Source organism: Centropristis striata, chromosome 10 (assembly GCF_030273125.1).
Source record: "Centropristis striata isolate RG_2023a ecotype Rhode Island chromosome 10, C.striata_1.0, whole genome shotgun sequence".
In the NCBI taxonomy this organism is placed as follows: Eukaryota; Metazoa; Chordata; class Actinopteri; order Perciformes; family Serranidae; genus Centropristis; species Centropristis striata.
Window position 1 is genome coordinate 26,138,192 of NC_081526.1, and position 144,179 is coordinate 26,282,370.

The window sequence follows — 144,179 nt, forward strand, 5'->3', positions numbered from 1 at the left end:
GTGGTGATGTGTGTGTGATGGGCTTTCTGTAGTGTTAAAGTGCTTTAATTGGTCGATAAGACTAGACAACTGATTGGTCAAGTACACTACATTCTAAGGTTGGCTAAAGTGGATTTCTGAAGAGCAGACTGTTGCTATGTATGGCAGGCCTTTGATATGGACTAAATACTGAGACTCTGGAGGTCGACGTTTGTTCAATCATATCAATCCACAGAAAGCAGTCCAGTATATTATTAACATCAGCTTGTTGAAAGTACTGCTAACTTTTGCCAACTGCAGTTGCAGTCAGTTAGCGTTGCTGGTGTGTTGTCAGAACCAGAGCCGGGTGAGCAGGCAACAGAACTGGGTTCAGCAGCCTTTATGGACATCATAACAGAGGCCAAGAAACTGAAAAAGGACATTGACAGAGTAAGCTAATAAAGAGAAACGTAGAAATTGACAGAGCAACAGGCCGTTGGACAAGAGTAAATCTCAGACTGGATATTAGACAGCTTCCGGAAAAACCCTTCCTGTTTGTTTTGTCATGTGTTGCTGCACTTTCTAGATATTTATAAGTCGCAATCATAACTAATGCACATTAACGACGGTGGTGTAAGTTAGCAGGGAACTGTTCAAAGTAGGTTACAGGGCTATCGCTGAAAAGGACACAGTTCCAGCCATAAAATCTAACAGGATTTTTTAAGTAAATTTTTTTTTAATGATTTATAAAACCAATATTCCATGAAAAAAATCTTCTTCAGTAGCCTTGTGATAAATGAATGGAATAATCATCCTGAAGGGTGATTCAAGGCCCCGACACAAACCTTTTGGGCCTGCTCTGTGTACATGATCGAATACATATTGCATACCTTGATGTAGTTGAATAAGTTTTATACTTAGAATGTATATGTACATTTACATACATATGTATACATATGTATATGTGTGTGTGTGTGTGTGTGTGTGTGTGTGTGTGTGTGTGTGTGTGTGTGTGTGTGTGTGTGTGTGTGTGTGTGCACAATTAAGGCATGGCCCACAGGGCAGAATGTCAAGAATAAACACATTGTAAATAAATAAGCTTAATCTATGCATCAAAATGTCATAATTCTTCTATTTGGGGCTCATATTGACAACAGTCTAGAAAAATATGCACCTAGAAAAATATCATAATAGCACTGGATGTTTAAGCTGTTAGGACTTTATCCCTTTAGCTGCTCAACACACACTTAGACATCAACCAAAGGTGGGTGTATGGTGATTTTCCAGTTTAAACACAAGGGGAGAGGGAGGAAGCCTTAGAAATAGGCTGTATTCTTTAGCAGTTTAACATTCTAGGCATGCAGCAGCACAGAGATGAGAGAGAGGGGCTCAAAAGGTTTAGTTTGGGTTGCAGAATGAAACAGCTTCACTGTGTGTATATATAGTAATATAAATGTTGAGGTCGCTCTGTAATAATTAGAGAAAGGACGGTTCAGTAGGTTTAATAATATTTTCTAAATCAATTTAGCATGGCTATAAATGAAGCTGACTGCAAGACAGACAATAAGTCATGCAAACCTCATTAGGCTTTCCTTTTGTGAGTGTGCGTCTACAGTAGTTATTGCATTTAACTATAATACAGATTATGTGATAATAGCTTATTAAATTCAAAGTTCACTGTAGTCGTGGAAATTAATTTCAAGCAGTGAGCATACCTTTCTGTAACATTTAGGTATGCAAGACTGCCTTAATTGCGTGACAAACAGAATTACCTTAGCAACACTGAATTATAATAATTATTATAATTCTATATTACATATATTATTATAATTTTATTATGTATTATTATTATTTTAACAGTAACACTAAAGGTGGCTGTTAAGAGTTGCACACTCAATTAGGTCGACCTTAAGCTTAATCACATGAGAAACTCATCCATATCTAGTTCATAACAATTTACTACATTTTTCAGGACTGAAAGTCAAATAAACCTGAATGTTTCCCGTATGCACTTCAAACAGCATACAAATGTTATTGAACTGCTTTCTTAAAGGCTAAAACTTTTATCAGTATGTAGCCATTATATTGACTTTGAATCACCATCCCATGGTTTAACATTTTTAAGACAGAAATGACTGAAAGAATATTGTATTTTTTTTACTTCTTAAAGGTCAAATAAATAATCTTTATCTGCCTCTCTTTGCCCTTGGACTTAACATTATCCAACATTTCTTTTGAAAACACTACAATCAAAATTATTACACAGTGCTTCACATAGACTTTTGTGGTCAATGAAAAGATAGGATCAGGTAAGAGAGCCTGTTATCTTGACCCTTCAAATTATAGCAGTTTTACAGTTGTTTCACAAGTACCAAACTTTTAAAGACATCAGGGCACAAAACGCCTTTGCAGAGCTTTGCTTTGAATGTAAACAGAGCTTCCAGACCAAGTAAGACAGTTAGAGATCTGTATTCACAAGAATTTAAAACAAGTCAGAGTCTCAACAGCTGTACCTCAACAGTTACTGGTTTGCATTTTACATTCTGCTCCCTGAAATCAATAATAATCCATTCGGTTTTGTCTTCACTGAAAGAAGAACCGTTATCTCTGCACCACAGCGAAAGTTCTCTCACCTCTGTCCTATAGGCATCCATAGTGCTTTCATAGTTCAGACCTCACTATCTGCAAGATTGACAATTTGGCTATTATGTTTGTTTATTGTTATTTCTTGCAACTCAATCATGAGTGAACCATACAAGAGAGTAACGGTCAAAGGCAAAATCCCTTTGATACATTCATGTTGAGGATGATAGCAGATGAATAATTTACTCCAAACCAAAAAGGATACAACCAAACACAGATGGAACGACTACGCACACAAATCTCTGAGTTTCAACACAGAGTTTTGTTGGCACAATGGCATTAAAGTCAGAGCTAAAATCAATGGACCAAAATCTGACAAAGGCATTCCTCCCCAAAGGTGCTCAAGAGGGGTGTGCAGGACAATGAATCTGCATCTTTACCTGACCTATTAGGTAGAAGCACATGTATAAGTTTCCCAAAGGATTTTATTACCATAATGCACAATTGTCTAATAATCATAATCATCTAATGGTTGTTTAGACATGTAATTGCCCTTTTATCAGATACAGGTACAAGAACGGAAAGAAAATGTCAGTATCATATAAAGGATGCCTGTAAATAGAATTCTATTCAGGCTGTTCTCATCCCCTGTTCATAGTTATACGTGCAAAAAGTAACCCACTGTTATTCATAGACGACTCAAGTAATCGTGAGCCAGGAGGTGCAGTTTATAATGATCATATAGGCTCATTTGACGGCCGCCTCTAGCAGCCTTAAAGGAACACTCCACCGTTTTTTCATATTAAAACATGTTATTCGGTCAAGTAAGACGAGTTGATACAGACCTCTTGCGTCTCAATGCGTGCACTCAATTGCCCTGGCGCGCGGCGCCACTTGGCTAGCACTTAGCTTAGCCCAGTTCATTCATTAGGATCCAAACAGATGGACAGTTAGAAGCGACCAAACTCCTCCACGTTTTCCCTATTTAAATACAGCTACACGAGTAGTTAAACGACCAAGTATGGCGACACAAAATAAAACGTGGCGCTTTTCTAAGCGGATAAAAAGGATAACTATAATGTATGGCGGAATAGCACTTGGGAGCACTTCGACTCGGCGCAGTAATATCATCACTCCTGAAAAATCTTCTCCCCTCAGTGTTGCTCGTGTAGCTGTATTTAAATAGGGAAAACGTGGAGGAGTTTGGTCGCTTCTAACTGTCCATCTGTTTGGATCCTAATGAAGGAACTGGGCTAAGCTAAGTGCTAGCCAAGTGGCGCCGCGCGCCAGGGCGATTGAGTGCACGCATTGAGACGCAAGAGGTCTGTATCAACTCGTCTTACTTGACCGAATAACATGTTTTAATATGAAAAAACGGTGGAGTGTTCCTTTAAGTATGACAGGAGCACATGAGTATAAAGACACAAAGTCTGTTCAAAGCAAATTGGAGGCAATGTGTCCAAAATGACAGGACTCTGACCCAGGACACTGCTGATCCTGTGAATCCAAATGTCAACATTGTAATTTTAGGGAAACCTGTACATTAACTTCAAAAAGTCGATATGTAATGTTCTAAGGATTTTTTTCCTAAACTTAACCATGTAGTTTTATTGGCTAAACCAAGCAACACGCAGTTCTGTTTCATAACTTAAACTATGTTTTTAAAACAACGATCATTCAACCGTTACAGTAATAACAATACATTCAATTTATATACTGCTTTTCTCATATTTCATAAGATATCATACAAACTGATGTGCGTAGGATTTTTTAAGATATCGTGAGAATGTGTTAAAATTTTAGACATCTGACAGATCTAAAAACTTTACCCACTTCCCTCTCCAATAATTGCAGTGCACTGTCATAGAATATTTGTAATTTGTGACAATTTATTGATTTTTCATTTGAAGGTCAAACTCCTGAACGGAAACTGCACACAAACGTGCAGAGTTGTGACTTTGTGAAATATTACTGATTATCCCTACAAGCTAAGGAGTGGATATTTCAGTAATACACATATGCATATCCAAGTTTAACAACCTCCAGGCTCCTGCTGGGCTTTTGCTAGGATATGTGTGGGAGGTTTGCTTCTCATCTTGGTTAATAACTATCCCACTCAAATCCTGTCTTTCCTCTTGGAAACACATTTAGAGCTCTTATCCTGCCAGTGATTTTAGTGTTGCTGGGGTCTTCTCAGACCATCACTCTTCCTGAGTTTCTGAATCAAGGCTAAGGAGCTGAAAGCCTCTTGTGCACTGCCAGGTCTGCCTACTGTACATCTCTCTCCATTAGTTGTGTCAGCCTGTCCCTCTCTGATCACAGCCACACACACACACACACACACACACACACACAAAGCCACAGATGCATACGAGAGACACACATACACACAGTTGGAGGTTGCAGATGGGCAGTGTCAGATAGCCTTGCTCTGCAAACAAGCTCGGGAGAACGACATCATGCCGAAACAGCTCATTAAATGCTATTAGCCTGTCATTTCATCTAAGTGAATCCTTTCTCGATTCCTCTGCTTAGCAAACAGCTTTGGGGTCACAGCTAAAGATGAAGAAAAAAGACAGGCAAATGAAGCAAGGCCACTCACCCTAATGGTGCTTGTGGGAATGACACAGAGGATAATGTGTTGTCAACGATCAGAGAACAGGATTTGAATCTAATTATACACAGAGAAGAGCAGTGGACGTTCGATGGTCTGTTTTGTGCTTTTCAAAACATGCATCTCCCGGGTTACAAAAAAAACACAAATTACCAAATTAGAACATCCAATGAGCTGTGCAACACAAAACAGTGATTCGTCTTAAGCAATTACACAATATAGTTACAGAGCAGGGCATAGTTACATGCAAATGGGTGAAGATCTGCACTTTAAAATTAGCTGGTCTGAACTACAAAAACTGAACTATTCTACTGTTCTTCCACTCACTGCATATCCACAAGATCAAAGGTATTTCTGTATAATCATTTTTATTATGTCTAAAATAACATAGTTGGCTAAGCACATCATTTTTCTAACCTTCTTCACACTTCCTGATCACTCAAATTTCAACTGAGCTGACAATGTCTGATGAAAAGTGAAGCCAAAAGGCCAGCATGTGAAACCCATGGATCATGTATAACTTAGAGCAACGCAGCAAAGCCTTTAAAGCAAAGTCTGTTATGATGTTATCGATTTATTTATTTATCTATTCACCCTGACATACAGGATGAAATGGCGCCATTCAGCCCTTTTTGAAGCGGTGTTGTCTGGTGCCTCCATGCAGACGGCTTTTTAAATCAATATGACTCCACAAAGTCAGAAGACAGCCTAAATGGAGACTAAACAAATGATTAATATGGCTCAAGGTTTTGATAAAGGTCAATTTGGTAAAAGTATGCATCGGTTTGAAGCAATTACCACCAGTGATCTGCCCCCACCTGCACAATTGGAGTTGCCATGGATACTTGCTGAGCAGGAAATGGAGATGCTTACCCTACATGACAACATCTTAAATGTATTCATTACGTCTCTGTTTGCCTGCAGGCAAAGTTAGACAAGAAGATTTCTACTAAATATTCAACAACAGAAACTGGTTAGATTGCAGTCTAGTACACTTACAGTATACTTTGCGGTTTTGTACGTTACTCCACAGAAGCGATGCACTTTTTCGGGCAGTCTGTGGCCTTGAGGTGAAGACTAGTACCCTTGAGCAAGGCACCTAACCCCCCCACTTTTCCCTGGGTGCAGAAATGTGCTGCCCCCTGCTCCTAAACATGGTGTGTTCACTGGTGTGTTAAATGCAGAGGACAAATTCACTGCTCGCTGTTTCAGTGTGTGTGTGTGCAAAACTGAATTTTAAGCTTTCCAGGTAGGACAAGAACATAATGTAAGTCAAAGCGCATCTGCCTGCATCGTTATGTAGCTACAGAGGGCTGAATTACCTTAAGCAAAGTGTTAAAGTCATAGGATAGCATGTAATGTATGTATGTACTTTGTATAGTCACTGCCAGCTATAATAAGTGGTGTTACTTTATCAGCAACTTCTGTTTTACCATCAATGAAGCTGCAACCCATGGAAATTAATGAAAAAGTGTAATGATTCAAGCTGAAAATCAAAACAATATGTTATTGTTTTCAGTAACTCCAAAAAATGAAGTGCATGAAACAATCCACATCTCATGAAGTGCATGATTTTTTAAACCAGTGTCAATTGTTCCAGTACAATACATGTTCAGCTCTATGAAAATTTGTCCATTGAATATCTTTTCATTCACATTAGTTATATCAGTTATTGTAAATGTTTTTGAGTATTTGAAATGATACTGTTTTACAAAACATTGAAAAGCTGTTGTCTTGATTTTGAGAAGCCTGACAACGCTAGCGCCAATAAATCTGTACTATCCTACATAAACACTTCCATTTTATTCAGTTCCCAAACCGTGCATGTGTCCGCTCAAGCATTATTTATAATCAGCTAATAGTTGATTTGTTCATTGGTTTTTAAAACATTGACACTGTAAAAGACTACATTTCAGTGCGATAAAGAATTCAACTAGCATTACCATGTATATAGCAGCACTTCCAGTTCCTTGTCTTCATGTTTTATAATGACACTTATTTAGATTTTATTGCAGCAGAAAACTTGTGTGCCTTGTCTCAAGTTATTAGTAAGTAGTAAAATACAACTCCTGTGTTACATATTTCTTGACAGTGAAAAACCACAGCTGGTGGGTTTGGGCATTTATCTAATTCTTCCTCATCGTTGCTCTGCCACACCTTTAAAGTGTGTCACATCATCTCATCAGTGACCGAATGTTCACTGAATCAGTAACTATCACTGATCCATCTTGAAGTCTGTATAGTGATTTACCACAAAGTCAACTAGTGAGCAGTTTTAAACATGCTTCAAAATATCATGTAAGATGACATCAGCAGATTACAGACATGGTAATGAGGTCAAATCCTAACAGGACAATTATTTTCGACAGTCCATACAATAATTAAATTGTCTTTGCTCATAAAATGAGTTCATTCTATAATTATGCTAATGCTAAGGCTCATAACGTAACATTATATGTCATTCAATATATCCTCTTCTTTTGTTATAAATGTCTATATGCCATTAAGGATGGAACATGTTCTGTAAAAACTAGTGTTTCCTTACATTTTTTTTTACATGAATAGCTAAATAAATACTGTCATAAGTTACATTCACAACTCATGTACAGTTTCATGGACCACAAGGTCAGAGAAGCAAACTCCCATATGTGTTGGAACATGGCGGTGTCAGGCAGCACGCTCCCCCTAACCCCAGGGCCACGGGTAGGTGTGAATTCTAGAGGAAACCAATCACTTCAAGTTTTCCACTTTATACTGAGCAGCCTCCAGGGAGATACCTCCACCTACCATATCAATGTAAAAGCTAGTCTTGACCATCTGCTGTTGGTACAGAAAAAAATCACACACATTATTATCTTACACTTTGAGAAGTAAGCCAGAAACTCATTAGGGTTTTAGTAAAACTGCCGTGTTTCCTCACTGGCAGAATATTGAATGTGACATTTTTTTCTTAGTGCAATATTTCTAAGATATGGCTGTCATCAATATGATTTGCCAACATTGTAATTCAACAGATATTAACACGAGGTTGTGACAAACACGATGATAAAACCTGATCTTTCTCTTTTTTTGGTGGGAGATATCTCAGTGCAGTGACACTGCCTTCTGAGTGAGCAGGGTTTTAATTAAACCCCCAAACACAAGAGCTATCGATAAAGTCTTCACAACTTAATGCCTTGTGAGTTGCTGCCATGGATGTGAAGAGATTGGTGGGGTTATTTACACCATAGGGTGAGAGTTAATCTGCCTTGATGCTCTTAGATCTCTAATCAAATAGAAAGAGATTGTAAATACCACAGAATAATCCACCCAACTCAGTCAGATGACTTCTGCAGTTTATAAACTGAAAAATACTTAGACGAGTTGCACATACATTTATTAAAAACATATTTATTGGACTACACACCAGAATACAAAATGTTTACCAGAGTGAAAGAGACTGTTCTGCCCATGTGTTGTACCTTACACTTTCTTACAACCCATACTTACATTTGGAGCTGTGGTAATTATGAAGGACGACGAGGTGAAACTCATGTTTGTATCAAGTTTGTATGACGTTTTTCTGTCACCAACATAACTACTTCACTTCCGGTAATAATGTCAGCTACTTAGCTACTCAGTTCTGGGATTCACATGCATTTATTTTTCTTTTTAATGTATATTATTACACACCCTAACCATTTACTTAATTTGGCTGAACCTTTGTAGTAGTTTGTTGCCTTTTTTGAGCGGTGATGGATCAAGATGTAACCCACATCTGCTTTCACAAACCTTCACCATCTACACAAGTGATTTAGTAGTGAAGACTGCTATTGACTCAAAGCCAAAAGGTCTTAGGTTTGAATCCTCCTACCTAGCATATACCTCTCCCTTGTTTAGTTTCTCAAGTAAGAACATTTCCAGTTTTAAGAAATCCCTGCTGTTTTTTAGCTAATTCAAGGCAACATCATATGTCTTTGTGTGGTGGATTCACACTTTTGTTATATCTTCCCCACAACAGCTTTTCCTTAAGTACACATCTGCAAAGGATTTAAGACATGGATGATTTTCCATGCTGAACTGTCCCAAGTGAAGTGCATGAACCTTGGTGAATCCAACAGAATATACAATTAACCACAATTATCACATCCCTCTCTACATGCACAACCCCAACTAAAATGCAAATGTGTTTGGAATAGAGGGGCATTTCAGTGATTGGAAGTGCCACAGAAGACAAGCTAAAAACACTTCCAGGATGGTGGGCTTGTTTGAAAACTATTGTGCCAATACTCAGCGCAGAATGCAGGAAAAACAAAGCCTTGTTAATGTATATTTTAAATTGGTTTACGGAAAATATACGTTTGAACGCTTCGATAAATTAAAATAACACATAAGCATGTACTTGGTAGCCCACTAGCCAAAAGTACAATGACTTGATGCAAATATTCTACAGTGAGGAATGAACATCAAACAGAAAAAAGTTTTTACTTTGATGTCTAGTTACTGTCTTCATAGATGAAATAGTTCCCAGTGATCTCTTCCAAATTGAGGCAATGTTCACATCCTCTATACTGGAAGAAAAGAGCAATATATATAACTCCATTGTCCATCTCCTATGAAACCAATCACATTCTCAAACCAGGTAAAAAAAAATAAGGGGAAAAGTCTTTGATTCTTCAATACACTGTGGTTTATATGCATATTTCTTGGTTTATTCATATCTCCCATACAACTGTGAGAGCCTTAAGGCCAAAACCTCTGCTGAAAGGATTAAGTTCAAAGGCAAGCGAGAAAATTACTCACAGACTCAAAGTCTTCAGCCGTGCAGTGGGCCTTCTTAAAGCGACAAGACTTCACCATGTCCCACAGGCGGTGAGCTGAACGGTCGTAGAGCCTTTTCCAGTCAAACTAGCCACAGCATGGTAGCTCTGCTTTTGGGCCCATTGAGGTATTTGGAACTTTACCTATTCACCTCAAACATAGGACTTGTGATGTTCTCTGTATGCTCTGCAGGTATATTCCAGATCTCCCTCAGATGTTTTGTGTCACAACCAGTGAGTGTAGACTTTCTAAGAGGATTTATATTGCAGAATGTAAAGGCAAGGAAAGGTTTTCTCTGACGCTACCTTTTCTTCGAGCTTGGTGATGGAACTGAAGGTAGTAACAACTTCCTGCTAATGCTGTAGTTGATGAAGAAGCTGAGACGTCCAATGAAAGTAATGGTCCAGAGGCAACGCTGAACTCAAGATGATCCCTTGTTGACGACATGCACCAGACCATGCAAAAAGGTCTTTCTGGCAAACTGCTGCAAAATCCCTTCCTCTGATTAGCATGGGTATGGTTGGGGCGACGGGTGACACCGGGTCAGTTTCACCCCAGGCCTCAAAAAAGCGAATGTGTTGTTGTGCAGCTCATAATTATCAAACTGAACTAAAATGGAATCTACTGGCTTTTATAGGAAACAAAGAGTGAGTCGGAAAACAGCAGGAGGGCATTTTCATTCAAATATATTATCTTTATCTATAACAAAACCTTTTTCATCAACTATCCATCTCACACAAACAGGAAGCCGAGTTCAAATCTATGTAGCCCATTATAAAAAAAAAAAAGCAAGGTTCATGCAAAATAGAAGTTAATGAAAGCTCCCATTAAAAGCTTTTTTTTTTGTCTGACAGAGTGAGGAATTTCTAATGAAACTTGTTCCCACAGGTCTTGATAAAAAGGCATGATAAAGGTTCACTGATCTACAATTAAGTTTAATTTCTCTGCCACAGCAGTAATAACTCTGAGAGGATTCAAAATGTACTTTTTGCTTGAAAGCATTACAGCAAAACAAATTTGTTTTGTAATGGTTCACTCTGAAAACAATGACAGCTCTGGCTTGATAGACTCTAGGGTTGTGCCAATGTAAAACAATTGGACTGAACTGGTATATTGAATATTACTACTACTATATGTGTTGCACTTGACTCTGCAGCTGTTTGAATTAATGGTTTGCCATTTCCACTCCAAATGGTGGCGGTAATGCACCTCTAAGCTAGTTTTCCCACCAATAAACAGAAGAAGAAAAAATTAAGAAGAGTGATGCTCAAATTCAATCCAAAATGCTTCCATATTGGTGCAGTTTTAGTTTTCATTGAGACTAGATCTAGATCTAGCTCTGCCATCTCTCATCTCGTCAACTTTCTAGTAAACAAACAACATGCACTGTGCGTGTTTCTGATTTTAATGATTTTGATCTGTGGTCATGAGCTTTTGGTGCTGACCAAAAGAATGTGATTGTGGCCAAAAAGGGGTTTTCTCCTTTGAGATGATGGGGTGAGGAGAAAGGACATCCAGAGGGAGCTCGGAGTAGAGCCGCTGCTCCTTCATGTCAGAAGGGGCTAGTTGAGTTGGTCTGGGCATCTGATCAGGATGCCTACTGGGCGCTTCCAGTTAGAGGTGTTCTGGGCACGTCCAGCTGGTAAGAGGCCCCGAGGTAGACCCAGAATATGCTGGAGAGATTATATATCTTGACTGGCCAGGGAAAGCCTCAGGGTCCCCAAAGAAGAGTTGGAAAATGTTGCTGAGGAGAGAGATGTCTTAAAAAAAAAACCTGCCTCCCTGCTCCGGCCCCACATAAGCAGTTGGAAATGAAGGATGGATGAATAAATTTGGATGGCAACATTAGTATAAAATTGACATTCATGTTGTTTCTGTATTGTTACATTTTAAAGGTCGAAAGTTTTCACAAATGAATATCATGTCAGAGCCATGACAGCTTGACAGGGTGACACCTGGGCCCATCCAACTGTAACATGTCAAAATGTGAAAACTCAACTTTTAAAGTGATATTGCCCAAAGGCAGATGCGTTTTCACTGATGTTTTGGACCTGCACTGGTCAAGAGAAGAGTGGTGTCATATAATGCAGGGTACTCCTATGTCAGCAGTAGTAGAGGTAGTAGTTTTCCTCAGTATGGTTCCCGTGGTTGCTATGGCCACACTAAGTGCCAAGTCAGAAAAGCGACAAATGGGAGCAGTAACAGTGACAGCACTCCTACATTTTGCACAGCATCAGGGTAGAGCTGTACTTGCACTGGAGAAACAAATATATATCGATGGTAAACACTTTTTGAAAGCACAGTATGTTTCTTACAAAGATAATTGGTGAGAGTAAAACCTACAATGTTGTTTTGTTTCCAATTCTGGCAACTGAACCTTCATTAATGTGCTATCAGTGTCCACTGCAAAGTGTTTTACTAAAGTGAACAACCCCCCTACTGGTGATGAGCCATTATTGGAGTGTTGCGTTATGATGGCGTTGCATCAGCTTATGGTTTTGAAGTTGAGAGATAAGTGCTCTGGTGGGATACTAACCAACGTGTGTTGAATGTAAAGAAGGCAGAGAAGACAGTTTTTGACCCTGGGATCACAAGCCAGTAATAACTAAGCCATAACTCAGGTCAGCTCATGTAAGTATCTGGGTGTCTATGTTGTCAACTCTCTTAGCTGGATGGGCATAATGGCTATCTCTGTTCCAAGTGCCATAAATATGATTGGTGTTAGACATCATTCAACTCTCCATCCTTCACCTCTCATGTCTGGATGTGTGTCAGACTGGGTGTATGTTTGTAAGAGAACCAGGCAAATCATGTTTTCTCAATTATATCTGCCCAACACAACTTAGCAAAGACAGAAGCAACCACAACACCACACTCAAACATATTATGACCATTAATATAAACTGCTCAAAAAAATAAAGGGAACACTAAAAATAAAACATCTTAGATCTGAATGAATGAAATATTCTTATTAAATACTTTGTTCTTTACATAGTTGAATGTGCTGACAACAAAATCACACAAAAATTATCAATAGAAATCAAATTTATTAACCCATGGAGGTCTGGATTTGGAGTCACACTCAAAATTAAAGTGGAAAAACACACTACAGGCTGATCCAACTTTGATGTAATGTCCTTAAAACAAGTCAAAATGAGGCTCAGTAGTGTGTGTGGCCTCCACGTGCCTGTATGACCTCCCTACAATGCCTGGGCATGCTCCTGATGAGGTGGTGGATGGTCTCCTGATGGATCTCTTCCCAGACCTGGACTAAAGCATCCGCCAACTCCTGGACAGTCTGTAGTGCAACGTGGCGTTGGTGGATGGATCGAGACACGATGTCCCAGATGGATTCAGGTCTGGGTAGGGATGGGTACCTTTCACATTTGAACCGATACCTGGTACCTGGGAATCGGTACCGGTACTCAACGGTACCAATTTTCGGTACTTTTGCGTTTGTTTATGTGGTAATAAATGTTAATTTGTTTAATAATAAAATCTAAATTTTTCAATTCAACATATTTATTTCTCAAAATATAAACTTTAAAAAATATATTAAAACAATATAAAATCAAGGATGAGCAGTGCTTTATTGTTGAGTGAACGTGCATTTTGTAACACGAAGGTTGCCGTGTTATCAAAGGATGCCGGAACACAGGTTGAGAGGTGGATGATGCTGTCAACACAGAGGAGCGCTCTCAGGTTGCAAGTGTACGGAAAGAAAAAAAAAAAAAAAAAAAAAGGTTCTTAGTGCACGTGTGATTTGTTGTGATTATGACGTAGCTGTGTGGCGGAGCACCGGTCAGACAGTATTGTGGCCATAGCATGGTTGGAATAAACAAAGTTGAGTCGGGCTGCTCTGTGCACAAATCAAGGATGATGCATGAGTCCGAGAGATTTAATTTCAGCGAGGCAGTTTGGAGTAAAGTGGCCGGTAATATTCCTGAGTTGAAGAGCGGAGTATTAGCGGAGGAACAGAGATGCAGCAGCTAGCTGCTAGCTGGTAATGACTGGTCTACAGAAGAATGGAGAGAGCAAACCGGGTAAGGAAGGTCCAATCTAGAGGCAGACGAAGGCCAAGCCTGGAGAGATATTGGAGAGATAGCAGCTGGTGGCTAGCAGGCCTAGAGCCGGAATGTTAGTCTCTGCGACGGGGTGGAAGAGGGCAGCAGCTAGTGGCAAGTGTCCGCAGTGAGCAGACAGGACCAGACGAAGAGGTAAATTAAAAAAATAAAAATAGTGCGATCGTCAGCACGCTTGTTAATCAAAGACATCAAATGAAAACAGGTTGAAATCAATGATCAGTTTAAAGTTAACGCCGTTTAGGTACCGAAACATGGTACCGCTTGATTTTACATGAATTGATACTCGGTAGTACCGACGGAATTCGGTCGGTACCTATAAAAGTACAGAATTCGGTACCCATCCCTAGGTCTGGGGAACGGGTGGGCCAGTCCATAGCATCAATGCCTTCGTCTTCAGAAACTGCTGACACACTCCAGCCACATGAGGTCTAGCATTGTTTGGCATTAGGAGGAACCCAGGGCCAACCGCACCAGCATATGGTCTCACAATGGGTCTGAGGATCTCATCTGGGTACCTAATGGCAGTCAGGCTACCTCTGGCCAGCACATGGAGGGCTGTGCGGCCACCCAAAGAAATGCCACCCCACACCATTACTGACCCACTACCAAACCGGTCATGCTGGAGGATGTTGCAGGCAGCAGAACGTTCTCCACGGCGTCTCCAGACTCTGTCACGTCTGTCATTTATACTCAGTGTGAACCTGCTTTCATCTGTGAAGAGCACAGGGCGCCAGTGGTGAATTTGCCAATCTTGGTGTTCTCAGGCAAATGCCAAACGTAATGCACGGTGTTGGGCTGTAAGCACAACCCCCACCTGTGGACGTGGAGCCCTCATACCACCCTCATGGAGTCTGTTTCTGATCGTCTGAGCAGACACATGCACATTTTTGGCCTGCTGGAGGTCATTCTGCAGGGCTCTGGCAGTGCTCCTCCTTGCACAAAGTCAGAGGTAGCGGTCCTGCTGCTGGGTTGTTGCCCTCCTACGGCCTCCTCCACGTCTCCTGATGTACTGGCCTGTCTCCTGGTAGCGCCTCCATGCTCTGGACACTACACTGACAGACACAGCAAACCTTCTTGCCACAGCTCGCATTGATGTGCCATTCTGGATGAGCTGCACTACCTGAGTTGTGTGGGTTGTAGACTCCTCTCATGCTACCACTAGAGTGAAAGCACCGCCAGCATTCAAAATTGACCAAAACATCAGGCAGAAAGCATAGGAACTGAGGAGTGGTCTGTTCCTGCAGAACCACTCCTTTATTGGGGGTGTCTTGCTAATTGCCTATAATTTCCACCTGTTGTCTATTCCATCAGTTGTCTAGTCAATCAGTGTTGCTTCTTAAGTGGACAGTTTGATTTCACAGAAGTGTGATTCACTTGGAGTTACATTGTGTTGTTTAAGTGTTCCCTTATTTATTTGAGCAGTGTATAATCAATTTATCAGACATCATCAGTACCTTTAAACATACAAGAAAAATATATAAAAGGGTCTACCTTGCAATATAATTTTTTCTCTTTTACATTGGTTTTATATACTGTTTATATAGACCTGCTGATCACAAGCCTATGTGACTTTAATTAACATTTTAACTCAGTGCTACAATTTAATTTTCAGGTGTCTGTCTCTCAGCAAGTCTTCCCTGAGTGCAGAGGCCAAGCTGCTCACAAGCATTTTAATAGAAATTGCTTCGAGGCAGGGATTGTCAATACAGAAAATGTTGAATCATAATACAGTATTTTCAAGATAGTTTTCCCATATATTTCCATTATCTTCCTAATATTCCCCTTTGTTTTATTGTTTAAGTCCATGTCCAGAGCATGCCGTTTTGTTTAAATAATTTTGGAATTTCCAATAATATTTTATAGTTTCCTTCAAAGCTATAGTAAAAGTGGAAAATTCCTGGGGCATCCCGGTGGCTCACACTGGTAGAGCGCTTACCATGTAGGCTGAGGCCTTGCTGCGGCGGAGCCGGGTTCGAATCCGGCCTGAGCTCCCTTTGCCACATGTCTTCCCCTCTGTCACCCCCTTTCACTCTGTCACTGTCAATAAAGCATAAAAATAATCTTTAAAAAAAAAAAAGTGGAAAATTTCTTCTTAAACAATTTACATGTAGTTGAAACTATTTATCTTGGTGTGTTAACTCTGATTTTTGAAATTTACTTTCTGCTGCACTCATTTCAGAGTTGTAATTTGAGTTAAGAAAATCCTGTCTTCCTTTAATTGCTTTCTCAATGTCATCACAGATCAGGGATTTAACACTCTGCCATGAAATGCCAACTGAACAGCCCAATTACATCGAGATGACATGTCAATTCTGCTTCAGGCATAGGCTCCATCTTAGCCCCAACCAGCAGGTTCTAAAACATTTTGAAAGTCTATGATACATAATTTCCCTTAAAACTTTAAATTATCATTATTTCCTAGTATTATTGGCTGCTGCATGATTGCCATGCCAATACTCATATCAGCTCAGTCACCAACATGATTACCTTTTTTGTTATCACAGGCAAGTCACAAACAGTGTATCTGTGCATTGACTGTATGTGCAGCTTCATTTTACATTACATTATAATTTATTCAATAATGTCAAGCCAACAGTGGCCATGAGCATACACTATAACATGGCCTGCTAGACAAAGCAGCAAAATAGAAAAAAATAATCATCTGTAATCTCCTTATTGTTTGTTTATTACTGCTGCAATGTATAAATATTAAAATCACAGAATGACAATGGATGTTCATTAAACAGTGATAATGATTTTTTAATCTCACTCGATTTGAGTTTCTCCATAATGCTCCAAAATTACCCTGAAGTAGCTGAGCAGAAGCAGCCATGGTTTTACCTCTTATCATCCCAAATAGACTAAAAAACCATGTTCTGTCTGTATAATTAGTTTCACAAAATTATAACACCCGGCTAATTAATATTTTCATGTCTACGCACTGTAATAAAATGATGGATTTGATGAATTACATTGCCCCCCTGCAAGACTCGGCTTAAATTACTATAAATATATGCAAAGAGAGGCACATTTGGGGGGTGGAAATTATTTGAAAATGTATTCATGACTTTGCTTTCCATGTACTTTCCTGGGAAAGAGATGACTGAAACCTTTAAATTAAAGGAAGCGCAAAATTGGATTCAAGGTCCATTATAGGATGCTAAAATGTGTTTTGTTAAGGAGGGGAATGTGTCAAATGCAAAAGTATATTGTACACCACACATCTATGGCTTATCTTAAATGACAATTTTGTGATATAATTGAAAAGTCATTGGAAACTGTAGTTTGTTACATCAATCGCGGTTTCCTATGCTTTTTTTGCGGAGATTTTTCATTTAAATCTATCAGCTTTTGTTGTTTTTTGTGCTTTGTGAGTGGGTGGCTCACATATGCATGACACTCTACTACAACTCAAATGGCACATTAACACATTGGATGCATAACAACTTATCGAAAGCAGGTGAAACTATACTGCTGCTTTGTTCTGGTGCTTTTCACATTGTCTCAAACATTAAATGTTTATGTCTGATTTATTGTTTGACCTCTCAACTGTCCAATGCCACAACAAGCCACCATAGAGGTATTATTCACAAGAATTATCTCCTACTGAACACCTCAAAAACTAAGGAAATGACCATAGATTTCTCCAGGTTCAAGCCCCCCTTCAGCCAGTGAATACCTGTGGGGTGGTCATGGAGGTGGTGCCAAATTATAAGTATCTAGGTAAATACCTGGATAATAAGTTGGACTGGTCCCTAAACACAGACGCTCTCTACAAAAAGGGGCAGAGCCGCCTCTTTTTCTTAAGGAAGCTCAGATCTCTGGACATGTGTAGTAAGATGCTGCAGATGTTTTATCAGTCTGTGGTGGTAGTGTGTTGTTTTATGCTGCAGTCTGCTGGGGAGGCAGCATCACACACAGAGATGCAGGCGGTTGGACAGACTGGTCTAAAGAGCTGGTTCTGTGGTTGGAGCCAGGTTGGACACACTGGAGGAGGTGGTGGAGAGATGACCTGTTAATATGTTGGAGGCCATCCTGAAATACCCAGATCATCTGCTACACAAAACCTTTATGGACCAAAAAAACAGCAGTGGACGGCTCCTCACTCTCTGTTGCAGGACGGAGAGATTCAAAAGATCCTTCTCTCCTACAGCCATCAGGCTGTCTCATTCTAACAGAGATTCTACCAGACTAACTGAATTTCCCCTCTGGGATAAATAAAGTAATTTTGATTTTTGATTTGATTTTTGATTTGATTTTTGATTTGATTTTTGATTTGATTTTTGATTTGATTTTTGATTTGATTTTTGATTTGATTTTTGATTTGAGTATATCAGATGTCAAATTGTGCTTGGCATTAACTGTCCTCCAAGTTTAAGTAAATTAAGGTAGCATAAGGTGCTTTGTGAATAGTCACCTCTTTAATGGTGGACATTTAAATCCATTTTATTATAGTGTAAACAGAACATTCTTAACTTTAACTCCCTAAGGTACAACCCACAATACTGAATCTTGATTTCCATCCAAAATGGGAATTATATGTAAATCTCTAGAATGCTTTTTCATTTGAAGAAAGGGTCATGCACATTCAGATTGTTCCCAATTCACACACTTCACAATGCCAACTCTGCCAGATAAATGTAACTCTGAAAATAGTTGGTATGATTGCTGTGAGAAAGAGGAGTTATTATCACCAAGTCAGTACCAAGTAGGGAGAAGGTGTAAGGAGGTGGTCCTACAACTGCAGCACAGGAAATGTCCATCTAAATCCTGGACCTCTCTGCCATTCAGAGGTTAACCCAACAGTGCAAAATATCATCCCGCTGCAGTCAGAACCATCTGCAGTGATCTCACCCATCAGAACTGTTCCGATAGGCCTACCTACAACTTACACACAACTCACCCTGACACATGGTGTGTGTCACCATGGTGACGGAACAAGTACTGCCCTTGGGAGTCGGTTAGCCGGAGAGGACATTTGTCGGCGGGGCTCTCTTGTAGAAACGTGGACGGGGGAAAAGGCGAGTCCAGCAGCCGAACCATATGATCCAGGACGCGTAGCTGCTTCAGCTGAAGTAACGTTGGAACAACTCGGGACTGCTGGCACTGACAACGCAGCCAGGTCAGTGGCCCGCACAGACCCACACAACATCCTACCAGCCATGGATTACCATCCTCACGGTGAACCGACTTAGCAGCTGAATGTCAACAAAAGACGGTGTCACGTGAGTGCCAAAAGTCATTTAGCAAATCGCGCAACTTTGAGATAGAGACAGTCAAGACTTTTTCAAACTGTGAATCATGCCCTAATCATTTGGAAATCGGACACAAAACCCAATTTTGGGAGGGCATATAAATGTCAGAAGCATACTACCAAAAATAGATCAGATACAGAACTTACTTATGGAGTCTAACTTGGATTTTTTATGTATGTCTGAGACTTGGTTGACTATTATAGTTCCAACTGAGCTAATTAACATATCAGGATACACATGTAACAGGAAAGACAGGCCCAAGAGAAAGGAAGGGGGTGATTTAATTTATATTAGGGAACAGTTTAAGGTTTTAGAGCTTGAATTGAATGTGAATTTGGAGAGTTTAGGACTGAATGTAATTCTCTCACCAAACATTAAATTTAGTATAGATGTGCTTTATAATCCTCCATCTCATGATGTAATTTCTACAATGAACTGGAAAGTCTTCTGTCTATTGTTGATATCTCTTGTGAATGTATGTTGATTGGGGACTTTAACATTAATTGGATAGATAAAATGGACGAGACAAAACTTAAATCAACTATGGGTAAATTTAAATACAAACAGATGATTGATAGACCTACACAAGTTACTAGAAAGAGTGAAACCATTTTAGACCTGATTCTTACAATCTTATTACTGGCCTTTCAGATCATAACATGACACTGATTATAAGAAAGCTAACTAAAAAGCACCTAGTCTATCATACCAAAACAGAAAATCACACTTTAACAACTGGAATTCTGAACTGGAAGTCTAAAATGGCTGACTTTGAACATGATCTGAAGGAATTCAACTGGGAAAGGGCAGCTAAAGAGCCAGATATAGACCATAGTGCAAACACTTTTGCCTCTATCCTGCATAACATAAAAAAGTAAAGGAAAAGTAAACCTTTCATGGTTAATATATCTTTAATGACTAGAACCAATACTGACCATTTTATTTACACTAGTTTAAGGAACAAAGTAGTGTCTGACCTGAAGAAAGCAAAGACTAGGCATTTTTATAAATTCATTGAAGAGGCCAATGGCAATCGTTTTAAATTGTGGCAACACATAAACAGACTAACCAACTCAAGTAAACAAAAGCACCCAAAGAGATCATGAACTCTTAACTTAGTAATGAGTCACTACTAGTAATGAGTCAATTGCAAATGGTTTTAATAATTTCTTGATTGAGTCTGTGAACGAATAAGCAAGTAATTTTAAATCTACTGAGTAGGGCTGCACGATTCTGGAAAAAATGTGAATCACGATTTTTCTGCTTAGAATTGAGATCACGATTCTCTGGCACGATTTTTTTTCACAAAATGTTTGTTGCACTGATGAACTTTGACAAAACAAAAAAACAGTGCTTTGGCAAGGGCATAGTAGTAGTTAAATCATTGGAAGATAAATTACTTTAACAAAAATAAAAAATAAAAATTGAGACATGCAGGTGATAACAACTTCCCCCTATCATCATATGCACATCAAACAGTCTGATTTCCTTAGAACGTAGAGTGTATGTTGTACAGTGTTTATTGGGGCCATATCTTTGGCTAGGTGATATGTGATAGCTGCTGTGATCTCCTTATGTCTACTGGAGTTTAGTGGGTATGCCGTCGCATTGTACAAGGTTCCGGTTATTGACGTCTGTGTTTGTTTCTTGCCTTGTACGGCTTCATCATGCTGTACTTTGTGGTGACGTTTAAGGTGATTGTAGAGATTTGTAGTGTTGCCTTGCGGCGCCGCAATGAGGGCAAAACACACTTTACAATGCACCTCACACTGTTTGTCATCGTCTGGCTGAAATCAGAAATACTTCCACACCGCCGAATGTGAACCTTTTTTGGGCACGAGGTCGGTTCGGGACGGTGGGTGACTCTCGCCACTACAGCTTTGGTTTTCTTCGGCATCCATTCAACCCTCCTTACCGGCGACTTTCCTCCGCTTTAGCTAACTCTTCCCAAAACGCTCAACTGCAGGCGGGCGTCCTCCACTGAATCACGTGTTAACGTAAAGATGCTTTACCATTGGTTGAGGGAGGAGGCAGCAGCAGTGCTGCGTTTGGGGGCGCTTGAAAAAATCCGGGAGATAATAGGAGCATTTTTTTGTGATGCAGCTCCAGGTATAAAATGCTTCAGAATCGACGTGTGTAGAAATTAGATCACGTGTATGTGCGAATCGAGATCGCGATTTTTTAACGATTTATCGTGCAGCCCTACTACTGAGCCACCTTGTGATGAATTTGACCATGATCACACAAACTCCTTCTATATAAAAGAAGTAACCCAGGATAAAGTGAAAAAAGTTATTGCAAACATGAGTAACTCCATGGCAAAGCATAACCATAACTTTAATACTGCATTTATCGGTAAACATCAGAGTTGTCTGTTGGAGCCAATCACTTACTTAGTAAACGTGTCAATCCAAACAAATAGGTTCCCAGAAAGCTGGAAAACTGCAATTATTACTCCACTTTATGAATCAGGACTTAGGGGACTTAGCAGGTAACTACAGGCCTATCACCATCCTCCCAGTAGCCTCAAAAGTTCTAGAGAAAATTGTAGCTGAGCAATTAATGGAGCACTTAGAGTCTAACCAGCTTTATCGTCAGCAGTTTGTTTTTTTATACAAAAATACTCCACATAATCAGCAAATCTGCTAGAGAAGATAAAAACTTCCCTGGATAAAGGAAATGTTGTAGGGGCATTGCTCTTGGATTTAAAAAAGGCCTTTGACACTGTTAACCACAGTGTCCTACTCAATAAATTAAAGCAATTCAAATTGTCACCAGAAGCTCTTAAATGGCTTAAATCATATCTGGAGGGTAGACAGCAGTGTGTTAGGGTCAATGGGGTAAAGTCCAGTATGTTAGGAAACAGCATGGGTGTACCACAAGGATCCATGCTTGGTCCATTGCTGTTCACTATGTACATTAATGACCTGCCAAACTGCTGCCCAAGTGTCAACTGCCAGATATATGCTGATGACACCATCATCCATGTGTCCACTAAAACACTCAGCCTGGCAGGCGAGCACCTGACGCAGGCTTTATCAACCATCTCGGCATGGCTTGAGTTATCCCACCTAACTGTTAATATATAAAAAAAACTGTGTCCATTTGCTTCTCCATGCGTAACAGGCCTGATCATGAAGTATTTCAGGTCAGGATTAAGGAGGAAATCACTGAAGTACTGAATGAGATGAATTACTTAGGTATTATCCTAGACAATCATTTGAAATTTGACAGGCAGGTTAAGTACATCTGTAATAAGGTCAAACCAAATCTTAACTGTTTTCGTTTTATCAGAAGAAACATGTCACACCAAGCTGCAAAACTATACATGCATGCTATGATTCTTTCTCATTAATCATACTGCATCACATCATGCTCACAGGCTTCCACAACCACTATGAAACCTCTCCATATACAAGCAAGCAATAAACATCATGGACCAAAAACCAATGAAATGGCATCACTGCCGCATCTTAAGGAAACACAACCTTCTCACTTTTGAAAATTGTATTAACCTCAGTATTCTAAGATTCATTTTTAAATATTTAAATAATCATGTGTCAACACTGTTTTCTGAAGTGGCCATCAGGCGTCAGAGCAACCACACAGCGACCACACGAGTATCCACTGGTGGTGATTGTCTCATCCCACAATGCAAGACTTCTTTCTGCCAGTCTGCTCTCTCTGTAAAGGGCCAAACATTGGAACTCTCTACCCACTGAGATAAAATTAGAGACCAATAGTAAAGCTTTTAACAAAGGACTCAAACAGTGGCTAAAATCTAATCAACAGTGCACACATGAATATTTCTTAACTGGTTTACTGCTTGCTCATATGCTTTTTATGTTCCTTATTGAAAATTGCTTGTACTTCTTTGACTTCTCTTTCCCATTGTTCTGTTATTGTTTTTGTTTTTCCTATCTTTGTCTGGTCCTTCCTTTTTCCATTCTTGTTATTGTATTGCCCTATATTTTAAGTGCCCTATCTTTTCAAAAAACTGCCTATAGACAAGTGTTGCGAATTAGCACTTGTGCTAAAACACTTAAACAATGCATCTGGTCTGTCCAGCGTGTTGCTATGTCCATATCAAATAAACACTAATTAAATATGTCATGATGGAATTTCTATTTGCTTGGATGTTACCCTGCATTACATCCATTTTAAAGTGAGGCAAATTCTGCACTCTCATTTTAAGAAACAGAGGTGCAAAAAAGCAGTGAAATCTTCACTGGACCTCTGGCACAGTAGTACCACTAATGATCCAAGATGCCCATGAGGCTGGTAGAACACAATTATCCATTTGTTGTTGTTTTTTGTTCTAAGAAAATGTTAATTTATGGACTACACAACCATGTTATGACTTTATATTTTCATGATCAAATGCACAAATATATACAGTCCTTTAGACGCTGAAATTTGAGTTAAGTTTAACCATTACAACCACCTTGGTATCTGCCATTATATGTGAATAATATGCTGGAGGAAAATGTTTTACTCCTTGGCCAGTCGGGATCATAACTTATACAGTCTAGTGAAAACATGTTTTGGGCTTCTCTAAAAAGGGAAGCACATAGTGTGGAGAGGTTCATTGCAGAATATTTGGAGAGGTGTGCATCGACTACAAGGCCTACACTGTAGTGTTGTATCTGCACTGGACACCTAACCATGATTATCACAAGCCATCACACAGAAATAACAGATGCGAATAAAACAGATTGCATATGCCTCGGTAAATTTTGGAATCAGAAATATTCAATTTTCTTTGTATTGTTTCTTGTAAACTGTCAGTTGATAGCATCTTGTTAAGTTCATTTATACAGTAAATCACTAAACCAACTTCTTTGTGAGTAGATGTGACTGGATCAAGGGACACTGTAAAACTGACTATTCTCTTAGGTGATTAATATACATGCCATAGCTTGATCACTATTCACTATTCAACAAAGACATCTCACAACCAGTTCTCCAGATGCTGATTAGAGAAGAATCAGTCATTCAGTCCAGTTGTTTTCTTCATTCAATCCCTAACCCCCCTGGACCTTCCTGCCCCATATCCCTTGGACCTGTTCTTAGAAAGATGACTTAAAGGGGAAAAAAACAACTGCAATTCTCCAGAGAAGCATCCCAGATGAACAGAGGGAAGTAATACAGCACCAAACTCTCCAGAGGAGACTGATTCTGTTTGACCTTGAAAGTCAGTGACAGTCTTATTGCCTTTCAATGTTCTATCAGATATAGAGTGATTATATGTTCAGATTCATTTTAGTTATATGGGCCCTACAATTTATCTTAAGCATGCTCAATGGGAAATATGTTGAACATATTTAACCACTCATCCCCAAGGCTTCATAAAATACTGAATAATGAGTTTTCCCCACTGCTCAATAAAAAAAAATAGTTCAACTGTTCAATTAAGTGGATTTTGTTTTTACATTTTTGGACATGCCTGCTGGCTAGTTACAAGGTGTGTGATGTTGAAATATGAGATATTTTTAAAGGAAAAACATGCTTTCATGTTTCATGTTGTAAATGTCTGGATTTTGCTCATTACATTAATTTTCTTTTTTTAAGACGTATGTTTTAGCACTCACGCAAGTTTTACAACTCCGACAGGGGTAATCAGCAGAACATAATCGCCACTTGTAATCACAAGCCTCATTTCCACAAGTTCAGAGAAGTCTACTTTGTCACATGTGTGGTCAAATAGTTACACGTTTTCTTCATTTGTTTGTGTTTTGATCAGTTAAATTGTGCTTTCGGACACAGTAGAAAACCTCAATTTGACACTGTATAGACCTTTGATATGGTAGACATTTGAACATTTGGCAGTAGGAAAAGCAAAGATTTGGACGATAAAATTAATGATGGTTGAATTCCATTTTGCTGCTGGCCGCACCGCCTCATTTAACATGAACACAGCCTTACGGTTGGACCAGACTGCCTGCTTAGTTTTATTTCGGCATGTACGGTAACAGAGAGACTGGTCTGCCCTTAAAAACTGCCCTAAGGTTGTTTGTACAGGCAGAATAATACAACTTTAACGTTTTAGGAGGGAGGAGAGGTGGATGGGTCGAACAGACAGCATACAGGAGACCTCGGTTCGTGTCCCATGTGGAAACAAAAATAACTTTTATGTAATGTAGGTTTTTTACATAAATTCCACGTCTCTTAGTTAGTGAATCACGTTTTTTTAAACATAACTTGCGTTTCCGTGGCTCAAGTCACCCTAATAACTACTTCACTGCTTTAATTTATAACTGTCTTTATCACCTAACCAGGAAGCTTTCTGTCCTAAACCTAGATCAGTGGTTTTGTAGCATAAATTCTCCGAAACTGCAGCCTTTTTTACAAATGTGAACCGTACGTGTATGTATAATGACGTGTGTGCTATTCTTAGAATGCTCCGCTGTACTGAGAGCAGGAAACGCTCATATGGGTCATTTTGACAAACGCTTGTGTATCTCTTTATGGGTGTTATTGGCAAACGGTCTATTCTGTCGTTTGGGCTGGAGATCTTGTTGTAACAGGTTAGAGCAGCCCTACGCCTGTCTGAGCAGCATGGCTCAGGCAGGAATCAGCTGCATGTCAGCTGCATATTGACATCACACCACAGACAGCACACCTTTCACTACTGTTTTAATGACTATATTTGCCTGTAGATGTTGCAGGCATGACAAAACAATGCTGTCTGTGTGGACACTGCTCTGGTGAGAGCCACAAAAGTTCAGCAGGGCAGCCGTCACTCACTGCTCACACAGGCTGTGTGACCCAAGAACTAATACAGTCTATGGGTGATGCCTGTGCTTTCCACTAGGACTAGTCAAAAGTCTGCTCTGGAAAATGCCAAATTTAAGTCAACTCAGTGTATCTCTATCTTTGAGGAAATAAACACTACAAAGTACAATGTGTACAATATAGTCATAGTGTTACAAAAAATCCTAATGAGAACCTCACTAATATTGTTTCATTCTTGTTTTGTGCTAATTCATACCAAACTCAAGCATATTCTTTTTTTGCTGTTTAAATCAGTTGTTTTATCCAATTCCACTTGGCCGCCTTAGCCTGTCTGATGCTGCACATGAGATTGGCAATTCATTTTCAACACCCGGCTGTTTACGAGGGTCTTTTAAATCGAAACACTTAAATAGATTTTTAGAGGCCACTGCGAGGTTAACCCATTCATCTGGGACCTTGGACTAAACTTAGGTTAGGTTAATCCAGCTGAACAAGTGATGATAAAGCGATTGCTCAAATGTTACTTTTTCAAAAATATTAGTTTCACTGAATCAATTTAATCAAGATTCTAAATGTTGGCACAACAGACTTATTTTCCTGAATGGAAAAAGTAAAGGTAACAAGAGAGAAGAGGTCAAAGAGAGGTCATGTCTAAACTCCATTATTGTTTAATGACCCTGTAAAAGAGGGTTCCTTATACATGTTCAACCTTTTCTGTTCATGGGTGGGTCAGACTACACCTCCGCACTGGTTTTTATGGTAACATTAACATGATTAAAATGATTGAACCTTTCCTGCTGCTGAAAAACAAAAATGTGCACTTTAGTTTTTGAAACATTTAAACATGTTTAATCTGCTTATGAACTACAACACAATACATATCTGTGTCAAACGTCTGAGTACATGAAGCCTGTTTTGGTTAATGGGTATGACCTTTACAAATGCAGTGGGGACATAAATTATAGACTTTAAAAGTGTATCATTAAGCTTAACCACATGCCCTCACCTTATTATTGATTATCTTTAAGTTTCACAAGCATCTAACAGCATTCTTTAAGAACGCCTGGAATTTTACCTGCTCCCTTTGTGCAGTCAGTGTGATGATGTTGATTTAAAACTCATCTAATTAATTATTCAAGGGTATTATTTTCTACATTGAATCTATTTCCTGCATCAGCGATGCCATTAATGGCTCCCAGAGGATTCTGGAGTGCCACACTTTCACCTCCACTGCTTATAACACACTGCCTTCATAATAGTGCTGCAAACAAATTCAACACGAATGCACACACACACACACACACACACAAATCAATGTTTCAAGGGCTTGTTGTGTTTAGCAAAGTACTCTACTAAGTGAATTTCAGTTCTTGGCAAAGTGCAGATTTTTTGTTAGTGCTCCCCATCCGACTGAATGGTTGAACAGCATGGTTGAATTAAAAAACATGAAGAAGAAAGAACCGGTCATAAGAGCCCACCGAGTTGCATTACTCAGAGGAGGTCCTGTGAGATTTTTAGATAGTTTTGGTTCTGGACCCTGGGAATTGTGTCCCAAACTGTTTCTTTTTATTTCAAGTAAAGAATAATGAAAAATACTTTATTTTAACTGTAAAGCCCTTGGTTTATTTTACTCCATTGATTTCTGATATTTCATACAAACTTGGGATTTGGAATACAATACAATAAATGTAATGATTTCCATGGAAATAAAGTGTTTTCTGCAGAAAAACCAATGTGATTTAGTAGGGAAGAGGACATGAATGCAACACAGACATTGTATTTAGAAATAAAATAAAACATGCAGAGAACAGTTCTGTTAAGCAAATGAGGTACTCAGCAGAGATGCTGTTTTGAAATCCTGGAGCAATATTACTTGAAAATGTTTTGTACCTTCAAGAAAAAAACAAGTTTTGAGTGTAACCTAGCTATTACTTGCAATTGTTTTAGCAATGCTTTTAGAAACTTCACTTCTTTAGAGTTCAACCTTTGCCATTTTATAGTTTAAATAACCCTAGCAGTATGTGTTTGAAAAGGCATCCTCCAAAGTTAGAAGCCCTGCGGCCATGGATTGAAGTGGGATTCATGGCTGTGGTGGGTGAGTGCTTGTTACTCTGAGCCACTGAAGCACTTAAGGTCTTATCATAAACGGTGAAAATGATCTAGCCAACTGAGCCACATTGACCAGCTGCATGTGTTATGTAGTATGTTTGACCAATTCAATGTAATGTTGAGGAAGTATGAACAAACATTGTAGTTTACCCATATCAAAACAACAAAAAAATCACTGTTAATGATGTTTTTTGAACCCGTATGAACATCAGTTTTTCCTCTGTATGATCTTTACTCTTAATAGCTGCAATATAGCAAATTGATCAACCAGTCCAAAAAAAGCGGATAATTACCCTCATCTTTTTTTGTAAACAAATTTCTGGGTAAACGATAAAGCCTGCGTCAAACTCACTGACAAAAACACTGCATTTCCTTTTACTACTTCACAATAAAGGTAATTTAAATCAACAAGTCAATGGTAGGAAAACGATAACCTCAAAGATCCTAAATATATGTTGTAGACACCCTTGTCTGATCTAAGCGTGCTTCATGTAAATTCAAAACTCCCAGTGAAAGCCTTATAGAATATCAAATTGTGTATGGCTTCTGTAAAGTATGAGAATCAGAGGTATAGCTTAACACAGGCTGGTTAGGTTTTAATCAAGGTTCGAAGATATAAATCTGGATTTGGTTTTAACTGCTTGTTTGTTGGTGGTTTGGTTTTAGAAAAATTAGCAGGGGAGGAGTTCTTTCTTTATTTAAAAGGGGCAGTGAACATTAATAGATATTGCTGTAAATGCAGTTATAAAAAAAACGTTTCATCTGTAGTCCCTGGACAAATGTTATAAAGTCATGCTAAAACTATTTATTAAACGCTTTATTAACCTTAGTAAATAAAAACATACTACATTGTAAAGAAATATTTAAAACACACAACACGGCACACAAATATGTTAATAGATGCAATTAATGATAATAAAAATATAGACTCAAATAAGTGCTGCATTTTTCGACACTAATTGAAACATGCAAAGCAGATGCACAAATATAAAAACCTAATTTGGTATATTAAATACTGGAAATCTTCCGCCACAGTAAAAGCCATCCATGCAGGTATACAAGGAGAGACTGGGTATAGCAAGATAGTGACTGAGAAGAGTCAGGTCCAGCTGATCTTTAGTGCAGTTAGAAATGAGTGCTTTTATTTTGAAATGCGCTCTAAATTAACAGTGTGGTTCCCATTCTACATAAGAGTTGCTGGGACAATAAGCAGCTTTAATGTGCTTCCCCTTCTGATGCACAACTTGTGAACTGATATATAGATATAGAGTTGTTGAAATGTTGGCAAACTGAGGAATGAAGAATAAACTTCTACATAAGGCAAACATTGACATTCTTAATCAAGTTTTCACAAATAAGCGTATTATATTTGTTTTAATTGGGCTATGATGAAGATTATTGATTTATTGTTATTCTAAAGATTTTAAGTGTTTGAACAACACTGGGGTAATAATGTAATGTTCTAGTACTGAATACAATCTTGGGACTATGCTGTTTAACATTAAGTGATATAGGAAATGACTAGCAAATGCAAATGTCTGAGGTTCTTGCATTCTGATACAACTGTAGCCTCTCCCCTGATGCAAAAGACATCTGGCTCTACACTGCCACCTGTGTCATACTGTTACCAAGCACATACATTGAAGTGTCATCAACATGCATTTGGATGTTACTGTTAGCTCATACAGATGGCAAATCATTGATTTAAAATATCAATTAATAGCAATGGGCCCATGATAGATCCTTGTGGGACACCTGTGGACAGGCAGAGCAGATTGAACTGACTTAACAGATATTAATTCTATCCATTTAAGGGCATCTGAAGAAAAAATGAAGGAAGATTACTCATACATTAAAATTCTATGATTTTCAGTGTAAAATGTCTTTTTGAGGTCAAGAAACACAGCCCAGACAAGACCACCTTTCTCCAATACATTTTTTTATCCTGTGGAAAAAAAATAATTGGATGTCTCAGTAAAATAAGTGGCTCGAAAGCCAAATTGCATTGAGTGCAGTCCAGAAAACTACAAGGCTGCCCCTGAAAAGTCTCAAAGGGACATCATGTGTGCAGTGTTTTTGCTACAATTGTGTAGTTGTGGCAGCCCATCACAGCTGAACTGTCGGCACCACAATGTCTTGTGCAAAACATTTCTTTATGCATCACTACTTGCCAGCAGTCTATCACGTAAACAACCGTGTCACAGTAGGTGATCTGTTGTTCTTTTCTCTGCTCTGTTTATTTGTTATGGCTAACTTGTGGTAATGCGCAAAGCCACTGGTGAAATATTAGAAATGAACAATGGGTAAGTTGTCAACACCAAATCAACATAAAGCACTCTGAGCAGTACAGTGCATGGCTAATGCACACAGTTATCAGTTATTTTCTCATCCCTATATGTAAGTGCTGCTGAATCAATGAATTCTCAATGGTTATTGAAGAGACTGACTCCCAAAGGCCTTTTTGTCTTGAGAAATGATGTCAAACTCTACAAGTGCAGGCTGCCATTAACTGTCATCTGCACAATGTGTTGGTAAGGAACGTATTGAGATTTTTTTCATGTAAAATAATGAGTCACCTGAGGGCTGACTGGCTGGTAGGCTGAACAGCATTTTATCACAATCACTGCGGTAGCAATCTGTTTTTCATGACCAGTAGTAGTGCTGAATGTTGCAATGTCCTGTCTATACAATTTTGATGACAATTTTTTCATGTATGCTGTGAAAAAGAAATAGAACATACTGAGTTAAAGGTCATGGGTAATTAACTACAAGGCAAACAGCCTAATCATATTGCTAAAAAAAAATAACAAACATGAATTCACAATAGCTGCGAAAAAGTATGCCATGCATCCTTAGGATAATGCATTCACACACACAATGTTTAGCCTATGGGGACAAGTTCCAATATTTTTGGGGTTCAAGTGTAGCCAGCAGATATCCAGATAATGCGTAAAGAAAACTCGGGAGAAGAAAGACTGCATATAAAATAAAAAAGAAAATTTGAAGCTAAATCCTCATCCGTCCATAGTTGATGGATTGCAAGATTGAATTTTGACCAGTGCTCTCCACTTGTAACGTTTACATGCATTCCAAAGCCCACTCAAACTTAATTGATCACAACTTCTCGGACTACAAATACTCATAAATATGTTTCCTTTGCCTACAGCTTCTGCATTCATATGCAGATATGTGGTTATAGAGATTACAACAAACACAAGGGGTCATGTTCACGTTGGGAAGCCAGGAGGGTTTATCTCCTGCGTTAGCCTAGAAACTCCTGCAGAATTTGTGGGGGTACTTGCAAGAGTGAGAGAAGAAAGGTCTTCTGCTGAAGCTCATTGCAAGCAGGTGAAACACAGTATCTTTTTTATAGCGGTAAATCAACACAACTTTCAGCATACAGATATAACTTTCTTTTTGTAAATTTGCCAATGCGATTCTCCTTCGAGAGTTGAATAAACCATGTAAGGACGATTGTTTAAAAATATTTAAGAACCTGTGTGTGACAGCACCCTAATGTCAACAAAAAAACTAAAGTATGAATGTTATCTTTTAATATGAGGCAAGATAATAGGACTAACATGATGTCAATTATCTGATAACCAGTTTTCAGTCTGTCTTGAAACTATTGATGCAAAGCTAATGTAACAAATGTTTTTCTCTCATAACTTAACTGCAGTAAAAAGGACAATTAACAGCAATGTCAGTTTACGTCTCATATAGATAAACCCCATTTCATTTAAATGAACATGCTAAGTAAATCCAATGTCTTATTGCTGCCTGCTGATAATTAAACTAATAATTAGAGATTCTGCATGACTGTCCCCATCAGAATGACACTTTTTTTAATCAACAAGCCTCGACAAGAGCATTTAATTTAGAGAGCAAAACTCTATTTCTATAATCATGGTAGGATTATATACACAGGAAACGACAGATGAGGAGACTGGAGAGCACACAGATAATAAAAAGAGTGTGTGCGTGTGTCTATTCATATGCAATAGGAAAAGAGTAAGGGGTGGTAGAGAGTGGAAAGAAAGGAAAAAGGTGGGTAAAAGAGAAAGATAAATCAGAAATTACTCTACACAAAGGATCCAAAGGATCCATTAATATAACTCTGCCCGTTTCTCAGTCCAATAGACAGCATTATAGAGACAGGAAGATAAAAGTGCTAGTGAAGTGGAGACTCACCTGCAAGATTTCAAATCATTCTTCTTCTCTGATGTATCAATTCTCATTTGCATCACACTAGGTTGAGTTATACTATTCATTTAATTTTTTATAGAAATGTTCAAAAAGATTTTGCACATTTGGTCTATATAAATGTTTGTATCTGTGCTTGTACATCACAACACTGCATCTCCTCAGAAAATGCAAAAGCATGAGTCATGAGATATTTAAGTTTACATGTCTGAATCAACATTCCAGAGATAAAACTCAGTGTCCTCATGAATATATCAGAGACTAAACAAACACCTGCTTTCAGGCTTAGGCATGCATCTGCATCTAGCGCTGGGATCCCACCTTCTAATCTGCCACAAAGGTTTGTTAGATCAATAAGAAATGTGATGTATTTTAATTTTGTGTGTTTTGCTGGCCTTACAGGTGCACGGGGAATGCTAGAAGTAAGTAAAGGGGGGGGGCTAATGCTCCCCTGCATCTTATTTACAGAGTGCCATAAAGTCAACCAAATACAACAGCTTTGCTCAAACACTGTAATCACTGGGGGGGTCACACACAGGCACACAAGACATGTCTGGCCATAATGAATACCCACAGTGCCCTCTACTGGGGACAGAGAAATGCACCTTTAGACTTCATCTTTGACAAGAGTGAGGCTGAACAGGAGTTGCAGTTTAGGAAACAGGTGTTCACATCAATAAAAAATGAAATTTTGCTCCTACCTGTAATTGCACTGCCCTGCGCCTCGGCCACACTGAGAAATCGGTGTGTAGAACTTGAATGAATGGTCAGCCTCTGGAGATCTGTGAAAAAAACAAAGTCTCATTTATTGTTAATTACGGTAATATATGCTATTAAACAACAGAGTTTCTATCAGTGGGAAATGCTGCTGTACTATTGTTTAATATCAGCAAAGCTCAGTTTGTGCAGTCATGTAAAATTTATAATGCCTAGTCTAAAGTACGATACACACAAACCCACATTACTAAATAGTTTGTGTGTATTTGCATGAGTCTGTTACAGCAGACAGTACTGTACATTTAAGTTCAGTCTGAGCTAAATGTTGGAAAGTTTTTGGTAGTGTGGTTTCACTTGCTGCCCTAGTTTAGAGCAAACCAATTTGGAGGTTCTTTTCTATTCCAAAAAGTCTGCTTGACTGGTCAAACACTTTTAAAGTCACAGTAAATTTCGAGTTTTATTCAATAGCAACTATGGCAGGTAGGTTTCTATGTTTGTTGTGAACTTATTCTGAACATAATTGATTGTCCAACAAAGTAAGTGGTAACACACTGCTACTATGCAATGGCACAAAACATATTTTTCAGACTACACAATTTGTTCTCAATTCTAGTCGAGTAACCAACTCACTCAGAGGAAGGGAAGCGGAAGTGTTAGTGAACATAACTATACTTTGACAAGACATCAATATACATAAGTCTATTTTAATGCAGGAGCTGTCTGACAGATGCTGCCAGCGCAGCAGAAGCAAACACCCCCCAGGACAGGGTGTTCCTCAAACGCTTTCATCTTAGATGTACAGAATGTGCAAAATTATGATCTTATGGAAATGATGCAAATAATCACACTGCCATCCTCCATTATGTGTATGTGACAGCCCTGCATTATGCAATGCAATGCATAGTGCTCCGTCCACCTACCACTATTGCGTTCAGAATGCAGAGTGATGGTGTGTAATAAATATTGCAGGAGGATACATTTGGACCATCTACCCCACTGCATAAATCAAGAAGCATTTCAGCCCCACATTATCAAGGCTTCACTTAACTGCATGGCTGCTTGGCCCTTCTGCTCTCCAGCAACTGTCAGCGGTTACTCATAAGCATCTGTGTGACTATACCTCAATGTTTGTCTCCTCTTTCTATGGATTGGGGGCAACACCATTCCACATCAAGTACAATGTGTGGTTGTGATTCACTTAATGCTATTACCTACCATTATAAAGTATAGTGCAGCACCCATGTAGTTTTGGGCACCACCTAAGATGAATCAATGTAAAATCATCATTAAAAAAAATAAAATAAAAAAAGTATCATAAAATGTTTTTTTCCAGATCTAATGGTTGTAGTTGGTCCTCAGTGGACTTCTTTAGCAAGATTATCTTTAAGCTTTTTGGGTATTGTTTATTTATTATCCGCTCAGCTTTTCCTTATTTTTAGACACATGTATAGTAATAACAATAATAATGGTGCACAATGACAAAGTTTCAATGGAAAGAGTTTCCTGGGGGAGGACCCCAAACAGTCCATTAAAAAAAACAAAAAAACAATTATAACTATACACATCATAACTGTAGTTTGGCTTTTTCAACATAATGAAGTATATAGCCACATATCCTTTTAATTACTTAGCGAGACACACATAAACAATTAACTTATATGCAATACATTCATGATTTACCAGGCCATTTTCATAGCAGCAGGAGCAGGAAAACCATAGGTGTACCTAATAAGATTTTCCTCCATTGTCCCAGTCTGCCAGAGAGCCAAACAGCATGACTCTGGAGCCAATTAGAAATTATATTAATTCACATTATTTAACAACAGTGAATTACAGCAACGTTAAGCTAAAAAGGCTTCTTTTCAAAAAGTCTTTGTGTTATTTTCTACATGGCTGACTAGTAAAAGTCACGTTTTGAATGGAAGAGACAATGTGCAGACTGTATCAAATACACAGTAGGCTATATCAGTAGCTAGCTATACTTTTGTATGTGTTGCTAGTTCTCGGCATTTACGTTAGCGAGAAAGCCTTCGTTTTTTTATTTTAAGTTCAGGATGTTTCCAGTCATTATTATGTCACAAACACTTTCACAACTCTGAAAAACAATCTACAAGTCGTTTGACGACACTTAGCTTACCGAAGAGCATCCTTTATCCGCATGGGATCCAAAATATTGACTTTGCTGGCCACCCTCAGTGCACAGGTGTTTAGTAGGTAGATACGTCATTGGCAAGCTGATAGAAACAGGCTGGCGCGTCACATTAAAGCGTTACAAAAAACCTTTTAAGCCAGAAAAGTAATATTTAGAACATAATATTAGGACAAACTTTACCAAGACTAAAATATAGAAAAATACAAATTTCTAGTAAATTACAAAGTTGTTGTATAAAATATAATTTACTTATGTCACTTCACTGTTTTTTTTATTTGTATACAGATGATCACATAAAGTATATAATATTATGTTTTATTCTGTATTTTGTATACTATTATATTAAATTATTAGTATTCTTGTCTTCATACAAAATAGCATACTTTCTACCTTTACATATTTTCTGTATCTTATATAAATATATTTGTACACTTATTATAATAATTATTATATATTATATATCTGGTTTTATTTCCTTTTATAATATATTGTGTGTCAGTGGTGTAATGTAACGAAGTACATTTCCTGAAGTACTGTACTTGAAGTACTATTTTGAGGTACTATTTCCACATATGTAACCTTATACTTTTACATTTTACATATAGTCTTAGTTACTTTTCAGGTCAAGATTTAACATGATCAATGATCAATTTAAAGTGTATATATGTGTGTGTGTGTGTGTGTGTGTAATGTCTGCAGCAGCACTAATTTTAGTTGCAAACAGCACCTCTATAGCATGCTCTGTCAGTTGTGCAGTCAGTTGGATGAACAAAATTTTTTTTGCCATAAGAGTCTGAAATTTGGCATGGAGGTCAACCGAGGTTGTTAAACATGTGGATGCATGCCTGTATGTGATCATGGCTTTTGTGAATCAGCTTGTTTAAAAATGGCCTAATAACAACAGTCTTCAGGGCCTGTGTAAAATATCCTGACATCGAAGTAGGGTTTTTCAGTTAAAACCTGCAGAAAGAAACTATGTGCACAATTTCTTCAAAGATTTCACAGTTGATTAGATCAAATAATGTCATGCTTGTGAATTGGTTTTAAGTGGATGCAAGACAAAACCAATACTTCATATAAAGATACTGACAGCTTCTGAAATTTGTTGGTGAAAAAAGAGCCAAATTCATTCATTGCTGATTAGAAGTTGAGGGGCGAATTAACACAAAAGGGTTTTTTCAGCCAGTCAGCAGTAGACTTGTAAATAAGGTGTGTTTGTTATTATTGCTTATAATGATGTCTTGCATTTTTCAGTTCAAACTCATAATCAAAGTCTCTGTCTTGATGACATAATGTACTTTTTTCACTAGCTACATTGTAGGTGTGTCCAATATTGTGTGTGGGCTCATTCACATGCTGAGTAAGTCCATAATTACCAAGACTACAACACAGTTCTGTCGTCCTGCCGTCCTGTCAACATGTATGTTATAGATGTGGTTGGGGGCGGTAAAGAAGCTGATTCCTCACATGTGGCTGTTGGCATGTGGGGTGAAGAATCTCTCCCTTGGCTCTGATATCCCTCATGTTCTAAGATAGATAATGGATTTTCATTATGGTTGTTTTCCTGTATCTCAGAGTTAGCTGAAGTAGTTTAAGACTTTAAGATTCATGCTGAGCTGGATCTCATGAAATACAAAGAGCTACTGACAAAATCAGTCATGGCCAAAGATGTTGTATAGTTAAAAATGAATAGCACAACCAGGATAGTGAAGTATAGTCCAAAACTGAGGTAGCTTGGTTATCATGGTGAGGCTGTCAGATAGATTCGATTTGTACTTACGTTACATTTCTGCAGGGCTAGAATATTGGATTTATGATTATTTATTGTAAGAAAGGTATGAAGTAGACTTTTTCTCCAGGGTAAAAAGTCAGCTGAAACATAACATGGAAAAAGCTAAAATTGCAATAGACAAGAATGCAGCTCTCATCTTCTGGCGTGTTGTATAATTTTCATTATTTTTGCACTGCAACTCTGCTTGATGTGTACTACTCTATAGTTGAACACTTGCACCATTCAAGCACAAGTGGGCGATTTGAGTATTTTTAACCTGAGGGCAGGCTCAGACTTTGGCACCCTGTTGGGTTTTTCAGCCCTATTGTAGTAGATGCAACTAATGTGTGGTTTCCGGACCATGACTGCAAATACATTGCATGTCTGAATGATGGGCAGTCAAGTCTCCATTGGCTAATTTAGATCACAAGGGAGCTGATGTCACTCTGCACAAGAGCAGTAAACTGTAATTGATGCATTGCCCTCTTGCAAATTAACAAATATTAAAAGTCCTTTGTGATTAATTACTGAAATGTTTGTTCTTCCACTAGCTGTCAGTCACTTGTGAATTGTTTTTAATGCTGTGACATCAGCATTGATTGACCAGACATGATTATGTTCCTGAAAAAACACAATAATTGGAGCAAGCAACAAGACATAGGCCTACTAAGGTGGCAAGATAACATTATGCATTTAAAAAAGTAAGGTTCAACTTGAGCCTGAGAACAGAGGATAAGCAGCAGTATGCCACACAAACTGTATGTAAAGGTATCACAAGCCGTATTAGCAGACTGAATTTCTATTTCATTTTATTTAATTATTAGACTATATATTAAATTATAGGCCTTTAAAGTATCTGTGATTGCAATGATTCGGGGGTCTTGAATCAGGCCACATTATCACATGCAGAGTCTCTAGGGCTTTACAGTCGGAGAAAACATTTATCCAATTAGAGGGAAATGATAAAAAGCACAGAACAAAGGTCTACAATATACTGTGAAACAGAGAATCCACTGGATAGAGCTCCCAATGTGATGAGGAATAAATGCTGGAAAAATAAGAATTCTTATAGTTGCATAATGTGCTTTTTTTACCACCCATGGGGCACAAATAGTTTATATCAAATGCACAGCAACAGAGCTTGTATTTAATATTGACTCCTTGAGTGCTTTTGGACTTACTTACAGAACAAAAACAACACAAACATGTCTGCTGAGTGGTCTCTCCAGCTACCTGTCAAGCATTAGTCCAAGGTTAACTGCTTTTTCAGCTCTTTGATCCACATCCTCCTGTGGAAAATATCAATCTACCAAATGTTGGACTCTCCATCAGCAGTTAAAAATTACTCGCACAAGCATGTTTCCAGGTGCAGCCAATGGCAACTATGAGCTACACAAAGTTGCACAAAGCATCAAATATGTTGCACTTGCTTGCTAGCTGCAAAAACGGAAGCGTGTCTATGTTCCCCTCTTTGTATGAGATTGGGGAACATAGGACCCTTTAGGCCTAACCCTAACCCTATTTAAAAAGCCAAAAAATGAACTGCAAAGTAACCAAATTTAAGTTTTGGGCTGCTTGAGCTAAGGTGGGCCATGCGACGGTAGGCCTGCTGGCCATGCTGAGAGTCTACCGTAAAGATTGATAGATTGCAGGGAACATAGGACCCTTTTTGAGAAAAAGGATCCTATGCTCCCCGGTATGTATTGCTACAGGGGAACATATAGGGTGGCCATTCATCCGGCTTTAGGCCGGACAGTCCGGCTTTTAAATGCCCTGTCCGGCTGCAGGCTCAGGCTTAAACCAGACACTCATTTGTCCTCCTTTTGAGAAAATCACAAAAAAGGTTCGCCTTTTGACATGTTACCTTGTTAGTTTAACACTTATTGGCTAAAAATGTGTGTCACAAAAGCTGTGTCAAAATAAGTAATTTCATTGGTTACATTTTGGCTAGTTGCTACCACCAGGCTGTAGATCAAGCTCTAAGCGAAAATGCCGAAGCGAAAGACTTCCTTTAACCGGAGTGGGCAGGAAATACGGGTTTGTTACAAAATGTAAGATGGATGAGTTTCATTGTTTTTGTACATTATGTCGAAACGATGTAGATGTGAGCAGCAAAGGCAAAGCAGCTATCAAGAGACATGCTAGCACTGACAAGCATCAAGCTAATCGGAGTACAACTCTGCTTAAAACCGGATCATCCCAAACAAATATCTGCTTGCTTGTCCCGTGTATGCAAAGTGTCCTCCTTTTTGATGTGAAGGAAATGTCCACCCTAGGAACCCTTTTTGGGAAGAACGAGGAACATAGGTCCCGGGGAACATAGGGATGAACCCCGCAAAAACCCACACAACGTTGACTTAAGTTTGCTAATGACATTAGCATAGCTAGCTGTCACTAGCAAACTTATAAGGTCACTGCAAGTACTTTGCTGCTTAACATTGCATTGCCTATTTATTTTATTTAGTTATATTTTGGTCTCGCATAGCCAGACCTAACTTCACAGTTCTGGAGAAAGGTCTGGCTGCACACATCATCAAAATGCTCTGGTTTGTTTGTATTTCTTTAAATTAATCACAGCCATCATTGGTGTTGTTAAGCCCTGGATGCATTGACAGCGCCTCTGCAAAATACATATCGGTCATAGCAGCAGGGCCTGAGGGAGGAGAATGTCACAGCTAATGGCAGGCTTATCCCAACAGTACCTACATCTCACCAACCAGACTAGTTGTATATTGAATTATTAAGGTATCTTGGTGAGAGACGTGTGCCTGATTTCAAACGGAATTTGTATCCCGATGATCCTCTCTGTAGCCTATAATACAGAGACATCTAAACATACACTTGTATTAATAGACTTTATTATTAATGATAGACACGAGAAAACATGACAAACAACACACAGGTGGCCTAAACATGAAGCCAAATGTGATCAGTCAGCTTAAAGGCCTACCTATACAGTGGTATGGACGTCATACAATGTACATGCTCAGTAGTAGTATTTATTGATGAAGCATGATAAAACAATACACAGTGCAATGTAACACTGACATGCTAACATTATTTATTAATAAGAATTAGAATTATTAGCAGTTTGTCTATGTAAGAATCCCTGAAGGAGATTTCTCGGAGCCCTCCACAGCAGTTGTAAAAAAGAGAAGTGAGAAACTACATTGTGCTGTGCCGTTCTGTGCAAGTTTATTACATCATTGTGCATTTCAATTAAAAAAAGTTTACACATTTTCACTTTCATGCAGTTGAACTGCTCCACATTTAATGATTTCTCTCTTTGTTTGTGTTAAATCCTGTGCTAAGAGGTATTTGACCAGAGAGAGAGAGAGGGAGCCGCTGAGTTTATGAAAGTTCAGTCTGCTGAGAAGTGGAACTAAGACTGTTTTCAATGTGGGGATTCTGACTTGGCTTAGCTCCTCAGTATTAAACTTGCCAAAGCATACAGTCAAAGGCACAGAAACACAAATGGAGGTACAAAACATAAAAACGGGGTTTTAATCAAACTGCATGGCAACTTCATGACTTTATATTTCAAGAGCTGTAACTAATGCTGCATTCAAAGTCAGATGAAAATTGTCAACTGGTATTGGAGTGTAATCACTGCAACACCACACAGACTTTTCTTAAAGCTGGTATTTAATGGTATGAAGTTATGAATCACAACAATATTAGTCAGACTGTCAACATTTGAGAAAAAATGTGTCAGTGCTGTATTTATCTAGCTAATCCTTGTCTCAGTATGGCCTGCAGTGGCTCAAATGAGCAGATGGTGTTTAGTTGTTGCTGCAGACTTGCTCAAGGACAGTTTTCCTAATATACATCATCTTGGATACAAAAAAAATATGAGACCATTTCTTGACGAATTCAGCCTTATTTATGTTGCTTAATATGCTGCTCTTTATTTGCAACTTTACATTTCTGATACAATAATACGATGTTTTTAGCTATAGACTTCACAGATAATAGCAATATTAACCATAGACCATATTTTCAGAAAGAACACCTCGGAGCTAAAGAAAAAACAGTAAAAGGAAACACAGATTTTATATATGTCAGGTCAATAATAAACAAGACCTTGTATTTTAAGCCTTATAAACAAGGCCAAATACATATTTCTGCACAGTATTGACAGACTCTGCTGTCGAGTTTGTGGCATAAATGCAGCTTAAAATCGTCAGTGCTGAGACGTGTTTGTCGTCTATTTGGTGTTTCTGTTTCAGGGGGCATTACACTGCATTTATCAAAGTCAGAAGTCAAAAAGTCTGACTTAACATTTCTGGAACACAGCACATCTGCTGAGTGAGGAACAAAAGCACCAGCTTTACACCTCTTAGGGGAAGTAGGGAACTGACGCTCTTTGATGTTTCAGAGCACAGTTTAGCACAACATTAGTATTCACTGGTGATGCATGACAGCCAAATGCTATTTTTCTTTACCGTAAGAATTTGTGCAGTGTGAGATGTCAGTTTCCATTTGACAGCTCATTTGTCAGTCCTTTAGGCTTCTGGTAGGCATCATCCTTTCAGTGTACAGACACGCAAACCCTCCACCTGTCCTCTCACGTGGAAACATCCCTGGACTGTCGCCCATAGTCAGACTGGCTCGTGTTGCCAGATCTACACACACAAGCAAACACACACACACACACACACACACACACACACACACACACACACACACACACACACACGCACACACACGCACGCACTCAAGCATGCACAGACACACACACAGTAGCTGGGAGCAAACAATGACCACTGTAGCTGTTTTTATTTTGTCTCTTTTGTTAATATGAGTAGACATTGGTTTGTCCATTGAGATTTTAGTTTCTTTGCTATTTTAAACCCAACCTTTTAATCTGTAAATTGGAAATGCATCATTTATTGTGTTTCCTTTCACATATTTTTGTGCATTATGATGTATTGCATTAGAACGCTGAAAGAAAACTACAAAATTTCATAAACTTTGAAAAACAGTTGATGGGCCATATGGGATATGGGAAGACCTTCGCTGAATAAATTCTGATGTAACTCGAATGACTGATCAGCTGTTTCTGCTGTCGGCATCTTTCTGGATAATAATTAATGTGTCTTTGTGTGGGAAACATAGTTGGAAAAAATGCTAATTAAAACTTGCACAATTGAACCAAATTCTTAAAGACCTCTTGATATCTATCTCTCATTCATAGGTTCGATGGCCAAGGTGACTTGTTTGGTTTCCGGGTAGGAAACCCCTTATTCTTCTAATCAGTTTAAACTACTGGATTACAGCCATGGGTAGCCTTTGGTAACAAGCTAGTTACCTAGATTAGCAAGGATAATCTGTATTCAAGGTTAATTCTAATATTACTTGGAATGCTTGGGAGTTAAAACAAAACAAACTTACCAGGAAAAAAAATAAACAGCCAAATCCTTAGGATGTTTTATGGTACAACTGAATGCTGAAAAATTTTTTAGGCAACCAATAATGTTGCAATTTAATATTATGACACAAAAATACACAATGAAAGGGTCAAAGAGACGAAAATATGGTACTCGAGATCATGCAAATTTACACAGTGCTATAGATACGCATTGCTACGCTTAGCAACTTGTCAATCATAAGGTAGCTATGCCCTAAAGCATACCCTGCTTTATCATCTATTTTTCTCTAAATGGGACCAATACTCAACACAATGAGAATCATGCTGTATTGAATAAGACTTGAAACCAGCGATTGAGACCATAAACCCACAAGGAAAATGTTTACTGAGGTAACAAATCAAGCGAGAAGTTGGGTAATTTTCTCATAGCTTCTATACAATCTGACTTCTATTTGAAACCAGTAGAGTCACCCCCTGTTGGCCATTAGAAAACATGCAGGTTTAAGACTTTTTAGTTTGGCTTCAGGTTGGTGCTCGAGTGTGGCAGGCAACCTACTGCAATGTTTTCCTTTTTTCTACAAGGAAATAAAGATCAAACAATGTCATAATAACAATGATAATCTCATGATTTCTGGTTGTTAATTTCCTTTCTTCTGAAATCTTTATATTGGCAGAGTTTAAAGAGATATGCTGAAGTTGACCCATGCTGCAGCTCCTCTCTGTATAGGTGAATGGGGGAATAAAATCAAGAAGAGGTTAAATCCAAAGCTAGAAAGTGAAAGTGTGTATCCCTACCTTGTATATAAGAATGATTATTGTGTTTGATATTCTCTTCTTTGTCTTATTTAAGGGAAGGCTTCACAAAGAACCTCATGGGGAGAAGCTGATGAAGGAGGCGTGTATTGTTTATGCTCAGCAAAGAGGACTTTTGTTTCCTGTGGCTTTGTCAAGCATTGCTCCAGAGAAAGTAAAGGAGCCTCTCAAGATGTCAAAGCACACTCAAAAAGAATACAGATTGGAACAACATGATTTTAAAAAAGAAAAAAAAACTTTAAGGCTTTTTAAGATCCACTCACTTTCAAGTGGAGAATGAGTGGCACTGGAACTGCACTGCAGCTCACTTTAAACAATCATCAAAAGTAAACACAAAAAAGACTAATGTCTGCATGCATTTATGAAGCTAATAGTTCAAGTTTACCAGTAAATACCTGAATATTTTCAATATTTAGAGAAGGATGGAGTTGAGGTGGGGCAAGTAAGTGGCAACCAGAAGAACTGAAAGGTGAAGTTTGAGAGACAAGTCTATCAAGATAAATATACCTATTACACGTACATATTATCTAGGCCTCAGTGTCCTAACATGACAGTCATACACCTAGTCTGGTTTTGGATTCAGTCTCCTGAGGAACTTCAAGCTCTCAGCCAACTTTCTTGAATAAGCAGCCTGGATCTTTTATGATAGACTGGTAATGAGGTTGTATAATTGGTTGACAAGGATTTTAAATATAAAGGTGCCATTCAATAAATTAGAATATCAGAAAAGAAAAGTTTATTTATGTCAGTAATTAATTCAAAAAGTGGAAATAGCACATTATTTATTTAATTTCTTCTAATCACAATGATCATGGCTGACATTTAATGAAGACCTAAAATTCAGTGTCTCAACAAATGTTTAATATTACAAAAGACAAATTTTAAAAAGTATGTTTAATCAAACCATCTTTATGATTCAATATTTTTTGTTGGGGCTATTTGACTTCAACTACTGGAAATGTGCACTTTTCCATGATATTCTAATGTATTGAGATGATCCTGTATTGGACGTTGGATCCAAGTGTAGGAAAAATTCTTTATGACTTTACGAAATGTTTACCCTGAAACAAGCCAGTTGATGGTAATGCTTTAAAAAATGTCATCCTTTTAGAGCAGATTATTGTCTTTTAAAAATGTTAAAACTCTGTGATGGATGCAACTACAGAGCTGCAGCGGCGTTTAGTCGACTTATTAGTCAATCTACAGAAAGTATTGCAGAAAATCCGGGAACTTTCAAAATGTAGGTGATATTGATTTGTAGACCTTTATGATCCGTATGTGGAGCTTCAACAGATGGAGGTCAGGTTTGTACGTTCAGAATCTGGTTCTCTTTTAAGCAGTTTTCATGCAAAAAATGCTGTTTTCAGTCTCTCAAATATGGAGACTTCCTGCTTTTCTCTATTTTTTATCAAACTTATCACTTTGGTGTCGCCGTTTGTGACTCAAAGGCTGCAACAAAAGTGGGAGATCAGACAGGTGTACCAAAGATATAGACATATGGTCTGTCCTAGTTTCTTGAAGTAAATAATTGATAATGAAAATAATTGTAAGATGCAAGCCTGGTTGCAACTCAATCATCAATAAAAACTCAGAATTGTCCCCTATACACAATGCCACTCCTATAAAATGATACATGGAGCAGCATTGTTTTGCACGTATGAAGTCATGTGGTATGTGTGGCCATGCTTTGACTTATCCCATGTATGTGTATGTGTATGTTCCTTCATTAATGTAGACCCCACCCTGACATCTCCAGCAGCGTAGCTTTACTGAACTGCCACTGTTAGCTAGGTCCATGCCCTCATTCCTGTTTCTAGTTACAGAGCGCCTATTCTGTCACATTTCATTGACCTCTGATCGACTCATAATTCTAACATGTGTCCTCACCAGAGATTCCTGTTAAAAACAGAAAACATCCGGCCACTGGAGACATCCCAAAGGCTAATTGAGACACTTTGGCTTTCCTCACGCTCCATTGATAGAAGACCTGCTATGTTGTACTGACTGGCCTGTGTTAAACACATCCCCTGGTACAACAATGACGTGTCACATTATAGAAGCTGTTAGTGTAGAAGCTTGAAATGAGTAGCTAATGTGTCATGGGAATACAACACCTTCAGTATAATTCAGTCTGATCCAGACGCCCTTCAACAAGTACGTTTATTGAAGCTTTTTCTACAAATTGTGTGGTTTTGTGTGTGTAAATTGAGAGCCATGAAAAATCCACAGTGGCAGTCATAGATCAGACTGCTTAGAGGCACAAATAATTAATCTTTCAACTATCAGTGAGCAAAGATACTTAATCCAAGGCTATTGGATGTGACCTGGAAAATCTCTGCAGAAAGGCTTCAGCATCAGTGAAGTACCAGCTTTTACTTTTACTGGCTGCTGTGTAATATGTTTGATGTTGACTAGCTGTCCAATTTTACCCCTGATAATACACTGTGCAAGTGACCCCAGTTTGTAAATCAGAGGCAAGAGATGATTGAGTCATTAGAGAAGTATCACAGGAGGCCCTACAATTCCCATTTGTTTTTGTATTTTGCTGAACTGCAACGTCTAAAAAAATTTCACTGAGTTGATTGTGTCTCAGTTTGACATGTTGTCCTTCCCTGAGAAGAACTGGCAGTGCTTCCTTTGCAGATGCTCAGAGACCAGCTCTCTACAAAAAAAAAACAAAGTGTGGAGGAAATAAGGACATTATGATAATAACAGCAGGAATGGGGCTTGTTAGCAAACCCAGATTCACTCTGGTTTGGGAGCGAGCTTTGTGTGCTTGGCATTTCACCTCGCTATATTTGCTTTTTTCCCTCCACGATGTGTCCAATATTTTCATAACTTAATTCCCAAAGGGTGACGCCTAGAAATGTCGTGAACACTGCCAAATAAAAAGATAAGAGAAAATGTAGCCAGAATGTAGCTCCCTTACTTAAGTAAAAGTACTAATACCACACTGGGAAATTACTCCACTACAAGTAAATGTCCTGCATTCAAAACTTATTGAAGTAAAAGTACAAATGTATCAGCATCCAAATGTACCTAAAGTATCAAAAGTAAAAGTACTTAATGGACCCACTCAGATTGTTTTATTGTATTCCAAATATATAATAGGATTAATATTATTATTGATGCATTTATGTATGCAGCATTTCAATTTTCTCAAGGTAGGGCTCATTTTAACTACTTAATAAACTGTAATGAGGTTAAATAAAAATAAAAAAATCTTAGCAATCTAAATGTATAATGTTTTTCATGTTTAATCTCGACCTGAAAAATAACTAAATCTGTCAGCTAAATGTAGTGGAGTAAAAAGTACATTTGTGTCGAAATGGAGTGAAATAGAAGTATAAAGTTACATAATATTGAAATACTCAAGTAAAGTACAAGTACCTCAAAATTGTACTTAAGCACAGTACTTGAGTAAATGTATCACGTTACATTCCAGCGTTGGATACAGACGGCACCACACACTATAAGTGGGTCCTAAGTGATGATTACATTATAGATTTTTCAATAAATACATTTTTTTCTGGGAAATTCCTTTTAAAAAAACTAAAAAGGAGGATTTGAGGTAAATAAATAATTTAACTTATATCAGGTACAACACTGTTTATTTAAATAAACACTGTGTAGTCGAGGAGTACGACATTTTCTCCTCTTTGTCCCTCAGCTGTTATTTTTTTAATTCTACAGGAACAACTGCTTTATTTCCCTGTTATCTGTCTCTTATTTAAGCAAGATAGCTTTTGACCTCTGTGTTACTTCAGTTTAATGACTAATAATGATAACACCCATTTAAAAAAAAATCAAAATAAAATTAGACTATTAATGAATAATGGTATCAGAGAACCCCTCGATGTTATCAGGTGATGATAACGAATAGCAGCCTGCAATTAGGAAATCAATGAAAACTAGAAAAAGAAAGAAAAAGCTATTACAAAAACGAAAGGATCAGAGAAGCTGAAATCTTAAATCTGAGTGGAAAGCTTTTTTGATCTAATGATTTTTGGGATTGCCTTTCATGTGAAGAGCATGGGAGATTAAGGATAAAAACCCTGTAATGAGGAGCCTTAGATTGGCATGAGTCCCTTTATCTGAAGCAGTAAGGCAGCTGCATCAACAATAGAAAGCACAGGCACCTACATATAAAACCTAAACTACATATTTAAAAAAACATGCACAATAACTTGTTTTTTCCCTTTCCACTGGAGGGTAGTTTGTGAAGAGACTTGATTAAAATATATTATGCTGCAGTTCCAGTATCACAGTTTACATCTCTCCCTAATAGACACTCTCTTTGCAATAATTGGAACAAAAGTGCTGAAGTGATCATGAGTGCTCGAGGGCTTAATAAGTAAATGTTAATGTGCTGTATCCATAAATTGGAACTGTTCCTTCAGTGATTGCGAATGCACAATTTAAGCATCTGCTGTTGTTGCTTATATGGCAGAGTCTCAAGGCCCCCTGCTAAGTTCACATTTTAAAAAGGCAACATGACTTGATTGCAATGTAAATCTCAAGCCCGCTGATTTATTTTGGCGGTAGTCAATTTTTGAGACAAACAATGAAGATGTTAAACGGTTTTAATCAGAGCTCCACACAAATAATCACCTCTGGAAATTAACCACAGTCGGTAGCCAGGGATTTTTATTTTCTAATAATTCCTCTTTTCACGCTGAAGTAACAAGTCTCAAGTTTGTCAAGGATGCCCTTGAGAAAACACAACGTGGTTGTCTATAAACTTCTTTTTTTCACAACATATTACATCCAACCAAATATATTACACTATAAATTACACTAGTGTCTGCAGTAATTTTACAGTTCGGTAAAGTTAATAAAAAACCAATATAAACCTCTGGCATGACAGCACTTTTCAAGGTGAATCAACACGCGTGATTAGCCTTTCTCTAATGTTGCTGACACTCAATGATGCATAAAGGCTCGAGGACAAATATATAAAAATCTATCTTTCAAAACTATTTAATGAATGTCCCATATCTTCATTTTTGACACCTCATATACAGTAACTCAGAGGCGGTGCCACCGCGCGTCCAGCTGCATCCTTCATCAGTGACAGTAAGTGGACAGCAGCATGAGGAAGATTAACTAGAGAATAATTTGATTTTTGAAGCCGCGGTTGAGGTCTTTGTGTGGGAGGACGATGGAGTTGAGTATAATCACCTCGGACGGGATGGTCACATTACAACCTGAGGAGAAAAGCAAGGCTGTGTTTAGTCTGTGCAGTTTAGTTCACCACAGAGGATAATCAACATCGCTTTTGAGTTGTAACTTGCACTCTTGATGTACAGGATGGGATGGATTTTAAATTTCTGGCCTGTTTGAAATGAAGAAAAAGATCCCCGAAAGGTAGAACTGTGATAAAACTCACAGAAAATCAAATATTAATAAACAAAGATCCTCTAGTGTGAGATCTATTGTTTTGACAGGTGATCTCTGGGAAGTGCAGTGCAAAAATGTCAAAACAATGAGCACTTTGCAGCAAAGATGGAGACAATGACAGATGTAGAATTCAGTAATGCTTCCTCTATATCTATTGAGCCATGTTGGCCACTTATTGCAAGAAAATGCAGACAAATGCATGCACAAACTTGTCAAATTACTATTCAAATACACACTGCAGACAGCTGCTGGGACTGATCCCAGCATGGGCCCAGGAGTGACCCTTGTCTTAGCAACCAAGTTTTAGAAAGTGGAAGCGTTCCCCTTAATTATCCACTAACTTTTGCACTTTGGAGAAATGCTGAAGAGAAAAATACAATTACAATACTGAGTATAATGAATATTTAACAATGCATCTGAGGAATGCAAGTTCCACTTAAGGTCAGAGCACGCTTACCGAGAATAGTAATTGAGGGTGTGAGTTTTCCGTCTCTGAAGAGGGTCTCGCTGTCGATCTTCGCGAAGGGATCGTTGGGGTTCGGGTCGCTCGGGGTTCCTTCTACTCTTGCCCACTTGCCAATAGTGCTGTCCCATCCCACAATGCTGTTCAACACACAGCAGTGATCCTACAGGAAGAATGACAGAAAAGAAAACAACCTAATGCTTAGAAATTCAAGCATTCCCCTTTACAATAACTGAAGAAAATTGTGAATAAAAAACATTGAGAGTGGCCAGTTCAGAGTTCTTGTAACAGCAGATTAAAGGCTGGTAGTGTGTATTTAGAAATATAGCTCAACTAACAAATGGTCCTTGTAGGCAGTATGCAATGAAAGCCAATAAGTCACCCGCAGCCGAAATTCATTTTGAAGGCAGCCAGTCATCACTGGAGACACGGGATTAAATTATTCCAGCCTCCAAATCGTTAAAAATGACATCTTTGTGAGAGGCACGCGCAACAATATTTCTGGTGTGACAGAGGAGCTTAAAGATAAATTCCAGACAAGTCACTGTTGAAGTGTGGATAATGTTTCTAATAAAATGTTCAGATGTCACCAGCAGTGAATGGGCAGATAAATTTGCCTTCCGCTCACTCCGTTTGAGTTCCAGTTTAATTCCAAACTTGAAGGTTATATTGTAAGTGAAGTTAATATTTTAAGCAAAGGCAGCGGTTATTAAAATTAAATAAAAAAACTTCTCCTGCAGTGTGGATTTTTGTCTCAGTCCTCTGTAAGTGAGAGTAATCACACGAACACTCTCAATGTGTGCTCATGACGTATGCTTGCAGGGGAGCTTTCCACAATTGCCCCAACCCCAGGAGCACTCTTTTTATCAGGAGCATCCACTCCACAAACTTTTTATTGCACGCCTCTTCCTCCATAGCTTCCATTAAACTCTTATGTGCTGCTACGTTGCTGTGGTCTTGTGCCCCTTCCTGCCCTCACCAGCTTTGGTTTGGTGGCTTAAAATGCATCACCTTGCACAGAAAAGTTGCCACAGAAAGTACATCTCTGGTATAATTCATGTCAGACAGTGCCTGGTGTGCATTGTAGTCCATCTCACTCATAGCAGTTCATGGTTACCACCAAAATATCAAACCAGTGCAGGTGAAGAAAAAACCCAGTGTGCACATAGAATTGCAGTCACTTGTTTGCAAAAACTTTTGGCTAGTCCTTTTAGAGCAGTGATAAGAAACTTACCTGTAGAGTTGCACCATGAAGGATGACAGATTCTCGAACTCTGACCCCAGCACCGATAGTCACTCCAGTGCCAATCGAGACATTGGGACCCAACTGGATTGAAAGCAGAAAAGAAAGAGACATAATGTATTACAGTTAATCAGTTGGGGGAAAGTTAAGTACTACTTAAGTAAAAGTACTAATACCACACTGTGAAATGACTCCACTACAAGTAGAAGTCCTGCATTCAACAAAGTAAAAGTATCAGCATCAAAATCTACTTAAAGTATCAGAAGTAAAAGTACTCATTATGCAGAATGGCCACACTATATTACAAATATATTATTGCATTATTGGTATTGATGAATTTATGTAAGTAGCGTTAATTTTCTCAAGGTAGGGCTCATTTTACCCACTAAATATACTGTTATGAGGTTTTAAAAAGAAAAAAAGAAAAGTCTAATCACTTTAAACTGATCATGTTTTTATTTTAAGCACTTTATTTATAGATTTTTCAAGTTACAGAACAGTAACATTAAACAACAAATCAATCCCACCCTACTACCCCTCACAAGGCCGAAATAAATATAAAAAAATAAATTATAATAAATAATAATAAATAAATAAATAAATAAATAAATAATAAATAAAAATAAATAATAATAAATATGAAATAATAAAATGAATTAAAAAAATAATAATAATTTAAAAAAAAAAAAAAAATATATATATATATATATATATATATATATATATATAATATTTTATATCATTTTTTTTTAAAGGGCAAAAACAGAAAGGAAAAAAAGGACAATTTATACTTTTATGTACAGACACACAAACACACACATATTGAAGCACTTATATTCTTATATAAAGGTATGACAGGGACATCCTATATCACACTCACAGGTCCAGCTGATTGCATCAGGTTAGTGTACTGATCATGTTTTTTATGGTAAATCTCGACCTGAAAAGTAACTAATGCTAGCAGCTAAATGTTGTAGAGTAAAAGTATAAAGTTACATAAAATGGAAATAGTCAAGTAAAGTACTAAATACCTTAAAATTGTACTTAAGAACCTTTCCTTTGTAAAGTGCAAGACAACAGGGAGGGATGCTTACCGTAGCAGTGGGGTCAATGTTGGCTGTAGGGTGAATATAGACATTACCTGGGAAATGAGAGAGAGTATAAATAGATTTGTCTACAATATAAAAAAGAAACAAAGCATCAGAAGATGAACGAATCCTACCACTTATTTTGGGCCCTCCCTCCTTATTTGAGGCCAATCTCTCAGGATGAGTTGTGTGGTACTGGTTGAGGTACAACCGACTGGCATAAATTGCAGAGCTGAGAAAAGATTACACAACAAAGACAGTCTTTATGGCAGTAATGTATGGTTTTGCCGTTCAAAGAACAACATGTTGAAATGTTAATTGAGGTTTGGTTCAAGAAGACTAAACATAGTGTACAGCTGTTCTAAATGCTATTTAAGCTTGTACGCATGACAGTCTAATGTTCCTCTTCTCTTCTAACCTTTTTACAGGCTACAGGGTTGTCACAAAGACAAATTTATGTCCAGCCGAATGTGACAGCATTCATGACATGTGCACTCACCCTGCAGATTTAATCTGGCTCCAGAAGCTGAGGGTTTTATACACGTAGAGTTTTCCCTGTCCTGCCAGGGCAGTGAAAATGTCCTGCTCCAGCCTGATGGCCTCTGCTCGGTGCCAGCCGTTGGTTGGCTCCTCTCTGCAGGAGACAGATCATCTGTTTATGGCACTGGGCTACAAACTAGGGCCAGGGGCCTCATTTATTAAAATGCAATCTTGTGCACAAAGTTAGGAGTTGAAACTGAAGAAAAAGCTTGAGTATAAACAGAAACATATACAATAAACTGAAATGTGCATTTATTTCATTCAATTTTCATTGCAACATCAAAACTAACCTCGTCTGTTTCCAGCCACGATCGGGTGCGGTTATCATTATATCAATATTTTCTCTCTCCATATTCTTTTGAAGAATGAAAGAAAGAGTTTGCTTTCGCTTTACCCCACTTGTACTCAAATAGTCTTTGATATTTCTAAAATATCCAGTAAGATGCAAAACCAACCCAGTAGCTCCATTACCTCCAAAGTTTTCTTAAAGCCAAAGAAAAACATGAATTTATTGCCCTACAATTCAGCCCTTGGAATAAATTGAGAGCGGGGAGTTAAAATGCATTAATGATACTAACTTTGATGGTGTCAGTGCTGGGTTGAAACCAAAGCTGATTACCTAGTTGTGATCCAAAACTTAAGTAGCAGAGTCCATGTGTTCCATATTAATCAGGGTCTCTGGCGTAGTGTATTGTGAGAGCCCCAAGATGAAACAGAGTGTTAAATATTGATGAAAAGAATATTTTAAAGGATTGCACCCATAATCGAAGTTTTACCAAAAAGGAGGGGATGTGGTTAGAGGCAGAGTCCTCCCCAAGAGATTTTGCAGTATAACTCATCTCACTTCCATTAAGTATCTGTGATGTGTTCAACAACTTTGCTGATTCAGTGCCCAGCTTGATTTAAGTGCTATTGATGTTAGCAGGTGAATTATGCACAGCGTGTTTTGACCTTTTGTAATATATTTTCGAGTGTCCTTGGGGTGCCAAATGTTAGGTCTGCTACGCCACAGTGAACATTTAAAAACACCAAAGTGAAAAAAGTGTCAAATCTCCAACAACATAAAAACATAAAAACCCATGTATTGATCCCATGTGTAATTATGGCTTCTGTGAGTGACCGGGTGCAGGCTGTCCACATGAACACTTAAGCTGTAATCAATGGAAGCTTTTTCTAACAAAATAAAAGCACAGCTGGGAGAGTAGCAAATAACATTAGAGCACAATTTTACCAGATACAAGACCATTACTGTCAACTGTATAACATAAGTTTCTACCAAGTACAAGCTATCCAGTAAGTATTTGCTAGCTAACCTAAATAAACAACAGGGACAACTTAAAATAACAATACACACAAGGAAGTCAGTTAAGTTAAGTGCTTGCTGTTAGGAAGATGAACAACAAAATGCAGGATGCAGTGTTTTACACTTGAGAGAGCAAGCTACAATAAGGTTGATTTTTCTGGACAAAAGATGTTTTTGACCTACAGATATGGTTATCTCAAATGAATTCTGTTTTTTATGACTTAAGGCAAAAGTTTGACATTTTTGGAATATTATGTTTGCTTTCTGGCAGAGTTAGATGAAAACATCAATAACCCTCCGGTATCTGACGTTAAATATGAAGCTACAGCCTGCCGCCAGTTAGCTTAAAGGGTATGTGTCAACCTGCACCTTTTTCCTCCATGTTTTTGTGTCCAAGTGACTAATGAGGATTGAAAGAGGTCCAGTATTGAGAGAGAGTGCTGCAGTCAGCATCTGCCAAACGAGCTGCAATATAACCGCATGGAGAAATAACGCAGCGTCAATGTACATCAACTAAAAGAGCTTGTTTAGCCACTGACAGCCTCAGCTTGTTAAAATAAGTGTCTGCCAACATTATAAAGATGAAGAAGTCTTGTTCTGAGATCTTGTGGGAGGTGGAAATGTGAGTGAGACTTGCAGGGAAGAGTTTGTTGTGTTGTATAGAGATAAAAAATTTAATTTTCGAATTGCACTAACAAAATGTTGAGCAACCCTTTAGACTACCTTTGTTGGATACAGACAGGCTGAGGTTGCAGCTGGCCATATGATGGAGCCTTGCAGACCTTTGGGTCTGCAGTGACCATGATGACCGGGATGACTACTGCCAACCAAAGAGGAGAATTAATCCTACACCAAAGCACTTTTCTTTGGAAAAAAAATACTGTCCAAAAGTGGAAAGACCTGCTGCAGATTGAGCGGAGGTAATGTTAATAGCTCAAGTAAATGGCAGGATAACAGAAAATTCAGCATCTTTCATTATGTTGTCAGGCCAGACACTTAAAATCTGAGCACTTTTAGTGGACGAAGCACTAAACCGACATCGCCCAATCGTCCTCGCAGCTTGATTTGTGTTCTCACTAAATACTGGACCAATTAAAAAAAAACGTTGTTCCCATTAGTATACACAAAAAATATGAATAGCAAAATAGGGTTTCAGGTTAAAATAAATAATTTAATGCCCTTTAATGTAGCACACAGACTGGAAACAGCTAGCCTGGCTCTGTCCAAAAGTAACAAAAATTCATTTATGAGAACCTCTAAAGTTACTAAAGAGAGCAAATTAGTATTAACACTACCATTTCTGTAGTAATAAAACAGATGAGTGTTTAGTGAGCTGTTTAGTGAGCTATAAAAGTCCTGGCAGGTGGATTTTGTTACAAGCTGTTTCCCCATTTCCAGTCTTTGTGCTAAGCTAAGCTAACTGTCTGCTGACTGTTCCTTCATATTTACGAAACAGAAATGAGAGTGGCATCAATCCTCTCGTCTAACTCTTCAATAGAAAGTAAATAACCATGTTTACCATAATGTGGACCTACTCCTTTAATCTCTGAGGTAAAGACTCTGCCTTGCCCATTTCAAGGACAAATATTTGCCAGAACACACAAACAAAAACAAGCCGCTTGCAAATGGTTGGTACATCATTTTGCAAAAAAGGGTGCACAGAAAAGGGCACAGGCAGCATTCACAAAGCACCCTGTGCAATCTCAGCTTTATAATGGCTTATATATTTCTACAGCTCACACCATACACTAAGTGCTCTGTAACTACACCGTGCAGCCTAAATGCACCGACTTACCCATCGTATGGATATCTGATGATTGTGTGAGCAAACAGAAATCATGGCAGGGAGGAGAAGGGGAGGAAAAAGGACAAATGAAGAGAAGCAAAGAAATGGAATAAATGGTATTCACATGCATTCCCACACACAGATTCCCATGAGGCAGAGCTTCAACTCACAACAACATGTCCTGCTGGTTTTTCTGGAAGACGGCGCCGATGTGCTGGAAGATGTCTGGGTTAAAGAGGTATATGCCACAGTTTATGATATCGCTCACAAATGTGCTCGGCTTCTCCACATAATGCAAGACCTAAGAAAAAAGGTTAATTGTTACTTCAAGGTGCAATAGTAATTTGTGACTATTTGGGAAAATAGAACAGGAAGGGTTAAATACCTCATTTGTTTCCTCGTTTTCAACAATACAGCCGTAATTCAGTGATTGTTTTCTGTTTGCCTAATAAGAGAAGAACGCCGGTAATATTTAGGACATATCAAATTTTGACATCAAAGAACCAACATGTGATATTTCATTACATTCAGCATGCTCATAGCTAAACCCAATATAATAATAATACAAAAACTTTTTTTTTCCGAACAAAAAACTTTTTGGAGTTTTACTTCGACTACATTTTACAACTTCTATTAAAGGAAGTAACAAACTGTCAATAATGAAATCTGACCGTTGTCCCGAGGATAACAAAGCTGTTTGGTTCTCCATGTTCCTTCTGGAAGCTCAGCATCTCTGCGAGAGGAAACGCTGAGCAAACATCAGCATTCAGAACAAAGAAAGCCTCTGGACTGCCGGAGACAATCTGATCTCTGAAGTGATAGATACCCCCTCCGGTGCCCAGGGCTGCATACTCCTGCAGATACCTGCGGTGCAGAGTCAGGAAGAACAGCATACCTGCAGTCATTCAGCAGTGGCAGTGCATCACAGCAGGAAAAGCACCACCACTCGTACACAACATTAAAAACAGAAAATGTAAACTCAAAAAGAAGTAATACAATACGTAATGTATTCAACAAGGAGATGTGCTTAAATACCAGTGGTGAATCGTAATTAAGTTCATTTACTCAAGTTCTGTACTTAAGTACAAATTTAAGCTATTTGTACTTTACTTGAGTATTTCCATTTTATGTAACTTTATAATTCTACTTCACTAAATTTTTTAGGCAAATATTATACTTTTTACTCCTGATAGCTTTAGTTACTTTTCAGGTCGAGATTTAACATAAAAAACACATAAATACATTTAAAGTGATTTGACTTTTTTTTTTTTTTTTAATTAAACCTCATAACAGTATATTAAGTAGTTAAATAAGCCCTATAAAATTTAAATACTTATATAAATGCATCAATAATAACAATCCAAATACATATTTGGAATATATAAAACAATCAGAGTAGAGCCATTCTGCATGACGAGTACTTTTGATACTTTAAGTACATTTTGATGGTGATACTTCTACTTCAGTAAGTTTTTTATGCAAGACTTTTACTTGTAGTGGAGTAATTTCACTTCTGAATACTTTTTCCACCACTGTTAAATATAATTACAGTTCAGAGCACCTAAGAAAGACAACTTGTGTTATTCTTTACTGAATGAGGTTGAATTAAGAAAAAAATAATCTCTGTGAAAGTTTTTATAAAACTTAACACCTAAGCACTATATTCTCACAACTCCCACCAATACCGAAGAAATGAGTAATTAGTAATTGCTATGAATGCTCCAAATGCAAGTAACTAGGTTCGTCTGTACTTGTTTAGTGAGGTAGTTAAGGGCTTACCTGATAGAAATTTTGAACTCTTGCTGTGCGTTACATAAGAATCTGGTTAGTTCTTCATTTGGCTGATAAAAGCCGATGAGCAGAATCTCCTTCATATTCGGTACCTTGGAACACAAAAGACGTTCATTATTGGACTGGTTTAATTAAACGCACAATATCCAGGCTTCAGGAGGTTATTAGTGGGAGCCAAATTATCTGGTCTATCTGGAGGTCTTGTTCTCTCCAAAACAAGCAGACCTGGTGATGAAAGCTGCAAAAATACTGAACAAAATAGTTTCCCATTAAAATTCTGTCTCTGACACTGTTCTGTGGACAGTGGCCACTAACTAAGATCCAGACATCCGATGACTAAAATTCTTCATCTGGTTAAAATATATGGTTAAAAAACGACCAAGATCTTAAAAGCTTATCGGAAAATTTGGGTTTAACTGGATGAAGAGAAAATGCACGACAGCTTGTGGCACATGGACAAAATGGATATAACAACATTGACAGGCAACCAAATGAAATGACTTACAGTGATTAAAATCAAACAATTAAAAAGTGACTAATTTATCTCTTTAGAAGAGAAAAAAAGTTACACATTATACCTTTAAGGGCTATTATCTGCATTACAGTGCACATTGGAATGAATTATTATTTATTTTCAAAATCCAGTTAGGCTCAAATTTACCATAAAATATATTTGGTTATATTTAAGTTCAACAGTAATAACTGTTTTCTAACTTATGGAAACGTATTGCTGTCACACTAAAAAAAACAGGCTAGGTATCTAAACTAAAAAAAAGTGGCTTAGTGTGGCAGCAATACGTTTCCGTACTAACTATTTGTATGTTGTTATATTGAAACAATTTACTTTAACTGTCTCAGTCACCCTACACTGTAGACTACATTTGCTCATAGTCAGCTGCACAGTGACTTCAGTATTGCAGTGACACTCACCTTGGCACATGCTTCAATGTGATGCTGGAGCATGGGCACACCGGCTACTGGGAACAATGGTTTGGGCACTTCAAATGACAGCGGCCTGAACCTTGTGCCTGCAAAGCAATGATGGTGATTACTTGCAAATCGGATTACAATGCAGATCTCGTTACACTCATGTTCCTAGTGTGCAGCAAAACTCTTAAATAAATTGGTATTTTAAAAGTCCATCTTTATGGTCAAGAAATGGTTCAACAAGGTCGTAAATTAAGCAAATAAGTGATCACAAGGCATAGTTCCAGTACAATCTCCACTTCGTTTGCATTACTCTCGTCTTAATATTAATATATGTACGGTGGACTAATATATGCCGAACTGTGTGCCGAACTAATGTATACTCTCTCCATTAAGCACATTATTAAACTTATACTTGTAGTAAATGTACAGTCATTTTAAAACACCTCACTTATAAATCAGAGTACGTTCACTTGACAGGACAGTGACTTCATTAAATGAGCCAATAATAAAAGCAGGTAGGATGAAACAGTTACAGAACTGTTAGCGCTACTTGCAAAGCCAGTTTTCTTATTTGCATGTTGTCAGCAGATGTTGATGATATAAAAATATGAGTTTTAAATGTTGTTGTTTTCCTTTATTTGTGTGGCGTCCCCTCATAATGCCACGTCAGTGATATAAACAAGCTCAGCGGGTCTTGTTAGCATTAGCAGCCTAGCTTCGCTTCAACAAAGCTACACAGCTGACTCTGAAAACACCACATGGATGAGACTCATTCTCACCTTTTTGAGGACCTCCTATTAAAATAACCGCCTTCAACATCTTGAACGAGGAGCTGCGTTTTATGACAGACAAGCTCAGCTTGGAGACTACACCTGTACAGCTGATTGACGAGTACTTCCGCTTGCGCTTCCTACCTGTGACGTCACGAGATCAGAATAAAAACACGGAGCGGAGTTTAGTTATTGGAGCGGAGTGGAGGAGCTGGTGCAGGGATGGGCAACTTAAATGCTAGAGGGGGCCACAATTTTTCATCGACACTACCACAGGGCCACATATAGGAAAGTGCACTTAACCAGATATGATGAAACTGCAATTTTAAATATGTTTACAGTGCAGTAACTTAACATATTACACGCTCAAATGCATGTATAACAGTATAAATAGGAATACAAAAGGTTTGAAGCAAATAAAAAATAACCACTTACGCTGATTTTTTTTTTTTCAGTGCAAGAACAGCAGACCAACATTAATTGCAAGAAGTAATTTTGTGCATTTTTACACTGCACTTTTAAGATTCATGCTCAAATGCATGTAGTTGTACTGTGGGCCACTTCAAGTGAGGGTGCCCCCGGACCTCCAGTTGCCCATCCCTGAGCGTGAGTATGTGGTTCATACCTTATTCGTACTGTCTATGATTGCTCGTAAGCTGTTTTTGGGACCTCTGTCTCGGCAAACAACTATTTTGTTTAATCACCAGTTCTATTCAACCATGATTCAGCACTTTTCCTACTACTTCAACCTTACCTTACCCCTTTAAGCCATCATCTTTTCATCATCTGAACTCAAATATATTCCACATTTTGTATTCAACACTTTTATTACATTCATAAATACACCTTTTTTTTTTTTTGCAACAACACCTACTACTTCAAAGTCTTGTTTCTACTATTTCAACTTCTCCTCACACATTTTAGGCCACCATTGCATTGTAGCAACAGCTCTTAATAAAGTTAATATTTCACATTATTTTATACATTATTGGCATTATTCAACTTTTTTATGACATTCATATTAATTCCACCCAATCCTACTTTTTAAACTATTCCTACTTTAACGTCTTTTAACACATTCCTGCCGGCATGGCAGCGTAGCATCAGCTATTCAGCATCCAACATTCCCACCGCAATTTCTCCATCAATTGCATTGCCTAGTTAATTGTATTATTTACGCCTCTTTTATTACTGTGACATATTAACTGTCATTAAATGTAAAAATATTAACAAAATAAAAGGAGAAACGTAATTATGGGGCAATGCAAATATTTAGAGAACAAGGTGGCCAATGGCCAATATATCTTCCATTATCATTTTATTGTTTTTACTTTATAATGTACAGTACAACTAAATAAGAAAAAACAAAAATGCTTTCTTTAAATTAACATTTATTTAAGTTATTGTCTGTATTATTTAAATTGTATCGAACAAATGTCCACAAAATGCATGAATGATAAATAATTAAAGCACTCTTAACATGTATCACCAGATAGCAGCACTTTGTGTCTGAAAGGGAATAAAAATACGTAAACTTAGATAAATGGTGTAGTTGCGTTCAATGGTGCTGGCTCATTTGAAATTATATAATAAATAATCAATCTTAAGTGCAGGCATCGATTGACGATGATTATCTCAAAAGCTGAATGATTAATTGGTCTACCATGAAAAGTAATATCCATTGACCTAGACGGCATAGTAAATTGTTTATGGTTTGAACAATGCTTTATAATTGAGTGTGTCAGTCAAGGCAGCAGTTTCAGGTTGTTTTAAATAATGTGTTGTATTAATGTATTCATATTGAGAGCAAATGCAAGTTTGATTCTGACAGCATCACAGCTTCAGACTTTTCAAGGACATTTTAATTTTTATAGGGAAAAACTCAGAGTACAATCAATAATAAATGACTGATTCTACTTTCATTAGTATTCTCCTGTATTATACAGAAGACACCTGAGCTGAGCCCAAGACACAACACATTGGTTTATAGTTCTTCTGCTTGTTGTTGTGTTTTGTCGACAGAAAGTTCTGTTCACCTGTCATTTCGCGAGTATCTTTTGCATATGCATAAAGTAGGTTACTCTCTTATTTGAGTTTAGGGAAGTTAAAGTGTGTGGGGGTGGGGGGGGGGGGATAACTCAGCTGTCAGTTGTGAACACTGATAAAGACAACAAATAACACATACACAGCTCTAATGAAGAAGTTTACTTTCATATTTCCTCATTAAAACGTAACCTGAAGTAAAACAGTCTCCCATGTGGTGGTATTCATAACTCAAACATATGCAAATAAGATGGGAATGTGCATCAAACAAACAGAATAACATTTTAGTCAACAGTCACCAGGGGACAAGGTGCTTTGATACAAGCCCTACTGCAGGAGCAGCGGAGGAATCTGAAGAGCATTCAAAGCTCCACACAAGTTTAAAGGTTTATTCCTTTGCATTCTGGCCTCTTTCCACCTACCAGAAGCTGCATTACATTTCCTTTATAAAAACACACAAATATTCAAATGTGCACGGGGAGAACGTTGTTTATTATACTGAAATTATTTCCGTGCTTTGTATCACAGTAGAATAAATCCTCCAATATATTAAAAACTATATACAATTTTGGCTTCAAAGTTTTCAAATTGTCTATAAAACATTCCTTCTGATTTTTGAAAGTGAGTACCACAGTCAATGTCACATTGTATTCTTCCTTTTAAATATTATACATTTTTTTTAAAAAGTCAAAAGTGATTGCAAAATAGTGTTATCTTTAGGATTGCTTGATTCGGATCACCCTGCATGTTTAATTATTTCAGCTTATCATCCCTTCAGCAGCAGTTCAGTCATGTTTCATACAAAGCACTACCAGTCAAATCATTACACAGGTACAAAAAGGGCTTCAGTACAAAAAATGTGTTTCACATCTAATACATGGGCCCTAGGGAATCTTAAAACAATAAAGGGAATTTTAACAGGAAACTTTTAGGGGAAAACAGAAAAGGGCTAGTAGCCCAAACACGTGTTATAAAATGTTAGCACAAATGTCAAAACAAAATTGGCTCTGAAATTCAGCATACATAGATTCACATGAAAGGCTAATGTACAGACTTTCTTTCATAGACTGTGCTAACACAAAGTACCGACAGCAAAGAGTGTTTGATATGTTAAATTAACAGTTATTGCTGAAAATTATATAACAATATCAAACACACAATCAATCAAAAATCTCAACCTCTATTCAGAAGTTAATGTGAAACCAGCCGATCAAAGATGTTCATGCAAGGTTTTTAATACAATGTATAACTTCCCTTAAAAATAAACCAGACCATGCAGTAAAAAAAATATACAGTACCTAACATGCTAAATTAACATAATGCTTGTTATCCCTCTCTGTCACACACCAGAATCATAAATCAGCCTGTACCTAAAATAACAGAAAGCTACTCATGAAAAATCTATATTACTGTTAAGTCTCTATGTTAAGGAGGCAATAATTGAACACTGATCCGTCAAAAATACAACATAAGCACAACATACAGTTTGTGGAGAGGTAATAGGCTTATTGATTAGTTTCGTGTAATGATGTAGTTGTGACTATGTTCTTAGTGGTCTCTGATGCAGGTTAATAAAGGTCAAAAATCACTTAATGCCCCTTTGAACTAACAAAATGTTTTTTTTATGAATAGACTAACGCCCCGATCAGACAGATCGATTTCTGCTGGTTGCAGAAATGCGAAACACACTACACTGCCTTTTCTTTTTTTTGAAGGCTAAAGTTTCAAAATGAGCAGCTTGATGCGTCTTTTTTTAATGTTGCTAGGCAACCACAGAATCACATGTCCTCTCTATTCATCCAATTGGATAATGGGAAACTGTTCTGCTCTGTGTTGAAGTCTTTTCAGCTCAAGGTATTCAGGAGCAGCAAGCAAAAAGCTTTATTGCCATTAAAAACCACAATCACAAAGAGGCGCCCAGGCTGCTGATTTGTTCTGTCTGATCGGAGCATGACCTTTCATTCAGTACCATCATCATTACTTTACAACGTACCACTGTCCAGAACAGGTGAGCTCGCTCCTCTTTACCAGCATTTAGCTGGCCTTAGTGTTTCCAGTACTATCTCCTGTTGAAGAGATCTTTGCGTTTACGCAGCTCCTCCAGCACCCGAGCCCTGAACTGGGTCCAGTCTTCATCTTGGAACTGTTGGAGACCCAGGGCCTGATGGAGCTCTGTACAGTGGCTGCGCAGGAAAGGATTGTACTGCTTCTCCTCTCCGATAGTGGAGGGACTCTGAAAATGAAGAGCATGTCAAAAAGCAGCACTCTTCAAAATGAATGTGCATTGTCTCCCCGAGCAGCCACAGTGATTCACATGCCATCAATTCATTTGCAGAACAGAATTGCGAGTAACCAGTTATCCTGCCTACTTAAACGGGCACGGCTCAGTCTATTGTAAAAAGGCCTATTATTGCAAATGTGTGAAACTGCCTCTAGTGTCAGCCGTATAGATGGCAGATAAAAACTAATCAAAATTCTGGATAGGCACTTCACTCAACAGTGAACCTTTGCTCTGCTGCAGACTGTATCACAGATGAGACTTGACTGCGAGAGCCTGGAAGAGGAGCGCTTGGGCGCTGACAACACATTCACCTTAGTCAGGTGATAAACCCTTCTTTCCAGGTGCTGGACAACATGGATCCTCTATGGAACAGCGTGCTACAGAGGCATAACAATGGCGATATATCATTCTCACCGAGCACAGCTTCTGGCCTCGCTGCAGCAGCACCCACTGAGATTTGTTTTCCCTGGCAGCGTTGCGAGGCTCAACCTCAGCAGCAAACAGTAGGTTGTCCTCTGCATACTCATGACCTGAGGGATAGCCAGTGGACACACAAAAAAAAATCATTCCCACTCCCATAACCACACTTAAGAGCCTACACTCTATAGAATTCCCAGTACAGCCTCTGAGAAGACTGACTGCCACAGTATGCAGCACATTCAAACCACCACCACCACATCTACAGCACACAAACACTGACAGCTGTTTAGAGTCTCTGACAACTTTCCTACCAGGCCATAATAAAGTGTCATCACTTAATGAGACAACTGTGTCCAGAGATGACAGCATTGTTGTGGCACTGCCTTCAAACATCCGACCTGAAAAAAAAAGACAAGAACAGGTTTTACTCAAAACGAGCAAACAAGAGCATCTGAAAATTTTTGAGGGCATTATATCTGCATTTTAAAGGCCAGACTTCAAAATTAAAATACTTTAGATTGGTCAGTTGCTACAAAATACAACCAATTTCTGATTCATCAGAAGTAATGGAGATTATGAGTCCATACTGTAAATGGGAAGCTAAAGAAAAGGCACATTAGCAAATGAAGGGTGGATTGCAAAAACAAATATCTCATATTTAATTTTTATTTATTTTTTGCTAAATCATGTTTTTGTCTGTGCTAGCCAGGGAATATATTTCAAACCGGTGTTGGCTTGTTTTGATAAGATATCTCCCCCCCAAAATTAAATACATATATTATTATTATTATTGTGCACTCAAAGGAATGTCTATCAAACTGGTGTTGGTTTATTCATTTTAAGACTGGCTTTCATCAGTTTTTGCAAATAAAGTGTCATAAAGTTGTGTTTAATAAAGCTGATTCTATGCTACTGTACTGCTAACTCTGCTCTGCAGGAAAGAGCACAAAAGATGCTGATATTGTATAATGAACAAAACAAGACCTCCAAAACATATATTTAAGACATACTTTATAAGAATTTTAATTTCAATAATTTAGTACTTCTTTGTGTCCGACCTGCAGATTTAATTAAATTACTCCATTTCAAGGGAACAAGGTAGCAAAAACAATAAAACCATATTATAAGTAATAATGAGATTAAAAAACACACAAAAACACACTAAGTATCCATCATTATACATTAGACATTTTCAGTGTCTTGCTTATATAAGCCTGCAGTGCAGAACTTTTGTCTCCCCCCTGTGGCAGCGAGAGTAATTACACAAACACTGTGGACATGCTTATGACGTAGTCACTGGCCTCTCTTCAAGTCTTCTGTACAAACAATTCAACACAGGTACATTTTGAATGCACTGAACTAGAGTTTAACAAATACCAACATGTCCAAGAGCAGTAAGCAAGTCGGCACAGACGCCACAACTCTGGTATAATTAGTAATTCAGAGAGCTTTCGCTGTTGGCGATGAGCTAATTAGCATTGTGTGAACTTGTTTGGCAAGAGCTTGAATTTAACACATGCTCATTTTTATTTAAAAGTCACACAGTCCATCTTTAAGAGCAAACACTGTTATGTTGGATTGTTGTTGCTATGAATATCATTCTGCATTATTACACATTTTAACAATCCATTTTAACTTACAACTAGTTGTCTATGGGTGGATCTCTGCATGAGATTTAATAAAGTTAATGCAATTTTTGCTACTGCCTGCATTAGCAAAAAGCCAATTCATTATTTCTTTGCAGTCATTCAGTGGAGTACAAAGACCTAGATTATGTGTAGAATGACTTCACATCAAACAGACACATAACAAAGGTCTCGGTTGTTGTATGCTTGCTGTGCCTCTTCTGTGTTCTCTTCCATAAAAGCACAAGCTGCTGTGTACCACACTGTCACTTCTACATGCTTGTTCTTATGGTTCCCATTCTGCTGTAACTCACCACATCCTGAGAGGAACACCAGGTCACCAGAGAAGAGGCTGGAGGGCGAATCAACTGGCCTGCCATCCAGGAGGTAGATCATGTGACCCACCGTGTGTCCAGGAGTGAAGAGGGCTTTAAAGTGCATACGACCAACTGTTACAGAGTCTTTGTGTGAGACAGGGCTAAAAAAAAAAATAAAAAATAAAAAATTGACAGGCAGTCTAAAAGTGAAAATGGGCTTTAGGAAGTAAGCAGAGACAAGTGATTTGTTTTGAACAAGAAATAGATATTTTATATATCTATATAGCTACAGCTTCTTGTTTTTTGTCATGAAGTCGGTCATCATCATTTTTGAAAAAGAAACATATTTTCTGGCTTACATTCTTGGGCCGTAACAGTTTATCAAACCATGATAATGTGCCGTGCAGTCAGCTGCTACTTGTGCTGACAGAGAGAACAAGACAGGTCTCAGTATAGTCAGATGGATATTGTGTGAAGCAGGGACTTACTGCGTGAGGCCTGGAATGTTATCAGCTGCGTTTCCATAAACTCTGCATGAGCTGTGAAGCCTCTTCAACCCTTTGTTTCCCCCACTGTGATCCCTGTGAATGGATCAGAGATCAGCCAGAATTGTGGACACATTAGAAAATTGCACATTTGTTCAGGTTTTCAAGCTTTCAATTAATCATTTTTATTTTAGATTAAGCCTGTAAAAAAATATGTCATATAAATAATCATATTAAGATATAAACACAAGCCACATCTCTTCCTGTCATTGTACATAAAAAACACTCATTAAAATAATAAAAAATGATAAAACTCACCAATGCTTGTGCGTACAGAGTATTGCTTCTAAAGTCACTCCCTCTTCCTTAAGAACCGCCTGAAAAATTACAAGAATTGTTAAAAACTTCGGCCCCCATATAAATGCTCGTAGTAGTATTAACAAAACATGGCATTAGTAATTTCACTTGTGTGCTTGTAATGGAGGCTGTTGAGAATGCATAAAATGCTCATTTACTACAACCACAGCTAATTATAATCAATAGCTATAGTAAAATACATTTTGCAATTTAAAAATTGTAAGGCAACAAAAAATGGAAGTGTACATAAAGTGATGCTAGAAAATCATAAAATCATAAAAGGAAGGTACAGAGTCACTGTAAGCTTGATAAAAGTTGAATTACATTCATACACATCAATTTTCCACTCCCATTTTATTTTACATTTGGTCAAATTGATATCCAACCCCATTGACAGGACTCCAGAGGTTTAGTGAACCTAATAATGTTACTGAAATAGAGCCAAAGCTGTCAGTTATTGTTTAACCCTGATGGTGTTGCAATGAGATCAGGCAAATATTAGGCAAGCAAAGTCAAGCTATCCCCTCCTGCAACATAAAGAGCTTGTTGCACAAACAAATATCAGTCATTATCTGCATAGAAACATATGACGGAAAGCTCCTTACAGATAAAAAGGCCTTAAGACTATATCTAGAGTAGGGATGGCATCATACCACTTTTTATAGGTCAGATACCAATATGGCAAACTTAAGTATCTGCTGATAACGATACCAACCTGTCTTTTCCCTTAAACAATGAAGCTGTTAAAGAAAATATTTTTTCAGAATCTTCTTTTCTAAACCTGGCCATCTAAATATGTCATGCTCAAACTGTGAAACAACAACTCATCTAAAGGAAGAAATACATTTCCCACAACAATACCTCAATATAACACTAACTGTTCATGTGACACATGCTGCTCACCTCTCTACGGCAGGTTGCCCAAAGTTTAGTGAAGCATCTACCTAATAGTTTAGGCTTATGGATCGGATTAGACTTTTTCTTCTCCTTCCGATGAATTTTTCCTTCTGATTTTGGCCAATATTGGCCGGATACCCATACTGAATATCAGATCAGCACATCCCTAATCTAGAGTAGAGGCAATTACCTGGACTGTTTGAGGGTCTGCAGGGTCTACAACAACTGCAACACTGGAGTTTGTGTCGATTACAAGATAGCTGTAGTTGTCAGACAGTACCGGGATGGGAATTATTTTAATACCTGTGGACAGACAAAGAATTGTTAATGAAGTATTCAGGACAATATTAAACCTTATGGTAAAACTAGATGTGTATTATTAACTGTATAATATAAAATACATAGTATGTCTTGAAATTATAACACCTTTGCACTTATTACTAGGGCTCCAACTAACGATTATTTTTAATTATCGATTAATCTGTTGATTATTTAGACGATTAATCGATTAGTTGTTTGGTCAATAAAATGTTGAAAAATATCAATCAGTGTTTCCCAAACCACAAGAGGACATCCTCAAATCTCTTGTTTTGTCCACAAACCAAAGAGATATTCAGTTCATTGTCATAAAGGAACCAGAAATATTCACATTGAAGAAGCTGAAATCAGAGAATTTGGACTTATTGTATTTAAAAAAATGCTCAAACCAATTATTCGATTATCAAAATAGTTGACGATTAATTTAATAATGGATTATTTGTTTGATTAATCGAATAATTGTTGCAGCTCTACTTATTATTATAAATTAAATTAAATCAAATCAAAATTACTTTATTTATCCCTGAGGGTAAATTCAGTTAGTCTGGTAGAATCTCTGTTAGAATGAGACAGCCTGATGGCTGTAGGAGAGAAGGATCTTTTGAATCTCTCCATCCTGCAACGGAGAGAGAGGAGCCGTCCACTGCTGTTCTTTTGCTCCATATAGGTTTTGTGTAGCAGATGATCTGGGTATTTCAGGATGGCCTCCAACATCTTAACAGGTCATCTCTTCACCACCTCCTCCAGTGTGTCCAACCTGGCTCCAACCACAGAACCAGCTCTTTAGACCAGTCTGTCCAACCGCCTTCATCTCTGTGTGTGATGCTGCCTCCCCAGCAGACTGCAGCATAAAACAACACACTACCACCACAGACTGATAAAACATCTGCAGCATCTTACTACACATGTCCAGAGATCTGAGCTTCAAGAAGAAAAAGAATCCCTTTTTTTAGAGAGCGTCTGTGTTTAGGGACCAGTCCAACATATTATCCAGGTAAACACCTAGATAATTATAACTTACTTATAAATTATGTTTATATCCTGTACAACACGTTTGACCCAACCAACATGGCCTCTCTGTTTTTGTAGCTGGCTCTCAACATCTGAGCAACACTACATGAACAAAGTTAACTAATCCAGAATGCTGCATACCATTCATCTCCATGGGGTGAGCTGTGGAGTGTCCAGCTGGGTAATGTTCTCGGGATTTCCTCATTTGTCTCTTGTAGTACATGTAGCCAAGCCTGGTCCTGGTGTAGAGTGTGTACCTGGGAAACAGATCAAAAAGCGAGGAAACACTGTGTAAGGTAGCAGGGGTTGAGAATGCTAAGCCCACCATGCAATCTCCATCTTTCAAATTAAATTGGAGGGTCACGCCGACTCAAGTGAAACATCTGCATATTTAGCGTGGTCAAAGCGCTAACTAACTTTGCTAACTTACATTCGTTTTGACATCACGAACGATACTAGCCATTGATGCTTTGAAAAATATGTTCCAACAAGCACTAATTATGAGATAATTTTAGCATGTTGACAGCTCATTCTAAACAACAACGCCTCCCAAAATAAACTGGACGTCAAAATATACGTTTTTGGTTCGTAAACGGTGTCTGGCATTGTTTTTGGAGAGCCTTTAGACCAAAATGTCAGGGTTAACGCTGGTACTCGACTAGCAAAGCAAGCCAATATTTTAATATGTTTGAATGCAGTTCGGGGGGACGAGCCCTTTTAATGAGAATGGCTAGATGTTGCTAAGCTACGCTACCAAGAATCATCGCGATGACAACTAAATCCTGTGTTATGAAGGAAGACAGCATTATACTCACGCGATTCTGAACAACGGTTTCTCCGTGCGGGCCATTATTTTGCTCAACAAATGTCTCCACAGCAGTTGTCCTTTGCGTCTGTAGCGAACACACAGACATAAGAAGCAGAAGAAGGATGCGGCGGCAAGCAGCGTTACCAACCAGTCAGGAAGCGCCATCACTCTGAGCGGAACGTCATGACGTGTTATGCCACACGTCAACACCGGAAGAGAAGAGTTAAACTAAATTGACTTTGTTTTGGTCAAATACTATAAAGATTGATGAATTATAAATCGTGATTTTTTTTTCTCTTCGTACCCTGTGTTTATTCTGTATTTCTGTTTCGTTATTGGTGTTTGTTTATTTGTTTGTTTGTTTCTTTGTTTGTTTTGTTTGTTCGTTCGTTCGTTCGTTCGTTTGTTTGTTTCGTGTGTGTTTTTCTTTCTATAATCCCCTGGCAAGAATAATGTGTATATTGTAATTGTTAAGTGTTAATAAAAAATATTAAAATAAATTGAGGACCATTCATATGTGTCTATTAAATTGTTGTTGTTGTTGTTGTTGTTGTTGTTGTTGTTATTATTATTATTATTATTATTATTATAATTATTATTATTATTATTATTATTATTATTATTATTATCATCATCATCATCATCATTATCATCATTATCATCATTAAGAACTTTCTGACCTTACACATCCAAGCCCATTGTGCTTGTGCTTCAAGAAACATCTATTGTTTGAGGAAATATCTTATCGCTGGTACTGAAGCTGTTAACGTTGTTCCCTCACAAAAACTTGATGTAAACATAAATATTGTAACATTGTGTCAATAAAATTGCTCTTTCATTGCTTCAATTCCGTCAATGTGGAATCGAGCCAAGTTTGGGTCGACTTCTGAATAATTTAGCGACCCCTAACGTTGCTGGTGGGACAACAATTTACATTAACCAGAGCGAGTGAGAGGATATACGGCGGGCTGTGTGCTAATAATATTTAGGTCAGTTTAGGAGGGAAATATACAGGCCTCTGTAAATAATTCTCTGTAAGACTGCTGCTCTTTGCTTAAAAAAATCAAACGCAACTCAATGTTGAAAGTAGGCACTTCTTTTAACATTTTGTAGGACACACCAGTCTGTGGGGTTTTGTTTTTCCAATATATATATATTTTTTAATATAATTTAAATAGGAGGCAGAGCAACTGGAGTCACCATGCTTTCTGAGACACATCAGCAACAGTGTAGGTTTCAGTGAACATATCCAGTTACATAAAGATGCCATCCTCCTGCTGTAAGCTTGAGAAAGGACAGAAGGTAACAGTGCTCCCATCTCAGCCTAAAGCCACCAGGTCAGTAACATTTCTTTCTTCTTTCTTTTTATTTGTTTTTATTTATTTGTGTCATTGTTCTAGACTTTTGTAGTATGACTAGATTATTTCATATGGTCTTTTTCCAGCAGATAACTAATACAGAAATTTGGATTGGGACTTTATTACAAGGTCGTTTTCATTTAATTCTAACACAACAACTAGATATAATTTATTTGAGTAAATAAAATGAATAAGAACATAATTATTTTATTCATTGTATCAGATATTTTGTCAATATCTGTCATATTTACCGGTACTGTACAATCTAGTATAAGTCTGATTTAGCTCATACCAGTTATCCTCTCTTCAAGGTAAGATCATGACATCTAAGACTGATAATCCTCCACCCTACGAGGATGCATTGCACCAGCCTAAGTATGGAAACTACCCGCTTCAGCCACAACATGGCTCCCCTCTTCCACCACCTCCATCTTACAGCCCCAGTCCGGGCATGTGCCCCGGCCCGCCTGGCTACTGGGGCCAGGAGGGCGTCTACCCGCAAGCTGGGATGTGGGCAGCCCCTGGCTTCTCTCCGGCTGGGATACCCAACACAATACCGACTCTATCTGCTGGAGTGCCTGCAGCCAATCAAGGTTCAGAGGAAATGATACAGGACGTCAGTTAAACACATCCTGCATTATCTTTAGATTAGTTTCCAAGTGTAATATAAATTCCCACTTCTGCAGGAGACATGGAGGATTTTCTGAGCACCCAGTGGGAAAGCACAGCTATTCGGCACGCCTTCATTAAAAAGGTAAGGATTTTCATCATTGATCACAGACTTAGACTATATATATATATATATAGATATAGATATAGATATATAGATATATATATCTTTTATTTAACTAGGTGAAAGTCTCGTTGAGATTTAAAAAAAATCTCTTTTCCAAGAGAGACCTGGCCAAGAAAGCAGCATTAAAAAAGAGACAATTTACAACATTTAAACACAGTGATCATAAACAATTAAATACAATTAAATACAAATACAGCCATTACAACAACACTGAAGGAGCCTCGGTAGAGACTTAGAAGGAGAAGTCACACCTACCAAGGGAAATGATTTCTTTATCCTTTAGAATGGATATTTAAATTCACAGATTGTGATCAATTCAGACAATTTCAATTCCTTTTGCATATTGTCCCATGATAAAGGGGCGTAACTAAAAGCTTTCTTACCTAATTCAGTTTTCACACTTGGCACCAGCATCTGTGCCAAGATCTGCGAGCATATAGACCATGTTTAGTTTTGTTTTGACACATGTAGTATGTACACTGGAGGGAAGAATACATTTATAGATAAAAAATAACTCAGACTATCTTTCTGTTGTTCAGAACCACTGAAATGTTGTTTTTTGGTATGTGTGTTCAATAAGAATGCTTTTTTTTGTGTGTGTGGGCAGGTTTACTTAATTTTAACAGCACAGCTTGCCGTCACCTTCTCAGTTGTTGGAGTCTTTACATTTGTGTAAGTGCTCCTGTCCATCCCAGTTTAATATACCACATATTAATGCATCTGATGGAGGTTGAGGTACACTTTAATCTGAGTGATCCCTTATCTGCACTTTCACAGTGACACAGTGAGGCAGTTTGTCATCAGATACCCTGGCATCTACTGGGCCTCTCTGTGAGTTACACTCTGGGAAGAAAACAAAAACTCACTTTCTCTGCAGTTAGATTTAAAATAAAACAAAACATAGACAGAATGACTCTCAGTGCTATTATTCTAATGGCATGCTGTTATACACAGTAACAATCATAGTGATTTATCTCTCCACAGTGTGGTTTATTTTGTGGTTTACTGCATTCTCATCTGCTGCAAGGAGCCAAGGTAGGCATGGCCCTGGGCAAAGTTACCTACGTATAATGTTATGTCTTCAATATTCATAACCAGCAATGACACTTGTGTTTGTATACATTTTCAAATATTGATCACAATTTGTGTGCAGGAGGCGTTTCCCATGGAATCTTGTGCTGCTGGGAGTATTTGTAAGTATTGTTTGTTTGTTAGCGTATGGGTCAGAAGCCAATATTGGGTTCTGCAGATCTGTCCAAACTAACAACACAGCATGAGGAGTGACTAGAATAGCAAAGCAAAAAACAAAGAAAACAAAAAAAGATTCATTGTTTTTTTGTTTTATCTTGCAGACACTTGCCTTGTCTTACATGACTGGAACAATTTCAAGGTTTGCTTTTGGCTCCGGCTCACGCAATACACCACAATCCACAAATACAGTACATTTTGATGATGATATATTACACCTTGTGGTATTTTAATGTATTTATTTTAATCACTATATGTATCTTTTACAGCTATTATGAAACAAAGGCGGTGTTTATCGCCATGGGAATAACAGCATTAGTTTGTATAGCTGTCACAATCTTCTGCTTCCAAACCAAGGTAGATGGAGATGTAAACTGTGTCTCTCTGTAGCTCAGTAGCCCGTGGCTTGTCAGAGGATGTCTTTGTTGTCAGTGTAAAAGAACGCCTTTGTCTCGCATTACAATGGGGCACTGAGTTCCTTTAAATATTTATAACACTTTGGGATAAGATGTGAATCCAACTTCTCTGTCTGATGCAACTCAAGATGAATAAGTCACATATTTTGGCTTGTACATGACACATCCACACAAAGTTTATATATTTATTAATTTTCCACCTCAATTTGATTCTCTTTCAAATTATCTTGACTGCTCTTTCATGTGGCTTGCAGCACATTAACTCCGCTTTCATCCCGTTAATGACTTGTTTCTCATCACAGGTGGACTTCACTTCCTGCGGCGGATTTCTCTGCATTGCCTCCGTCGTACTCATGATCATTGGGATTGTTACGGCCGTCGTCCTCTCCTTCCAATATGTGAGGAGTCTTTGGTCAAATTCTTTAATTTATTCTGTCTGCTCGTGTTTCTCAGTGTGAGGAGTAGCGGCTCAGCGGGGTGTATGTCTGTGGCTGATTTCACATTCTGAGGCCTTTCTTATGTCACTCAACAGGTCCCTTGGCTGCATATGCTGTACGCTGCAATTGGAGCCATCCTTTACACTCTGGTGAGTCGACACTCACATGATTTTAAGTAGAGCATTTGAGCTGGTATTTATTACAAGGTTATGGTTGAATAACAAGTATAAATTTAATAAATTATTAATTTTAATTTAATAATTTATATAAAATCATCTGTGGTAAATTGATATTTTCTTGGTGCAGTAATTTTTATTCTCTGGGGATATTGAACATGATCAGAGATTTCTGACTGTAGTGGGTTTTCTTCACTTAGCCCCACCAAGAGGTTAACATCAGTGGTTTTGAGATAAATGTCTCAAATAATATTGCCATGACATTCAGGTTACCCTCAGGATGATTTGTAATAACTTTGGTGATCCTCTGACTTTTCCTCTGACTACCATCATACTATGCTTTATGACCAAATACCTTTAAAAAAATAATGTCCATCCCTTCAGCCTCAGGTTTACTTTGTAATATAGCAAATATATCACCAGAGGCCCAACCATGGAATATTATCATGAAACTTCAGTCACAACAGGATATTACTGGGATTTTTACCTTTTTGTGATATTATATTATATATTATTGCATTATTGCATTGACATATATTTTGATACAGGACCTTTTTAACTGCGTATTATTATTACATCTTTTATATGATACAATAAGGTTTTTAGTCTCTCATTGATATAGTTTGCACCTGTTAAACTGAACTGTTTGTATTGTCTACATAGTCCAACATTACAACTCAGCATCATCTAGTGGACTGAAATGGCAATTGATTGTATAAGTTGTATTTGCAGTATTAATCATTTATATGGGTTACACGGTGGTGTAGTGGTGTCATTGTATTCATACAGTGTTGCCATCAAAACATCTGATGCAGTGCTGTTTGATTTCTTCCCCTCTCCAAGCAAATATCAGCATGTGCACACATTTAGAATGTAAACATAGTAAACATCAGCATGTTAGCTCTGAGCTCAAAGCACTGCTGTGCTGCAAATACGGCTCAACTCTCAGGGTCCTTTCCAATACCCATACCACTATAATATTTACTATGCCAGAAAAGAGATTTTGTATTTCCTGATATGTAGTCAATGTAGTATGTCAAAAGCAGTATATCAAAATAAATGGATGTCCTATTGCATAAATTTGTATTTCTGTAGTATACAGGCCAGCATGCTTTCTGCCTATTGTGACACTTACAGGTGCATCTCAATACATTAGAATATCATAGGAAAGTTTATTTATGTCAGTAATTCAATTCAAAAAGTGGAAATAACACATTATATTGATCCAATACACACAGAATGAAACATTTCATGTCTTCTTTTATTTAATTTATTCTAATTATAATGATTATGGCTTACATTTAATAAAGACCTAAAATTCAGTGTCTCAAAAAAAAAAATCTAATTACAAAAGACCAATTTTTAAAAGTATGTTTAATATGGAAATATTGGCCTCTGAAAAGTATGTCCATCTATATGACTCAATACCTTTTTTGGGTCTGTTTGACTTGAACTACTGGAAATGGACTTTCCCATGATATTCTAATGTATTGAGATGCACCTGTATTCTATACAGTATACAGTTTATGAGCCAGAGGGTTGAAGCTCAAAGTGCAATGTTCTGATGACGTATGCCACAATTGAATGCATACTGCGTGCAATAGTAATAAAAGTAAAAAGAAGACTGTGATTTCTAATGAAATGAGTCTTGTGTTCAAAACTTTGCCTGATAGTAGCACTTTAGGAAATATCAGTGCTCAGAAAAAAACCCATCATGATTCATTCAGATAGGGAACAAGACAATTAGTGTCAAACATTATAGCAATCAAGCTGTTGTGTTAAGATAGCTTGTTCGAACCAAAGTGTTGAACAGACACATGGAGCCACTGAGCAATGGTGACAACATCTACACATTATGATGTCTGAACACAACTTAAGGCTTGTGATGTTAACATAAAGAAATGTATACCAGTTTTGCCAGCTATTTTTAAACTGTGATGGTTTGTATCTCCTTATTGTACTTAACAAGGACAACTGAAGCAGACAAACCCATATTCACACTTCACTTCCTATCTTCTCTGTCTAAAGTTTTTAGTATACAACACCCAGCTTCTCATTGGAAATCGGGAGTTGGCCATCAGCCCAGAGGAGTACATCTACGCCGCGCTCTCTCTCTACATTGACGTTGTTCACATCTTCCTCTTCATCCTTCAAGTCAGTGGAGCTGCTACTGAATAGCCCGTGGTTAGAGCACATCGATAGGTTTGGACATGTACATAAGTGTGTCAGTCAGTATGTTTCACTACCAGCTATATGTTGCAATTCCAAACTATTAACTTAACTATATATACACATTTATTTTTTACATCAGTAACACTTGAGCACTTTGAGATATTCTTGCACTGTAAGAGGCAGGGTAGTGAATTAAGCCTTTAACTTACATAGGTGTGAATGAGGAGAGAAACTAAAGCTTATGTATGGCGAGACTGGTCTTCCCTTAAAAACGACCCCATAGGTTGTTTGTACATGCAGCAAAAAACAACGTATATTTCGTCACCCTGTTAAAATAATCGCCTAACTCATTTTTTTCAAGTTTTGCAGGAAACACAAAAAACTTCACCAAAAGTGTAACATATGACATTTATTGATAATTTCACTAAAAAAAAATGATGTAACAAAGGATGACTATTGGCATAGTAATAACACCGTGTGTAAATTATGTAACTTAAGAGAAATAAATGACTTAGGCAATTTTTTTAACATGCCTTTGTGACTTAAGCAAGATATGGTAACACTTTATTTTGAAGGTGTCTACATAAGAGTGACACAAGCCTGTCAGAAACATGACATGACAAGTATCATGAGCATTAATGTTACTTCAAAGTGTCATTAATGTTCATGACACATCCCATGTCATGTTTATGACATGCTCATGTCACTCTTATTTAGACGCCTTCAAAATAAAGTGTTACCATATCTTGCTTTAGTCACAAAGGCATGTTCAAAAAATTGCCTAAGTCACATTTTATTTTGATTTAGGCATAATTAATCTGCTTAAGTCACACACTTGACATAGGCCATTATCTTAAAGGGGTAAAATCACATGATCTGATCCACTGAGGATGTAGGTGATTTTACCATAGATGGCCGGCGTCATGAGGAGATGATTTAGGAAAAAAACTAAACAATTTTGACAAAAAATGACTCAGGCGATTATTTTAACAGTGTGATGATTTACGTTTTAGACTGTCATCCACCACCCTCTAGTGGCCCTAATAATAATGAATGACAGAGATGCAGAGTTTAAATGGTGGTCTTTGCGCTTGGACAGGAGGGGCTGAACAAACTGGACTTTCCCCCAGGAGAACAGGGTTCCTGTCCCATGTGAAAAGTATAAAGTAAAAAATGCAATTTAAACATCACTGAACATCCGTGCCTCACATTTTTACATTACTGATTCACTTCTGGCATTTACGTACATTTATTTACTGTTTATATTGTCTTTTATAATGCCTTACCAGGAAGTTTTTCACCCTAAACCTAGATCAGGAATTTTGTCACCTAAATTTAATGAAACTGCAGCCTCTTTTAAAACCACAACTGTACCTGTATGTATGACGTGTGTTAGAACGCTCTGCACAGCCAACCACAAAACGCTCATGTGGGTCGTTTTGGGTTGTATATTGACAAACAACCTGTAATGTCATTTAGGTTGGAGATTTTGTTGGTATGATGGTTTTTAATATTTTGTCTTGCCTTTTTGTTTCAGCAAGTCTATTTTGGTCGATCATGCATGCTTCATTAAGCCAAGAGAGATCACACTGAGCTTATACTGAGAGGGACTAAACATGCAGAATGCATTCGTCTGTAAAGTGTAAAGTGTCACACATAAGCAATAATGAATTCAGAAGCAGTACACACATATGACACACATTATTTAAAAAGGGAACCAAATAACTGATTGAAGTTTTTTTATTATTATTATTTGTGTTTTGTCCTCTAAAGACATACAAAACACCTGTAGTTACAGGCAAACTGCTGGAGACCACAATCATTAGTCCTTAGTCTGTGCTGGTAGTAGTAGGTTGTTTAACATCTCCATAGAAAAGAACTTAGACTAACACTGACTCAATTAAAAGATGGATTAAGTGTGTGCAGCTTTACAGGAACTCCCTCAAATCCCTGGCCAACTCCCTTTACTCTGTTATGTATGTTTTTGTTGTTGTTAGACAACTCTGTACACCAATCATTAAAGTACACCCTACAGTTGCAAATGCTTCATTCTGTCATCTTAATGGTTAATCATAGTGGCACGTTAAGAGTCATAGGATGGCACTAGTTCCTATACTCTCCCCTTCTCTGGATTGTGGATTAGTATTTGTTTCCCATCACCAGCATCTGCTTTGTCTAAGTGGTTGAAGGTTCAAGGCGTCAGGCGCTTGGGGTCACGTGGGAACATGGAGGTCTGACGCACGTTGTGGAGACCCAGGTACAGCATGCAGACTCTCTCCAGGCCTGGAGGGGATGATAGTTCAGTCACTCAACAAATATGTATTTTTGACATTAAAGTATACTCTGATCTCTGTTTTTGTCCAAACTGCAGCAGCAGGTTAAAATGTGAATAAAAATTGACTGTTTTAAATGAAGAACAATTGTACATATTTACAACAACAAAGCTTTCATATTTGAGCATTTTCAAATCCACCGGAGAGTAGTGGAATCTAGAGGGCTAAAACGGTCTTCTACAGGTGCATCTCAATAAATGACAATATCATAGAAAAGTTTATTTATGTCAGTAATTAAATATAAAAAGTGGAAATAATACATTATATATATTCATTACACATAGAATTAAACGTTGACCTAAAATTCAGTGTCTAAAAAAATGTTGAATATTATACAAGACCAATTTTAAAAAGCATGTTTAATATGGAAATGTTGGCCTCTAAAAAAAAAGTGTGTCCATCTATATGACTCAATACTTGGTTGGCGCTATTTGACTTGAACTACTGGAAATGGACTTTTCCATGATATTCTAATGTAGGGATGGGCAACTTAAATGCTGGAGGGGGCCACAATTTTCATCGACACTGCCAAAGGGCCACATATAGGACCGTACACTTAACCAGATATGATGAAACTGCAATTTTAAATATGTTTACAGTGCAGTAACTTAACATATTTCATGCTCAAATGCATAACAGTATAAATAGGAATACAAAAGGTTTGAAGCAAATAAAAAATAACCACTGACTGTGATTTTTTTTTTTTTTTTCAATGCAAGAACAGCAGACCAACATTAATTGGTGAAATAAAAGTAATTTTGTGCATTTTTACACTGAAGTTTTAAGATTTCAGGCTCAAATGCATGTAGTTGTACTGAGGGCCACTTCAAGTGAGGGTGCGGGCCGTCTGCGGCCCCTGGGCCTCCAGTTGTCATCCCTGTTCTAATGTATTGAGATGCACCTGTATGTGTTCCTCATAAGGCAGTTATTCCTTACCAATGCCTCCACCACCATGTGGGGGAGCTCCGTATCGGAAGGAGTCGATGTAAGCCTTGATCTTCTCCAGATCTGCAGTATCACAAAAAGAAAGAAGTTGCTAAAGAAACTTGTAATTAACTTTTTTTTTTTACCAACCATTGATACAACAAATGTCCTGCTAATGTAATTTAAATAAGTCACCAACAGAGGGCGACAGAGATAATAAAGAAATCCCTGATTGGCCCTTTATCAGAGCCACCTCTCCACTCTCTGCTCTTACCGATCTGGTGATGGATGGCCCTGTCGGTCAGCAGCTGAGCATCGTGGACTCTCTGAGCTCCGGACAGGATCTCCTCTCCCCTCATGAACATGTCATATGAGTTGGAGTATTTCTAGACAAAAAAAAAAAAAGGATTTCAATTGTGAGGTCAAGAATCTGTTAAATAAAGAGAGGTTAAAAGATGCTGACCGACAAAATGTAAATACTTTAGATCAACACAGAACAACAGTGGTACTTTAGAAACAACAGAAAACTTTTTCAAGAAGTCAAACGGGTGAATCTGTCGACCTGAACTGCTCGTGAAACCGGTATTAAAGCCCAGGTTTAGTTTTTTCACATACAGGTTCCACAAAGATGAGAAAAACATAAATTGGCAATGCAGTAGCTTTTCTGTTAAACTGCTCGCAGGTTTCTCATGATGCTCTAAAAAAATTCTATTAGTACTTCAATTCTTCATGACCACACTGCAGGGAGCTTTACTTATGCAACAAAATACACTGTGGTATTTTATCAGCCAGTTCATCCAGACGGCTGAAGAGTCTTGGGCTGCTCTGAGGCTGCTCTCTGGCCGCAGTGCAAGTGTAACCACAAGTCAAGCACAAACCACATTTGCAAAAATTAACATAAACATTTGCTTCTGCACATTTCTTACTTTGTGGCCAATATCTGTGAATACTTTATGTGTGTATGTATGAGTGAGTGACAGACTTACAGGGTTGTTTGGATCAGGCATCGTGTAGAAGGGTCTAACAGCCAGCGGGTACTTATCCAGCACATAGAAGTCAGTATCGTACTGAGGGGGAGAAAAATAGTCAACAGTTTAAAACTGACTGTCTGGATACATCAGATGAATGTGTAAGTATCAAGACAAGTATCTCTCCTATTCTGTTTATAATATGTCATTGCATAATGAGTAACATATTGCCACCATGTTCTGCATTAGTTACATGGTCCTCCACACTACAGGATTCATGTTTCGGATTGCTTTTGCAACCACTGCTGGATTATTTTTGTCATGCGCATTTTTTAGGATTTTCAACCACTCATTAAGTGGAAAGCTCTGGAAATATTACGACTTCATAATTAGATGACCTTGGATTGGACTCTAATCTGCTGAAGGCAGCTGATTAGAGTTGATTTTAATGCTGCAACCCATCAAATTATGTCTTTTTCATTTCTCTAATGAAACCACTTTCTTTTCTTTACCTGCTTACACAATTTTCTGCAGTCAGTGTCCAACTACCAGTCTGCAAAATTTTTTAGACTACACCATAGATTAAATGAAGAAAACACTTTCCAACATACCTTTTCCTTGACAAGGCGTCCCAGCAGCTTTTCATTGGGCGTACTACAGAGAAACCAAAGACATTAACTTTAAAAATCACTTTTCTCTCAGCTTCTCACATTGTTTACACATAACATGCCTGAAAGTGAATATTATATGATATCATCTTTATTGGCTGTGTGTAAAAGCTCAAATAAAACAGAACTGATCATGAGAAAAACTTTCATCTGTCGAGTTATTTGTGTGATGTTTCACTTCCTCTCTTTAAACTCGTGTCTGAATTTATTTCTGCTTTCATCAAAAGGAATCATCTGACAGGACGAGTGGGATGCGGGGCACAGGCCGTGTGATGTATTCTGACCTGAGGTCTTCCTCGTCACCCATCTCCACCCCGGCCTCACGCAGCATGGCCAAGGCCTCGGTGTACTCCAGCCTCAGAGTGGGCTCCAGGAATTTGAACGGCTCACTGGGGAACTGCTTGTTCACCGTCTGGATCTCTGTCTGGAAGCTGGTGAAGACAGACACGCACACAAACACAAAATATCAAAACCTACGAACCATGGTTCGCATTTTCTGCCCACACAGCCAGATGCCAGACAAAATTTGCCTTTGGTAGTTAACCTAACAAGGTCACAGCCCACGCTGGTCACTAGCTTTCCATGAACAGATAGGCCTCCAACAGTTTCATACAGCGAGATCTAAATGTTGTTCCTGTTGGCCACCATACATCGTTCCTATACAAATGCTGTTTAAATACTTCACCATCAGTAATCAAGTTATCTGCTTACACGGATCATTTGCACACCGTGGTGTAATTTTACTAAGTACATTTACACATGTACTGTACTCAAGTACAATTTTGAGGAATTTGTACTGTACTTAAGTATTTCCATTTATGTAGATTTATACTCCTTTTGAAGCAAATGTTGTACTTTTTACTCCACTACTAGATTGCCAGCTGGCAACCTGAGGCTGGTGCTGTGTGCACACTGAGATGTACCGACTTTAATGTATCTGTAAACAGTTTTATGCTATGGGTCATTGAAAAAATGTAACTAGAAGAAGCTATGTTTTATATGCCCTGCACTGCATTATAGTGAATTATAAGTTTCATTTGTACAGTAAATAGTAAAAAGAATTCAGTAAATAGCTGAGCCGTCTGTGTGTGTGTATATATATATATATATATATATATACACATTTTTTTTTTTTGATTGTTGCATTAAGTGCTGGAACATCAGCCAGACGCACATGCAAATATATTTATTACGTCAAAGAGGAACAGTCTGAACATTCGTGAGAATAAAGTGTGAAACTGCCACAAGAAAGAGGAACAGCGGTTGTTATTGAACCTCACTATGACTGACCTTTACTCGCTGACTGTAGCTGGTTTAGCATGAAACCTAATCTGACCTTTCTCAGGGACATGTTTCCCATTTACAATGAGTTTATTCAATATTCAGATTTTTTTATTTATTTATTACATGGGAAAGAAAGTTGTGTCCTTGTCAGTTCAATGTAAAAAAAAAAAGGTTTTCTTTTCCTAATAAATGTTATCGCACATGAGCCAAATCTCCCTAAAGTTGTCATCTTCCATTCATGCCAACTGAGGTAAAATCCAACACACAAATGCAAAATTTTTTGTTTTAAAATCCATCATTATGGCAGCTAAAATATGATTTCTTGACACTGTCATTCCCAAAAAATGCTGTTCTTATGCTGCCCTGATTATGGGATGGAAAAAACCAACAAGAAAACTACAGGCATGACAAAGTTTAAATGCCAAAAAAATACTGCTGCAGTATACATTGGTTCCATTCATTCTGCTCAAACAGCTCTCTGTACATTAGCACTGGTTCACACCACTAGGAGGCAATAAAGCCACACCAAGAGACTGTGGGGAGAGCTGACAGCTATTCAACAGCTAAAATAGTTTTCTAAGAAACACATTATTTTGACTTTTTTTGCTGTCCCCTGAATTTACACTCAGGAATTGATCCTGTCAAAAATTCACCTCTTGTGTTGAGAGGGAAAACAAACATGGGCCTCTACAGGATGTAATTTGCATCAATTTCTGGTGCAATCGTCACCTCAGCTCGGCTCACACAAAGTTTAAAACCAATACCATGAGAATTTGTCAAAAGTCAAAACAAAAATGTCAAACCATTAGTTGGAGCTTTCCCTGTATGAATCCTAATCTTACTTGTCTCTCAGGCCTTTGAAGATCTGCACCATGGTGTCAGTGATGGAGTCAATCACTTCGTGGTAATGGTAGCTGAAGGCCATCTCAATATCCAGACCCACAAACTCAGTCAAGTGACGGTGGGTGTTGGAGTCCTCCGCCCTGAAAACTGAACGGATGCAGATTTTAATATCAATGCCCCTATATAAAGTAAATACAAAAATAATGTGAACACATCATCTAGTGAAGTGGCCTTTAATTCAGTGTCATCTTATCCAGGGTGCACTGACTGAATATATATGTGCACCTCACCAGGTCATTCTGTGCAACAAGTAGTTAAGTAATCGATTGGTTGAAAAAAACAAGAATTGTTGATTAATCGTGACATTTTGTCATGATCAATTTGCAGAAAAATCTTGTTTCCTGCCTCTCAGATATAGGAATTTCCTGTTTTGTGCTTCAAAAAAACATATATTAAACTGAATATTTGGGGTTTTTGACAAAACAAGACATTTAAAAACATCACTTGGACTACTTTTAAAAAATATATATTTTCTGACATGTTAAAGACCAAAATTAAAGGATTTATCAATTAATCAAGAAAGTCATTGGCAGGCTCACTGATAAAAACAATAGTGACCACCCCTCATGGTCACAAGCTTGAATAACATTAAATAGAGACATCAAGGTAACAATCTTGCCACTAAACTCAGTCTTATCCAACACAATTTCATGAAATCAGAATGTGTTTTTGCTTAATTTTTCCTTATTTTTTTTACTATACAATGACACTCAAGACACTATTACTATGACACTATTACACCAAGGTAGTTACAGAAAGAATTTCATTTTTCTTCATTTATTGTATCCATTAAAGTGAAGCACTTTAACTGTGTGACAAGTGCAAGAAACTAAATCATCACTGATTGCAGGTCCTTGTATGATGATTTAATGAAATTATGAGTGCTGTATATAATTAGCCCGAGCTGTGCATTATGGTTGGCTGCTCTGTAAATGTTGGAGGACCTCACTAATGACAGGTCTTCAGATGGGCGGAGCAGTCTTTACACGTGCATGCAGGCAGTTAATTAAAAGTGCATCCCGCATATGGCTGACTGGAGAGGGAATATCAGATGTGCACATGCACACAATTTCACAATGACTGAGATTTATAAAACACACCTATGCATATGTATTGCTTTTTAAAATGTATCTGTGCATATTTCTGCTTTTGTATGCGCACAGAGCTTTAGTCTAGCACCTACACAGCTCTATGCCCCCTGCATACATTTACTGAAACAACTGCAAACACAACTGACATGACATCTGCTCATCTGTGCTTAACACCTGCCTCGTGTTTACATCTGTTTGTTTCCTGATGGACCTCTTTAGCTGATTTTAGACAGTGGCGCCACAGCTGTGGAGGCAACATTTACAAAAACAACAACAAATCAGAACTTCTGGCCACAGGAGAGTTGATCCCAATTCTCCTTACTCGCTGAATTGGTGCGACCGTAACTAAGGCAACAGTGGTGAGTACATTGTTGCCTTAGAAGCAGTGATGACCTTAAGCCCTTTGATTTCTCTGGAGGAGCTACAGAGAAGCAAACAAAGACCTCGGCCCAGTCTGTAGAATACTGAGCACCCTTCTTTCAAATGTTTTATGTATCTCAGTGGAGAAATGTGTTTCACCTTAAGATTAAAAAAGAAGGCTGTGTAAAGCATGTTTTGTATTTATGTGTTGTTTTGTTACGTGTATTCAATCAGATGGTGGCAGTGTTGCTTACCTAAAGAGCTGGGGGGTCTTTAAACTCAGTGCAACACCATAAAGTTTTTTACAAGTCCCATTGTGTCTCTAAGCCACTAAGTTCTACAGCAGCTCTGTCCACAGTGAAAGCAACAGAGGGAGGTCTGTTAAACTTTAACAATCTAAATGCATTTGCAGCCATTTTCAAACTGTCATCTCAGTTAATAGGGTGTACTCTTTTCACGGCACTCTTGCTGCTCATTTTGCCGCTTGCCAGTTGTGTGAGTGGACAGTCGGGAGGCATTCTTACCTGGACCCACACAGAAGACCTTGTCAAAGTCAGCACAGATGCACATCTGCTTGTAGAGCTGGGGGGACTGGGCCAGGTAGGCGCTGGTTTTAAAGTAAGACACAGTGAAGACATTTGCTCCACCTTCGCTGGCAGCTGGAAGTGGACAAAGACAACTTTTAGATATGAAATGAGGCTCTTGCGGCCCCCGCAGCACAGAACGGCCATTAACTGCAAGATAGAGTTTTGACAAACACACACTTTGTGAAGAGAGAAACCCCAGTTTCCTGCAAACTTAGATACATCCTGCCTAATGATGATATATATACAATGTCTGCTCAGTGGACGCTTCAGCTGGAACTCTAATTATCAAGCCAACCTATTTTTTTGAGATAAGAATATTACGATGACTGCCTCGGGTCAACGGAGACTATCACAGACTTTTTCACTTTAATTTCCATAACAGTTTTTTAGGGGTTAGGGTTATGTAACGACCAGGTGTTGCACGTTTTTCAAAACAAACAAATGTAGGACTATTACATAACATATCTGCGGTTCTCCATTTGACACGTCAGAGGGCTTTATCTGATACTTTCAAGTCGTCAATATTAGGGTGTGGGTTCACACAGCACAAACTGTTCACTGTATGTACTGTGGGTGTTGGCAGGCAGGAAGATGCGGTTTTTGCAAAAGGGCACATGCTAACTGAGAGGTGCCGCCAAAATAAATGAGCGCCAGTTTTGAATTCAGTAGTGTCGGGATGAGTCGATATCATTGGCTCTTGAAGAAAAGAGGAAGTGAGAGTGTGACAGGTTTCACCACAGTTCATTTCAAACCTCAGGGGCACGTGGCAGGCCTGAGGACCGGGATTTAGTGTAAAGACTTAGTACTTTGTTGTTAAACATGCAACGACTCATCTATTTCCACTAAAACTTAATTTAAATTGATCATTTTGCATGAAATGTAGCAGTATATACGCCCGACTGAGCTTTTTCTCAAGGCTTTAAAAAATGAATTAATTTCAGCTGGAGAATGGAAAGGTTTTTCGCAAGGTAAATTGTATATACGAAGAAAACCAAGTCATGTCTCACACTTGATGTTGAGGAAAAGATAGCAAGATGAGAGAGACGCTGTGCAAGGAAAAGCTCAAAATAACTATGTCTGAATGTCAGTGTGAAGACTTCTGTTTGAATCTTAAGGGTTTTTTCTCTCCCGGTCTTGCCTTCTTTCAGTGAAGTGGGATAAGGTCTTTTGGGAGGAAGCTTAAGGAAGGCCTCCCCTGTCAAATTAGAAAGGCATTGTGTGGAAATGTGAAGTCGAGGAGCTGATGTGAGAGTAGGGGAGCTGAGGTGAGAGTTGGTCGATGTATCAAAATTCCCAGTGGGCTGGATTAGAAGCCTGATAGGTCTAAAACAATAAAACGCTTATAGTGGTTTGCTTGAACATAGATGTACGTGACTCTGTTTGGGATCAGTGAGCTTCAACTGAAGTTCATGTTTTGATATGAATTGCTGAAAAAAAAAAAATGGACAGCTCACACAGGAAGTCAACCTTACAACTGCCACACTGTGACTCACATGACACTCGTGGGTGGTGATATGGAAACAAGCGCGGCTCTACTGAAACATCTAATCAAAAACAATTCAATGCGTGTTAGTCTTAGTTTTCCCATAGGGCAGGATCAACGTGACACAGAGTGTGTTTGTACCTGATATGATTTTAGGGGTCTGGATCTCCACAAAGCCCTTTTTGGTGAGGGTGTCTCTGAAGAGCTGGCACACTCCTGACTGCAGGCGAAAGATGGCCTGGCTGGTGGTTGTCTTTGGGAGGAAACAGACACATACAGACAGCGCCACACACGGAGAAGCATTACCACACTTTGCATGATTCATTTGATTTATTACACAATCAGAACAGATGTGTGAAAACAGGACCGCCGATATCTGTTCATGCAACTCCTCTCGACATGAAGGGTGAAACATTTGTTGGCGAGGGCGAGACGTGAATTCAAAGCCAGCGAGAGCCCTGGGTGCTGTAAACCTATCATTATAAATGTTAATGCTGAAACCACGGCGGGGAGGAAAACGGCTCAAACTAAACAGAGTGATTACTGTAAAAAACCCAAGCTCCAAATCCCCCCAAAACTACAACAGTTAGGAGATAGAGCGTGTCAAAAAACAAGAGAAAACTCCCTTTAATCGAATGACTCATCTCAAATGACCACAAGATTTCTACAATTGAGCTTCACTGGCTTTCAACTCCAGTTATTATACACCTTGATGAAGACAGACCAAGGTCCTTTCAATGCAGGAGGATGCACGGGTCTGTGTTAATTAAATGGTTTCATTTCTCACTTTTTTTCCCATTACTAGTAGCTGTCCAGTCTTGAATAGGCCTTGTCTGACTAGAAGTTTGTGGAATGGAAAGGTGATAATGTCCAAATACTGGCAAGCTCATTAATCTGCAGACAATGCTTCAGGGCTGTCTGGCAGTAACTTTTCCTTCTGTCCTAATCTGAATACTTTACAAAAAGAAGAAGTGGAGAAAGTCACAAAACTTTCCTGCTTCAAAACACTTTCACCCACACCTTTAAAAGCAGTGAACGAGTTTAACCTCGTATGACTCATTTGTGTCATGCGTTACATGCAGGGCAACCTGGAAAACCAATTTAAAACCAGCCTGTGAAGGACCATGCTCAGAGATTAGAGAGCACTTCCTGTTTACAGTTTGTCTGTAGAGGGAAGGTGTCAAAGTGGTGGGTAGTGGTAACAGTGCTGTCAAACTGGCACTTCGCTTGGTGGTGTCCCGACAGCGTGGGACTCATTAAATAAACCAGCACAGCCACACCTTGTAGTAGTAATAGTACATATTGTTGGAGTGAAACTTGTCTGTGGTGACGAACCACAGGTTTCAAATAGTTTAAGTTGCATGGGTTCAACCTTGGTCTTCTTTTTAGGAACATCAACATCTGACATCTCTTTAACCATCATAGACCCATGTAGCCCATGGCAATCTGGGTCGACATTTTTGTTTTTCAGTGGGTTTGGCGGGCTCCATTTAAAAATTTTGTGAAGATATTAGTAGCTTCTTGGGTAGGAGGCTAGGTAAGACTCCAAAATTGGACAACATTTTGACAAAGGAGAGCAAACATGGACGAGGGACCCTCTCATCTTAAGATATCCAATTGAACATGGGTTCTATGGGTACCAAAGAGTTTCCCCTTTACAGTCATGCACACTTTATATTATTCCTATGCAATTTGGGGCAAAAACTATGCACGTTTTCTCATGCAGAAGACAAACTATTTTATATGAATATATCTGAATAGCTGGGTCCCTAAACAGTCTTGGAATTACACAAATTGAGTATGACCGGAGAGCTGAGACTCAACAGTGTCCTTGTGTGATGATGTTAGTCCCCATAGTAGCATTTCAATGTAATGAGATATCTCCCAACCCGTAGCAAAATGTTCCTTATATGACAAGAATAAGTCAAGCACAACAAAACAAACTAAAAGCTTAAGCAATTAATCCATTAGCTGATCCAAAGAAAAGCTTTTAACTTTATCTATTAGTTTACTTTATGTCAAAACAACAAATAATTAATTGTTCAAGCTTCTCAAATGTTTGGAACTGGTGCTTTTGTTTCATGTGACAGTAAAGCTTAAAATGTTTGACTGTTGCTTCAAAAAGCAAGCAAACTAATATCACCTTGGGCTTTAAAGAATTGTGCTATTTTCACAATTCTCTTGCATTTTATACAGTAAATATAGACTACACCATAAACTGAGACAATAAATGGAAGATTAATCAATAATACAAATGATAATTAGTTGCATTGTTAGGCAGAATGAACATATGGTAGACTTCAGCTTGGACTGATGAGAGTATACAGTTACAGGCCTGACTCTGAGCTAATGGAATTGCCCAAAACAGTCTACCTGTGATTCCAGCTGGCTTATACAAACTCAATTCAATTTAACTTTTCCACTGTGTTTCAGTTCGAAGCGCCTTATGTTTAAGGACGGTCAGGTTGCAAGGGGAATTCCATTGGAACTAAATTATTATTGGGGGGAGGTTTATGGTTCCCTTTTGGAGTGTCTGTCTGCCAGTGTGGGAACCACTTTATAGCTTCACTGGGCTCTAAAGTGCAAAACTGATGACAGACCCGAGTCCATGAGCTCAAAGTGCACAGTGTTACAGAAACAGGTGTTGTTGTGAAGCTCTCTGTGCTGTGGTGTTAGTACCTTCCTGCCTGCTGCATCATACACGTGGGAGGCATAGATCAAAAACAATGAGACGCTTTGCGGCTTAGACGCGACTGCTGCTGGCATAGGTTTAGCACATTTCCCACACGACATATGATGGATATCATCTGCCCGCTAAAATCACAGACGATCGCTTTCTCGCTTTAGAGGTGAAAGTAGGAGTGGTTTGCTTTGCATTTCGAAACACCAGTTGCAGCTTAAAAGGCCGCCTGCTTCCCTTTAATGTTAACGTTTTAAGTTTCCTACATTACTCGACAAAATTGGATTAACCGTTGTAGCATTTGTATATTTATAAATGATTATTAAAACTGTTTTGATGGAAATGATGAAAAATTAGCTATGAAAACACAACTTTAACCAGGAGTGGCTTCAAATATCCAAACTAAGAGCTTTTTTTCATCTCACCAGACAACCACTCGAGCCTCAAATGTGAACATGTCACTTGCAAGATTAGATACATCGAGAAGGATACTCTGCCGGCTGTGTCACAAATTCAATGTTTTTTTCCTTGTTTTTCCTCCGCTCTGGTAGCAACTTACCCTGAGATCAATCACCCTGTTGTCCAGCTTGGTGTCCTGGTTGACTGTGGCTCTGCCTTCCTGAGGGCAAACACAAAAACATCATCACATCACCAAAACCCTTCAGACTATGAAATATTCAGCAGTGTAACGGTTGAGCCTTGTTTTGTTCTTTGCTTGTGTGGCCAGTGATGTGTGAACCAGCTTACAGGCCTCTCAAATTGCACAAGGAAGGCAAAAACAAAAAAAACATGCAATACACGTCATTCTTTGCATAAAAATCCTATTTCACATATCAGCTATAGGCAGTGTGCAGAACAAATAATCCACATGCTGTGGACAAGTGAAAAATAGTTGCTCCTTGCAGCAACTTTTACAGGGTTCAACTGCAATAGAATACATCTGCGATGTGGGACAACAGGGCAATAAAAAAGGAAAGAGTAAAAGACAAATGAAAGAATAAATGTTTCATCGCAGGAGGAACCACTGCTTCCAGGGTCATGGATGCCGGGCTTCCTCAGGACCCGTTGGGGTTTGAGCTAATAGCCTGTGTAGCCACATCCTGCTCCAAACAGCCCCACAGACAGGGACAAAAGGTTACACAGGCATACAGTTGGATAGACAGGGCTGTTAAGGCTCGTGTCTCCCGGGAAGGCAGGTGCTGCTACAAGTGTGTGACTGACATGTTGAATCCCCACAGAAAGCACCTGGGATGCTGCTGCAGCTGCACAGATCGGCTTCCTGGATAAATACAGACCCACTCTGCGGATATATTAATTTGTTGAGAAGAGATACATAATCTAATATGATAATTCAGAATTTGATACTTCAATTCTTTCACCCCATCCATTACAAATGATGTTGATTAAGCAGCTTCAGTCTGTTCATAACAAGGTTTGCATTAAACAGCTGGAACATTATGGTTAATCCCCACTGTTAATCCCTTCTCCTCCCTCAGAGCGTCAGACACTCTGAGTCAACAGAGAAGCCAGACTCTTAATCATGCCAGCACATTACACCTCACACCTTAATTTATTTTAATTTATTGCCACCTGTCACATGCTTACAGCTGCTTACTTGTGCAATAATAGTATGTCTTAGTATTTCTAAACTCTGTATATTGTCTTAACTCTGTATATTTTGCTATTTTCTTTTTGTCATTTCTGATTCTGAAACACTTGAAATAAGCAAATGAAGACTGTTAGATATTTAGCTACATTTCATGGAAAATACTAGCCTGGGCATACCCATACTGCCTTGTGCGCTCGATTTCATTTCGAACTGCGAAAGGGTCTGGCAACTACAGCCGATTCTTAGCCCTGTTTTAGGGATCCAATCACAGAACGGGGAGGGACGGCAAGACGATGACGTGTACTACTCGACAGATGGAAGCTTGTAGTTTTGTAGTTTTCTAACGGATCCAACATGGCTGCAGCAGACGCGAAGTTCTCTCTCAGTCTAGCTGTAGACGGCGTTTTAAATAGTTTAGAGCCAAAGTTGATTTTAAATGAAGAACAACGTTTGGCTTTAGACTCCTTTATCACCACCAAAAAGGATGTTTTAGCCTTCGCTCACTGCTGAAACGCCGGTGATCTCGCTACGAGCCGGGGGACAGCGGAGCCACCGAGAGACCCGCAGCAGCTCGTCTATTGATTGAATGACATGAGGGGGAATAAGGTGTAAAAATGAATAATCTTGCAGAAAGCGAGAACTGGAGAAGCAAAGCAGCAAGCAACACTCTCTCACAGACACACACAGACACACACCAACACTGCCGGTAAACTGTGAGCTGAAACTACAGAGCAGCCAGAGCCAGAACATGCTGCAGAAAAACGCTGCAGAAGCAGAATTGAGCATTTTAGTCTCAAAGTAGAGATGGGCTAGTCCGGTTATGTGAACATTATTAGTCTGGCGTTAGCCAGGCTATGAAAATGCATATTTTTCTGTCAAAAATATGTTTTCGTCACAACCAAAATGTTACTTAACACATGATGCATTTCAAAAAAAGAGCCTGATCACCCTTTGATGTTTCTCTGAACACAAGTTAGAATTATCTCAACATTTCAGCTTCCCGAAAGAAAGATGGACAGCTTGATAAAACGCCGTAAAAGCATCCAACCACCTGTTTAAGACGAGACACATCATTTCAACAGGTAACTTTGGAGGCTGCAACCAGTTCTCCTAACCTTCAAAGTGTTCATCTTGTCAATATGTTTGACAAGACACGAAGCCTACTGCAGTAGCTATTTGCACTGATACCTAGTTATTTAATGGTTATAAATGTTGATAATACATAATGAATTCAAAAGAAATAAGTGTTTCTTGAATTGAATCACCAACCAATCACACCTGTACCAAACCAACCTGCTGTTTAGAAAGTGATTCCCACTGGAAAACAGCAGCCTCAATGTTTAATGACCATTATTAAGCACATAAACTGTGTGTTGGAAATATAATGACTTCTTAAATGCATCACGATTCTCTCAAATGATTCAGCATCAACGCACAAATCTACCTAATTGGAATTCAGAAGGCACCATAAAACACTGGCTGCCGGCTCTTATAAACACAGCGTGATGAAATCACAGTTTGCATGGAGAGGGGCGAGTCAAACAAGGTGATGTTACTCACTGAATGTGATGTTAATCAGTGCGAGCCATTCTGCTCTCGATCTTGTTTAATTTAACCAGGTTTAATTACCCAATCCTTGAGTCTGCCAAAAACACAAAGCTCTATTTTCCTTACTGACCACGTCCTCTCTGTGAAGGACGAAGTTAGCTTATGCATGGCTATACTACAATTTTACTTTTAATATAAAGTATGTAGATACATCAATGCTTTACTGTTTGTAATAATTACCATTCAGACCAAACCCATCCACACATGCCATTATTCTTCAACTGTGGACTCTCACACAGTCACTTACTATTTCTCACACTGAAAAGTTCATGTCAGAATGTCTTTAATTAAAGCGGAGTCTGGAGCACGGTCCACAGATGTTTTTTTTCCTTTCTCAGAGCTGTCTTTATGGCACCGCATGCTGATTTTTTTCACCTGACAGTAAAAACTTTCACCTTGAGAATATACTAGACTTGCTTTTTTTATACAGAGTCTCTTAAATTGTTGGTGGTTGGCTTTTTCTCTCTTTTCAGTCAACCATAATACATAGTGGATCCTCTATTAATCACCTACCAAATGTCAGACATTTACTGTGAACTGCAGTGCATTGCTTCATTGAAAAGAGTGAATAAGATCAGCCTTGGGTGTCAGCCAATACTTCACATTAGGAGGCACGGTGGAGAAAATAGAACTGAGTGTCAGTAGTGAGAATTTTGGGTGCATTCCACTTTCCATGCTCTCTCATCCATCCCTGTGTTCATCCTCACCTCTTCTCCCTCTCCATCAGGCCTGACGGCATCCTCCAGCTGCAGGGGGAGACGAGCCTCTGCCTGGCTGATGACAAAAATCTGAGAGGGGGAAGAAATAAAGAGCATTAAAATTCAGAAGGTGATGAAGCCACCAACATTTCCATTAGATGTTCTGACAATGGAAAGTACCTGGGGTCTACAGAGAGACATAAGTCAAAATGAAAGACACAGACAGCCTCATCTGTTAAAACCTCATCTATATGTGACTGAGTATGTGTTAAAATGAGTGGGTTGGGTAGTGGGAACAAAAATAAAATCAGAATGTGAAAGTATCCACTGAGCTGTGCAAAACTTTACACAATTTTATCATAGATTGTTGCATTGGATTGCATTATATTGGAGTCTGTGCCTATACATTTGTCCCTCATCCCTAAAGTCTGATTCACTCCCTTCAAATGTTTAGTTTTCATTTTTAATTATAATTGGGCTTGTATGAGGTATTTATGCATAGTCTATCCATAGCTATAGCCAAAAAGGCCCACCTACGCTATATTTAGAGTATTTTCACTCCTTTCCCCTTCCGTCAGACAGACCTATCTGAAGCCTTAAACCAGACAATTTTACCTGGTGGAACACAGAGTTGCTGGTCGACTGTGGCTTCAATTGGTTTGTGTTATTGTGGGACTTTGGTAAATCCGCACTAACCCTTTAAAACACCAAACTACACAATCCAGCAGACAAACTAACAGATAGAGGGAGTAGTAACACAGCAGGTCCTGTGTGTCCTGCAAGGTAAAAATACTGTTTTGCTCAATAAGATTTAACTGACTTTAAAGAGAGCAAAGATGGAACAGCTTCAGTTCCCTGTTGGTAAGGTTACAGGGTTCACTTTAACGGATATAGTTTTTTTTAGGTGGCTTAAATATGTTTTGCTGCTGCCCCTGTCCACAGCTCTATTTTGTTTAGTGTCTGTACCTGTTGTTTGCTGTTGGTCAAACATCAACCATGGACAAGTATCTCACTTCAAAAACTCCTAGCTATCCCTTTAAGTGTAGCTAGTATCGTGCACCAATTACAACATAAACGATGTTTTGAGGTAACCAATACTCATGACCTGTGTTGAGAGAAAAGTTTGTTAAGATCTGTGTGTGTGTTTGACGCCGTAAAAAGGATGCCCACCCTCTCGATGTGGAGCTCCACATCCTGCTGGGAACAGCTCTCGATCTTCTGCTCCACTTTCCTCACCGACGCCTCCACATCTACGATGCTTTCCTTGGTGATGCTAGACAGTTGGGAGGGTGGAGTGTAAACAACAGATAGCACTTAGAAAACAAACTCATCTGTGTGGGAGGCTAACTGCCTGAGAACAATATTTCCATTAAACCGTGACTGATGCAAACAGACAAGCAGTTTCAATTTTCACGGTGTGGAGTGCAGGGGGTACTGTGGGATAGGGCTGAGTGATTTTGAGAGAAGCTTTTTTTTTCTTCTCACAAAATCATCAGAAATTCTAAAAATACAACTCTCGCTATGACATTAGCCAACGGGGGCAAGTTGAGACACCACAAGCTTGTGGCTTTCATAATAAAACTGCTATCCCCCTTTCTCTGCTCAACACAAACACGTGTCCACTTACATCAGGCTCAAATAAACAGGTTGCAGCAGGGTAGAAATTGTTTCACTGTTTCCACACATCTTATTTTAGACAGATGTGGCAGTCTGTTGTGGAGTTACACCACATTTTTACTCACTTAAAAATACATTCTGGGACCCTGAAATGATTCCTGTCACCATATTATTTTATTTTCAAAGAGAGCCCATTTGTTTCTAAGAAAAAAGTCTGCATCTGCTGGCATCACACTGTGATTTTGATAGGTATAAAGGCTATACTTGACCCAACCGTCTATCAAAGGGCTGTGAGAGCTATTAAACCAGCACCCGCTAGTTTCAAGGCAGATCACAGGATGCATCTCACTTAATGGAATCTTTCTGCATGTATGTCCATCCTTTTGATTTTCCAGACAACTGTTTATTCGATCATCTTCATGCTCGGTGGGTTTATTGCTGAGGACGCAAAGGAGTGAAGTGTTGTACACAAGCTCTTGAGATCTACATATATACGAGTAGCGGGTTCTGTACACACTGTGTAATGTATTGTGAGGGGACCCCTATTAACTGTTACACTGCCAAACAGCATGTTGGGTACAGCTCGCGTTTTTAATAGTGTATTATTATATTGTTACAATACAATTTAACTGTTTAACTAAATTTTGTGTCCACAAAATTAAATTCAATCAAGAATTGTTTTGTCAAATAAGAGAAAATTCTCAGTCTATTCATCTCACTTCAGTCCTTTTATTTCTCCACAATGAGAGTCAAACCCACAGACTGACCAACAAAGTATTCAGTCAAACTGAACTGATATCAAACATGTATGGACGACAACAACTGCAGCATTTAATCAAACTTTCCTGAACTTTAAGCTTCACTGCTCTCAATTCTTTTGAACGAAACATAAAAAAGCTTAACTTTGCAGCGCTATTGCGACAACTTCCCCACATGATATCCACATAGTGCCATGAGATTCATAGATCTTCTAGTTTCATATGATGCCAGTATCTCCATTATATCCCTAAAATGAGCCCATAAATCTATTTAATATCATCATGCAAAATATTCCAATATTATGCTGTTTCGATTTTTTCCCCCACCTCTACTTTTTAGTCACTTGCTACAATACTTTCAAGAACAGATGAAGAGATGTTACATTGTAGCAAATGTAAACATTTCAAGCAACAGTGATTTAAATTTGAGTACAAATGCTTTTATTCCCAGATATAACTGCTCCCAAATATCTAGCCGTTAGAAAATGAAATGTATACTTGAGGTTTGCTAGGTGATGCAACTATGTAACGGCAGGTGTATTACTCGAAACCCAAGGAAGCGCTCTGACAACTGTGAAGTTGTTTGGATGAGTGGTTCTTGAAAAAGCTGCAAGCAGCAATAGGCAGTGAGCCCATATTGAATGGGCACCATACGATATAACAGTGTGCACAATAACAGTTAAAATATGTTATTATACAGCAGTCAAAAAGAGAGAAGTCAATGAAAAAGAAGCAGGGGAGTCAGGGGGAGATTTCGGAGCTTTGAGGACATGTGTTGCACAAGGGTTGCTGGCAGCTTACATCCTTTCACAGCTACTGGAAAGCACCTTGCTTCACTGCAAACACAGTTTGATATTGACCACAAGGGTATGAGTTCAGAATGCAGTTTTTTTCCCTAAGTTTGTCACCATGGGTTTCCAAAACAATGCAGCCTTTTCTGCAAAGGTTTCTCAGTGAAACCTAGAGCACCATCACAGATAAGAGGAACAGCACTGTCATGCAGCGCGAGGCCAGATGGGAAGCCCACTGCAATCCTTCACTCCTCCTCATTAAAAAGCAGTAATGAGGGACTGAACACTGGGGTACTGCCGTCCCTTCAGCCCCACGACAGCTGCCACCATAGTCCTTCCTCTCTAGTAGAGATCAGTTAGATAAATAAACCCCCACATTAATAACCTCCGCTGCATGGCCCGGAGGCTGGCGGCAACACATTCAGCGCTCACAGAGGGAAACAGACTGATTAACTCAAGACTGAGAGTTGACAATATCACATGGAGATGAGAAATACGAGGAAAAGGCAGAGGGACTGCTTTCATAGTGAATCAGTGTCCAGAGGGCAAAACACTCTGGGCATGAAAGACGCATATGGCCATTACTTCATCTGCTAATGCATCACTAAATAACAGAATGGTCAAGCACAGCTCACTAGACTGACTTTCCAATTTCAAAAGGTGAAAGACCCAATCCTTTCCCCTTCAGTCCTCGAAAGCCTACAAACAACTACCAGTGCCAAACATTCCCCTCAGAAGCTGAGATCTCACTCAAACTCTCATTATCCCACAACAACTTCTGACCGCTTTATCGCTGAGGCAAACAAAAAGACAGACAGAGATTAAAGCTTCAGAGGAAACAGGCCTTTTGTAGACCAACACCATGGTTTTCCAATCTCATGCAGGAGACCTGCTACTGTTTAATGTCCGCTGTTACACTCAGTATGAGGGTATAGACTGTTTCTGAAAACAGACACTGCTATTAAGTCTTTTTAAATGCAGTTTTTTACAAAACGACCAGGGGCTATGGATTTCATTCACCTTCATTGTGTGGGAGTGGAGCCAAAACACTAGAATTACTGAGGCATGGTGGTATGCCTCCATCAACCAGTAAAGTTGCAGTTTATACCCATATCTGTCAAGACTCATATGGAGTGAAGACTTAGAGGGAATTTAATCAAACCTGAAAAGAAACTATCAAACACAGACGCTCTCTACAAAAAGGGACAGAGCCGCCTCTTTTTCTTCTTGAAGCTCAGATCTCTTGATGTGTAGTAAGATGCTGCAGATGTTTTATTAGTCTGTGGTGGTACTGTGTTGTTTTATGCTGCAGTCTGCTGGGGAGGCAGCATCACACACAGAGATGCAAGGCGGTTGGACAGACTGGTCTAAAGAGCTGGTTCTGTGGTTGGAGCCAGGTTGGACACACTGGAGGAGGTGGTGGAGAGATGACCTGTCAACATGTTCCAGGCCATCCTGAAATACCCAGATCATCTGCTACACAAAACCTTTATGGAGCAAAAAAACGGCAGTGGACGGCTCCTCTCTCTCTGTTGCAGGACGGAGAGATATAAAGAGTTACCAGACCAACTGAATTTCCCCTCGGGGATAAATAAAGTACTTTTGATTTGACTATATTGACCTGCATGATTCTAGTGAATGTTTTTCTATAGGTGTGTTTCCATCAAGGTAAAAAGTGGCCACTGGAAAAGCGTCAGCCCACGCTCGCTACTTCACAGGCTTTTAAAAATTCTGCGTGTTGTTGTGGCGTCAAGTACTACATGTCATCTCGCTTAGCAGTCTATCCAATAAGCAACCAGGCTTATTTCAGGGGAGAAAAATGGCCCTGCTCTTCGACAGGGCCAAAAAACGTCAATTGGCCGCTAGGGATGTCTCACCGGGCACATCATTCCAGGTATTCGACTATAGTGGGATTGCACCTTATAGATTGTCACAGGCACTCTCCTCAATTCAGAGTGACCTCTGCCATATTTTAAACTATTGGACACTGACTCGACCTTTACTCCAATTGTTTGGGTTTACCTGACAATAACAGGGAGCCTCCAAGGTGGAGCTGCTGCATTCATCTCTTTCTTTCTATCTGTGCATTGTGCAGACAGAAAGGCGCTTCTTGGTTCATGCATATTCATGACCAATCCAAAGTACACATATGTTAAGGAGTCATATTTGGTAATATTTTGACGAACTTGACCTCTAACATTAGCATAATGTTAAAGCACATATACCACAGCTGAGGGAAGGTCTGGCTGAGCTGGCTGTGACACTGTACTGTGATGATACACAGATGGTTGTTAATGTCACCTCTCCTCGAGTCATTTTATAAAAGTAACTTCTAACTTAAAACATCTGGAGTCTCCTTTCTCATTTGTGTGTGAGAAGTCCAGCATCATCAGTTTCCACGACAAATACTTTCCAGTGAAAAACATGCCGTCTTTATCAACTATTTTTGCAGGAGTACACAAGACTGACACATTGTGCAATGACAATCATCTGAACCTCAATATCAGCCAGTGAGCTTGACTATCAGAGGAACAGGAAAGAACACAAAGAGAGGCCATGGCATATGGAAATATGGAATCCATAAAATATGCATGTTGCTGCAAGGAGGCTGCAAGTTCTAAAACATGGATCCTTTGCACACATATTCAACCCAGCAGCACGGAAGATGCGATTCAGGAAGGATGAGGGCGTAGGGTCACAGCATGTTCACAGCACAGATTATATCAAAAATTGTCATCCAAATCTTAAAAAAAAAAAAAAAACCCTCTGGCTGAACAGGTGGTTCGAGATTGAATCAAACCACCAGACCTCACACAGTGCACAAATATCAGAAAAGATTATTAATATTACAGTTTAAGCAAATGGGCCAAAGTCCCCTTCTGGCACACACCCTGAGCAATGCACTTGAGTAAAGGTTAAAGAGGCTGAAGATCACTTAATTAAACTGTGTGAGTGAGAGGAGGATGACTTGGACATACAATATGTGAAAGGAGACTTCCTCAGCAATGTCATCGCTTCCCCTCGGCATGATTATGAGAGGATTAACTTGTAATCCAGGGTCTTACTCAGCTTGTCAATCACCACGCCAAAGTGTGTGAAACTAGATGTGAGCCAGAAACCACAGGAACTGATAGTGCCACCTGTTCCTAAAGATATAAAGATATAAAAGCACATAATATTTTGGTCCTAGGAGTGGCGCTCAGAAACTCTTTTTGGTAACTTGTTACTCTGTGGGGTGACTTCGCGGTGTTTTTTGTTGTTGTCGTAAGACCATGTTGTCTTGGCAACTGTGTCATTACTTTCATTCGCTCTGTTGTCATGTGACAATGTATTGCATAACACTAACTGCCCGACCACAACATTTCAGAACCACATTAAGGAACTGCTACACATAAAAGGTTACAAAAATATCTTAAAATGTTTGTATGAAGTTCTTAACACAATATCCTGTTACAACAGCAAACATTTCTACAACATTAAAGAACATGCTGTTGAGAAAAGTGCTTTTTGAACAAATCACTGGTCCTTTTTATGGCTGTGTTAAGAAACACTGGAGGGGAAGTGAAGTTAAAGCAGGTCAGCTGAGTGACTGAGGGAACTATGGCGCGGTCAGGAGATTCTGACACTTCTAACAAAGTGGGGTCAGTGTGTTCAGACAGCAGAGGTCAAGACTCTGGTCTGAGCAGCAGTGACCTCGACCTCATCAGAAAAATGCTCTTGTGTTTGTGTTTAGCTACGTGTGTACTTCAACATCCTGCTACAAACTGCCAAGAGGCTCCTGGAGTCTCATTTACAAAACATGAGCGTAATGAATGTGTGAAAAATGGTAATTTATGCACATCTGAGTTTTCATCAAACATTAAGCAGCTCTGACTTGTTTACATATGACTCAGGCAGGTGTGTACATAAACTCCATTCATCATTTAACTTATTTCATTAAGTCATTCATGTTTTTAAATTAATCTGGCTGTATTGAATACATGATTATGTCTTTCAAACTAATCTAGGTGATTGATGACTATTGCAGTAATTGCAAAAATGTCTCTTTTGTCTCTAATAGTCTGTATTACAGAATTCAACAATGAGTCTGTATTTCAGCTCAGCCCTAAACAATCAGGGAAGTGTGAAGCTGCGGAGAGACTATTGTCCTCGGGGTCAACCCACAGCCGCCTCAGTCTGGAACAATAAGGGAGCCTGGCACATCTCAGTGGTGTCACACTGCTCGGTCCATAATGTGCTGCTAAGTTAATCATTTTAATCAAACTGATTTCTTCTTGAAACATTCTCTGGGAGGATGAAACTGCAGACACTTGTTCGTCTTCAGCCTAAATGGCAGCATTTTGCAAAAGGCTGTGATTACTGTGACTTGATGGAAGGCTTGTTTTAAATATAGCTGCAATCTCTGCATTGCTTCACTTCTTTATTATCCAATGTCTTAACTGCCATTTTGGTCTGGAAGATTGCAGTTAAGGGTGTTGCACTGCCTCAATTTAGCAATATCTGAGGAGGTGCCTTTTAAGTAACACATGATAATTATGGTCTTTCGTGTTATGGATGCATGTTTGATTCACCAAATATTGGTAGAATGGCAAACATATCCTTCCAAACATCTGTAAATCTAAAAGGACTATATGTACAAGACAAATGATGATTAGAGTTGGACGATTTGATAATACTTTTATATTTTAAGTCACTTTTTGATTAAATTTTTGAATTCAGCATTGAAGAATCATCCAATCCTGTGATGTGGTTGGCTGGCATGAATACACAACATGACTTCTATCACCAATCATCTAATTTTAGAAAAGGTTTAAGTACATTAAAAACATATTTATTGATAGCTGAGGAGGTAACCTTTTTTTATTTGCTGTTAGTTAGAATATTCTAATGTAAATTATGCTAGAGAAATACAGTGTATAGCATAGTGTGCCAACCAAACCCTGGTCTTGCTCTTTATTAAGTTAAAAAGGCTTATGAAAAATGATATGCTAAAAAAGTATAGGTTGCAAACTGGATGAGGACATTCTTGTAACTGCCTTCAGTGTTTTGTTTTGTTGTTGTTTTCTTCATTTGTTTTCTTTGCGGGAGTAATAGAAATTCTCAGATCTAGTTTGTTTGATATACTATGGTTGACTGATAAGAAAATAAATAAATATATAACAATAACAATACATACTTATTTGACATTAAGTGGCTATATATAGAGAGAAAATCTCTTATTAAGAGTACCAGGGGAGAGGCCCAGAGAAATATTTTTTACTTCAGCCTACTACCTTTTTTTTGGACCATAATGATATAAGGAAATGCGCAGAGAATATTAAGTTAACTGGTTCTTATATCCATCTTATTACTTAGATGGGGCAGGTGCATGTATATGTATAGGGCTATATGTGTGTAAATGTTTATATATGTTTATGTACATCTGTATAATGGTGTCTATGTGAGTATGTGTATGTATACGTATATGCATCTAGCCGACGCTGTTGTAGTTTATTTTTTCGGTTTGAAAAGAAGAATTAATAAAATGAAAAAAAAAAATGAAATAACGGCAAAATATTCCATAATTTTCCAGTTCGATTGTCGTTTTATAACATTGTCTCTGAATTCAGCAGTGTTCATGTCGTTTGGGAAAGCGCAGCTACAAGTCACTGGTAATCTACTTTGTGTCGCCTTTGAGAAGTTGTGTGTTTTTCTTCCGACGAGGGCATGACGGCGGCACGGGGCTTTCATGTCAGTGTTTATAACTCATTTCACTTCACTTCTGATGACTTGATTGAAATCGCGACAGCCCAGATTATGTTGTTTTATAATAAAAGTCCAGTTTTAGCTTTATTCTACATAACAGCACCCTTAAGGTGATCAGATGTCAGCTTAAGTGGAATTACTCAGCCCTCCTCCTTTAACCCTTTTAATAAAGTGCATATCCGCTGATAGCAGCATTCGTTTACAGACTACCAGTAATGGGCTATAATTTGGCTGTGAACATGAATAATGATGCTTGGCTCTTAAGTATTTCTTCCTCCTCTGCTCCAAGCTGCTGTATCTGCCATCTCGACAGGAACAGCTCCATTAAAAACGCTCCTGTATCCCACCCTGTTAACAGCCAGCTTTTGTTGTCAAGTGAAAAATGATTGATTCCTCCACCCTCCACTTCACTCAGAATGTGTGAAAATGGATCGGTGGACGATTAGGGTCCAGGGTTTTCCCACCATTGTTTGTGCCTTCTTTGACAGGAAGAGCAGTCTCCGTACTCACTTTGCGGCAAACTTGACCATCTGCTTGCTGGCACGATCTCCCACTGCGACCAGTGCCTGCACGTTGAACTGCTGTTGACGCAGGACCAAGAAGCATTGCTTCCCTGAAGACAAAACAAAAACAATAGATAGTGCCGGCTTGTGTGAAGGTAAGGATGTCCCTTGTCATCTACAGGTAAAGTGTCAAACATTTGTTAACGGTCTTTTCCCTTTGAAGAGCTCTGTGTGGAGAAAGGCTGATTGCTACCTTCCTAACAAACACACACACCTTGGAAGAGTGTAAACAAGTTAGCCAACAAAAACTGAGGGCAGAAGACAGTCAGACCACCCAGGTACTTTGATGTTTGTTGCCTGTGAGAAGGGGGTGGGTGGTGGGGATAATAGAAATGCCAAACTCCCACCAACAGATGCACTTCATCCCAGACCAAATCAGGATGTTATTTTGCTCACACGGACATCCTTACAGCGAGCAGAGAGAATGAAGACATGAGTGGAGGGGAAGTGACTCTCGACTCTGGCAGTTATCTTGAAAGGAAATGGCTAAAAGGTAATCATTGAGACCTGAGCTTGTTTGTAATCACAAGTTTGGCACAGCGGCAAAAAGGTTTGGTGTTTCATACAGAGATGTAATAACCTGGCAAGGCTGAGTGGGTTCATTGTATTCAAATAGAGCAACTTCATGGCTGCCAGTAGCTGGAACCCGACAAATACGAGGTTATCTGAGCTTCCAGTTGGCACTGACATGCTAGTCTGACAATGATATCAAAAACACCCTCAGGTTGTCAAACCCTACTTAACATGGAAGGAATGGGGGGAAGAAAGTGCTGCAAGTGTCTGCACGTTCCCACAGAGGAATATATTGCAGAAAAAGTGGTTAAAGTTTATATCTTAACTATATACAGGAGTCCAGGTAATAAAAGGCGCCCATTTCTTTTGTAGTTTCTGAACTTTGGTGTTGATCAGCCTGAAAAGAGTGATATCAGTCATCTTGGTCATGGGACATCTAAAGGCGAGTCAAAGGCACCCTGTATGACGGTTTGGTCTTTGAGAGAAGGGAGTGACATGGAGAGATGGCCCAAGGGCAGACCTTTTAGACATTTCACTATAGCACACCGAGGATTAGCACAGGGGTCATCTAATCTTGGCCGTTTGTGTCTCCTGCTCAAAGAAAGTGGCTCTGGGGTGAAAGAAAGGTGAACAAAGACAGGGGTGATCTCACCTTTGGCTCGGCTGGTGTGGACTCGGGCACGCAGCCAGATCAGCTGGTCAGCTTTCTCAGGAGCAAGGTCTTGGACCCGCACCAACACCCTGTCTGGCTCACGCACAAACACACACACACACACACACACACACACACAAAGACTTTTTTACTTCAAAGAACTTTTCTGCCTCTGTTTCCCCACCTCTGTGTAAAGAATCTAACACCCCTCCTACTCCCCCCTGCACACTCCCGAAGGCAGAAAGAAATGTGAATAAGCACGCATGATCGTGTGCAGACGTACTGCACAATAAAATGCTCAAATTACAGACTTGCCTAATAAATAAGACACACTAGGAGGGCTGCTGAAAAGCTGTCCAACTCAGCCATTCTCTGTGGGCTATATGACAAATTGACTCTAGTTTCACCTGTGTCACTCAGAGGCATGCTTTCTCCTTATTATCAGACACCGAGGCTACACCAGAGAAAACAGAGCCGCCCTTTTGGCTGAGAACTCCACGTCAACCCACATGAAAGCCTTGGCCCTCCAGCCTCCGACCCCCCCCCCCCCCTCCCCGTCCCAGTGGCTGGGCTTGGCATGCAGGTGAGGGAGGGCCTAGTTTGTTTGCTGCCACTGGAGCTGAAAGAGCATCCAGACAGATGGACGACCTCGACAGGTCCGCCTGCTGCCTCTTTCATCCGCCAGCTATCGTGCACTATTAGTTACTGCAATTATCACAGCTGCAATCGTGCTGAGAGAAGAGACCAGAAGCATATTTCTAAGTTTATCAGCTGTAATCGTGTTAATCTGTAACTTTTGACAGCCAGACTCAGGTAACGTGAGAAGTGGACCAGGATGTCGTCTTGTATCAAAACATATAATTTGGGAGTTGCTGCACGTTCTCCATATCAGGATGCCATATTTTTACATCACGTTAAAGGTGAACTATGCAGTAGAACCCTTTGCACTAAGGTATCCATTTTCAACCTGTGTTTTGCAACGCATGGCTGTCACGAGTGACTTTTATAACAATGATATTGCAAGTCTAGTCTAGTTTACACCTGCACCAATCATTTTTTTAAGACAAACTTTCACAAAAGAAAATACATTGTCTTGCGACTCTTTCAACCAACCATTATCCTAGGTAAGGCAAAGCCAAATACAGAACAATAAAAAAAGACACAGAACCTTGTAGAGCTATGAGCTTCGAGAGACTTCCACTTCTAGTAAGTGTCAGATGATTGACAGGAAATTGAGAATAATGCAACACAGAGATAAGGAATGAAAAAAACAAGTCAACAACACTGGTACCTGGACTTAATATTAAAACAGACGTCTGTTCAAACCAAAGGAAATGTTTTTGTTTACTGTGTATATGGTGTAATCCTATTCTGTGAATGTTTCTGTGACACCAGATGAATACAATGTTCGGAAATGCACATCTTTTATTCACTATGCAGACATAGTGCAGGCCCACTTGGAAGAGAGAGGGGCAATATGGACAGCTGGCAAATAACAAGAATATAAAGAGAGTGATCGGTCAAATGGCATGACCTGAGACAGGGGCAGGCCACAAATTATTTTAATGAAACTAAACTCAACTATTCTAAAAGTATATCTATCTAACATATCTTCAAGAACAGAACATATTAGCAGACTATACATTTTCTGTGTTTTTAGCAACAAGAGTGTTTGTTTGGCTGATAATTGAGGGAAACAACTTTGATACATACCCAGTTTTTCTTGAGATTGGACCATAGGTGACACACCGTATCTGTCCTTGGCAAAGTCCTGAAATTTTACAAACATAACATTTTAGCAGCTGAGATCAGCCATTTCGTCAAACAGCTGAATAGTACATCACACCACGTTCAGGGCATGCATGAACGTCAACTCTCTATTGTTCTTGAGGCAACTTTGATTTCATAAGCGTCAGTCTGTCTACCACATCTGAGATAACAGACAGACAGAACAGATAATGAGGCTTATCGCGATCTTAGGAGAAAATAGTCAAAGAGAAAACAGAGACGAGGTGTTCGGCGTGCAGGTATTTGCATACAAACTGTCGCAAAGGTGTGAAAGCAGAGGTAGAATCAAAGTCAGGCAGAAAGGAAGAAATTGGTCTTAGAGGATGAGTACTGTGTGGTCTGTAGGGGATACTTACATCTTCCTCTGTGCTTTGTTGTTCGGCAGCCTGAAACACAAAGAGGCGGCGGGGATTTAAAGGCCATTGCAAATAGCCAGGAAATAACAACACGAGGACTATCTATTAAATTCAAACATTTAAAATGTTCAAAAACATTTCACTTCAAATGGAGCAACTTAAAACGATTTGCTACAACAGTCATGTAAATTGTGTTTTCATCTTGTGCTATCAGGGATTTGAATAAAATTAATAAATCATAGCTCAGTCCCGGAGCCAAGCCTCAGATCCCTGGAACGCATAGCTCTTCTACACATTGCTCGAACACATCATAGACAATGAGTAATGGCAGGAGGAGATATTGCTTTGTAATAGAAACGGCGTAAGTGGACAGATTCTTTATCTCTGCACTGACTTCTAGGCAAATGACTCCCAGAGTGCGATGAGATCGAGTCTTGGCAAAGTTACAATTCCATTTCCTATGCAAATTGATATTGGTGTATGGAAATGGCTGGTAGCGGTGGAGTGAATTGAAATCGCCCATCCTTGATATGATAATCCAGTCACATGATGGATGATATTGGAGCTTATGATCAACTGGATATAGACCTGCGATAGCCACGAAGCAACCGGCTCACACCGGTGCCACTGAAGTGACAAGTGTCAGCACAAAAACTGCTCAACTGCAAATAACAAAGGTGACGCTTATTCAATGCACGTTCCCCTAGGCAATGCTTACTATGACACACAGATATAGGCAGCAATAGCCAGGGTATTAAACAGCGATAACACCTGCTTCTTCCATGAAACATGCTGACAGGATGAATCCAGGAGGGAGACAAGGATACTTTGTTGCCTTTACCTATAAAAGCCCGTTGATTCACAACACACTGATGCACAGGGTTTCTAATTAGTCTTGGATAAGCCAGTTTCAGGCTAGATGACACATTTTCTAACAATGGATCCTGCATTTACATCCTGTGGATTTTGCTTTGAGGGAATGCCAGAGGAAACATTTAGCACTGACAACGATCCAGATACTGACCTAATGAAACATTATTTAACAGCTCCCAACAATCTTATGAGAAACAAGGACAAAGCCCCGCAGGCCTCCCAGCTCACTATCCAGCTTCTGCACTGGCCAGCAGGATGCCCGGCAGTCAATATCCACCAACCGCAGCAAGTATTTAGTTCTTTACACTTGTCTCTTGTGCAAAGATGGATGCAGAGATTGTCTTGTTTGTCCATGTTGTCGCAACTGTAACATTAGCTCGCGCCCATCTTTACCACCGTTTCCTGTTTACCCTGATGTTTGCATTTGAAAACCTTAACCCATGTCATTTTTTTCCAATGTCAATCACACAAAGTGCAACTAAGTGCATAAATACAACTGTGGAGCTGATGAAGCAGCAGCTTAATAGGCCCATGTCTTTTGGAACCTCAAAAAACAACGAATGGCATTAAATGTTATGAACAAAACACTTCAAACAACTCTGCTTGTGAGGGGGAAAAAAATTAAATAAAAGACAGAGCCGCCCACAGGCTGTGGAAAAAAATGTATTTGAGCCAACACTGTTATGTGGACACCGACACACACGGTACAGCAAGTGGAGCATCAGCTATTCAACTTTTATCACAGCAGATCTGTCCCTTGCTGGGTCTGTATTTCTCCACCAGTTATGTCACAGCACGAAATATGCACCAGCCTAAAAAGCATGGTGGAAGTTAAGATGTTCTGATTTACACTTAGATCCTTATGTTACCTTCCATAAGAATGATCCAGTATCATGCAGCACGGAAGTGTTATATACACTGGATATTTAAAGAAAGGGGAACCCTGTTATTGGTTTGGTACTCAGTATTAGAGGATACCCTGAGTTTTGTCAGTGTGTAAGTGGCAGGGCAGAAACAAAATCAATATCAATGCGTCCCCAATCTGAGACCCACTGGCTATCGACTAACAATGCTGATATTTCTGGGGTTCAGATATCAGGAAAACAAGAAACGGAAAAAGGGGCTGAGCCTTAACTTCTGTGTGTTGGTCACTGTTACATTCTGACTTGAAATGTGAGAATGGAGTTGGAGTTTGATGTCTATAGCCGTATTGATTCACAAGTTGCCAGCTAAGTTAGCTAAGCTAATTAAAATCTAAATCATGTTAAATGATTGTTGATAGGTACTGAGATTGTTTCTCCCTCCACATTGACTGTTTACCTGTTGTCAAGAACAGGCTGTTCAAACGGGATTGGTGAGAACTACCAAAATATTGCCCTGTTGCCTGTAGAGACTAGTGCATCCACAAAGTTTACACACATTCATATATATCCAAAAGAAATGGCTTCTTTGGCAATGAAAAGCAAATGCATGCACTGCTGTCATTCCAGATATGTTTGTGGAACACAAACACGTGACAAAGTCACCTGATCCACATATTTTGGTGCATATAAATCTTGTGCAATCTGGACTTCTTTTACTCACTTTATTAATGAAAACGATAAATCAGGTACATTTTTTTCCTGACGACCAAAACACTGTGGAAGGGAGCCTGTAGAGTGCAGACCTCTGCCAAGGCCAAAGGCTTTATCATACTGTGTTAGCAAAAGTGAAATAAAATGTATCCGCCCTGTTATTGTGACCCGCTCTAAATTTAATGGGCTCTTCCTTGGCCCCTGCTACCCCCTTCCACCAGTAATCCTTTCAGTAATCCTGCTGACAAACAGACAAATAAACCGAACCAGAAACTAAACTCCTTGGAGTGAGTAAATGCGTTTGACAGTCTGTTTGGATTTTTGGTTCTTTTACAGCTATTATGGTCCAACACACCTGTCACAGGACTTATTGAAGTGCCAAGACCTTTGTGGTGGAAAAGTTTTTATGTTGATTTCAACATTTAATGCCTGCTACTATGTTGTGCACTCAGTGTAGAAGAAAATAGCACTTTGTTTAGGTGGATATAAACAAAGCCAAAATGACAGGAATACTTAAACAATGGATAGTTTTGCCCCCCCTGTGGCTAACCTACCCCCCTGGATCCACAATGCCCTGCAGAACTGCACGTCACAGCCTTACCAGCTGGAAGAGGAGGCGACGGATGTGAAACAACAAACCAGGAGAAAAAAAACAAAAACACCACTGACCAGCTTGGCCTGTTTCTCGGCCTTCTTTGCAGCTTTCTCCGCTTCCTTCTGCTGTTTCTTCAAGCCTTTCTTTGACTGGGCCTGCTGCTCCTCCTCCGTCGCCCTGTAACAGGAAGAGGTACACAACATAAACATTTAAGTCCACTTCCACCTTCTATTTCTCCTGCATCCCATGAGGAAGTTGTTGACCGCCTGGGAAAATTCATTCCGAGCCATCGCCACCTCCAGCTTCTATGTCTGTGCTACCTTTAATCCCATTGTTATTCCAGACAAAACAGCTGAAGCCTGCATGAATGGAGGGCTGGGAGTTTGGAGTGTGGCTAAAAGTAGAGATATCAGACAGTAAGATTAGCTAGATAAACACTAGAGCTTTACTCAGACAGTAGTCTCAGCAGCACTTTCTAATCCATTATAAAAACCTGCGAAGGATACAGATTATCCGATTATGATAACATTTGGTGTTAGCTGAACATAAAGGTGTCTTTATTTGCTAAATGCTTCTGCAACACTACACAGCCTAACACAATGTCAGTGCTGATAAGTGTGTGACATTTGCCTATAAAGTAAAGTTTATTTTGTAGCAGCAACAAGACAATAGACTAAATAAACACTACATTCTTATCTAGATATAATAATTAGGTCACAATGCAGCATGTAGGACAGCAGAAATCACCATGAATTGTGTGCATGAATGTGAATCATTTAAACACTTACAAGCCTTGGACAAATGTCATAAACAGGCAGCAGTGAAACACAACAGAATATAAATTCAAAACCTTGTTCATTTTAAAAATAATACATACTTTTCTGTAAGGTTGAATAAAATCTGCCTTAAAAATTGAATTCTCAATAAAAACGCAAGTGATTCGAGGCCACAATATTGCAGTAATGTTGGTTTACTAAGGATGTGATATGTTCATATATCAGGTCAACAACTAAAAGGCTGTTGAAGAAAAAGCTGCAAAAAACCAGGTGATCACAGACTTAGTATTATAAACAGTCTGAACTTTGCCCTTCTCCAAATCACGCTTTCATTTACCGCTATACAAGTGAGCGAAGATTGTTGGCAAGTGAGTGCTGTTTGGCTTTCCCAATGACACCAGGTGTCTAGACCTGAAGGAAGCCTACAGGCAAAACGGGAGCTGTTCCTATTTAGTCACAGGAAATAACAAGGACCAAAGGCCGACTATACATAGCAATAAATCCAAAACAAGAAACAAAAATCACAACGGATGATGTCCTTTTCCTACAAGGGAGGACTTTAGTCAACAGTATATACTTCCCTTATTGCAGAATGTAAAACTAACACCACTCCAACAGCCTACAGACAAATAACTTCCCATGAGAATTAAGTCTGAACATTTTAAATATTAAAAACTGCTGCCTCGCACTACTGCCTTATACTTCTCTGTAACACCTTAAAGCTTCTTTTCTGTTTAGAAAGAACACAGCGTCTGTATCTGTTGAACAAACAGCCTAAGGACCCTGTTTAGATGGAGATGATCTGGACAGAAAACGCAAAAGTGGCGTTACGTTCTCACATTTTATTCCGTATTTAGACGAGCATCTTTAGGGGGAAATCTGCATACGGTGACGCAAAACAAATTGCCCTAGGAAAATAATGCACCTTCTCTGTTCTGTTATTATTATCTGTCATATTTCTGTTTAAGTGCTGATATGACTCCTGGATAGTTCTCAGAGCTGCTAGGGCAACTTGAATGTCTGACTGATGGAAATAGTCCGACATGTTTGTTGTTGTTTGCCTGGACCGCACAAGGATGTTACGTAAACGTGTACTCTTGAGAGCTGATCAGAGACACTTTTGCATTTTAACCCTTAAGACAGAAACTAAATGGTGGAGCGTTATTAAGATTTTAACTCTGGACATTTTTGTGTGTTTTTAAGCCCATAAAACGCCGTCGCTGTCTAAACAAAAGGCACATCTGATCAAATATTTTGTCGTTTTCGCCCGAGAGCACTGTTGGGTAAACAGAACCTAAAACATGAGTAGGAGTGCCCTGGTGTTACAGCAGTGTTATGAACCTGTTTTATCAACCAGCTGTATTTGTTAAACTGGATCAACAATTTTTTTTAACCTAAGGCAAATGAGTTGAGTCTGACAGTCTGGAGCAGCTGTCAACAAACAGCTACAATCTGCCGTTAAATCAATACACAAATAAACTTTATGGTTGTCCATTCTTTACAATGCAAATTTAATTCCTCACAGACAAGTGGTTATATGTTGCAAAGTTAAACAAACAGCAACTCTCGTTTGGCAACTGATAATAAACAGTAAACTGCCTTATGGAATATAAGACGTCATAAATGAAACATGTCCAACAGGTGTATTCATAAAAGACAATAAATGGAAAGAGCCGTTGCACATTTAAAAAAAACTGTTATCAGTCATTACGTGAGACATAGTCGTCCAAAGTGCATCAAGTTCCTGCTGACAGCTTTTTCTAATAAAAAGCAATCCATTGAGGATCCAGCTTTTGAAAAAAGAAACTTTTAAATGTTGTTGACAAGGTTTTTTTTTTTTTTTTTAAAGCTGCTATTTGTGGTGTTGTTGTATTGGTTTAATTATTGGGTAAGGTTCATATAATTACACAAGTCTGTATTTGAAATTGTGGTGAACTAAATAATAGAAACAACTTTGATATATCACTGTTTTATACCAAATAATTAGGGTTACACATGTATAACTAAAGAAGTTATCTCCTAACATTTTAACATCAGGGCTGCTATATTGCATTGCATTGCATCATACAGGTTGTTGTTTTTTGCCCGGTCACTCATTGTATTTCCTTCGAAAAGTTAAAAGTACACGACCTTATTTGACATCTCAAACATTCCTTTCCGTCTACAACTCCAACTCCTAACCTGAAAAGCATGTGAGCCATGACCTGAGGCAAAACTGACTACAGCAGTGAAATGTGCACAAACACGAACTGACAGGCTGGGATGGGTGCACACCCCTATCATAAAACTAAACGTTAAATATTGTGTTGTATATTGTAAACCTGCAAATATGTGGAAGAATATGATTCAAGCTGTTATCACAATCATAAGGTGCCAGATTTCAGATACAAATTAATTCACATTCCAGCTTTGAGTTTGCAGCCAAGAACGAAGTTGACAAAGTATATAAGCTGATATTTATTTAATATCAACCAACTTATAACAAGACGATTTCACCAACAGAAACCTATGACACTTGTAACATCTTGACAGGTATTTCAAGCCAAGCACATAGCTAATTAAGTAGGGCCATCATAAATTGAGCGATTCTTTAATGTCATTTGGTGTTTGAAAAGCCCAAATCCCGACTGCAAGTACTGGGCTAATGTTGTGTTAAGCTTTGTTGTTGCTATCTTAACATTTGGGTTACATGGGTAAAACTTTTTACTTAAACTGTCAGATGATGCAATCTGCTGCATATTTAGCTAATGCTAGCTTGATGCTAACCGTAATAGTGCTATCAGCCGCTATTAAAAGCGCCGTTGTGAGACCTTATTTATAACACACACAACCTCCCCACCCCTCTTACCCCTGGACTTCCTCTTTTGTCATGTCGAGCTATTTTCTTGGAGAATGAGGACAAAATGCACGGCTGTCTGACAGAGAGAAGAACCGCATCAGCTGTTCAAAGCATGGACGGGCACAGGAAGGAAGGACTTGTTTTGACGGAGCACAAAATACGGGATGCTTTGGGTTCCGGCTCGAAACGAAAGACGGGAGTGTAGTTCCGACCAGCTTATCCTCCTCCGGTCCGGTCTTCACTGCACACGTGGTGGACAAAATAATGTACAATGGCGCAAAGAGAGCGTCAGCTTGAGCATAATTATACCTATTGCTTAATAATGGGATTATGTTATGGCAATTAGCCACAATGGCGCTCAATTTAACCCTCTGAAATCTTGGGCTATGATGTCGGTTAAACAAAATCTGTTAAAAAATCTTTACCATGCCATGTTGTTATGATTTTTTTCAGCGTTACCTCACCTATAGCCTATGTCCTGATAGTTACTTTTTAACTTTGACTTACTTGATCAAAATTTTGAACCCAAAAGAAACACATAAAAAACATAAACAAGAAAAACATAAAATCTGATCTTAAAAAAATATGTTTCACACACAGAAATGTACATGTTGCAAAAATAACATGAAACAGGTAAAATGAGGATAATCTCTAGTTCTATATTTTTATATGAAATATATTTGACATTATCTCCGGTTTTACTTGGCTGAATATCATCAAAAAAATCTGGCATGTAGTTTCAAGCCAGAACTTTAGAGGGAGGCTGATGGCAAGACTCAATGTTGTTTCATTTATGTCTTCACGTCATGAAGAAGTAATATGCAGGTGGTTTCATGGACTCCAGAGGGTTAATGATACATCCTGGAATAGAGTATGCTTCTTAGGAGAAATAAATTAGATAAATATTGAATAAGTAACAAAGGGTGAAGACAAACATGCAACATTTAACAGTATCTGGAGGTACGGCATTATGTGGGTTCTTCTGTTTCAGATCTAGAGATACATGGCAGAAAAGGAGGTTATTAGTACAGGACCACCTGCAATTCCTTGATGCGATTAGGAGGTTCCTTAGAAAAAACCTTCCTCTATGTAGTGGTATAATGTAACTAAGTACTATATTTAATCAAGAACTGTACTTAGGTACAAAATGATGGTAGCCTACTTATACTTGAATATTTGAACTTTTACTCTACTACATTTTGTTGGCATAATGTCATTTTACTATATTAAACCTTAAAAACAAAAGAAGAGGTTATAAACAAATATGATACTTTGTTATCAATTAAACTGCAGTAGCCTACCTTACAATAAATACAATACATCTGATTGACAGAAAATTAATGGAAACTATCTATTTAAATAATATTTAATCTAAAACATTTTAATGGTAATTTAATGATATTCCTATCCTAATTTTAGTTTTTAAAAATTGTGAAAAACAAGTGATGAAGGTACATGTCACTGGACCCCAATTGATTGCAATGGCATTTCTCACTATTTTCCCTTTTTTTAACCAACTAAATCAGTCAGTTAATGGAAAAAATAAACAGTAGATGAAGGCAGTAGTTTCATTCTGATACAAAATAGTTAAAAATGAGCTCCACCTCAACCAACAACAACAACAACAACAGTAAAACCCTGCCTTCACATTAATGTATGAGTAATAATAATATTATGATGTAATACATAAAAGGTAAAGGGGACATTTTTCTGCTTTGAGGTTACTTTTACTTTTACTACTACATTTTCCTGATACGTCTTACATACTTTCAATTAGGTAACATTTTTAGTCATAAAGGTTATTTCTATTTTTAGTGAAGCAAAGGATCTGAATACTTCCTCCACCACTGATTATATGCTGTAGGCACAAGTGATACTATTCAGTGTATCAAAGATTCATTAAATAAACTTACATTTTAAAATATCTGAGGAAATAAATCAACATTTATCTGCACACAGACACCACTGTGTGTGGCCAGGTGGCACTTTTATTAAATAGCCACACGAACACTAAAAGTGACACTCCATGAAATTACTTTCACGCTTTTGGTTGAATGCACAAAGTGCATCCAGGTATCCAGTGACCTTTGCAGGAAAGGCCGAGCACAGCGAGTAATGGTGGTTGAAATTCAGTGGGGGGTCATCAAAGCTTTTCTCAGGCTGTTGACCACAGGAGCTCCTGATGCAGGAAACAGCCTTCCTGCTGCTCACTTTCCAACCAAAACAATGTAACCATTAGTGGAGCAGGTCACTGCCCAAAAGGAACCTGCTGTATTTGTGTTACTTTTATCCTTCGTTTGCAATGGCCATTTAAAAATCATCTCTGGTGTTCATGCTGTCACTCATAAGTTGAATGCATATCAACAGTAAGACTTAAATGGGGCCCTGTACACACTGGAAGACACTCTCAAGTTGCAGTTAGAAACCTAGATGCTCACTGGTAATGAATCACCAGTAGATGGTATTTCCTGTCCATTTCAACAGCTTTGGCCTTTCACCCTTAAAGCAAACAAGCAACTCTTCACTACTTCAACATACACACATGAGTTTGTTTTTACTCTATATTAGTTTCAGAGTTTGCAGCATTGCACAGGAAGGTGTTATTGGTGTTCTGCAGGAGATAATGGCTACAGTATCATGAGAATGTAATCATATAGGAAAGCCTCTTCTACCTAAAATAAACACGTTGTTACAGTTAAAAGAGGTTGTGTTTGGATTTAGATGTGTATGTTGATGAGCAGAGGATATTTTCTCATCAAACAGAGAGAGCAAAAGCTTTAATTATGAATGAAAGGACACCATATTGCACCCGAGGGTTTATTCCCAAAGGGGCCCTGAGTTCTGTTTGTGCACTCAAGTGGGTACGTTGAACAATTTGGATAAAAGCATTGTGTTTTGTTATGGTGATAATGGTAACGCATTTAAAAAACTGTATGCAATTCATCCATGGGCATCAAATAGCCAGTCAAATTCTGAAACGAGGTGGACTTTTTTAACTATCATGTAGTAGAGAATGCATATTCATCTCTTTGTGTAGTTTTGAACTTTTCCTGCAGCATTGACAAGTTATACAGGGCAATTGGTGGATAAGAGTTTAGGGTCAGGTTGATACTATATCAGGTTTTCATTAAATTATTATCATGGCCAAAATAATTCACCATAACAATATTATAAACACATCTTTTTGGTAAATTAATTTAACTTAAAATAGAACTTAGTCTGTAGCCATAACTACATAACCAAGTTAGATACAAATATGTTAAAATGTTAATATGTTAATGACTTATATTATTATATTAAAAAGTATCTAGGATGAATTGTTTACATCATATCAATTTCAATTTTTTATATCACAAATACAAGTGGGTTTCATCTGTAGATCTTTAAAATCTTTTTTTTCCAATTGCATTTTGCAACAGTTCGGATTTTGTAATCATTCTTCATAATTGTGCATTTGAACCACTTTTATCTATATTAGGGATATCTGAATGTGGCTTGAGTCTATATTAGCCCCATATGATCAGTTTATTGTGTATCTATAAAATATGCACATCAAGTATTTGGTGTAAATGGTGATTTAAGTGATCCTACATCCTTGAGCAACCTTCTCTGATGATGGTAGTGAAAGAAGCAAATGAAGAGGATTCATCTGGACACTTGAAGTGTTAATCACAGATCTGTCCCCGCACTGGCTGAGGCAGTGCAGCTCTTATGCTAATTCTGGATCATCTGGGAACATTTCCAACTGAAAAAGCACCTTTTGTTTTTATCCTATTTCACTGTGAGAGACCAGGGCTCCGAAATATCCATTAACCTTGTGGTTAGATGAGGGCACTTCACACCTTTTTTACATGTAAAGAAATGGAAATGTTGCCCTGGAGTCTTGAATGGATGCCGGCATTACGCTGCACAGCGGCTGCTTGACGACTTCATTCTCATTGACATCTATTGTTGCAGCTTCCTTTGGTCTCCAACTTGAACATCACCCTGTCACTGGACTATTCCAGAAAGTGAGGAAGATATAAGAACCCTTAGAAAGATTGATGTCAACGTGTGTGGTTCTGAATCTTGTCATTTTTATGTCTTATCTTGCCACTATGTAATTCCAGCAGATTTACTGCCACTGATTTATTGCACCAACAAAGACTATGTCTGCTGATATGCATCTTCAGAATATATAACTTGTGTCCTGAATACTATTATATTTTGCTTTGTGAGTTGGAAAATAGCTAAGATGACCCACTGACCCACTCTGTGAAGTGAATGAGGCTAACACTTGTTTACAAGCTAAACATAATGGAGGCAGTATATCTTGCAAATTGAAAAGAAAGAAAATGAGTCAGAGGAGAACTTAACATGCTATTTTCTTTGTTAAGCAGCCATATGGGTGCTAATTATAACCAAAGTTTTTAGCTTTTGTGTCATGGCTGCCTAAGATGTAAAAGTGCACAGATGTTCTTGCAATTACAGGGTCTGTCTGCTTAGTCCCCCTTCTGCTTTTGAGCCAGATCAGGTGGAGACATTTGTGTTAGGAGAGCCCCCACCCCCTCCCTCCCTCCCTCCAACACACACACACACACACACACACACACACACACACACACACACACACACACACACACACACCCACGCACACACACACACACACACACACACACACACACACACATCCCCCTCCCCCCTGAGGGAAGGAAGAGCTGGTTTAAGGTGAAAATGCACACCACACAGTCATTATGGGAAGCACTGAAATTTTTATTTTTTACATAAAAAACAAATATAAAATGTTCTTTAAAAAAGCAGCATGCAGTCTTTCTTTCTACAAAACATCCAGTGTGAATGACAGCAATAAATAATAGCTTTCAGATAATCACACAACTTAAGTGCGAACACACAAATGCTACAAACTATATACAGGTTTTTCCAAGAGCAGCTACCATCCATGAAAACAGAATAGGGCATTGTATGCCTGAGTTTTGATACAGCAGCACAGATTGTAAGGATTAAAAAAAGAGGGAGAATGGATCTTGATTGTAAAGCTGAATGAATGGAAATGAGGCACTGCCTGAGGACGCAATCTGCCATGAAGGACATAAAGGCTACACAAGTTGCAATAAAAACACAACAAAACACACAATTGCAGAACAAATCAAAAATTATAAAAACTTCTTTTTTTTCTTTTTACATCTGTACAAAATGTAGTAAGTTCTTTGAAACTGAAGCTTAGTTTTTTTCTCTCCTGAGGGTATCAAGTCACAGACTCTGAGTTTGAATGTTTGTTAACTTGACAAAACACTTGAGGACTCGGACTCAGTTGACACGGATGAAATTGCCCCTCGCTTTTTCTGCATGAGGGACATTTTCTGACTTGATCTGCTGCTGGCTGTCAGTGCACTCTTGGCCGATTTCTTGAACTTAACTCCCAGGAAAGCGTAGAGGATGGGGTTCAGGCAGCAGTGAAAATAAGCCAGTGCTTCTGTGATAGAAATCCACTTCTCCACCGCTTGTTGCAGTTGACAGGAGTTGGGGACTACGTTCAGCATCATCAGAGTGTCCAAAAAGATGCCAACACAGTAGGGCAGCCAGCAGGAGAAAAAACAAAGGATGAGGATGACTGTGGTCTTCAGAGCCTTCTTCTTCAGAGCCTGGCCCTTGGAGCCTTGCGATAGCTTGGCGATGATGATGCAGTAGCAGATGAGGATGACAAGACCTGGCAGGATGAAGCCCACCAGGATGTGCTGGAATCGGAAAACAGCTGTCCATATGACAGTGTTTTGCTGCGGGTAGATGCGCTGGCAGATGATCCTGGAGTCTCCGGTGTCCATGCTTTCATCGAAGAAGAGAAAAGAGCGCGTGGTGTCTTGCACCCTGGCAAACACAAGGTCAGGTACAGTGAGGACGGCTGCAGGCAGCCACACACCCACATAGATCACTCTGCTTGCAAGCAGCTTCCTCGTGGATTGGCTGTTGGTGGCCCGCACAACTGCCAAGTATCTGTCCAGACTGATGAAGGCCAGGATCAATACGCTGCTGTACAGGTTCACCGTGTAGATCACGTGCACCGACACACACAGGAAACTGCCAAAGTACCAGGAGCTGGCTGCATCCACGGCCCAGAAGGGCAGCGTGAGCACGAACAGGAGGTCAGCCACGGAGAGATGGAGCCGGTACTTGTCCGTCATCGTTTTGACCTTTTTCTGATAGCCCATGACAACGACGACTAATCCATTGCCAATGATTCCCAAAACAAATATTATTCCATAAACTGTTGGGAGGAAGATTTTGTTGAAGTCGCTGCTGAACGCTACACCACATGGCTCCTCCTGATCTCTCCACTCTCCAGACTCCTCTGAGCTGTTGTCAGTGTAGTTCTCAAAGTCGTATGAAATGTCAAACTGAAAGAAAAAAACAACAAAACATTAAAATCAGATGAAATCCAGGTAATTTTTCACACAAGTTTTCTTCTAAAAATCTAAACTGTGCTAAATTGTTTCTAAAGTTATTTAAAAGTTTAAATTGTACTTTTCTCCAAGCTCTGCAATGTATTTATTTTAAACTAGAGGGAAAAAACAAGTAGAGTGAATTATACCACTCTAAACAAGTGTGGGAAATTACAAAATAGATCTAAGTTATTTAGCATTAAACAGCCTCCAGCAAAAACTAAAAAATCTATTAAAGAAACTCACCTCCATGTTTACAACTCGTTGTTGGGTCCGGTGTGCGTGTGTTTGTGTGTGTGTGAGCTGCCAACGTGATCAGATCCATGCCTGTAACAAACAGTCAGTGGGCTATATAGTGCCGGTGAGCGTGACCCCTCCCCGCAGGAGGAGGAGCAGGATGCGCTCTGCTCCAAAAACGGGTGCGCTATAAAACCAACTAGTTCAGTCTGTGGTGAGGGCGTCGATCACTTTGTGAAACTTTTAAACTCAAAACCTCGTGTCTGTTATCACGTCACCAATAAAAAGAAAAAAACGTTGAAACAAGTCACCATGGAAAGAGGCTATTGTTTAAAAGTATGTCGTTATTATTTATCTGTGATTATTTATTTAATGGCATAAGGCTTAGATGATGCTTTATTTCACTTCTGCCGATTTTTTGTTCTGATCTGGATCAACACAGACTTCCTTTAAGCTTTATGCGGGTTTTTTTTTATGCATAGGAAGTAAAGACCTTGATACTACTGATAGGCTATATTTGAGGAAGACAGCTGATGTACAAACATCATATTATATAAGTATTATAGAGACGCCATAGTCAACAACTACACATCAACATCACAGATACACAGAGCTTCAAAGTCTGGAAAGTTTGAAAAAGGCTTGATTTTAACTGTAGGAATAGTTGATTTTACTTTAAAATACACAATTTTCAATATAATCTTTTGTCACAACCACTAATTTGAAAACAAAAATATTTTAATATTTGAAATTAAACAATCATCATTAGTGTATGAACAGCTGGTAAAATAAACAAAGTGGCAATATACTCTCAATTGTGAGGTATAACTTTATTTTTGCATGCATAGTAAATAACTATTTAGACATGACAATAAGGGCTTTAAGAGTCTGGAAATGTTTGGTTGAGGGACCTTGAAAGTGCTTGAATTTTAATCCTAAAAATCAGTTTGAACCCTTGATACACTATTGCATCTCACAGGAATTAAACTGGAATATAATAAGAAATATAGTTCACATCAGTGTGATGATATTATCATTATTAAGTCTACAGAGGGCCCACAAGAATACACAGGGTTCTTATGGGTGCCAGATTTGGATTTTGAATAAAGTGGTTGAAACAGTTTGAGGTTTATGTTGTATAAGATGCCGTGTCAACCTACAAACAGGTGACACATTGTGAAACATGAAACTTTGCTGTGTTTTAATTTGCCACCCTTTTGTAGAATGCTGTCACGGAACATACTGTGTGTGCTGTATAAAGGTATAATTTATTCACTGCATGGTGCTGGGAAAGCTTAAGAAGTGCTTGAATTTCACTTTGGATAAGGTGTTGTAGGTCTGATTATATCTAAATGTTGCTGCAGCATCCATGAGTTCATTAGTAATTGATGTCCATCTCGGACGGGTGTTGAAAAATTAGAGCAATTTGAGGATTACACCTGCTCTTCTGGTAATATATCCTGAGCTCAGCAGCCTAACACTCTGCACCTCCCTCCTCATTCTGCATGAAGCAAGGACTGACATTAAGATTGGTCGTTCAGCCTCATATTTCTATCTACAAATCACTTTATAACTGTTTCTGATGACAGTTTCCATCAGCGGAGGTCTGAATCCGTTCTCACCTTTACACACGCCCTGTCTCTTCTCAAGTGCTGTTATGTCTGCGCTGCCAAGTGCTAAATGACCCCCAGTGGGTTTGAAAAGAACCACACGCCCTATAATGTGGGATTTCTATCAAACGGCTATCGAGCCCCGCAGTGTAGAACATTCATTCTCTCACAGCTTTACCAAGCCTCTCTGATTTCAGTTAACACCGTGATGACAGGGCCAGGCCACACGAAACTCCCCGCCCTCTCCTCTGACGGAGCTGGCGGTTGTCTGAAACCAAAGCTTCTCCATGTGGCATGCAAATACTCCTTCATGTCTTTGATATATGAGTGCACTGATAGATTCAATGAGTCAATCTGCATCATTGATTCTATTGATGTCTCCTCTGTGCGCAAAGAGGGATTCTTAGAGCAGCATGACAACATAACATTTTGAAAACATCAGGGCATCAGCACATTTCCATAAAACACAAACATATATATCTACGCTGCATTAGCAGATAATGCCTTTTTGTCTTGGATTTATCAGACAGAACACCCACATTATTCATATCAGCACTGAACACATTTCCCAACTGGCTGTTCCTACTACATCTGGGCTTAGGTAAGGTAAGATTGGAGCTTATCAACTTTGTTAAAGGTGCATTTTAAAAACCTCATGGCCTGAAAAACCCCCAAAACTCGCCTCAGTTAACTGTGAGTTCCAGCACATCAGACATGATTAATATTTTTACATTAGTATGCCTGTGAAATGAGGAAGTTTAGCAAAGATCGCAGCCATGACTGAATCATAAACACCAGACTGTTATTAAAAGATGGGATGAAAACCACAGTGTTGTGACTGTACTGAGTTGCCTGAACCAACAGTATGGTAGCCTGGTGGTGCAGTGGAGGGTATATGCATGTTTTATACCTATTTTTCAGCCACTTTACCAGCCAAAAAACAACAGCAATATATAGGGGAGTTTACCCACTATCTCCTTATGAATCTGTCCATCTACCTAGTAGAAAACCCACCTCAATAACTAAATCACTGCTCCAATGCAGAATCCAATGCTTTTGACACTGAGCTGCACAGTTTAAAGAAAAATATGTTTTGCTTTTCTCCATCATATTGACAAAAGTAATTCAATCTATAGCCACTCCATGCTGTTCCAAACTCCTGCTATCAGGTGTGAGAAAATCCCCTGGTGTGAAGGAAACTATGTATATTTCATTTTCTTTTAGAATAAGCCTAGTTAGAATGTGCAGCATCTGCAGAAAACAAGAAAGCACACACAAACAAAGTTTGATTTACAAGCAATCTGATTAAAGGGGAAGTGTTAAAACACCACCAATGTAGAGAAAATGCAGACAAAAACAAGTTAGAGACACAGGGATTATTACTTTAATACAATAACCAAACGTTAATGAATGAATAATGTAATAATCAACAGCATTCACAGACAGATGGTTGCAGACTAATCCTGTGTGTGTTGTGCTGGGTTCCTCCTGCAGTGGGACTCCTGAGGAGAGGAACAGGGGGAATCTGCAGCATAGAGAAAGCCCACTGTATTGGTATGATGCTCTTATCAACGTCATTCAGACACAGACAGTTTCTGTTATCTGTCTGCAAGCAGAACTCCTGGATTACATCTCAAGTATACACTATTTCAGTTTTATTTTACATTCAAATCCCTTGCACTGCGGAGGGGAATTCCACTGACTCACTTTTTGAAGTTCTGTTTTTTTTCTTTCGCAGTTTCAGAAGTATTTCTCCTGAAGCATTCGTGCGTTTTTAAAAAACTATAAATTTTTCTCAAATTCCCCATGGCTGTTTTTAAATTCTCTGTTATGTGTTTGGAGTTGGGTGGTCTTTGAAATGGTGCAGTTGCATGGTGTTGGATCAGTTTTTCTTTCCTGAAACATAAATATGTGAGCGAAATGTCACACATATTTTCAACTTAACAAATGTTTTAAGGATTCGTAAAAATAGGCATTTATTTGGCCTTAAATTAGAAAATATTGGTCAAATTCAGTGGTGCAATTTCTTTGTGTAAAGTAAGTCAAAAGAATGTATGAGTAAAGCACAGTAAATGTTAGATATTTTTGGAAAATCCTGAAATTGGAAGTGGAATTTCACAAAAAAGCCCAAAATAATGTGAATTTTGTATCAGTGGGTGACAAAAAGTTGTAATTATTTTTCCTTTTTGGCATTAAATTAGGCAATATGATGGTTTAAAACTATGTCAAGCGATGTTAGACAAGGTCCAGTGCATAACATTTGTGCTCTGTCTTGTAGCTTTTTAGGTATAATCAGTGCACTGCAACCAATCTGCTGTTGCAATTTACCTTTCATCATGCTGAGAGTCTGTGTGTACATGGAGCTTATCATTTTGCAGGATTTCAACAAAAGAGATTTCACTCCTCATAATAAATAAGACCTTTTTTCCCCTGGCTTCAGCAGGATATCTGCAGCCTCCACTGTCAGCGTGAGGATTCAGATTGCTATCGGCCTGGAATACAAAAGATCTGTGAGCTACTTAGAATACAAATCACAAGAAGTGTGAACGACAGCGAAGGGGGCTCTTCAGTGAAGAATGGCTATTGAAATGAGGCAGAAGAATGCCAGAGAGATAAAGAGAAGAATGAGCAGCGCTGTTCAGTCAACACCAAGCCCTCCAGTTCCAACTCATCCCGGCCCCCCTCTGCAAGTCGGCACTGGATAATTTTTCATAATGATACCTCTGTTCAAATATCACCTTCACTTTTTTCTTCAATGCATACAAAAGAAACGTGCAACCTTTGTTGTTGAAGTAGACTTTGGGTGTAGCCCATAATGCACAAAAGGTTTTTTGGGTAACTTAAATACCTTTAATCTCTTGTCTGAGCACTGAAAAGTGGTTTGTGTATTTCAGATACACACATCAAAAGCATGTGTGTGCTGGCCCATGTATTGTAGACGGACATATTTGTGTGAGTGTAACAGTTTTTTTTTGTTTCTATGTTTGCAGTGCTTCTTTTCACTGGCACTTTGATTTAGTGCACCATTATCATCCTCTGCAAACTATATAGTCATGTTTGTTTCATCTTGCATTGCAACCCCCACTTTATGATTCATAATTAAAGGGACAGTTCACCCCAAAATAAAAAATGTGTATTTTTCTTTTTATCTGTAGATCTGATTATCAATCTAGATTGTGTTGGTGAGAGTTGCAGAGTGTTGGAGATATCGGACGCAGAGACAAATTGTTTTTGTCGGTTTTTACATACAATGAATTTGCTGTGGTATTTTGGTGCATAAGAACAAACAAAGTACTAAAATATACATATAGATTAAGGCAAGTATTTCAGAAAAACAGCGGACTAAATGGAAAATATGAAGAATAGAAAAGTCAATGTACAAAAATATTTGAAAATGGAATACTGCGACACTCAAAGAGCCAAAAAAAACAACAACAAAAAAACACTTCTATGTAGTTTGGTAGAAAGTAAGTATTTCCTACATGAAATTTCTCACAGCAAGGTTCATGATTTAATTGCTGTTGAGTTTATCAAATATATTCTTTGTAGCTATGAGCACCACAAGTCAAGTGCTATCCATTTTTTCTATATTCGAAAGAGGCAGACATCTATACATCTGATACCCCCAAAACTCTGTAACTCAAACCAAAACAATCTAGACTATTAAATAGAACTACAGGTAAAAGAGAAAAATATGTATTTTTCCTCTTACATGTAGTTCTGTTTATCAATCTAGATTGTTTCAGTGCGAGTTGCAGAGTGTTGGAGATATCGGTCGTAGAGATTTTTCTTTCCTCGTTTTGGTTGCTAGGTAGTTTTTTACATACAAGGAATTAGCTGTGGTATATTGGTGCATAAGAACAAAGTAGGAAAATATACAAATAGAGTAAGGCAAGTACTTCAGTCAAAAAACAGCTGATTAAATAGAAAATATGAAGAATAGAAAAAGTTAACATACAAAAATATTTAAAAACACAGTATTGACAATGGAATACTGCAGAAGTTAAAGCAACAACAACAACAATAAAAAAAACACTGGGATGCTATGTAGTTTGGTAGAAAGAAAGTAGTTCCTACATGAAACTCCTCACAGCAATGCTCATGATTTCATTGCTGTTGAGTTTATCAAATATATTTTTTGTGGCCTTGAGCACCAGCCAAGTGGTATCCAGTTTGTTTATATCTGAGAGAAGGCAGACATCTATACGTGCCGTATATCCAACACTCTGCAACTCACAATCAACAATCTACAGTAGATTATTAAATAGCACTACAGGTAAGAGGAAACCATATGTATTGTTGATTATAGGATGAACTGTCCATTTAATCTGTAGTACTGTCAGTATTAACTCTACTTTGTGGCATATGTTGCAATTTATGGAAAAGTCCATGACCTTCGCAGTGTTAGCAGGGGGCTGAAGTGTGGAATTAGTTGTTTTTAAATGACTAAATATGATCTGAATGTGCTTGCATTTTTGTGAGTCATGTTCATTATTCAGACACTGGAATGCAGAACTTCTTTATCTATCCATCAGTCAAGGCTCTATCAGGGTGCTGTTGTTTTCCCTCCTCTCCACGGTTGGTTTGTGAAGTCTGTTCAGCGAACAAGGTTGGCGGGGGGCTGGCGGTCCTTAGCCAAAGTCATCCTTCATTCTCTCCCATCCTTTGTTTGGGTTTTGTTTTCTGTCGAGACTAGCTCCATCAAGCCACACAGAGAGAAACATGACACCAGAAAAACAATACTCACACTCAACTTATCACAAGACTTTAATGACTTTTAGTGGATGCAAATAATGTGTAGAAGTGACCATAATCTCCTTAAGAGGCCTAATTTGATGTAGAAGCTGTCAGCGCCAATGGAAATGATATTTTTTATCACAATGTTGGCACAGACAAATATTAATGATTATATTTCCACGCAGAAAGAAATATTTGTAAAAGCATCCGGCTGCGTTGCTTGCTTAAATGTTTGTGTTTGAAGAATAGCTGGAATTTGAACAATAGACCTACTTTAAAGACAAAGCTTGCTCCTTATCTTTGGAAGGCACCCTCTGAAACTTCCTACTGTGCTGCATAGCTGCATGTGTTGCTGGCCCTCTTAAAACTTTTTTCCTCGACCTCATTCACGGTCACAATGCCCCAGTGAATTCAACATGACATGCAAAGGGTATGCAGAAACAGCCTATGTACTGTACTGTGATTACACTAATATTACTGACATTATACAGTCTGAATCAATAATCATGTACATTTTTTAAAAATCTCTTTCCAATGATTGTTACAATAAAAACTTTATAAATCAATCTGTTCCAATCATTTCACTATGAAAATGAAACCACAATTAACAGAGGATTGTGTCTCAAAACAACATTTTTCCAACTTTGTGGACTACCGTTGGATCAATTAGTTACTTCCCTGAAGATAATTTAATAATATTAGTAATATTAATACAAAATAGTAATAATAGACATGTATATTGCACCTTTTCTACAGATAGTGTGCTGTACAATGTAGTGAAGAAACAAGAAAATAAATAAAAGTAGTAAAATTTAAACAAGTGCACATACTGTGCAATGAAATGAAGCAAACCAATCCAATGTGAAGAAATCAGATGCAGCAGCAACTAGCAAGAAAGGTGTGCTAAGAACAATAGAATGTGTGTTCTAAGTCGGCTTCTGAGGCAACTTTGGTGTTGTTGTGATGGCTGAATTTGTATTTATTAATTGTTTATGATAACTGTGTTTAAGTGTTGTAACTTGTCTCTTTTTATGCTGCTTTCTTGGCCAGGTCTCTCTTGGAAAATAGATTTTTTAATCCCAACAAGACTTTTACCTGGTTAAATAAAGGATAGAAATAAAGAAAAACACAAGAACAATAAGTCACGAAAAACATTAAACAAAGAAAAAGGTGACAGGTAAAGGCAAAGCTGAAGCTTTCAGCTGTAGTTTATGGTTTTCTTGTTTTTTTAGTTCTGGTGTACAGCGCTGCCAATTCTCTTCACTTTTTATCGCTTATAAAACAACACATAATCAGTAATCTATGTCCCAAGCCATTCACTTGTAAACAATTAAAAGAACTATAAAACCAGTCACCGGCAGCTACTGTAAGTAAGCTAAACTGGGGTGATATGCTCTCTTTCTTGTTTCAGAGAAAAACCTGAGTTAATTGCACTTTAACGAGGGATTGTTTTTCAAGGCTGGTGCAGAAAGCATTGCACTACTCTAATGTACTTGAAATGAATGCACAGTATAAATAGGAACAGGTGGGTGTCTTTGCAATACTTTTTTAAATGAAAGAAAGCTGCTGTGATCATCTTTGATCAGCCTTCTAATTTGTCTATAAAGATAACCTGACGGAATAAAGTCTTCACATTTTTCTTGCACTAAGGAATGACATTTATTTGAGCAAAAACGTATAAGAGTCTTCATTTACAAAAAGCGTTTGGAGTCTCTAACCAGGCTCCATAGTCTCATTCTGACATGCTGTAGTGTTGAAGTTATTTTTGGCTCAAAGTAGCATTATGCAAGTGATTTATTCTCAGTTCTTCTTACTGGAATACTAGCAGGCTCACTCCTCAGCCACTCGTCTGACAACGTTGGTGGGCAACAACTGGAAGGAGGTGGGTTTTTTTTACTTGAGAACATTTTCACGCTGATTACCCTGAATCCTGCTGCTGCCTGTCCTGACATGGAGTCCCTGCAGAATTAGACAACGGGGGCACGAACCAATAAAAACTGAAATGGGTGACACTGCCCTGGAGCAGTTAGGGGTGAAAAATATATCCACACGTGGCACAGATCCAAAGCACAGCCACAAGCCTGATTGAGAAATGTCTCTTGTTGTTGCATAGGAAGGGTGTTTTCTATGAGTCCATGATAAACGCAACTGGGTTTCCCTTTCCTTTTACACCAACGTCTCCATTGTGGTTTAGCCTTGCAACTGTGTTAAAACACTGGCAAACGGCCTCTAGTGCCCCATGGAGGTTATCTGCCATGTGTATATCTATAGAAATGCAATGCAAACAGCACTGTCTATTCATTTGCATGACAGTTTAGATTTTCAACAAAGAATCTGTTCTTTTTATGTTTTCCCACAGAAGCAAGGTTATACAACTGTCACTGCTCGGCAGATCAGAGCAGAAGGGGATTTCAATCATGTTCTGAATGAGTTCCTTGAGTAACTTTTCTTGTCTCCAAACACTGCTGGGAGCTCCTTCTGCTGCATTTGTATACGACAGAAGATCACAGCGAGTGTTCTTTCAGGCTCTCTGCAGGTGGAGGTCCTCCATCTGGCCCGTGTGGACAGTGGAGGAGACTCAAACGCCACCAGAGGATCAGCTCAGCCCTGATCACCACAGATAACGGGGACAATAGGCCAGATGACAGCAGATAAGCTTTCCAGAGTCGAGTGACCGGAGGAGGGAGGGAATAAAACCTGCTGCCAAGCCACATCGCCTCATTACTTCTACCGTCTACCGAGTGTTGAAGGAGAATCTTTTCATGTCTGCAGCAGTTTGCTTCCCAAATGATAGCCAGCACAACAGATTTATTTTTTTAGCTTCTTATAAATATAATATGAAATCGGGCACGATATTGATATCTAACCTACAGAGACAAAGACCGTATCAAGTGTTATACATCATATGAGTCGGGGATCTTACCCTTTCCTTCTGCTGCAGTGTAAAAGCACCATCATGCATGATCTTTGTGGCAGCATATCATATAGACATAAAATAAGAAAAATAACTTCAGATTTCTGTTGTTTTCAATTTAAAAAGGTGTATTTGGACTCTGTGGACCTCTGTGTGAAATGTTTTATTCAGTTACAGACATTTTTCAGATATTTTCCTGGGCATTTTCTTTTAGTAGACAATGTGACAAAAATATTGGCACCAGCTTTATATTTTGCTCAACATCAACTTTCACATTGAATAACCATTTTAAATTCTATATGGGGGGCTGTCGTCATAGAGCTTTTGAAATTGCCTTGAAAAGCTGAAAATCTCACAGTTCAGAACCAAGGTAAAACATTACCTTCAGCATAAACAGTTCCAAAATGATTTAATGATTTTGTTGAACTTGTCTAGTGTAGTGTCAATGCCACAGTAGTCTTTTGGGAGTCTGTAATAGATCAATTTAGTTATGATGCGTACATTAGTTTCATGTTGGACATATCCTGCAAGGTGGCGTTAAAAAAAATTCTGCTACGAGTCCATTCTGTTTCTCAGCATCTTTTTTAAGAAGCACTGGAGTAAACACAGTGACACACAGCGTCAGATTATTAGAGTAAAGCATAACCTTTTAACCTTTCCAGACAGGCTCTGTGCTTAAAAAACTATCACCTTCGGCACTTTGCTTTTAGTGCAGATTTATAGCACCAGTCAGCACAAGCAGACAGACTTCATTCATTATTTAAACACTGTGATGGAAAAGGGAAGAGCTGGATTTGTGTACGGGAGCATCCTCGTCGATGGACGGAGCTTCCTGTGACGAGTGACATGAGACTAAGGTCTGGAGCGAGGCGGGCAAGTGTCCGGCACCAGACCAGAACAAAGCACCAGAGCAGGGACATCTATCAGCCCCGGCCAGAGGGACGCTTTACCGCCCCTGTGGTGCCTCTGTGTCTGAAAGATGACACCGTCTACACTCACTGCCTGGAGCTAACAGAAAACAAATAGTTGTTTTATTTTCCTCTTCCTACACTCTTCAGGAAAGGGCAGCAGGTTGTAAAAACCGTCACTGTCTTTTAACACAAGAAATTTTGTTTTTCTGCTCTCGTTCGATGAGTCACATGGGTTAATCATAGTCTACTCATCAAGCTGGAGCCTATTGTGAAGCAATTCAAATGATGTGCCAACTTTCTGTTTTTACCTGGAGTAAACTCAGGTACACTTATTGTTTTGCTGACTGTTTGCTCCTCTGCCAGGGGCTCTTCAGCCAATTCTGTGAATGTGGAAACAAAGAAAACTCTTCATCTGAAATGTGTATTATTTCAAAAAGAAAGAACGCCATAATGCAGATGAAAGGAATGTCATATTGTTCCTCTTCATGTTAGTATCGAGGCAGACAGGGAGTGCCCCCTGTGAATTAAAAAACACCAGGATTTATAGCTAAACAAACCAACCCTCTGTGCTCCCTCAGCCCTATGATAGAGTTTCCTCCTAAAGCCAACTCTGCGGGTCGAATCCTAAAGGCGCTCGCTTGGGACCCGCGGCCCTTTGTACTCCACTGCCTTTGGGTTTATTTTCTCTGCACAATTGAATTCTTTTCTTTTCTAAAGACTGCAGAGACTGTAGATCCCTCCGCTGATACAGAGTGCTGCCTTTCCTACCCCCCACTGCCCCAAATCTGTGAGGATTATTGTGTTTTTGTGTAAACAAAGATGTGGAGTAAATAATACATCTGGATTTGCCGTGCCTACACCGGCATCCGGTTAGTTTTGATTATTTAGCAGGTCCATGGTTTAGAGTTGTTTATGACAGGAAATGGGACGGGTGCTGGTCACTCTGTCAGCATACCAATAACGCTGTATTCCCACAGGAAGACTATTGATCAGGATATGACAGGTGCTGTGGGTTTCACTGTTTGTTCTGCAGTCTTATTTCTACTGTGCTGTTTGTTCTCATTATGCCTCTGGAATTTTTCTTATCAGGGTCTCAGAGAGCTGACTGGGTCAAAACACACTCTTTTGTATATTTCTATAGATATATTATATGTGTTATTATAATGTACATGCTGTAGTATGAATGTATATACAATATATGTATTATGTGTTGGTAGATTGTGTAATGATGTATACATATATGATATGTAGAAATGTGTGTAATATGGATTAGTATATGAATAATTAATATAGCGAAGAATGAATGAAGCACAGTTAAGAAGTGTAAATGCCCACTCTGTTTTGTTAGGTGAAACATATCGCTCACTTGTTATTTGTTTTTTTAGTTTTCATTTTTTATAATGTTTATGTTTTGTGTTTTCAACTGTATATTTGATACTGTTGGACCCCAGGAAGAATAGCTGTGGCTTTGCTGCAGCTAATGGGGATCTTAATAATAAACTAAAAACCAAAAAAAAAAACTCTCTTCTGACCAACAATGAGGCAGAAAATATATAAAAAAATAATAAATAATGAATTATTAGCAGCACGCACACAAGACTTATCAACTCTGTGAGCTTGAAGAGCAGGAAGTGATAAAGTTGCCTTTCTTGGGACCGACAGAGGTTTTTCAGGCCTCAGGTGGGAGCCTATGAACTCATATTGTTTAGACTGATTATTATCTGTCAAGAAGCGAGACACTTGGATATTTGCTTTGAGCTGTGGTGGCCAGAGAGGATGGCCCTGAGGCAGCTGGCAGAATGTGTCATTATCAAGAGTGTCAACAAAGCTTCTGGGTTATCATCAATAACATCTGTATGACAGCGAGTCCAGTGTTTGTGTTTCAGTTAGCTCTGTGCTCTGCTGTGATTCACTGTTTGCTTTACTCTCGTACTCTGATAAACTTTGTGTGTTTTCAAGTGTTTATTGCACCCTAAACAGTAACCTCCATGCCCGACTTCCTCCATGTGCTACATCTGGAAATCCTGACTTGACTTAATTTTCACTGCATCTAAGTGTTTCTCACTGCAGTGTCATCTATCAATCAAATGTGGCAGACAGTACTGGAATGTTTTGAAGTTTTCTGTTGAAAAAGATTTAGTTTTGTTTTCTGTTCTCCTCTGTTTATCACAAAGCGATTGCAGGTGCAAAGCACATTATTTCCTGTGTATTACAGGGGTTTTCCTGAGGTTATCCAAACAGTAAAGCATTTGACAGTTGGTTGCAGGTTGAATCATTGTTGTTGTAACCGAGAGTAACAACAGATTCATTTGTAGGAAGAAAATGCAAAGTATTTTACCCAGCAACTGGACACATAAGAAAGTCAACTCAAATGAGAAGTAGTCAGGAAATGTTTAATTTGGTTACATGACGTCAAGAAACTATATACAGCCAGTAGTTGAATATCACTGAGTACATTTACACAACTACTGTACCGTACCAGAGTATTTCCATTTTACTGGTACTTTCTCCTGTATACTTCTACAGTATTTCATTGTACTCTTTACACCAACCTTTACCTTTTAGATTAAGATTTTGCACACAAAACATTTAAACTGATAGTATTTGTATAGAGTAAATAACTCAACTGTATGTAAAGCTGTTTAATTGAGCTCAAGTTGCACCATCAAAAACATTAAACTGTTGCATGTATGTATAGCATTTTGTAAAGTTGTATTGGTGCTTTTCTTAGATAAATCATCGGAATACATCTTTCTTTGAACAACCAGTCACTATGATCAGCAGAGACTGTGCATAATTAGCCATGCTGCTTTCAGCTGCTGACGTTGTGCACAGTTAGCGTGGTAGTATGGTGAAAACCAGTAGTTTCAAGCCTTCTTCAATACAGCATGAGGTTCATTTAGTAAATTACTGCTTATATTCAGACTTAAATAGAAGATAAAGTTTGCTTTAGGTGATTTACAGGTTGCTATCACGGATGCTTTGACCCTTTACTAGGGTGTTTTCAGTTCATGAAAGTTGATTGTAACATTTTGGTTGCATAAAAACATTAGGAGTTTGGCTGTAATAAAACACTTTAAGAAGTCGGCTATTCATTTAGATGCATCTTGCTACCCAAGTGAGCTAACCTAGCTAGCGCTACGTTAGCTGATAATTTCTCACTTACTGGCAATCCTCCTCAACAGCTTCACCCCATTGTCCAAATATGATCACTTCTGCCTCCAGAAACCAAGAAGGCAACCACCGAAATGCCCAGCTTGATTGCAAACAATATTCACAAACCACCTATGTCCACTTCTTCTAACAGTCTGCATTACCCACCTAATTTGCTTAATGCTTTATGCAAAAAGGAGAGGGACAAGAGAGGCAACAGCTCTGACTGCGGCAGGTACATTTTTGTTTTTAATGCTTTCTGCTGTTTATCAGACACATTTGTATTTTACTCTTAAGTTGTTATTCATCACTGTGTATGTGGAGAAGGTTTCAGACAAGTAAACCAGCAGACATGAGGCCTTCCCTATGGGTGAACAGGAGAACAGGAGAATGGGGCTTTTCTTGTGCAAACCAACTGCAAAAATATGTCCTACTTCGAAATGAAACTACACAGCTTTAATGACTGCCATGCTAAAACAGCAAACACATTTTTAATGTGTATATTCTGTGTCTACTTGGGAGCCTAAGGACCGACAGCTCTGAGCAAGTGTGGAGGAATAACTGGCAGCTGGGACTCGTTTTTTGTTTCCACTCTGTGAATCAACAATTCATTTCCAGCCGATTTGTACAAAAGGTGATTGTTAGCAGCAGGTCCAGCCTGTCCACTTACAGTTTCCTGAGTGAACCCTCCAGACAGCCATTGCTCAATCATGGTTCACCTCCCTGGCAGAGGGCACGGACGGCGGCTTTCACACTCACTTCAAATCAAATCAATGTCTGATCCATCATGGGCCTCTTGCCTTCAGGGCAGCTTTGGATCTCTAAGAACTACTCTCTGTGCTATCCCAAGCTGCTTATGTCTCCGACTGATGTGTGTGTTTGTGCGCGTGAGTGTGTATGTGCACAGAGTAATAGAATTAAAAAGGGTCCCTGTGCCCCTTGGGAGCTTTCCATCTGGTTTTATATGTATCTGACAAAAATTAGGAGAGTTTGACATATATCTATTAGCAGATGTTGAGACAGGATGCTCTGGAGATGAGTCTGCTTTGAATACCCTGAGTGTCTTAGGGGAAATAAATGTCTAGAGACTTGTCTTGTAGCGAAATGACAGAAGTACTTCTGAAGCTCAGAGGTGATGATGTAGTTTTTGTGATACCACTCAGGTCTTGTGACTTTGGGTCTGCTGCTATTGTTTGTGGCATCTGTACTTGGAAAAACTGTAGACACGGCACTTCAGTCACACCCAACATTTAATCCTCACAAACAAAAACACTGTTTTTTAGTTCCTGTTTCCATTCATCAACACTTTTCCATGTAAAAGGAGAGCGTCATGAGACAAAAGACATGTGACATCTGTTAGGTGTTTTCATATGAGTGTTTTTCCAATGAAATATCAGTTTTAGAGAATCATAAATGTGTTGTCTTTAGTCATAAATCTACCACACACACATTAGCCTAAAAAAAACTGTAAACAATGTAATTTTCCAAAGAAATTAAATAACAAAGCTAAATCTCATAACATCACAAAGCTCAGGGAGTTAGCTTCTGTGTTTACTTTTAATAAATGTGAGTAATTTCATCCAATTTTTCACAAAGAAATAACATGAAACACATGTACTGTATAATTGCCAAAAACAAAATTGTTGTTTCAGAATTCACAAGATAAATCAGTCAGTCAGGAACACCTGCTTATGGGAGTGTGTTGCTGAAACAAGGACTTTTGGCACAGCAGAATTTCCATTCCCTATCATGAAGGAGAGTTTTATGCGTCCTTAGCTAAAGGAGACAGGGAAGGAAGCCCTGGAGCTAATTTCTGTGGCATTTTAAAATTGATCATCTCTAACTATAACGACTTATTCAGATGGGAAACGTTCAATCATAGAAGAATTTCACCTATGTGTTTGTAAATCTGTATTTAAAACCTTAAAGCAGCTATAATTGATATTTTCATGATAACAATGTGTTCCTGCGACACCAAAGTGGTAATAAATAAATGAATAAATAAACATTTATTGCAGGTTTATAGCTCTAATCCTTAAAGGAATCGTTTGACATTTTGGGAAATGTGCTCATTCTCTTTATTTGCAAGAGTTAGATGAGAGGATTAAGCCACTTATGTTCACTAAATATGAAGCTAAGAAAGACAGTCAGTTTAAAACTTGGAAAGTTAATGTGGTTTGTTATAGTCTGTTATATGTATTATAGCACATAACCACCGGTAAAGCTTAATAACTTTAGATGTAATTTTTATAGGGATTAAATAAACTTACAATATGATGCATTTATTTGCTTTATATGTGCTATCTAGCAGGCTAGCTTACACCCTGCTTCCAGTCATTATACTAAGCTAACTGTTTCAGCTCCATGATCAGGCCAGACATATAGCAACTATGGACTGAAGGATCCTTATCCTCACCCACTCCAGCAGTCACCACCAGTCACCTAGGCTTTAAACGAACACCACCCAGTGTTTACACCCAAATGTTGCCTAACTTTGGAGTGTTATTTAGTCCCACCTCACAAAATAACATGGCATGATACCAATGGATGCTTGAATCATTTAGTTTCATAGGATACACGTATCTTCGCTCTATAAAGCCTGCTTCAGCACGTTTTATTTGCTTCTCTCCTTTACCACATTCAGTTTTTCTTGTCATACCTGCTGTTTGTTCACACCTTTTTTTTGGCTAGAAAGTTAGCTGTTTCCTCCCAGCTCCTTTCATTTTCTTTTCCTCTCTGTACCCTGGCTTCCTCTCATTTGCATTTTGACTTAGATAGTCAGTCTGCAGTTAAATCTACATCTTTTCGTCAAGGTCTACACACATTACCCCCGGTGTTATCGTGGGAAAGTTTCAACTGCTCAATTTTCACAATAACAGCTGGGGTTGGGGTATCAGATGGCAAGCTGGAATGAGTTTTAATAATGAGAATACATTTATTTATCACGTAACACTTACATAGTGTGTATTGTCGGTAATATACACTCACCGGACACTTAACTTTTATGTACACATGTTCTGCTCGTTCAATCACACAATCACATGGCAGAAAGTCAGTGCATTTAGGCATGTAGACGTGGTGAAGACGAGCTGCTCAAAGCAGCATCAGAATGAAAGGTAGAAGAAAGGTGATTTGAGTGACTTTGAATGTGGCATGGTTGTTGGTACCAGAAGTGCTGGTCTGAGTATTTCAGGAACTGCTGATCTACTGGGATTTTCTCACACAACCATCTGTTACAGAAAATTTTTACAGAAAATGGTCTGAAAATGAGAGATTACCCAGTGAGTGGCAGTTCTTTGGGCCAAAAAGCCTTGTTGATGCCAGAGGTCAGAGGAGAAAGGCCAGATTGGTTCCACAGTAACTCAAATAACCACTCGTTACAACCAAGTTAGCAGGAGACCATCTCGGAACGCACAACACGTCCAACCTTGAAGCAGCTGGGCTACAGCCGCAGAAGACCACACCACCTTTATAAGGGACACCTTGCTAGCTAATAAAGTGGCCGGTGTTTGTATATAAGTCACTAATTAATTGTCGTACCTGATCCCATTTTAGGGTCAGTGGTTGACCTTTGCATGTGCCCCCCTGGCAGGATAATCTGTACCCTTTGACCGCCCCCTGACAGTGGCTCTGTCCATGATTAATGCACTGAGAATTGTATTGATCCTCTCATCTAATTCTCGTCTGAAGCAAATAAGCATAATTTCCATAAATGTTGAACCAACCTTTAAGGACACACTCGTCTGGTTGGTTTGGTTTTATTATTATTAATAGAGACAAGGTGTTGGCTTTTGTGTTACATTTTGGCTGGCCCAAATGGATGTTATCTAGTTTTGTTCATGTTAACATGGAAATTTAATCACACTTTATCACGCAAGCATTTCAGTTTAAACAAGGCCACTTACTCCATGCATGTATTCACAGGCATGCACTGTCAAGATAAACATAAAGCAACAGACTTTCTCCTGCACCTGTAACCTGAGCTCACTCACCTTTCTGTTGTTCAGACTTATTATTAGTCTTACTCACCTAACACTGTCTATAGTCTCTGACAAGGCTCCACTAATGGTGACTCATACAACACCCACTGCATGTTACCTTTTCCCCTTTCCCGGCACTATGAACAGCTACTTTTCCTTATGGGCTCTTCTTTTTCTCATCCCCCATGATTCATTAAATTTACTGTGTTTGAATGCCCGGCGGCTGGCTGCCATCATAATAAGCTCAGAAAGAGACTTTCTTCCATCATCAAGTTTCTAAATCATCTGCGGGGCTTTACTATTTCTCCCCCATAGATAATGATAGTACACCGGCTTTGTAAGACTGAGGCAGCAGCAAAATGTCATAAATCAAGTTTTTATAACGCATATCTCCGAGAAGTGCTTTCGATCCATCTCCACGCTCTCTCTATTCTTTTGCTTAATAATATGATGTGCTTTCACATAAGATGCTTTCATTCTCTCAAAACACACAAAGCGGTGAAAAGACGGAGAGAGGATGATTGAATCTATATTTTGTGAGAGCCTAAGTGCCGCTGTTTACTGATGTTGCAACATTTTTCTCTTCTGATAATCAGATAATCTCCCAAACTTCATGCAAACGTCTGGACAAAATCTTTTACAAATAAACGCACACGTAGCCAGCGGCTTGGCTGCATCTCCAAAGAATGTGAAGCATCAACACAGTTCTACATTTTGTTGGCACCATCTATGAATTTTGGCCCAAGCAAGCCTATTTTTCCACTGCCTTGATAATTAAATGAAAACTGCAGATACTCTAGCTTATCTCTCCCACTGCCGCCTTTTTATATGACTTCAACACATCTTTTTAACTCCTTATGTGCAAGTAAACACTTTCACTAAGCTATGGAGACCGGGGAGATATGGAGGGAGGGCTGCAGTGAGGGAGCAGGGGAAATACACAGAAAAAGGACAGAGAGAGAAACAAAAACAAGTTGCTTGTGTCGGGCTGGTAGAGAAACAGGGTGAACTCAGGGTGAACCTGTTTTACTTGCTGCTGTTGTCTGCCTGCTTCATCACAAGTACGCACATAAAACCACTCCACTCTGCCTTCACTTCCCCTCTCTGATGACTGACAACCCTCCTGATAGATGCCACAGATGTCCACAGTGAGATCAATAACCTCCCGGCACCTCCATCCCCCACTCTGCCACGGATCACGGGACAATACAGCAGCCATCGTCTGCACTTCCCTCATCTCGGATTGCGTGAGAGGTTTTTGGAAAGATGAACTATCGACTGCAGCAGAGAGGCTTGTTTTTGTCTCCCCATGCTGCCATGCTGGCGTCAGACTGTGTCAAAACACTAGCTCTCGCTCTTGTCGACACAGCCACTAAGCGTTTTGTCATGAAATGTTACGCAACAAACGATTTCAAGTCAGCACTGAGTTGACCTTTGTGATGAGTTGCTTAAAAAAAGCCACAGGTGATTAAGTCATCAGCACTACAGCAACAGAGGCAGCACTTAGGAGACAAACAGAGCCTCTTCAGATGAATGTGTAATGTTATGTGTAATGTGGCTGCACGGGCTGCAGGTTGTTTGAAAGCCAGAAGCACCAAATGAATTTTTAACCGCAGAAAAAGTCTTGCTCATTAGTGGATTCCTCTGATCTGGTCATTGTGTTGCTGCTGCTGCTGAGGGCAGATGGCTGCCCCTCCCTCAGTAACGGGGGTGGGTGTGTGTGTGTGTGTGTGTGTATGTCAGTATTTATGTTTCTTTCTTTTTGTGTCTATATCTCTGTGTGTGTCCTTGGGTGTGTCACGTCTGTGTGTATGTCTCGTAAAATATTCTCATTATGTGGTCATTTGAGTTCACAGCATAAATAAATCTCCATCTTAACGAGTCATTTGCCCAATTATTGAGTCCTAGGATCTTGTTTTCTTATCAAAACAGGTGAAAAACAACCTGTTTTCTACATAAATCGACTTCTTTTGAGAGAAATTTCTCAAATTAAGTGTAATTTTCTGGATACTAATGCACTCATCTGCCATATTCTGTTACGGCTGTTATGCTCACTTGTTGTAAATTTGTGAAATGAGGGAAACTGCACCAGGAAAATGTGGCATTGTGTCACTCCACTGACAGCTTTTTTTTTTGTTTGGAGAAAATAAATATGAGCATAAATGACAGTTTTGTAGTGCTCAGAGTGGGCGGGCAGGCGTGAGCAGCAGAAACGTTAATGGCAAAGTATCTCATTCCGAATGTGAATACCCTACGAGCGCCGAGCCCGGTGTGTGTGCTTTGTTGCTGCAGACAATACTGAGCTGACAGCACATCTGGCATCATAGCAGGGCCACAGTGTTTGTCTCCCCCACCGGGATATGCTCTCTGCACCATTAGCTGCTCGCTAGGCAGGAAAAGACCAGCGCTGTCCTACTGCCAGTCATTCATGATGCATCACTTAACACACTCGGCCCACGCCCCCAATGTGGATGAAAGAACTGTATGCATGCTGAAGATTTTCTGTTCACAGTGAGCATTTAATTCTCTGAAACCTTACCATCGCCATTAAAATGAGAAAATGTCAGGAAAAAAAATCTTCCACTGGCCACCTGAGAAACAGTCACATCCACTGAGACACCACCCTCGGTTCAGTTTGTTGTTGGTTCAGTTTTATTCATCCAGAAGCTGCATTTCCACCATAAACACAAGAACAAATTGTGTCAGAATTATTAAAAATGCAATTCCAATTTGCCAGTCATTACTGGTTGCAACGTTTTGGCAGCAATTTTGGGAGACTAAAAAGAAGAGCCAAATGTCTTTCTGCAATTTGGTTGTCACAGCAAAATACACAGTAAAAACTGACATTCTTTTTTTTTTTTTTTTTTTTTTTACAATGAAGTGATTAATTCAGCATTTGACTCTTTTTGTTCTTGCACTACAACTCAGTCGTCGGAATAAACTGTTGGCATTGTACATTTCTGCAAACAACAGATACATTGGCCCCTCATTTATCAGTCAAACATAGAAACCAGCACAGATCTGAGCATGTAGAACATTAATATTCTTTACATTTAGTACCAATTCTGTCCCAGACAGAGGAGCGTGGGGCATCGCATATTGGAAATGCCTCCATTTTGGGCATAACTGGCTGTGGAGACACTGAAGCACCACCGGTGTCGGAGCTGGGTAATAGAAACATTTAATAGCAGAAGACAACGGTAAACATTTAATAGCCTAGGCTAGTATCCTGTTAAAAGAATGTGGAGTTTAAAGAAAAATTATGTAAACATGCTTTGGTTTGCTTTTTAAAAAAAGAAACACCACAGAGCCTTCAGATGCAGATACAATAGACTAGCGTTTCCCAAACTTTTTTAGCTGTGCACCCCCTTCTATGTCCCAACCGGGTTGACGCACCCCCAATAAAAAAAAAAAGAAATGCAACAAGCTTTTTTATAGCCATATTAGAGGCGGCATATTTAATCATGCTCAAATGACCAGAACACACATATAATAAAATAATCACGATCACAACAATGTGCTCTCGCATTTGAATTAATCTGAAATACAGTTTCAATATAATACAACAAAATTATGTGCAAACTTCCACTTTTCAGAGCAAAGAAGATGACGACAGGCTCAGGATCAGAGGTGGAAAGCAGATAAATTGGGGAAAATGTTTGTTTGTTAATATTTTGAGCCGCGTTGAACAAAAATTGCACACAACCCTGTCATCATAACACAAGTTGGAAAAATGGAAGAAGATAACTTCTTCCACGCTTCATTTTAAGATGAAGTGCATTTTGAATAGCCTGCATTTATTCATCAATTAACAATAGAGTTTTTGATTTTACATTTTACAATGGAAATGTTCATTTACACTTCCTTATTGTGTGGGGGGAAAAATGTCATTGTGTAATTATCAGACCGCCACGCACCACACTTTGGGAATAACCCTGCAATAGTCTAATAACAATTTTCCGACTTAGCCATGTGGCCGTCACACTGACTCAACCTCCACTAACGTCTAAATTGGTAAATGCTGAGCCTTGCGTAGAAATGACCATATAGTCCCGCATTTTTTGCCTTACCTTTGCTTTGTTAATGAGGGCCGTATAGGAATCTAGATATTTCTGAATTGTTTCAACCTGTTCTCATTCCCTACACAACCCATACCTAGTCAGGATGCCTTGGAGTCAGTTTTTGATGTATTGGGTTACAGTTTTAATACATGGTGTGAATTCAAAGAAAAACTACTTTGCAATTGAGGTTTGGGTGAAATTGAACACATTTCTTATGCAACTTAAATTTAACTTTCCCTTTTACACAAAACACTAATTCCATGGGTCAAAGTCTGGTGTCTGTTTGAGCAACACATTTGATAAATGTACTGAGTCACCCGACTACCACAGCTGAGCGTTTAATATGGACATGGATGGTTTTACATTGGAGTTAGTCAAAAGCTTGGTGCCTCTCATAAAGATGCTCAAGGGTGCCAAATATGTATTCACATATCTGTGGTTTACAGAAATGTACAATGCCAACATCTTTTACTGGCAACGGTGCTGTGTACTATGCTTGCCACTGTCGTTGAAAACCTCAGCATTGAAGAGGCTCCAGCACACTGAATGGGGCTTTTTTAGGAATGAAGGAGAGAAAAGCCTCCTCTCAACAAATCATTGTGTTCCCCGTAATGGACAGGTGAAAGGTCAGTGACCTGGGCATTCAAATTCAAATGTATTTCTTTACTTAAGCTTCATTTAACATCATATTATTCAAATTCAGTACCAGAGAAATGATATCTCGCTTTTTTATCACTTGTTGTTCCAATATTTACTATAAATGTTTTTAACATAAGAGACTTTCAAACATTTGGAAGTAACATTGGTGCCATTTGGGGAGCTTTGGGTTAATTGAGGGCCCTTATCCGGAATTAGACCTCTGTTTCTGAGTCAAATTGGTAAGAACCCTTGAAACAAACAAACAAAACCGACCCCGCAGTGAAAGAGTGAAAGGAGAGCTGTGTGACCTCTTTCCCTGACTCTGTGGTTATTCAGGGAATGTCATTAGAGCCCTAACAAGCACAGAGCCATAAAAGACCTGATAGCGAGTGGTTAAAGTGACAAACAACTAATGGCTGAAAGGGGGGAGACATTTGTACAATGACTTTGTTTTGTCATGAGTCTTTTACAATCAGTGCAACAAAGCCATTCCAAATCGTTACTTGGTTTTGAACTGAAGTCTATCAGATGATTAAGATTCGGCACACAGCCCTATTGAGTGCAGTTATTTCTCTGTAATTTTGAAGTCATGCATAACACCTCACGGCAGTCACACAGAGAAAATACAAAGCAATTTGGAAAGGTGATATGAACAACACTGAGCAGCTACAACTATTTAAATTATTTAGGCGTCCTGAGGTTCACATTGTAACTGAAATAGCTGGGAAAATGCAATCACATCAAGTGAGCAACATCAAGAAATATGTTTGAATTGTAGCAGAACCTTTGATACGTTTTACCCTCCCAGCGCACACATATTATGACATAAAATCCAACACTGTGCTGTCACTTTACCCTCTAAAGCAGCTAGATTTACTGCTTAGTAAATGTTGTTATATGTTTCCCCCCAGAAGCTTCCTGATTTCAACATGTGACATTTGCAGCATGACTAAGTGCTGGTGTGACCCCTGTCAGACTATTATATCTCTTTTGGGTTAACTAAGACAGATCGGGCTCAGAGATACTTGTTCGGACCTCTCGTGATACAATTATAGCCTTTTAAAGGTTGCTGCCTCACTTTGCCTTCACAGGGTCACACACAGTCAAATACATGCACATTTAACAACAACATATGCCTTCACCAGCTGGGGAAAGCTTTCTGTCATAAGATTGTTTTTATTTGCCATCCATGTATTTCTCCTTTTCTATAAATAGAGCACAAACAGCCCTGAAGACGTAAAGCTGACAGACTGCTCTGGGTGGTATTTTATTGCAGAGCATCATGCCGTTAAAGGGAGTCCTGCCTGAGCAGTTAGTGACCTCCTTGGACTGACTTTCTGTTGCAATAGAGCCTGATTATGAACAGAAAGCCCCTGGAGTTTGTATGTTTTTCCCCTCATCACACGCAGAGTGAATAAAAGGCATCTAAGGCCATAAAAACAAAATCCACCAGATGGTGCTCATCACTTCCTCATTTGACTCGTTCTCAGTTTTTCATATAATCTTTTATTAATTTCAGGGCGAGCATTAGCCTCACCTTGCAATCCCCCCTTCATGTGGGCTCACACTTGGAGCGGTGATTGTCAGCGTTCTTGTTTCTGGGTCCACATGTCTGCTTTAATGACTTATTGATGGACGACTGCCTTTCATCTGAGTGGGGCTTTCTTGCCCACTCGAGTGTCCAGCCGTTCCCATGTCTAAGGTTTCGCTCCCGACTTTCTCCTTTTTGATCACCCCACGGCTTTTTTCAATCTATTTCAAGTCGAGTAGGCCCACATACCACCTCCCTGCCGCTCTTTGAATTCTCTATGAGGATAAATGTGTTGAAAAGAAAGGGGCTAGAGGAGGACTGACAAGCTTGTGTTACCAGAGAGAGATTTACATGGGGCCATAAAAGCCGTGGGTGAAAGGAGAGGAGGTATATCCCATATTAAAGGGTCAGTGTGTAAGGACACAGAGGTAAACTGACCCAGCAAAAATGAAGGCTGCACAGCCCACACACACCAACTGCACACACACCCATTCACGCCCTGCCCTCTGGTCGGAGACTTTCTGACTTTGGACGAAACCCCCCCACCTAACTCTCCTCCCTCCATCGCTCAGAGCTGTCTACTGTTTCCTTTAGAAGAATATACAGGCCTCTGCCTTATTTTATCATCGTCTGTGGACCATAAATCACCAAGAAGAACGGTACCAGCTCTACCAGTACAGCTCAGCTTGTGCCTTGAAGCCACGTCAAGGCTGAGCAGTCCTCTGACACCCAGTATCCCCATGTGGGCCAGTGTGGATGGATCCCAGGGTACCACGCTGCCAAAAGAAACAAAAGAAACCTTGTAATATTGTGAGTGAGAGCCCACAGGCTGAAAAAAAAAGCCGTTCAGCTCTGAGATGTTTATGAGAGGCCTTGGGAGGGAAATCCATCATTGCGGAGAGAGCAATTTATGTCCAACATGAGATAGTGACTGACATCTCCCATCCTACAAAGACACTTTCTTGGCTGTAGTGCACTGAATTTGTCAGACACCGCACAGGGCATTGTTCATTTGGGCAGACAAATGCAGTCGGTTATTTAGCTCATGAGTTACAAGTTGCTAAGTGAAAATGTTTTCTATATCAGACGAGGGTTGCGTGTGACACAGTCTGGTAAGCAAACCACTTCCTCAAACAGGGAGAACATATTGTACCCTGCAGAAACGCTGTTGTTGTTTTTCAATGAAGAGTGCTATTTTTGACATACTACGTAGTTTGTGAAGCTTTCATGCGTGAAGCAGGACAAAACATCCCCAATGTGGCATAACTTGATGCAATAATGACAAATAACACTTCAGAGTAAATAAATAAAAGTTTTTAAAGGGGAACAACACCGCAATTAAGAATTTCAATATGGTATTCCAATGAGCTAGAAAAGTTCTCTAAAATGTTTGTGAACATGAACAGAAACCAGTAAGTCACATTGGTGATGTCATCACTTATAAAGCCTGGAGCTGCTCCATAGAGAATGAATGGGAGACTGATTTTGTGGATCCACATAATGTTTGTTTTTTCTTTTTTATACCCAAATGCGCTTTATTCTTTTATAGGATTTTAAGCCCTGAAACAGAAAATGTGCCCATATACTCAGAACATTCCCCTTAGTGCTCTCATCTTTAACATCTTTCTATGGAGCAGTTTCAGATTTTATCCTTGATGATGTAACAAATTTGAGTTTTAGCACTCTCA

At 38.9% G+C, this 144,179-nt stretch overlaps 5 protein-coding genes across 7 annotated transcripts; 1 reads left to right on the forward strand and 4 right to left on the reverse strand.

Moving 5' to 3' along the window:
* Window positions 1-47,795: 47,795 nt before the first annotated feature.
* gmppaa (GDP-mannose pyrophosphorylase Aa) lies at window positions 47,796-58,637 on the reverse strand. Of its 2 annotated transcripts, XM_059343435.1 has the most exons (13): window positions 58,490-58,637; window positions 57,711-57,808; window positions 56,769-56,872; window positions 55,661-55,853; window positions 55,375-55,434; window positions 55,160-55,290; window positions 54,999-55,013; window positions 51,860-51,994; window positions 51,495-51,592; window positions 51,367-51,413; window positions 50,264-50,356; window positions 49,024-49,192; window positions 47,796-48,373 (listed from the first exon to the last, which is right to left on the reverse strand). In XM_059343435.1, the coding sequence occupies exons 1-13, from the start codon at window positions 58,527-58,529 to the stop codon at window positions 48,273-48,275; spliced, it is 1,284 nt and encodes a 427-aa protein (XP_059199418.1). In that variant the 5' UTR covers window positions 58,530-58,637; the 3' UTR covers window positions 47,796-48,272. The 2 variants fall into 2 exon arrangements, with proteins under 2 accessions (XP_059199418.1, XP_059199419.1); XM_059343436.1 differs by lacking the exon at window positions 54,999-55,013.
* A 2,029-nt stretch (window positions 58,638-60,666) lies between these two features.
* On the reverse strand, window positions 60,667-69,207 carry pnkd (PNKD metallo-beta-lactamase domain containing). 2 transcript variants are annotated; one of them, XM_059343122.1, is made up of 9 exons: window positions 69,050-69,207; window positions 68,376-68,491; window positions 67,096-67,208; window positions 65,970-66,028; window positions 65,655-65,747; window positions 65,164-65,327; window positions 63,536-63,622; window positions 63,219-63,334; window positions 60,667-62,756 (listed from the first exon to the last, which is right to left on the reverse strand). In XM_059343122.1, exons 1-9 carry the CDS (start codon window positions 69,205-69,207, stop codon window positions 62,583-62,585), a joined length of 1,080 nt encoding a protein of 359 aa, XP_059199105.1. In that variant the 3' UTR covers window positions 60,667-62,582. The 2 variants fall into 2 exon arrangements, with proteins under 2 accessions (XP_059199105.1, XP_059199106.1); XM_059343123.1 differs by lacking the exon at window positions 69,050-69,207 and adding an exon at window positions 68,665-69,019.
* Window positions 69,208-70,351: 1,144 nt separating this feature from the next.
* On the forward strand, window positions 70,352-75,853 carry LOC131979129 (protein lifeguard 3-like). The gene is made up of 12 exons (XM_059343044.1): window positions 70,352-70,379; window positions 70,712-70,993; window positions 71,087-71,154; window positions 71,804-71,868; window positions 71,974-72,027; window positions 72,181-72,231; window positions 72,350-72,389; window positions 72,549-72,586; window positions 72,714-72,801; window positions 73,163-73,258; window positions 73,393-73,446; window positions 75,502-75,853. The coding sequence occupies exons 2-12, from the start codon at window positions 70,720-70,722 to the stop codon at window positions 75,649-75,651; spliced, it is 978 nt and encodes a 325-aa protein (XP_059199027.1). The 5' UTR covers window positions 70,352-70,379; window positions 70,712-70,719; the 3' UTR covers window positions 75,652-75,853.
* Window positions 75,854-77,369: 1,516 nt separating this feature from the next.
* Window positions 77,370-112,442, reverse strand: dars1 (aspartyl-tRNA synthetase 1). The gene is made up of 18 exons (XM_059342906.1): window positions 112,291-112,442; window positions 108,741-108,843; window positions 105,625-105,654; window positions 105,194-105,251; window positions 103,481-103,573; window positions 102,263-102,365; window positions 94,012-94,114; window positions 92,851-92,931; window positions 89,486-89,545; window positions 86,388-86,499; window positions 84,701-84,835; window positions 82,665-82,812; window positions 80,823-80,969; window positions 80,482-80,524; window positions 79,889-79,969; window positions 79,177-79,288; window positions 78,915-78,986; window positions 77,370-77,928 (listed from the first exon to the last, which is right to left on the reverse strand). The coding sequence occupies exons 1-18, from the start codon at window positions 112,311-112,313 to the stop codon at window positions 77,837-77,839; spliced, it is 1,596 nt and encodes a 531-aa protein (XP_059198889.1). The 5' UTR covers window positions 112,314-112,442; the 3' UTR covers window positions 77,370-77,836.
* Window positions 112,443-117,018: 4,576 nt separating this feature from the next.
* Window positions 117,019-119,030, reverse strand: cxcr4b (chemokine (C-X-C motif), receptor 4b). Its single transcript, XM_059342995.1, has 2 exons — window positions 118,965-119,030; window positions 117,019-118,673 (listed from the first exon to the last, which is right to left on the reverse strand). Exons 1-2 carry the CDS (start codon window positions 118,968-118,970, stop codon window positions 117,558-117,560), a joined length of 1,122 nt encoding a protein of 373 aa, XP_059198978.1. The 5' UTR covers window positions 118,971-119,030; the 3' UTR covers window positions 117,019-117,557.
* Window positions 119,031-144,179: the final 25,149 nt, after the last annotated feature.

Bases quoted from the DNA above. Each gene is read 5' to 3' on its own strand.
- gmppaa (XM_059343435.1), bottom strand. From the start codon at position 58,529: ATGTTGAAGGCGGTTATTTTAATAGGAGGTCCTCAAAAAG. The intron at 55,291-55,374 runs GTATTTAACCCT...CTTTTTTCTTAG, and splicing joins AAAACGAGGAAACAAATGAG to GTCTTGCATTATGTGGAGAA. The intron at 50,357-51,366 runs GTAAGCATCCCT...CTTTCAATCCAG, and splicing joins ACATTGACCCCACTGCTACG to TTGGGTCCCAATGTCTCGAT.
- pnkd (XM_059343122.1), bottom strand. From the start codon at position 69,207: ATGGCGCTTCCTGACTGGTTGGTAACGCTGCTTGCCGCCGCATCCTTC. The intron at 65,328-65,654 runs GTAAGTCCCTGC...TTTTTTTTTTAG, and splicing joins AACATTCCAGGCCTCACGCA to CCCTGTCTCACACAAAGACT. The intron at 62,757-63,218 runs GTGAGAATGATA...CTTCATTTTCAG, and splicing joins GAGGCCAGAAGCTGTGCTCG to AGTCCCTCCACTATCGGAGA.
- LOC131979129 (XM_059343044.1), top strand. From the start codon at position 70,720: ATGACATCTAAGACTGATAATCCTCCACCCTACGAGGATGCATTGCAC. The intron at 70,994-71,086 runs GTTCAGAGGAAA...CCACTTCTGCAG, and splicing joins AGTGCCTGCAGCCAATCAAG to GAGACATGGAGGATTTTCTG. The intron at 72,390-72,548 runs GTAAGTATTGTT...TTTATCTTGCAG, and splicing joins TTGTGCTGCTGGGAGTATTT to ACACTTGCCTTGTCTTACAT.
- dars1 (XM_059342906.1), bottom strand. From the start codon at position 112,313: ATGACAAAAGAGGAAGTCCAGGG. The intron at 82,813-84,700 runs GTAAGAATGCCT...GCATCCGTTCAG, and splicing joins GGTCTTCTGTGTGGGTCCAG to TTTTCAGGGCGGAGGACTCC. The intron at 78,987-79,176 runs GTAAGAGCAGAG...GTGATACTGCAG, and splicing joins GGCCATCCATCACCAGATCG to ATCTGGAGAAGATCAAGGCT.